This window comes from Euprymna scolopes, chromosome 20, assembly GCF_053919585.1.
Source record: "Euprymna scolopes isolate OS-2025 chromosome 20, ASM5391958v1, whole genome shotgun sequence".
Taxonomy (NCBI): domain Eukaryota; kingdom Metazoa; phylum Mollusca; class Cephalopoda; order Sepiida; family Sepiolidae; genus Euprymna; species Euprymna scolopes.
In genome coordinates this window covers 9249982-9394160 of record NC_136501.1, presented here as the reverse complement: position 1 = coordinate 9394160, position 144179 = coordinate 9249982, and the positions used below count along the sequence as shown (strand labels likewise).

At 33.2% G+C, this 144179-nt stretch overlaps 1 protein-coding gene across 1 annotated transcript; it reads right to left on the bottom strand.

The window, feature by feature from the left end:
- Positions 1-22979: 22979 nt before the first annotated feature.
- On the bottom strand, positions 22980-138638 carry LOC145241304 (E3 ubiquitin-protein ligase listerin-like). The gene is made up of 32 exons (XM_080104091.1): positions 138426-138638; positions 126845-127048; positions 124541-124639; positions 120052-120282; positions 117080-117132; positions 115179-115359; positions 113211-113384; positions 109338-109528; positions 100879-101020; positions 97637-98407; positions 91619-91853; positions 87341-87492; positions 84261-84342; positions 82807-82960; positions 81633-81774; positions 80619-80897; positions 78873-78991; positions 74589-74672; positions 73777-73934; positions 62745-62889; positions 61280-61421; positions 58028-58229; positions 51436-51664; positions 46404-46487; positions 44795-44875; positions 39419-39590; positions 36781-36949; positions 33263-33392; positions 30391-30478; positions 27550-27744; positions 26193-26360; positions 22980-23185 (listed from the first exon to the last, which is right to left on the bottom strand). The coding sequence occupies exons 1-32, from the start codon at positions 138477-138479 to the stop codon at positions 23126-23128; spliced, it is 5370 nt and encodes a 1789-aa protein (XP_079960217.1). The 5' UTR covers positions 138480-138638; the 3' UTR covers positions 22980-23125.
- Between the last annotated feature and the right edge of the window lie 5541 nt (positions 138639-144179).

The window sequence follows — 144179 nt, the reverse complement described above, 5'->3', positions numbered from 1 at the left end:
CTTCTGATCTTGGCTTTGAGACCTAACCACCACTTACTCCCGGTAACCGCCCCCACTAGTGCCTTTTTAATCAATTCTCTTAACTGATCTTGGAAGTCTTGTATCTCCAGAAGGGAGGTGTTTAACTTCCAGTACCCCGCTAACTTAGGCCTATTTCCTAGCTTCAGCCGGGCCATAACTAATTTATGGTCCGTCTGGCCTAGCCAAGTGAACGTGGGACAGGATAGGAAGTCTACTTCGCCTCTCCTAACTAACATCCTGTCCAAATAGGTATTTGGATAGGAGGAAACGCTATTGGTCCACGTCCACATTTCCCGCCCTGGATGCTCGACCTGAAACCTGTCGACCAGTCCGCATCTAGCCATCAGATCAGCCAGGCTGGACTCGCACCTCTCCGACCCTCTAGCTCCGCCTCCTACCTTATCTATGTCGGGGTCTAAGATGGCATTCCAATCCCCCATTAGCACTACCCGCTTCCGACAATCTACAAACGCGTCAAGCTGACTGAAGAATGAGACCCTCTCACGAGCGGTGCCGGGCGCATGAACCGCAATCACCCGAAACACAGAATCTTTTACGGCAACATCTGCCACGACCAGCCTGCCCTCCGCATCTCTATGGATAACGTCGACCGTCGCGGAAACAGTACGTTTAACTAGCAAGGATACTCCCTTCCCCCGCGGGCTGCCATATGCTGAGAAAACCTCAAAGTCTCGGGCCAGCACCTGACAGTCCACAGAGGAAACGAAATGCGTCTCCTGAATCGCAGCAACATCCACTCCCAGGGACAAGAGATCGTGCCGGAGGCGAGCTGCCCGGCCCGATGATCTCAAGCCCCTCGCATTCAGACTAGCCAAATTCAAAGCCATGGTACCTACCTTAAGGTGTGTTACACTCAGCTCCGAAGTCAGCCGGGGAAAGGACACCGACGTTGTGTAAATGCTCAAGGTGGTCAGGTTTTTCATGTCTTGACCTTCTCTCACAATGTTGCCGACATCCAAAGGGTAAGTCAATTTAAGGGCCCTATAGAGTGACGGATGGACCAACACTGGGACCCTTCCCTTGCATTGTTTTGCGAGTTCCTCAAGGGAAGGGTCATTTTTCCTAATCAGTTCAATTCCCGGACCAGCCCCTTCAGCGGCCTCCAGCATTGTCCACACGTTGGTTTTGCAGGCCTCAGGAAGCCTGACGAAAGTTGTTAGCCGTGGGGCATCCGGGAAATTAGAGGGGACATTAACGTCTTTTCCCCCTATCTGTTGGCAGTCCAGCAGAGGTTTTAAATTTTTTCTCTGCCGGTGTGGTAAGCCCATTGCCACAGACAGTTCCTCTCTCGTTTCGAGGGCGAGAGTCCCTGTTGGAGTGAGTCCGTAAGTTGGAGAATCTGAAGGGTCTCTCCCCCTCCCGGGTTCATTCTTTTCTTTCTGGGATGGCGGCTCAATTTGCATTGGTGTGGGGACGAGTGTCTGTGTGGTGTCTGGTGTTGGTGTTGGTGCGGTGTCTGGTGTTGGTGCGGTGTCTGGTGTTGGTGTTGGTGCGGTGTCTGGTGTTGGTGCGGTGTCTGATGTTGGTGTTGGTGTTGGTGCGGTGTCTAGTGTTGGTGCAGTATGTGGTATGGGGATGGAAGTGGGTTGTGTTGTTGTTAGAGGTGGTGTATGCTCACAGGGAGTGGGGGCTGCCTTTTCTTCCCCTTTCCTTTTCTTTTTTATTCTTTTGAATGAACCGGAGAGTGGTGAGGTTGAGTTCCTCTCCCTCTCACTAGCAGATTCATCCTCAGAGGAGCAGTGTTTTCTTCGCTTGATCCCCGTCTCAATTGGTGTAGGGACCGTTGGTTGTTGCTGCTCCTCTAATTGCTGTTTCTCCAGTTGATGCTGTTGCTGTTCTGGTTACATTTACAGAAATTGGGTTTGTAATGTCCGCCAGTACATACATATATATATATACTAGCAAAAGTACCCGTCGTTGACTGGGTTCAAAAACAGCCTACAGAAAATGGACTCTGATTTATGAAAGTATAATAGGTTATGAAAAGGAAGGGTTGTAAAGAGATAGCTTCGAATTTGGGGGTATCAAAACCAAAGCAAAATATGATGAAAGTAAAAATAAAATAGATAAACCCCATAATTTATTATACCATACCTGTTCACACTGAAACACTTATCACAATATTCTGTGGATCTATATTAAAAAACCTTGTTAAACTTTGTGACATATTTCCATTCTATGGAGGTCAGGTGCGAACGAAACCCCCCATAATTTTATTATACCATATTTCTTCAAACTGAAACATAATTATCAAAGTATACTTACGCAGATAGATATGAAAAGTCTTTATTAAAGTTTGTGCCTATTTCCATCCTATAGAGGCCAGGCACGAACACAGACCCCCACAATTTTATTATACCATCCCTATTAAGTTAAAACATACTTATCAAAGAATTCTTATGTACATCTATATCAAAAACACTTGTAAACGATTTTTAAACATTTTTTATTTCCATATTTTGTGGACCAGGCATGAACGCAGACCCCACAATTTTAATGAACCACCATTCTGCCAGATCAAACATACCCATTCCTGTGTCTCGATACATCTTCTATCATTATATGTAATCAGTTTTTTAAAATAGTCAACCATATAGGAGCCTATTCGTGACCACACACACACACACACACACACACACAAACATTCAGCTTTATATTATAATATATATATGTATATATATATATGTGTGTGTATATATATGTATATATATATGTGTGTATAAATATATATATATATATATATATATTCTTCAGAATAGTTTTTATTTAACAATCAGTTGCTATGGAAACGTGAGATTGTAGGTTTACAAAATATTACTGGCAGTAATATTCTATAAGTTATCCCATCTAAACAAGAATTGCTCGATATGCAAGATAGAGCAAATAAATTAAATTGTAATTCAATGAAATTATTGAAATTCATTGAATTACAATTTAATATATATATACAATAATATATATATATATATATATATATATATATATATATATATATATATATATATATATAGTAGCGTCCAAAAGTTAAGGAACGGTCGGTCATTTTTATTAAGTGGTTTCTAACTTTATCTATGAAAAGGGAGAAAAAAATTTTTTGGTGAATTTTCCAATGTTTAATAATGGTAGTTATATTAAAAATTATTTTTTTATTTTTGATTTTGAATACATATTAGTTTTTTACATATAAATAATTTAAATTAAAGTACAGGCGCCCAAAAGTTAAGGAACGGGGAAAATTAATACAAACTTTAGCAATATTAATAAAAACTTAACAAAATGTTGACTCTGAATATTCGAAAAAATCTATCTATACAAGAAAAACAGCTTATTTGTGACCATTATGATGAAAAAAAGACTATAGGGGTGATTGCTAAAATATTGAACAGGTCTAAAAGCGTTGTATTTCCGGTTACTGAAAATAGAAAAAAAAGGTTTACCATTGACTGAAAAGAAAAAATCGGGCCGACCCCGAATAACAACTAAGAGGGAGGATAGAAAAATCACTCGATCATCTCGTTCTGATCGCTTTAAACAGCGGCTTCGATATCCCGGGGTTTTACATCCGAAACTGGACAAAAATTTCCAGACAAACGATTTCACGAAAATTAAACGAAGTTTGATTATTTTCAAGAAGTTCATGCTCAAATCCTTTAATTTCTATTAAAAATAAAAAGGCCAGATTGTTATTCACCAAAAAACATTTGTTTTGGGAAGAAAAAATGGGAAAAGATTCATTTTCGTGTTGAATCTAAATTCAATCTTTTCGGATCAGACAAAAGGCCACATGTCTGAAGAAAAAAATGGAGAAAGACTGTCCCCTAAGTGCGTTAAAAGTACAGTAAAATTTGAAGGGTGTAGTATAATGGTATGGGGCATGATATCTTTAAAAGGAACTGGCACTTTTGTGAGGATTCATGGAAAAGTTAATGCCCGAATGTACAGAGAATTGATTAGAGAACATGTGGTTCCTAATCTTTCTGATTCTGATATCTTTATGCAAGACAACGCATCATACCATGAAGCAAAAATAGTTTTAGAAGAGCTAAATAGATTCAATATTTGCATTATGGCTTGGCCAGCTGAGAGACCCGACCTTAAGCCAATTGAAAATGTTTGGAAAATTATTGGTGATAAGATCACAAAAAAAAAATCTTGATGATTTATAGGAATGTATAAGAAAATCCTGGAATAATATCTCCCCTATAACATGTGAACGATTAGTTCTGTCTTGCAGCAAAAGATGCCATAGTGTGATTGAAAACAAGGGGCTCTTCACTAAATACTGAAAGGATTCTTTGTTTTTACATTAATAATTTCCCCCGTTCCTTAACTTTTGGACACCAGAAATTTAATTAAATTTGTTTATATGTAAAAAAAACTAATATGTATTCAAAATCCAAAATAAATTTTTTTTTTATTATTTAACTACCATTATTAAACATTGGAAAATTCACCAAAAATTTTTTTCCATTTTTCATAGATAAAGTTAGAAGCCATTTAAAAGAAAATGATGGACCGTTCCTTAACTTTTGGACGCTACTGTATATTCTTCAGAATAAAACTATTGTTTTTCATTTTCAGTTCAGTTTTCTCTCGTTTTGCATTGCCTGGCTACTGAAAGCGGTTTTAATTTTATTTTTAATTCTAATTTATTAACAATTTGAAGTTATTTTGGAGTGGAATTTGAAACTCATATTCTATAATTATAAAAAATATTAAATATATCAACTCATATGTTTATTAATAAACAGATCCATCGGATCTATATATATATATATATATATATATAAATTTTTTATATAAACAAAGGAAATTGCTCCAAGGAAATGCCTACATCGGACCATTACATTGTGATGTGGATTACTCAAAATACAGTTTGGATCATTTTTCAACACTGCTAACAAAGACATTCACTTTGGATTTTACCATGTAATTCGGATGTTAATTTTTATATCCTTTTCATTAACTTCCCTTACTCTATGACATTTAAATACTTAAACAACTTTTAATTATGATTTTCCATGTCTCACTAACTTTAGCAAATAAGGTGTTAACCAGTATAACTATTTGATAATATTTTCTTCTCTGAAGAGATGGTAGACATCGAAATCCTATAGGATAAGGAGTTATATTTCAAATGTATTCTTTGTCTTACATAGAATAATAAAAATCTTTTGATTTAAAATTCAAGCATTTCACGTCATAAATTTTGAAATTCATTGAATGACTAAAATTTGATGATGATCTTGTGTAAACAAATCGAGCTTAGGTATTTCGGACGATGTCAAAACATCGTTAAAACTCATGACTCACACGCCAATAGCGTAGTGGTTAGGAGCCTTGACATTCGTACAGACGGTTGGGTTTCAACCCTAGCTTGAGGTAGTTGCCTGTCTAGCTGCACTGATGAGCTGTGAAACAGCGAAACAGTACTGTATGTGGATGACTATAATGCTCATCTTGAGTTGAGCATATTAAGAAATGATACACGCATTATCATTAGTGTATAAAGCGATGCTTTTTGTGTAAACAAATCGAGCTTAGGTATTTCGGACGATGTCAAAACATCGTTAAAATCCTGACTCACACAGCAGCTGCCGATAGTGTAGTGGTTAGGAGCCTTGACTGTCATACAGATGGTCGGATTTCAATCCTGGCTTGAGATAGTTGCCTGTCTAGCTTGTGGATGACTATATATATGTGGATGACTATATATATATATATAAGAATAAAAAATTCAAGACTGTAAAAATATATTTTACATTAATTTATTGTTCGACAAGATACTCAAATAAGATATATTTAAATTTCCTTAATCGGCAGAGTTTCAAAGAAATGCGTTCCTCTCATCAGAAGAAAGATATTAGCAAATGAATATTATAGCAAAGCTATGAATTTGTTGGTATTACTGGCATTAATTGAAATAGCATTACATGAAAGCTAGTCATGAATGAAAAAAAAAAACTTTTTTGTGCAAAGAGTTTATAAAATGGAGGAAAAATTTAAGAAATAAAAGGATAAATTAAAAGGATTAAAAAACCAGGTGAAAAAATATGGAGAGCTCAAGTATTATAAATAAGAAAAGATAATAGGAGACAATGTTCCCATAAGAAAAATCTGGAATTATGCTGTTGACACGCCGACTCAAATTCTCTATGTACCTTTTCTTTCTATTTATTAATGTACAAGCAGGCTGGTCTATATTGCCAGGTCATACAATACGTTTAAATATGATATTTTAATTTATGCAGATTTTCATATTTTAATGCTAATTTTCTAATGATTATTATATTGTACCCAATATATAGTAGTGATTTTAAAAGTTAAAAAAAAAATAAATAAAAATATGATTTGGGTGCCATCAGATAGAATTGAAACCAATGCATATAGCTTCCCAACATTATTTTTGTTACCAAGTCCATACGCATATAAAAACTTAAAAAATAATGTTCTTAAACCCATAAATGTATATTTGGGCATGCATAACAGATTTAGTGAACTTATGCCTGCTAAGTTCCAGGTTTTTATCAATTTTGACCACTTAGAAGTTATTTTTACCAGCTAAAAACCAAATTGAATTTGTTCCACAAGTCTGAATCTCCTACATATCAAGTTTTATATCTGTAGACCAAAAAGTGGTTTGGTAGAGACTGTTACACACACACACAAGATCACATTTATGTATATACAACCAGGCCGCCTGGCATTGCCCAGTTATAAAATATACTTAAATATAATATTTAAATTCATGCAGATTTTGTATTAATTATTATAAGGCCAATATGCTATTGATTATTATATTGTACACAGTATATAATAGTACTTTCCAAACTAAAAAAAAAATATGAATCGAAACTAAAACATATACCTCTCCAACCTAATTCGATACCCTCTGAGTACAAAAAATTTTCAAAATAATGTTGTTAAACCTATAAATGTATATTTGTGCATGCATAGAAAAGCATTTTAAGTTGATTTACGCCTGTCAAGTTCCAATTTTTTTCAATTTTGAACCTTTAGCAGCTATATTTACCAGCTAAACACCAAATCAGATTTGTTCCACGTCCAAATCACCTATACATCAAATTTCAAGTCTGTACACCAAGAATTGACAGAAAAGTTTAGTAGAGACCGTTCCTCACGCAGTTAGAAAAGGTCACTTTTATATATTATGATGTAAGGTCATGACTGGAAATGCTTGAAAGCCAGACGACCCCCCTCCCCCGATTCCTCCTTTAATAAGTTCCACCTCCACGAGTTTAACCCCGCCCCAGACATGACCCAGACAGATAATCCTACCCATTCCCTTGACACAGTATATTTCTCTCTCTCTCTTCCGTCCCTCTTTTTTACACCATCTCTCTTTCCGAAGGTAAAGAGAAAAGAAAAGAAATAATTCAAAGAAACAATTTGGTGGGAATCAGGGCCACGTGCTACAGAAAACGTTAAGAAAAATCATTCCTGTTTCTGTCCAGCATTCAAAGCAGATGCGAAAGGGGTGCATCTCTGAATCCGCAGCATATACAATATAAATGTTGTGTTCCTGAGTCAACGCGCATGAAGAAAACCACAACGGAAAAGGGTGAAGCCATCTAAACATTTTTCTGTGTAGCAAAAATGGGCAAACATCTGGAACCTATGCTTGGTTTCAAACAGAGATACATATAAATGTATATGTATATATATATATATATATATATATATATATATATGGCAATGTCGCCAGGGTAAAATGGAGTGCATTTGCCGGCATCATAAAAACTAATTAACAATCAACTTGAAGCTTGCAACCAGCGACCAATGGAGTTGTGGAAACTGGAACTATAACAAAGTGGTGATTTGCTGAATGAAAAGTTGATGGAATATTTATGAAAGAGGAACCGAGAGAAAAGACTGTGTTAAAATTGGATTGAACTACTCTCCTCTTGGTTTATCAGAAACTTTGAGATTGGCGATATTATTTCCTTCTGATATTTTGATTTGGGGTTTTGACTTACACCAAACAGTACTTTATATTCTTGTCACCCAACCACTATCCAGCTCTTCCCATCCCCGGCCAGATATTCAAGCTAATTTTTGCAATAACGTTCATGTCTAAATGCTCTTTTCATTTCTGAATTTAACCAATAACTTCTCATAATATTGTAATCATATTCCTTCTTTTTGTGTGTGTCTGTTTGCTTCCTCTTCTCAGCCTGTTGTGTATTACATATAAAATGTGGGAGATTGAACCCTATTCTGCAATAAAAGTATTATACATATAGAAACCCTTGTTGCGGACCAGAATATAATAATACCCTAACTCGCTACAAGAAAATAATGAAACGGACTGAATTGAAGGAAACAAAAACTCAATTGATGGATAAGATAAATGTGTCGTTTATTTACTGTTGAAAGAATGAATGTTTTAGATACAACACGTGTTCATGTCCGCGCGGGTGTAACCATCGTTTGTTGCGGGATTGGTATTATAGAAGGAAAAAGGAAATGTGTTTTCATCTCACGTTCGGGTCACTATCGTTTGTTCGTGCGTGGGAAAAGAAGTGAGTAATATAGTAGAAATGAGAATGATAGTCCAGCGTGTAGACAAAGAAAAGGATAGAGGGTTGACATCAGTTAGCAGTCAGCTACGCGAAGGTGTTCTCAGGGACCAGTAGAGAGAAAGAGGGTATGGTGTACATACTGTTTGTTAGCCTTTTGTCCCACATAGTAGTAAATGGCGTGAGGTATGCGGTCAGTCCGTAGACCGACCAGCTTGAAAGCTGGGCCTAAAATGGTTAGAAACAGCTTGTCTCTTCCTTTTATAGGTGTTTCCGGTGGTCTTTTGCGCATGTGTGGATTTCCTTTGAAAGGAAGTGACGTCGTCCTTGTGTGTGTATGTGTGCACGTATGTGAGTCCATGTGTGTACGTTAGCGTGTGTGTATGCACGCGTGAATGTGAGTGTATGTATGCGAACGTGAATATATGTACGTGTGTGGACGTGGGTGCGTATGTTTGTGTGTGCGTATGTATATGACAAGTAATATAGCTTGAAATGTGAACGCGTGTTTTTGTGTAAGGCTTGAAAAAGGCTCGCACACCCTTGGTTGCTAGCGTGATCTGTCATTTTTGACATCCATGTGTTGCACTTGATTATTTTATGAGGATTGATTTGAACCAGATAGCGTGTCATAAGGGGACATAACCCTTACAGCCAACACTCACTGTATATACTTTTTTTTATTAATACATTGCAAGGATGTAGGGACATACTGTTATTTCATAGTCATAGATTCTGCACATGGGACTTAGCCCAACATAAGTTTCTCCTGCCTCACATTATAATAATATACATATATAGTTATATTAACCATGCCTGTCCATTTTCCTTCATCATCATCACCATCATCAACAGCAACAACGTCAATAACATTTGCAGCAGTGTCATAAGAGCATATTCCTTATAAAAACTGTTATGCCATTTTATTTTTCTTTATAAAATGAATAAAATATGGAAATATTTACTTTATAATAATAACAGAATAAAATATTAATTAATAATATATGTATTGTGATAATTAATAACATAATTAGTAATTAATAAAGAATTAATTATTAATTTTATAATAATGAAATAAGTGATAATATAATAATTAATTATATGATATGTGTGATAATAATGAATAATGTAATTAATAATTAATAAATAATTAATAAATAATTAATAATAAATAATAAAATAAAATTAAAAAAATATAAATATTCTTTTTAATTTAATTTTAAGAACAATCTAGAAAGACTTTCGAGCAAACACAAAAGTGTTCTTTTTTCTGCCTAACAAGAACAATCTAGAATAATCAGGAAATTTTGTATAAAAGGTCGTGCCACTCACAATCGAGTCAGTTTTGTAAACACTTGTAAAAATCGAGTCAGTTTTGTAAACACTTGTAAAAATCGAGTCAGTTTTGTAAACACTTGTAAAAATTGAGTCAGTTTTGTAAACACTTGTAAAACTATGAACTAACGAGTCATTTGAACTCTTGTAATATTTCTAGGATGTCATTCCAACCAAAAGAAACTTCAACTAGACCATTCCCAGCATTAGATAAAGAACTGAATTTTGGGTAAATACAAAAATTTCTCTATAATTTTTCATTGACCAAAGTCTTATACCTTCAAACTCATCTGATTCATTTATAAGCATTTGATTTCAAAGTTAAGAGTTATTTCCCTTAAGATGTTATAAACTTAATATAGGAGTCAAATTTTGTGATATCAGTTTGAATAAAAATGCGTTTATCTGTAAAAAACATGGATTTATAAGACCAAAAATGTCCAACCTTGATCGCCCTTCGGAGCTTGTAGCACAGTGAATACAGGCATTGAATCTCTACGGTTCCAGGTGAACATTTTCTGAAGATAGCAGTTCAATCCTACTCAAAGCCCGTCAGAGGATTAGTTCAATGTTTGATTAGTTTTAGTATTGAGCACAATTCATTCCATTTTGCATATCATGATTTTACGATAACAAGGTTTTCTTATTGTTTTCTTGGCTTGACATTTTTTTTTTTTGACAATAACCAAAATATTTCATCTGTACAGAAATAAACCTACATAAACGTCAGGTTTATTTGATCATTGTGTGTAATACATCATTTTTATTGAAATCGCTCCAAACAAGGCATGAAATTGTTTGATGTAAGGAGATAAGACAAAAATACTACTTCAAGGTTAAAAATTTGCCAATGATAAGTGTTAGATGAAATAGAGTCTTCATATTATTTGGATTCTTCAGACTACTGGTCTCATCTTGAGTATATTTTCACAACGTTTCGGTTGATGAAACCACCAACCTTCTTCAGGTGAAACTTTTTGGATTCGGGAATGTTTCTGTCAAACTCAGCTAGAACTTGTGGCGCAGTGGTTAGAGTACTTAGAAAAGTCAATTGTAAAAGTGATATTCTCCTGAAGATTAAAGGTTCAATTTTCAGTGTGGACGACCGGAAAATATGATTGTGAATTACTTAAGACCTTTATCCGGTCATGGATGACGGAACAAGAGCATGCTATTTCTATGAAGTAAATAAAGGGTTCTGTTTAAAATTCCATCCAAATTCTTGAGTTTGACAGAAACATTCCTGAATTTGACAAGATACACCTGAAGTACTCTAACCACTGCGCCACAAGTTCTAGCTGAGTTTGACAGAAACATTCCCGAATCCAAAAAGTTTCACCTGAAGAAGGTTGGTGGTTTCATCAACCGAAATGTTGTGAAAATATACTCAAGATGAGACCAGTAGTCTGAAGAATCCAAATAATATGAAGACTCTATTTCATCTAACAATTAACCTGAAGAAGGTCGGGGGGTTATATCGACCGAAATATTGCGGAAATGACACTTAAGATGAGATCAGTAGTCCAAATAATCCAAATAATACAAATAACCAATCCTCATCAGATAAAATTCAGAAATGCAATAGATTCTGACCTAAAAAACAGCAATTTTCCCCTCTTTGTCTTTCTATTCTTCTTACAAAACGAAACAAAAAATTCAACATCATATGTAAGTGATACACTTATTTATCATCCGCAATAAATATTGGTTGCACATTGGCTATGACGGCACAAAGTAATTTTCTAAACTTTTGAGATGAGCAATGGCTATAAGTGCCAAATATTTCCCTGCTCTCTTTGTATTTTGAATTTTTACAAGCTGGGAACATTACACTCTTGGCGATTTCAAAGATTCCTTATAGCATTAGGGTCGATATGTCCCATGTGGCTTCCATGAATAGACCCGCATTATTAGCAGTCTCTGTCGCATGGTTCCTGTAGATAAACTAATTTGAAACCTTAATCTCTTTCTCAGCTCAACGAAACGTGACGTCATTAGTCATCGTGACTCATATTGTTTTATTTATTCCATATGGCCTCAGACTCTTGTTACAATGTTACATAGCAGGTGTGTAAGGATGTGTATATATGTAAGGGTATATAATGAATGCGATTATATAATGTATTTGGAGTATATAAGTATTTTTGCATCGTCTAGTGTTTCATAGTGTTCTTTGTAGATGTGTGTATGAGTTTACATATATACATTACACATAACGATACAGTTTCAACACGAAATATAACATTTTATAAACAAACAGTTCCTTACAACATTTTATTTTATTTTTCAAAAAATAAATAAATAAATAAAAAACGTATTTGATTACTTAGTGCAAAACATTTCTTGATTCTATTTCTCAATCTAAATTATATGGAGGACTAATTTTTGGCAATCATCACCTACAGGGTGGTCAAAAAGTCAGGTAACATGTTAAAGGTAGAAAAAACAATATGATCCATTATAATCTCTATTCGTTTAATATTATTTGTTTAAATATTTGAGTGTAATATATAAACTTTAATTTTAAATCTATGTGTTGTGTCATTTATATTCTTCTTTCTTTCAGGTATAATGGCCACCCAAAAGTTAACACCGCAAAAGGTTGCTATTGTAAGATTGTACACTCAGTACAATAAAAATGCTGCTGAAACTGCTCGCCAGTTCTCTACATTGTTTCCTGGCTTTACTGTAACACGAAAGCATGTAATTAAATTAAATTGAAATTTGATGACACCGGTTCTGTTGTTGACTTACCTCGGTCAGGAAGACCAAGAACCGGTCGGTCTGATGAGAATATTGCTACTGTCCAGGCAATTGTGGATGAAACCCCCAAAACATCATCACGAAATATGGCACACCAATCAGGAATAAAAAGGGGAACAATTCTAAACATTTTGAAGAAAGATTTAAGTTTGAAATCTTACAATGGACGACAATTAACAAAATAAACATATTTCATGTTTGTTTCATTTTATATTTCAATGTATGGTACTTAAATATACGTGTATTGCTAATATCGTTTTTCTTTAAAATGTTACCTGACTTTTTGACCACCCTGTAGTTCAGTAAAACTGCCTTTTTGGATCGCCTATTCTTCTTGTTCTCCTAAAGCTGATTTGTTAGTTGGTAGTTTATTAACATATTAACTGTCAAAAATGATTTAAAAAAAAATATGCTTTGCTGGTAGTCACATTAAGATTCAGACTTCTTGTTTTCTTTTCTCCTAATAAAATAATTGTTTATAAAGTTTTATCTGATTGGTTTTTAAAATGAAATGTAGTTTGCTTGCAGGTCCGTGCACAATCTACCAGCCGAGAAATCATTGCTGCATACACAATGAATGACATAAGCAAAGAGATGTTTTTAATTTATATTTTTATATTTGATTGTATTTTATTAAATGTATAAAACTACTGTTTAAATTTATTGTTGAAATTTGCGGTTTGTGATTTGTTTGCTATTTTCCTCAAAATAAACGCATTTCCCAATTTTGAACAAATGCCTGTCCACGTGTTCTTTTGCAAAAAAACACCCCCAAAAAACTGTCAACGCTATTTTTTAGTAGCCTTTTCAAATAGTCATACAAATAAAGTGCTGCCTAGCGTCGAATATGTTAGCAAAAGGGGTAGACAATTTCCATTTAAATCAAGTTGGGAAGGACTTGAGGAAAACAGCCGAGTTGCCGCAAGAATTACATACATAAACTTTGCTGAGTTCTTTCTTTATTTCAGTTAGTGAGAAAGGAACCTATTGCTATATTTTACCCTGAACATGTCAATTGAACTTATATTAAGTAAAATACTTATTATTTTTTTTTTAATGGAGAGTAGACAATGCATTGTGGATGCATTATCAACAGCTCCTGTAACTCTTGCTTCTCCTAATTTGTCTCTCAGTCCTCATTTAGAATGAGTGATTTTTCTGACAAAGGGAGAAGAAAAAGCTGTATTCTAGGCCGGTAGTACTTTTGCATTAGCAGTTGCCTGAAATGTTGGAAATTTTCTGTTTCTATGTCTATCCTTGTAGCCATGTCACTAATAATGGTGCTGAAGGTAAATGTTTTAACTGGGTTGGCATTATCCGCCTGATAGTCTGGGACCCGAACTTTGGATTAACCACTTAGAAAGCCGTCCTATCAAAAGGTGAAAAATACTGCTGTATTGCCATTTAGTGAATGGATTTACCTTATCATGGTCTATAAAAAAAAATATTTCTCTCTTACTTTTCCTCTCTGCCTGCTCTAACCAAATTTGTCGACCTGTTCCACAAATCCTTAAACTCCACCATGAAAAGTCTCCAGAAAAAATACACGATTAAACCCTGAACTCCAACTTTCAACATAGACCCCCCCCACTACCACGTGTCCTTCTCCAACATCAGAGGTCTATGTTCTAACCTTCCAGAGGTTCAATTTCTATTGCAGGAGACTAAACCAGACCTAATATTCCTAAGTGAAATTGCCTATTTCCCTGGATGAGTTTGTAATTAAAGGATACTCTAACTTAACATCAAAATCTTACCCCCAAGATCGCCGTGGGCATAGAATATGTGCCTACATTAGAGATGGCTTTCCATGTGGTAGGGACATCTCCAAAGAAGACCCTAAATTACCCATTATGTGCTTCCGGGTTGTACTTGCTCACACCACTGCATTTATACTTGCTCTCTATCACTCCCAAACAGCGGAGTTAATATCTTTAAGAGCATATTTGAGAAAATTAACAACATCCTGTCTGCTCATCCTTCGCACATAACATTCACATCTGGACGCCCGGTATTGTCCGGTCGTATAATATATAGTTTCGTTATTTTGTTTGTGTACTTTGAGACTTGAAATTTCAATTTATATATATATATATATATATATTAGCTAGAGGCTCGGTGTTTAGCTAGATGCTCGGAATTTAAAAAGTATATTTTAATTTATCTAGATTGCGTACTATTATAGAATCAATCCTTTATTGAATATTCTTTGCCCGGTGAACTAATTGGCAAAAAAAGAATAAATAATAAAATAAAATAAAATAATAATAATGATAATGATAATGTCGTCCATTGAGATCTATCTGTGTTTGTTTACAATATCACATCAGCTTATATTTGGACTTGACGATGAATGCCCTGGAAAAGTCACTTCTGATTAATATTTTGTTTTAAAATATGCAAACGAAGAAATAGTCTGCGACGATTTTAAATGTTACCTCTTCTTTTATTGTAAATTGAACTCATCAATAAAAAAATACAAATAAAATGGTAAATTACACCCAGGCTTGAACAGGGAGCATTTGATAGTGTGGTGTAACGTATAAAATTCCCTGGTAAAAAATTATTCTTTTTTATCATAAAGAAAAAAATACTTTTTTTAAATTATTTTTTTTTACATTTTCACCCCAAACAAGGCTGCCACTTTGGTGTAGGGGCTACTATCAGGGGCAGCAACAACTGTGGCACTATGTTGGGATTTGGGCAGCAAGATGTCGGTTCACATTAAACTTGAAGTACTGCGTGTCAGTACAGTTAGGGAAGCAGGGTTTGTCGAGGGTGTCTACGCCATGGGGGCACAAGTGTCTGCAGTTCGTCAGAGCATTCACCATTAAAATACTTGTAGAACAGGCAGAGGGATGCAACGTTTCGTCGATGGGACAGAGACTGAAGCTTAGATGACAGTTCAGGGCCTATCAGATTGGCGACTCTCTTTTGAACCTTGTCTAGGAGCGAGAGACTAGTAGCAGATGCACGAGCCCAAATGTGACAACAATACTCCATACATAGGCAAATGGTGGCCTTATAGATGTATAAGATACTTTCGGGTGTCTATTTGGGATGAGATTTTTTTGATTTTAGAGACTAATCAGATGAATTTCTGCACAAAATATATCTAAGAACACTATCAGTCATATAAATTAGTTTTGTGTGAAATTTGTAAAAAATAAGCTCAAGCGTTTAGGAACCTTAAGGAAGAACATCTCTTTCACACACGCAAAGTGACTGCCATATTATAATAGAGATATAGATAAGGTGTACTGTTTAGTAAATCTCTTGAACACAAGCCTTTTTAATTAAAAATTCCTATCGGGAATATATGTATTCTGACCACTCGTTTATTATTATAATTAAATGCGGTTAATATTAAGGAGAGCTGGAAAACCATCAAAAGATTATCGGCTATTATGGTTATTATGGTTTTCCGTAACTGAAAAAAAAACAGTATTTTTCAAAGAAAAAGGTACGTGGGTCAGCTAAATATAAACATCTTTAGATAAGCATTTCTAAAACTTTTTTACACACAGCATGGGGTCCAAGATCCCCAGGATTAATATTTCATTTCCTTTCTTAGATGATTCGCAAGCAATTTCTTTATGGAACGCTACAGATCTTTATTAATGGCGCCGATAACTAGGGTGCCGTTTCCTGTCAGTCGCCAAGATGATATTGATGTTTTTTAGGTTTTTAATTTTACATTCAGACCAGATAGCAGTTATATCTGCTCACACATCGACTGAATATTACACTAATTTCAAAGCAATGAAATACCAGAAATATGTACTCGATGTGCCCAGTTTTTTATCATCACTAATTACACGCATGTTGCATGTAACTTTTACTTGCGATTCTCACTCAATAATTAGTTTAACTTTTATTAAATAAACGGAAAGGAGTATTTCGAAACAAAATATCAAGCTTCATCGAAGTGTTCCAACTATTGATAAAAGTAAGATTTACAAGACTGATTAAAATAAATACATTAGATATAACTTGGAAACAATGGAAAAGTTCACAGAGGAAAGATTATCCATACATCACAAATCTTACATATATATAACGTATATGAAGATTCTTTACTTGTTCTGCAAAAAAGAAGAATAACATTCCTTGTAACATTTTATGCTGATATGTTAAATAATAATATACGGTCAGTATGTAAGTCTCTTAGACCTTTTTCTCACAAGTTGTCCTGAGCTATGTTCATTCTCCATTCTGTCTTGACTGAACTCTTCCAACCATTTGGTTGTATCAGTTAAGATAAAAACGAAATGTAATAAATCTTCAGACGTACCTTTCCATTGAACAGTATATTGATACTCTATGGCTGACTGGAATAGCTTTTGAACATTTATATCAGATCTACCTATGTGTTCCATGTTTTAAAATTTGTGCTCTAAAGTATCAGACTTGATGAAATGGTTAATTGTAGGTATAAACCGCTTCATACTCTCCAAAAAATTCCAGCAAAAACTGAACAGCCAGCCGTGGTTCTCTCCAGAATGTGCTATTACTATTGCGCACAGAAATCAGTATTTTCATTGCTTCCAACGTAATAAATGTACTGAGACTAAAGCCACTTTCAGGACTGCCAGCAACCACTGTAAAAGAATAAAAAATGTGAGAGTTATATGCTCAGTCTGTAAGATCCAAAGTAGCTGAGCAGCGGCTTAGTTCCCACCAATTTTGGCAAATAACAAACAGGATCCTGAACAAAAAAGTGTGCTTTATTCCAACTATCATCAATGGACCTGAGATAATCTTGTCAGCATCGGACAAAGCTAAACTCTTTGCCAAGAACTTTGCAGCTAATTCTACCCTATGTGATCAAAGCCCCTCCCCCTATTTCCTCCTGTATCTGAAAACATGCTATGCGACATACAATTATTTGTGTGATGTTGCCAAGCTAATGAAAAACTCCCAGTAAAGCAACTGGCCCTGACGGCATTCCAATCAGTCCTGAAAAAGCTTCAACCAGAACTAGCTCCCATATTTACAAATCTGTTTAAGCAGTCTTAAGGAGAATTGCTTCCCAACACTCTGGAAAACGTCATCAGTATGCTCTGTATTTAAGAATTCAGGTGATCGATCATCTCCCTTTCAGTACAGACCAATCAGTCTCCTGTGCGTCATGAGTAAGCTGCTGGAATCTATGCTAAATAGAGAAGTAGTCAACCATCTCAGCAAAAACAACCTTCTTAGTGATATGCAATAGTCTCTGTTCTGCTAGATCTACAGCAGACATGCTTACAGTTATATCTCATAGGATTAGCGAATCTCCTGACAGAGGCTTCCTCTCTAGGCCAATTGCTCTTGACATATCAAAGGCCTTTGATATGGTATGGCATAAAGGTCTACTACATAAGATCTCCAGCTACAGTATTGTTGTAAATGTCTTCTCCATTATTAAATCGTTTCTCTTAGATAGGTTCATAAGAGAAGTGGTTGATGGGGAGAAATCGGAAGCTGGCTCAACTCTCTTCCTGATCTATATCAATGATCTCCCAACTCACATCCTAAGATCATTCGTACACATAATGATGACGACACTACCATCTCTGCTAATCTCAAACAGATGGTGGTTAGAATCAGGATCCCATAAGAACTTGTAAAAATTTGTTTGACAAATAAAACTTGCCTGCTGACCATTAAAGAGTACACACCCCAGCTTTGGGCTCTTTCCCAGGGCTAGATAACCTCCTCTCTTCAAAAAGAGAAGTTAAAAAGCTTTTCCTCCTCTGACTGAGAAGTTATTTGAACAAATCTAAGTGAAAACATCCTGCATCTTCTGGGCTTGAGCATTACTCCTGATCTTAAATGGAACACGTACATCAAATCTGTTGCCAAGGCCGCTGGAAAAATAGTGGGATCTTTCTAGCGATCCAGTAGATATCTCACTGCTGATGCAATTCTCTATCTATATAAGAGCCAGGTACGTCCAAAGATGGAATACTGTTGCCACATCTGGGCAGGAGCTGCTAGAAAGGACTTGTCCTGCTTTGATAGAGTTCAAAATAGACTTCGTAGCCTCGTAGGAGATGTCCTTTTCTCTTCCTTGCAACCTCTATCTCACAGAAGAGATGTTGTGAGTTTGTCTCTGATGTATCGTTATTTTCATGGAAAGTGTTTGACTGAGCTTCAGTCTATGGTCCTCCCTCGTCAAACTTTCACAAGAAACACTCGTCTAGCTGAAAACACTATCAATAATTCCCCCTACTCTTTATCTGTGCCTAAACCTAAAGGTAGATTCCATGATCAAAGCTTCTTTCTTAGAACTGCACGCCTGTGGAATTGTCTTTCGTTTTCCTGCTTTCTAGCTGTCTATAATATGGTTGTCTTCAAGTCCAATGTGAACAAGTTTCCGGTGAGCCGTTACACTTGAGTTTACAAATTTACCGAACTTCCATTACTATCGATTACTATATTTAGCAATACACATGAAAAAATTAAAATAGCTTGAAATATTTCGATATTGGTATGCATAGAAAGAGCTTGATGAGCTAAGAAAGAATCTTTTTAAATTTTTAAAATCTGATTAAAATTAAGGAAGTTATGGCTATTTTTGTATCTCACACGTTTGGATATTTTTCCCTCTTTAAGACCATATGCGTTTCGTCACATTTTTTACACTACTTTTTCAGTAAAAATGTCATATCTTTGTTAAAACACAAGACTAAGAAATGAAATTTACCATATAAGTGTATTTTTGTACAAGGAATCAGAATATGCAACTGAAAATCTCCCAAAGTTTATGGTTTCCAAATAATCTGCAGTAAATATGCATAAATATGCAGCAATTCCTTAAAAATGCCATGTATCCATAAACAGAAAAGAAGTTGGAGAACTCAAAGTTGAATTGTAATGTGCTTTATGTACAAAAAACTTAAATCTAAACATAAGACCATTTAAAAATGAATATATTGCAATATTTCTTTGGTATTATTGTAGATTAACACCTTCTGTTTAACCCCACTCAACTCCTTCTGACCACCCCTCCAAAATGTGATTCTACCTTTTTAGGAAATTATGTATAAAATGCCATGAAAAACTTTAATGAAAGATAAACAAATTATTTTAGAATTGAATGTAAAATAATTTCCTATTACAGGTCATTCTAGCATTTTAGGGCAGTTAACTGTTTTTTTTTTCTATGGGAAAATATGCATGCTTTTTTTTTTTTTTTTAAGATGATTATGTGTAGTTTTAAGAGGGTTTCTATGCAATGAGAATATGGGGAGGGTTGCCATTCGGACTTTGAATTAATTGAAGGGCTAAGGAAAATTATGTGTGAACATACTGAAAACTTGACAGAGACAAAGCTAACAAAAACAATATTAGAGGGGGGAGCGGTTAGTTTCACAAAAATTTAATGTAAAATAATTCACCATTTCCTGGCCATTCTAGCATTTTAGGACAGTTAACGAATTTATTTTTATGTGTATTTTTCTTTAAGGAAAGATCTATTTTTTGTTTGTTTGTTTTAGATACTTGTATGTGGCTTACAGAGGTATTTTGTGGGGGGGGGGCTTGCCACTCGAACTTAGTGTTATTGTTAGGGTTAAAGAGTGTTTTAGGAGGAGACTTGCCACACATAATTTGGATTAGAGGTGAAGTTAAGAGAGCTTTTTTTCAAAGAGAGCGTTCAAAAATTTGTTGATTTCTATTTTCGAGGTTGAAGGTGTTAATTCCATAGGCCGTTTATACTACGCTGGAGCAGGTTGTAAAAATATCTTTCGCTTAATAAGTAGAAAAAAAAATAACAAAATAAAAAGCTTCCTAATTGTAGTTTGATGTGTTTTCTAACTGCTTTTAAAATTTCAAGAATATTGATATAGATTTTGAGGGTTTGTATTACTATACACATAGATTCGAAAAAGTTGTCAAAAAAACAAATATATAACAAATAAATGTTATCAAAAGCAAGTTACTTTTCTACCTAACTGGATAATTTTTTAGTGTTTTTATTTAATGTCACATGTTTATTCAGCTTGAAAACAGTGTTTACCGATGTTTTGGAAAATTTAAAATGGCGCCTGACTCTTGAAATGGTAAGTTTGGGGAAAAGAGTTAAAAATAAAAAAGTAGACAAAATACTGCTAGAAACTCGCTCAATATATGTTACCGTGACATAGGCTGACATATATTCGGTGAGTTTTTAACAGTATTTTGTATAGTTTTTTTTTATTTTTAACTCCTTTTCTCAAACTTACCGTGTCAAAGAGAGTCGGGCCGGGCGCCATTTTTAATTTTCCAATACATCGGTAAACACTGTACGTTTTTCGAGCTGAATAAACATGTTACATTAAATAAAAACACTAGAAAATTATCCAGTTAGGTAGAAAAGTAACTTATCTTGCTTTTGATAACATTTATTTGTTATATATTTGTTTTTTGACAACTTTTTCGAATCTATGTATAAACGAGATTTTGATACTTATTTTGATTTTGAAAAAAAACATTTGTGGCTGTTCGCAGTAAAACATTGTTTTAATTCGTTGTTCAAAACTAATTTAAAGAATAAAAGTGCATGCAAGCTATATATCTACAAAAGTTTATTTTGTTTTTTTTTAACCATGTTTTTAAATTTGACGAGCAATGTGAGAAATTGCAACAGATTCATAATGCCGAATTGGTTGGGATTGTTGTTATTATACATTCTGAAAACCGAATAGTTCTAAACTAATGTTATTCTGATATCAAAATAGCTCTCATTAAACATATAAGAACATTTATATTCATATTTTCATGTTTTTCTTAATTCGTTCTTGAATAAAAATTAAAGAACGCGTGTTGTTTATACACTGTGCTAGCGCTGATTCTACAGGCTGGAGCTGCTGCTGCTTCTAGTAATACTAACTTCATTTGACCAAATTCGAGAAATAGAAACAATTTTTTTTTCGGGTAGGTCCTTTTAAATTATCAATTACCGCGGTCATACTCAACATAAAATAATACTTTTAATTGATAAAGATAGTAAAAAGATTGATTTACTTACTACTGGGTGTCCGAAGAATTTTTTTTTCAAAATGTTCGATACTCGTCATATTAAAGTCTTATTTTTAACACGACAAAAAAAGAAATGGTCAAAAATATTTCGGACACTTGACAGTATTAAGATTAACACCTCTACTGATTGGTTCCCAAATTTCATGACGAAATTCTTCATACAATCACGGTACGGACCTTTAGAAAACAGGGGGGGTCATTACAAAACCTTACCGAAAACGCCATTTTATGACGTTCACATTTTTATCACTTTATTTGCTTAAAACTCTTAAAATATATAATGTACATTCATATTTATTAATTCATTTGAAAGTATATTCATTTCCGAACAAAACAGTAGTAATTTGAAGACTTGAAGTGCTTTGGTTTAAAAAATATGGCTATTTTAGTAGAACTACCTTGAAATCTGTGATTATCCAAAGCGTTTTTTCGTCCGTGTGTATTACTACTATATTGTCCTTTTGACTACTGTACATTCTTTAACCCTTATCCTTGAGTGGCCTCTTGGCTTTGATAAGTGGTAACGCCTATGTAATATATATATATATATATATATATATATATATATAATACATGAAATTACACATTAATGTCTTAGAATTTACATAGCCGTTGCTGCGACTTTACAGCTAACACATGGAGCATGCTGAGTCCCTCTCCATCCATGAAAAATTTACTTTCACCATTACTAATGTTTGTAAAAAATTAAAAAAAAAATGCAAGGTGTGGTTATTAAAAAAAGTGCAAACAAATGAATGGCTGAACGATTTGGGGGCAATTTTACCTCTATAATGCTCCCTAGGGGGGTTAACCAGAGTTATCCTGGAAAATCTGTTCTGGAAAATATTTATTTTCACCATGACTAATATTTGTGCAAAATTTCAAAAAAATCCAAGATGTGGTTATTGAGGAAAGTGTGAACAAATGAACGGGGGTGAATTACTAGGTCCAATCCCTCATTTGTTGGGAGACCAATAAAGATATACATTAATCAATCATTAATGCCATATGCAGTTTTCGCTGATTCTTTGACATTAGTGCCGCTGCTTCTTTTTATAGCTTATACATATACACGCATAAAATAATCACATTAACATTATACACAGTAATGTTGCTGCTATCTTCAATACATGTACATAAAACCAATGCACGTACATTGAATGTAAAATTTGGCACTTCATTGTTTCAATTAGGTGGCATTAACATTTTATTTTGTAAATTTAATTTTGAAAATAAATAAAACTTGCATTTTTTTTAAATTTCAAGAACATTTTAACACAAAATGAAACAGAATTTATTTAATTTTAGTTTTTATTTAATATTTTCTTATGTACAATTTTTAGAATTGTTCAACAGTATATTTTCTTCTGAAGAAGTTAACAAAAAACAAAAAAATGTTTTGTGTCGAGAAAGAATGGAAGAGTAATTTTCCAAATCGATCAAAAAAGGTTCCGGCAAAGGGGACAACTTGAATTCTGGCTTTCATTGAACCATTTGTACTGGAAAAAAAAAGAAAATAAAAGCATTTCTTTAAAATAAACAAAATCATATAAAAAACACTGAACTAATTAAAGTCAATATTTAAATGAATCAAATATTTTCATCTATCCTAACCATATTAACATCGAAACATGTTGTGCTTATTTCATTCTATGATGCATAGAAGAATTCAAAATACTAATATTTCTCCCACTCTCTATCCATATCTAAACCTAAATGCAGATTCCATGAACAAAGCTTCTTTCCCAGAACTGTTCGCCTTTGGAATACTATTCCACTGGCCTGCTTCCCAGTTAAATACAGCGTGATAGCCTTTAAATTCAATGTAAACAAGTTCTTGTTGAGCTGCCCCCACTGTCTTAGCACTGCCGGCCTGTAGAACACTGTTCCACCGGTTTGCTTCCTGGCTGATTACAATATGGTAGCCTTCAAATCCAATGTAAACAAGTTCTTGTTGAGCCGTCCTCATAAATAATCAAATTTTACCCAATTTACACCATTAATGATTACTGCACTACCACCTTACATTCATTAACCCTTATCCTCGAGTGGCCTTTAGGCATTGATAAGTGGTGATTCTCAAGTAAAAAAAAAAACAACATATGTGCATACATGTTTCAGCTTTGACTTATTGGGATCCAGCATCATCGAGCCACTAGTCTCAACTGGTTTAAAATGCGAATGTAGCCAATAATGTTTGTATAAAAGTAAAGAAAATTTTACAGCTCTACATGTTGTTGAGCACTATTTTTTCAACACTGCACTGGAGTTTCATTGGATTAGCATCTAGGAACCCACAGAATTACTATAATTACACACACACATACATATATATAACAAATAAATGACAAAAGCCTGTATTCCAAAATGTTGATCATCTCACAATTTATTCTTGTAAGTATGTTGAAATACAAAATTCTTGGAGGGGAGGGTGTTTTTTTTCAGTTCACGATGTGGAATATGATGTTTTTCTGGCCCCTGGTTACAGTATTTGCCCTGCCTTATGGTATTATTTATAATGTTATTTGATTATATACATGTGTATTATATACTGTACTGGATTTTGTTATCAATTTTTAATGCCGTATCCTGAGGATCTACTGTATATTGTAATATACAGTTGTCATTTTGTATTGCCAAATTTTCTTATATACATGCAATATTTTCATTGCTAGTAAATCATCTGATGTTGCGGGATTGCTGAGAACAGACACTACACTTTGAAATATTTATTTGCAGACAATATAAAAAATTTACATTTACAATAAGAAGCCATCAAAATGTGGGGAAAACAGTGTTGTTGGTCATCCTTGGTGAAAAATAATTTTTAAAATTTCTATTGTAAACTAGAATCACCACAATACCACATTTACACTAAGGGCTTATCTACTTATCCCAAACTGATTGGGAATTTTGATTGTTCATAAAAATATATATATATATATATATATATATATATATATATATATATATATATAGAGAGAGAGAGAGAGAGAGAGAGAGAAATTTCATGAGAATGAAACAGAGGAGTAGATAAAAGAAAAAAAAAAAAAGAAAAAAAAAAAAAAAAAAGAAAAATTTAATTAGTAAAACCCTCCCAACCCTTTCTAAATAATAGACAATCCACTGTTTTTCCAATGTGTTCAAAACAAAAACATGCAGGTAAATCCTGAATTAATTTTTACTCGGTAACATGTTAGATGGACATCTTTAGTTCTGTCTCAAATTCTTGGGGTTGAGACAAACACCTACTTATTTTGTCCATTTGCTTAAACTAGATGTACCACACAACACTGCTAATTATATTTTATCTAAATAACTATTGCTCTGACTATTATTACTAAATTTAATTATCATTTAGGTAGGATTCTAGCAAGGCAATACACTAACTGCAATCAATCATGAACTACAATTGCCATTCACATCGTCTAACTTTGCCCTTCCTCTGTATATTCAATGAAAACTAATGCTCAGTCCTTAATCTTCATGAAATGTGATCAGAGAGAGCATATATTTGTTAGTATACAATAAAATGTTAAAATTTACCCCCCGCCCAAAAGGTTCTGTTAAAATAAGTATAACAAGGAACAAAAAACACTGCATAACTTTGCCTAAAAATGCAAAGATGGCCACAATAAGAAAGAAAGAAGAAAGGTTTTTGCGGTAAAGTTCTATATACCCACCACCTAATCTCTTACTTGCCTATTCCTGCTTCAGAAAAGACATGAAGAAGCAGAAAAACTCTTGTTGTGAGGTATTGGATTGCTTTACTCCTCTCTCTCTCTCTCCTGCCACATTGACCATGATCCAACTCCCTTTAAAATTATACATTTAGTCGGATATAATGCTTTGCAAAAAAAAAAAAAAAAACTTTGTTTGCTTAACTCACTTTTTTACTTTTCACGCCAAAAGGTTTTTTGCTATTTTTTTTTTTTCAAATCTGACTGACTGTATACTTCTCACAGAATTCCAAAATGGAAGACTCAGCATTAAATGCATTTGAAGGTTATATACAAGACATGAACAAGGTCTAACAGTCACAGAGAACTATTTTCTCTGGTGAATCAATGCCCCCCCCCACCCCACCTCAGGCTCACCAATCAGCTAACAGGGCACATTGATTCATCTGCTCCCTAAAAGTCTGGAGGGAATGCCACCAGTCAGATCCGGACCACCAGCGTAGCAACATCTATCCTCTTTCGTCCCCTGTCCACCGGACATCTCGCTATAGCATTGATGGTCTCGATTTGAGACAACTGCTATCCAGCTGGGGACGACATGGTACTGATTGACCAATGACGACCTTAAAAGAACTTCTTTTACTTCTTCCTTTTTAGCAGCCTAACCTGCCAATCCGTGCTACAAATAAAATACTCTTCATTGTTGTTGTTTAAAAGGAAGTTTGTGTTTCTTTTGTGCCTTGTTCTTTGCTATAATTTATTAGGAAGGTAAAACAATTATACCCTCCTCCTAAAAAGGTTTTAGAAATGGTCAAAGTAAACTTACCAAACAAATAGAATGGAACTTCTTCCGGCAGATTTTACACTGGATTTTTGGCAACTGGAAATTCGTACCATGTACAACACAATAACAAATAGTGCATTCCTCGACACCTTCAAACTTTTTATCAATATTTCGTTTCCACAATCGTAAACCATCCATTATACTACCATTCTAAAAAAGAAAAAATTTTTTTTTGTTTTTCAAATTTTTTTTTTTTTTTTTCATATACAAATAAGGGGTTTTCAACCGGGGTCCATGGAATATTTCTGAGGGTCCACAGGCAAAATACAACAAATTGGGGGTTCACAATGATATTTTGGTGGTCCATGAATAAAATCAATTCATAATGGTTTTTATTATAAAAAAATTTAATTTCTACTGTAATTTTGATTTGACATAAAAAAAAGCTGAAGTAGACATTCAAACGAATTTGAATGTATTTTCTAGATTTTTTTAAAAAATTTCTATAGAATTGTTTTGAAAGCAATAAAAAAGAAAAGAAAAGTGATATGGGTTGGTTTCAAATATGCACTTCAAGCAGTCAATTCTTTTCCTATTATATTCTCATTCTCTGATTGACCTTCACCCTCCCATATATGACCAATAGTTATAAGGAGGTTCACCAAAAAAAAATGAAAAAAGGGTCCATAGGTAAAAAAAGGTTGACACCACTGATATATATAAAAGTTGTCTATAAAATTTTTGCATTAATCATTCATGAGTTCCAATGCATTTACATCAACAATATCAATAATTCCTGTAACTGGCAATTTCTTTAGTTCTCATTTTCATAGCAATGTATTTACATTGAGATATATTCACACTATAGCATTGAGAATGTTTTCAGTAATTCCCAACTTCTGTTAAAAAGATTGGTTCTTGTCCAGAATTCCCTGTATATTAAAAAACAAAAATAAAGAAAATTATGAATCATGTATGCAGCCGTAATGAAACGATAAAATCATATTCCAAAAATCACTTAAATTGATTAAGTAGTTTTATTTTTAAATAAAAAAATAAAATTTTATGAGTAACTAAAGAGCGGCCAACTTGTCTGCTAGTTTTGAAAACAATCTAAAAAAGAAAAAAAAAAGGGTGGGGGGGATAACTCAATAATTCAAACATGTGAACATTTATGTTGTAATGCCTACGAATTCCCATTAATTGCTTAAATATGATTTTCTTTATAAATATAAAACTATTTATCAATTTATGTGATTTTTGGAATATGATATGTTCATTTCATGGGTATATAGATGATACAGATTTTTCTTTACTTTTGCTTTTTGTAATATAAGGGGAATTCAAAAGATGAATAAAATATGCAAGAGAAATTAAACTTATCTGTTTGTTAATTTACCTGATGTTGAAGGAAAAGGTTTAATTGAAGCAGCCATTTTTTTGATATGGAGCTGGAAATGCCTTTTCTTTGTTCACTTCGGACATTAATGCTGCCCAATGGGTAATTGTCTGGAAGGGCGATGATCATTTCTATGCTTATGTCATCCATTGTGTATACAGCAACAATTTCTCGGCTGGTAGATCGTGCACGGATCTGCAAGAATTATAAAGCAACAAGATAAAACTTTATGAAGATTTTTTTTATTAGGAGAAAAGAAAACAAAAAAATATGAATACTGGCAAAGCATTTCTTTTAATCATTTTTGATGGAGGATGTACATGAAAAAATAAATAAAAATTTAAAAAAAAATCATTTTAAGAAACGTTTTATACAAAGTCGTTATTTACAAAGAAGATGCATTCCCTCTATCATGCTAGACAATTACGCACACCAGAGTGTCCTATTATCTCTACAAAACCACAATTTGCCCATGCATGGGGTATTGCTGGCTCATCCACAACTTGTCTATCCATCTTAGACAGCCCCCCCCCACCAGTCTCTAAACTAATAGATCCCGCACTATCAACCAAGCTCCAACCTCTGTTGCATCGCCGCAATGTTACATCCCTGTGTCTGCTTTACAAATACTTTAATGAAATTAGCTCTGATGAACTCATAGCACTCTAACAGTTTCTTCTGTTGAACTTCTAGACTTTAGAATTCCCTCCCTGTTCCCTTACTGTACTAACATGCAGAAATTTAAATGTAATGTGGATAGACATCTTGCTGCTCAACTCCCTATATAGTAGCCCCTTACATGCCAGTAGCGACATACCTTGTTTGTGGTGGAGAAGAGTAAAAAACGTTATTCTTGTTTTATTGCTTCAAGGGGAATAACTTCTATTAATGAAAACAATGTGTATCGAGTTATCTCCCTTACACGGAAAATGAGATTTCTAAGTTGAAAACCATTGAAATTCGATCGCCTACATGCATACATCGCGGGTAGTGAGCCGGTAGCGGTGTCAGAAATTTTGTGAAAATAGCGAATAATTCCACCCCATCTTTCCAAGCTTATAACTCCTCGAAAAATGCAATTCAAGCCCTAATTTTTTTTTTCAATTAAAGGAGCAAGGACCAAGATTTCATTAAAAAAAAAAAAAAAAAAAAAAAAAACGTGTTTTTTTTTTTTAAAAGGTTTTAAACTTCGGACTTTACAGGTAAAATTCTACGAGAACAATATGTTCTTTTTGTTTTAAATTTGAATATATTATGTATTGACCTTTTCTCTTCAATTTGTGAGTAAATAATTATGTACTTAAGCGAGTCTAAATTAATTATTATTAGACATTTACAAAATGGGAGGCGTGAATTATTCGACCCCCTGTCTTTCCAAGCTTATAACTCCTCGAAAAATGTAATTCAAGCCCTAATTTTTTTTTTCAATTAAAGGAGCAAGGACCAAGGTTCCATTAAAAAGAAAAAAGAAAAAACAAATAACGTGGTTTAAAAAAAAGGTTTTAAACTTCAAACTTTACAGGTAAAATTCTAAAAGAACACGATGTCTTTTTTTTTTTTAAATTTGAATATATTATGTATTGACCTTTTCTCTTCAATTTGTGAGTAAATTAATTATTTACTTTCCAGGTACTAAATTAAGTATTTACTTTTTAATAGACACTTAAAAATTGGGATGGGGGTGGGGGTGGGGGACGTGAATTAAAAAAAAAAAAAAAACGTGTGTCTAAAATATTATATTCGATTTATTGGAAAGAACATAAAATTTCACACTGACCCTGAAAATATCGTAAAAATAGAATCAATAGAAAAATTTTGATAGATTTTTAAAGTTTAAAGATTGAAAAATATTGAGTTCGGAAAATTCATTAGTTTAAAAAAAAAAATAAATAAATATTTCTATTACTTTTAAAACAACTGTAATAGTTTATTTTGGAAGTATAATCCATAAAGAAAATAAATAACCCACTTTTAACAGAGAAATTCCGAGATTTTTATATTGTATTCGCAGTTTCGTGTTAGGGGTGTCAAAAATTCCTACAAAAATTCTGATACCGCTAGTGAGCCGGTAGGTGTACCAGAATTTTTGTAGGAATTTTTGACACCCCTAACACGAAACTGCGAATAAAATATAAAAAACTCGTAATTTCTCTTTTAAAAGTGGGTTGTTTATTTTCTTTATGGACTATACTTCCAAAATAAACTATTAAAGTTGTATAAAAAGTAATAGAAATATGTTTTTATTTAAAAAAAAAACAGTAACGAAATTAACTGAATTTTACGAGTTCAGTATTTTTCAATTTTTAAACTTTAAAACTATCCAAATTTTTCTATTGATTCTATTTTTACAATATTTTCAGGGTCAATGTGAAATGTTATGCTCTTTAACCAAATATAATATTTTAAACAAACGTTGTTTTTTTTCAATTCACCCCCCCCCCCCATTTTGAAATGTCTATTAAAAAGTAAATAATTAATTTACTCACCAAAGTTTTATATATCACAAATTGAAGATAAAAAAATCAATAAATAATATATTCAAATTTAAAACAAAAAAAAAAAAGTGTTTTTTTTTTTAGAAATTTACCTGTAAAGTCCGAAGTTTAAAACCTTTTTTTTTGTTTTTTGTTTTTTTAAATAAAACCTTGGCCCTTGCTCCTTTAATTTAATTTAATTTAATTAGGGTTGAATTACATTTTTCGAGTAGTTATAAGCTTGGAAAGACGGGGGGTCGAATTATTCAATATTTTTCACACAGTTTCTGACACACTTAGTGAACCGGTCGACACATAGGCCATCGTAAGTGAAACGACTAAATATATTATCAGAAAGATGACTTACCACAATATTTTCTAAATTCATATCCAGGTTTAGAATATTCTGAATCTCTTTACTGCAGAGAATTGGGCTGATGAATAATTTGGTGAAACTGGAAAACACAAAAGATCAAACATTACATAATATTTCAATTCTAAGTTAAAAAAATTACATACAGGATTAAACAACGTTAAGATTGGTTACTTGTCTTCGATTAAATATAGAAAAATATAAACGCAAACAGCAAAACATAGAAAGATGTATGTCAGTGCAAGATAGTTAAAGCATTTACATAAATAAAGCAGTTATTTAAAGGAAAAAACATATATAGACATGGCACAGACATTTTCGGTTCTTGTCCAGAATTTTCCCTACATTGAAAACAAAAGGAAAGAAAAATCTGTCCGATGTACATACACATGACAAAACAAAAATATGATATTCCAGAAATCATATAAATCGGTTAAGTAGTTTTATTTTAAAAGGTGACCAATTAGTGATTATAGTCGTAGGGAAGATGGGGGGGAGGATTAAAAAATATGTGGACTTTCACTGAAGAAATGAAAAAAATAAACTGTGGACCCGATCTTATCCCAGCTGTGCTATTAAAAAAGTGCTCAGCCGAAGTAGCTTCAGTTCTCTCCAAACTCTACAACAAATGCCTTAATGAAGCTTGCTTTCCGATCTGTTGGAAAACTGCTTCTGTTGTACCACTATTCAAGAATTCTGGCGAAAGGACAGACCCATCAAATTATCGCCCCATTAGCCTCCTCCCACTTTTTGCCAAAATATTTGAGACCATAATTAACCATGCTCTAGTCCATCATCTTACAGATGCTAAACTACTGACTGACAAACAATATGGATTTAGACAAGCCCGTTCCACAGCAGACATCCTAACTGTGATCTCTGAACGTATATACCATTCACTGGACAACGCGGGGGAGGGCAGAGCGGTAGCTCTAGATATATCTAAGGCTTTTGACAGGGTATGGCATGAGGGTCTCCTCAGTAAAATCAGATCATACGGTATCACTGGTAGAATACTTAACATAATTAAATCCTTCTTAGATAAGAGAAAAATCCAGGTTGTCCTCGACGGTCGTACATCTAAACAATATGATATAAATGCGGGGGTGCCCCAGGGTTCTATCCTTGGACCTCTATTGTTCCTGATATTCATAAATGACCTCCCCAACAACATTGCCTCTGAGATGGGTATATATGCTGATGACACTACACTCTATGGCAGGCACGACAGGAAGACGAATGAACACATTTCTAAAGAAATGGCAGAAACACTAGAGGAAGACCTCCAATCTGTAGTGGAATGGGGACAAAAGTGGTTGGTCACGTTCAATGCTGCCAAGACTAAACTAGTATCATTCAATAATTACAAGAAACCCTCTCTACCACCCATAGCAATGGCCAACGACTCTTTATCTGAGAGTCCATCTTTCAAACTCCTTGGCCTAACGTTCACAGGAAACATGAGTTGGAACAATTACATTGAAGGCATTGCCAGGGCCGCTGCAAGAAAGGTGGGCTCTCTCTACCGTGCTAGAAAACTACTAACACCCGAAAGTATCCTGTACCTCTATAAGGCCACCATTCGCCCATGTATGGAGTATTGCTGCCACATCTGGGCTGGTGCATCTGCTACTAGTCTCTCGCTCCTAGACAAGGTTCAAAAGAGAGTCGCAAACCTGATAGGCCCTGAACTGGCATCTAAGCTTCAGCCTCTGTCCCATCGACGAAATGTTGCATCCCTCTGCCTTTTCTACAAGTATTTTAGTGGTGAATGCTCTGACGAACTGCAATCACTTGTGCCCCCACGACGTGTGCACCCTTGACAAACCCGACAGGCTGCTAAATCCCACCCCCACACTGTAGAGATCCCTAGATGTAAAAGATCTTTTTACTCCAATAGTTTCTTCCCCAGAACCGCTAGACTCTGGAATTCCATTCCAGGTCCCTGCTTCCCCAACAGTACTGACGTGCAGAAGTTCAAGTGTAACGTGAACCGACACCTTGCTGCCCAAATCCCTACATAGTACCCCAGTAGTTGTTGCCCCTGATAGTAGCCCCCTACACCAAAGTGGCAATTTGCCTTGTTTGGGATGAAAATGTAATAAAAAAAAAAAAAAAAATAACCAATTAATTTATTTTATCTATACCCTGAAAATTTTTAACTTATAGTATAGATCATTTACTTTTAAATCAGTTTGAAATTGAAATAATGCCACATGATGTGTTAATCTGCTTGCTAGCAAACGGCGACCCCATGCTGTGTTATTGTCTCGTATTGGTGGCTGCACAAATGGGTTCATGAGTATAAAAAAATAAAATAAAATGCAAAAAAAAAAAAACAGAAACTCTCTCACACTCTGCAAATATTAGTTGCACTCTGAGTGTGTGTGTGTGTAAGCTAAGGTCTGCATCTACATTCTGTCGAGGCTACGTTAGTTGATGTCAGCTCATCTCGATTCCCTAAAGCTCTCTTGATCTGATCCAAGCCACGACTTGCATTCAGCCATGTCTAACTGGAAACTCTCCTCAACTCTGTCGTCAACTACCGTCACAAATCCAAGACTGTCCCCAACTCTTGCAAAACTCACCGACACTCGTAAACTAACTCTTAGTATGTCTAGTCTTTTGTCTGTCACACCTTGATTAACAATCCTATTCAGCTTTCTTGGTGAACAACTTCCTCTCCATAGTTCTGCTGATAAATTTGTTTGCTCTTTTTTTTTTTTGTTATAATTTTTTTTCTTTTTAAAACTTCCTAACACTTGAGGGGGGGGGCAACTGTTGATAGTATTACAATAATAGGAGTACTAGTAGTAGTTGGTTAAAAGTGATCCAACTATTAAAAAGAAAATCCGAACAAACTTACTTGTCAATAAAAGAAGCAAATGCTCTATCTTGTTTTCTCCACCATTGCCTCACGACAGCGGGAATTGTTTCAAGAGCTTCTTCGAACATAAGACAAGCCACATTCTGGAGAAGCTTATCTGCAGAGGGAGCTACAAAAAATAAACAAAAAAAAAACAAACAGAATTGAGTTAATGGGGGAAGATACAATCTTTTATATTCATATTATTTGTATCATTTGGATTTTTCCGACTACTGTTCTCATCTCAAGTGTTAATTTCACAACATTTCAGTCAATCTAATTTCTGACCTTCTTCAGATTCAGGAATCTTTCTATCTAACTTTGGAATCTGCATGGAATTTTGAAGGTTTCGTTTGGTTGTTTTTGTTTTACGGCATATCAACCCTTTTCAGGTTATTTAATGTCGAATCCAGTGATTTTGAAGAAAATTTTTTTAATAGAATATATTTGGGTTTTTTTTTTCAAGTTGGTTTCTATTTAACCCATAGTTGGGACCCTAACATGTACTACCACGCCGGGTCAGAGTGGACCTGTGAGCAATGGCAATTATTAAAGAGTAGCTCCACACTCCCCAAAGCCCACAAGCTGGGCCTTACCATCAGATATAGTTTAAGGTCATATCCAGGACCTGGAATTTTGAACAAAGCCTTTTATTTAATCCACAGTGGTGGCGTGAGAGGATGCCATTGATCATGGCTAAATGATTCACAATTGCATTTTCAGTGTTGCCTGCACTGAGGATTGAACCTTTAACCTCCAAAAAAGTGTCACACTTAACATTGAATTTTACCAAGTATTTTATCCACTACACCACGGGTCCTTGCAAACAATTCTAGCATGAATTTTAGAAAATAACAATCAGGATGCAAACAGTAGATCAAAGAATTTGAATAATATAAATAATCAATGCTGATCTAAAAATTAAGAAATATAACATTGAGTTGAATGTCTCTTTTACAAGCTTGCAGGTGTTGGATGGGTTTTAGAAATTTACATCCAAACTAACTTATTTCTAGCCAAGTCTTTATTTATTCCAATTTTAAGTCTATTTTTTATCACTTCCTCCCATGTTTTCTTTAGCATTTCCGTGTGAACTGACCAAACAGCTATAACTGTTCTACATGCACTAATCGAAACACTTCTGCATTAAATGTTGCATCTCTGTGCCTGTTTTACAAATATTTTAACATAATGTGCTAAGTATTTGTATCCTCATTGACATGAATACATCTGATTAACCCGACAAGCAGCAAAATCTCTCCCTCCCAGAAATTCTTAGATGTCAGAGAACTTTCTATTCAAATAGTTTCTTCCTCAAACCGCTAGACTTTGGAATTCCCTCCTGGGTCCCTGCTTCCCTGACATGCAGAAATCCAAGTGTAATGTGAACAGACATTTTTCTACTCAACTCCCTACATAGTATCCCTTTAAATTTGGTCCAAATTAGTAGCCCCTCACGTCAAAGTGGTACTGTGCCATGTTTCACGTGAAAAAAACAGTTTGTTGTTCGCATTAAATCTACCTGATGTCATCAGAACTTTATGTTGTCTTCAAAACTCAAATCGTCAAATTATTTCTTTTTGTGTCTTCAGCCCTCATTGGTTAGATTTCACTTACATCATAAATCGCATACTTATGTCTGACTAGGTGCCTGAGCAAAACAAAAAAGTGGTAGTAGGCAGGCTCGAATCCGTAACGTGAAGGAGGAAAAGAATGTGAAAAAACCCCCCCAAAAAACGTGATGTCTTTGCCGTTGTGCCCATCGTCAAACCAAAAGTGTTGAAGGTTTAAATTAAGGCTAGTCAATCGAAAACAGAGGATGACTTTCAAAAATAGCGACCCCCTCCCTGTAGAAAATTGCCCAGTTGAGAGTGAAGGAATTAATGTTTTTAGCCAATTTTTCGGTATTTGTTGTCGGTTGGGCTTTAAAACAATACCAATCTCGTGAAAATCCGTCACTTCTGTCGAGAGTGAGAGTTTTAGGCAAACATACATACACATACATATATTTAAAAAGACAGGTGAGATTTATATTATAGATGTCTGCTCACATTGCATTTAAACTCTTGCATGTTAATACAGTCAGGAAAGCAAGAAACATGGAGGGAATTCTGTAGTCTAGCAGTCCAAGGAAATAAACTATTAGAGTAGAAGACTCTTTGGCATTTAGAGATCTCAACAGTGAAGGGATGGGACTTTGCTGCTTGTCAAGTTAATCGGGGTTATGTACATCAAGGGAATATAAATGCTATGAGTTCATCAGAGCACATTCCATTAAAAGTAATTGTAAAACAGACACAGGGATGTCTTGGACAGCTTTTAGAAATTAACTCGCAAGCTAATCTCTCTTAGATTCTTCTTTTGCTCTCAAATATTTTTTTACTTTCTCCCATCTTTTCCTTGATATTACCCTGTGAACTGACCCTGCTATCTCAACTGTTCTGCATCTACTAACCCAAGTCATCAGATCTAATTCTATTTAAAGACTCACATTTATCATATGATTCCCTTGTCATTTCTCTCCATGCAACACATCATCATCATCATCATCATCATCAACAAAAAAAAAAAAAAACACATCAACCCTCACTGATAAGGTTTTACTTGCGTACAGTATCACACTGCATAAACATATGCCTGATAGACTCTTCCCTTGGTCAACAGTGGTGATTCTCTGCTGGTTAGTAATGACATTAACTTCCTTGAACTTATCCCATCCATTTCTAATTCTTGCAATCATGCTAGCACCTGCTCCAATGATATCATCAAGGTAAAAGAAAATTTCCTGAACTCCATCCACTCCTAACTAAAATTTATTATTCCCTTCTTTTTCTTTGATTTTAGAGTTATTTTTTAAAGTGCATATTATTAGACATGTTAATAGCTAAAGGACCTAATAAACATGATGGAACTCTTGTTTTAAAACATACAAATACAATATAATTGAAATATTAAAACTGATAAAGTTCCCTTGGTCAACAATAATAATGCTCTGCTGATAAGTCATGACATAATTTTCTTTAACTTACTCAAAAAAAAAAATTTTTTTTTTACTCCATTCATTCCTAATCTTTGTTACCACAATAGCTACAATGCTATCACTAAGATAACAAAACTTTCAATTCTTGTCCAGAATTCACCCTCATATTCACAAAAATTAGGAAAAACCTGTACAATGCAGTACCTGTGACAAAACGAAATATTCCAAAAATTACGGAAACTGATCAAATTTTATTTTTATAAAGAAAATCATTTTTAAGTGATTAATGGGAATTTGTATACATTACAAAAAAAAAACAAACAAAAAATCTCATGAGTTTGAATTATTGTCGAGTTATTTTCCTCCATTTCTTGAGATTGTTTTCAAAATGGCAGACGAGACAGTCACTCCTTGGATACTCATGTAAAATCTGATTTTCTTATTTACACACACAAGCCACATTTATAACATTTTAATCTAAAATTATTTGAAACATTAGAAAGAAAACTCATGATATTTAAGATTATTATTATTTTACCTGATGTGCAGGAAAGTTTCTTCTTAAAAGCAATGTTGACTGTTGAAAGTTCGTCTTTTCGGCACTGATAAGCTGTTACCAACGTTTCTGGGATCAAAGAGAAGAGATCGTCAAGGAGGACAGTGATCAAATTGAGGGTGTCCAAATATCGGAGATAATGAGCTCGAAGCTAGAAAAAAACAAATAAAACAAAAAAAAACAAAAATAAAAAAATTATAAATAATAATAATAATAATATATATATATATATATATATATATATACTAGCAGGAGATCAATACACACACACAAAAAAATATTTTTTATAGATACAATATAGTAATCTGTAATAATAAATAGTAAAAAGTTGAATTTTAATTCTAAAAACAAAAAAACAAAAAAAAAAGTGTAGCGCATTCTAGAATTGTTCGCAAGGATCTGTGGCGTAGTGGATAAAATACTTGGTAAAATTAAACTGTAAGTTAAGCTTTTGAAGGTTCAATCTTCAGTGCGGGTGACACTGAAAATACAATTGCAAATGGCTGATGAAATGAGAGCATGCTACCCCCATGGATTAAATAAAGGGTTTCATTTAAAGTTCTGTACATGTTCCTAAGTTCAACAAGTTACACCTAAAATCAGAGATTACGTCGACCAAAACGTTGCGTGAACAACACTGGAGATAAGAACAGTAGTTCAAATAATATGGAAAAACAGAAAATTAAAAATTTTAACTGACACACAAAAAAGATAAAGTAAGAAAGTGATACCTGATGCCCAAAACAAAAAGAATGTAAAAATCTTTGCCATTGTCTTTCTTTGGTTCTTCATAAAAAAAATTCTTAGTAGCATTCTTAGTAGATTACAGCCGTAATCAGTTGGAGTCAAATTTCTCAAAATTCCTGTAGCCAGAGTAGAACATTAGAACTAACGATTTACAAAGGTTTACATAAATAGTTCACAAATTCACCAGCTCAAATATCACAACAGTACTCCATACACGGTCTGATAGTAGATTTGTAGAAATAGAGAACAGCCTTAGGTGTGAGAAGATGTTTAGAGCGATAGAGAAAACCGATTTTATGAGAAGCAGAAAAAGCAATGGATTTAATATATGAACTACAAGAAAGATTTGATAAGAAAGAAAGACCAAGAAGTTTTAGAGTCATTTTTCCATCGAGAACAAAGACATCTACAAGAATCTCAGGAAGAAAAGGAACATGCCTGTGATTGAAAGACAATGGTTGAGTCTTAACAGGATTAAACAAAACAAGTCATTTCTTATGCTAATCCATAATAGAACCCAAATCAACAGATCAAGTACATATTTCAACTGAGAAAGCAATACCAGAATAGAAGATGGTGTCTTCTATGATAAATGTAAACTTTCAGAATGATATTCTCTGGAAAGTCATTTATATAAAGAAACTGTTGGGACTAGAATAGAGCTCTGAGGAACATCAGATAGGAAATTGATAGGAAAAGAAAATGAAGATAGTCCCTCAAGAGTTACTCGCGAGCTTTGATCAGAAAGAAAAGACCTAACAATCTCAAGAACTTTACCACAAATGCCACAATCTAGACATTTATGTAGAATACAAGGATGCCACACTTTGTCGAACGCCTTTGAAATGTGAAACGCAATGACCCTACTCTCGCCTAAATTATCGGTAAACTGATAGATCTGTTCAGTTACAACAGTTAATAGATCAGCTGAAACCACAAAAAGCTGTACTGAACTAAAGATGGTCAGACGTTCCAGAAAATAAACAAGTTTGCTGTTGACAAACCTCTCAAAATTTTTGCTAATAACAGAAAGAAAACAAACAGAATGATATTTAGTTGGATCAGATCAATCACCAGCATTTTTAAAGATAGGGACAACAGAAGACATGAAAAAGAAATAGGTTTATCAACAGAACAGAGGCAGAGGAAGTTGTTCACCAGGGTAGACAAAGGAAATTGAATGGGATTGTTAATGAAAGTGTGGCAAACAATAGGACCTGAGATATATTTAGAGTTAGTCTTGAATTGAGAGCCATGTTTAATTTCAGAAGAGTTTCTAATGGGTAGCTATTCTGTACAAGTCATGGAGATGAAACGTTTTCAGTGAGTAGCTGCTCTGTATAAGTTTCGAACTTTATAATTTTGCAGCCAAAGAGCAAAAGATCTTTCTCGTGTTGACTTGAAAAATCATGTACTGGAATTCTAAAAGATTCAATATTTTTATGGAGCAATTCTGGTTTCCGATTAGTTGCGAGCAGAATGTGATTCCGTTTGATTCATCAATTGCCAGTGTCTATAACTAAAACCTTCTAACTTTTGGTGATCATACCCTCTAAATATATGAAAAATGTTGCAACAGTTAGTTTGAGGACTAACTGGGTTTTACGACACTCCTGTACACGATGACAGTTCAGTTGAAAGTTGGCAGTTGGACATAGATGAAGATAGTCGCAAGTTTGACACTGTTGGAGGCAGAAAAGATGAACTGATCAACTGATTGACGAATAGTCTCGACAGTAGATGTAGATGTGGACCTTAAAATTAGGAGAGAGTGGAGGGGGGGCATGGTTTTGTTAGATTTGAAAAAAGTCTGATGTATAGACAACAAAAAACAAGAGTTCTACATTTAGTTTTAAGAATTGTGAAAACCGACCTCGCTACTGGCTGTTCTGAGAAAGTGAAGTTGAAGTTTCCAGGTAAGTAAATATCCGAGGGTGCAATGGCAGGGTGTAAATTGTTTGTCGATGCTTTCATTGGGATCAAGATGAGTTTCAATTCCTTTCCAAGACTTCATCAGGGTTTCCATGAGGATCTTGTTTGGTTGCCTAAAAAAGAGTTAATTAAAAAAATCAACCATAAATAATATCCCATCTACATACATGTTCAAGTTGAGGTTATCTAACTTATTGAATCGTGTTTCAATGTATTCTTTGCTCTGTAATAAAGATATATGTGTATTTATTTGCATATAATAAATGATAAAGATACAAAAGGCTCTACCCAAATAAGTGGAGCTTATAAATAAAAATAATTTTTTTTTTTTTTTTTTTTCAAAATGGCAGGTGAGACAGTCACTCCTAAGGTACTTATAAATTTGATTTTCTTATTTAACAAGTGAAGCATGCATGCTCCGCCATGAGTGCACAGTGAAAAAGGCATAAAAAAAAAATGACCAAGTTCAGCATTTGCCCCCCCCCCTCCACATTTAACCCCAAAAGTCCCCAGGGGACGTCAAATCCTGGTGAAAATGAACAAACGGTGCAGTTTTATGCCTTAACATATTTAAATTTGAGTTCTGCACCATGCAAAACTGCTAAATAGACATATACAGAAAATTTTGGACAAATATAGTAAAATAGTCCCAAAAATGTAGTGTTTTATTAGCCCTAAAAGAGGCCCTGGGGCACACCCAAGAGTTATTGCGAAGTATAAACAAACAAAATTATATAGAAATCAGTTAGTTACAACTTTTCAGAAAGTTTTATAAAAATCCAAGTCATCAATTTTTTTTAATAAGTAAAAAAAGTGTCAATTTTAGCCATTTTAACCTGAAAGGCACTCCTAGGGAGGCAATCAGTTTTCACGGAAAATCCTTTCTGTTACTTTTATATTTATATCATGTTTACTGGTTGTGCAAAATTTCAAAGAATTCCAAGGCATAGCTATTGAGAAAAGTGCGGACGGACAAGGGTGAATTTACAAGTCCACCCTCCTTTTGTCGGGCGACTAAAAATAAAACTACTTGATCAATTTAGGCGATTTTTGGAATATGATATTTTTGTGTCATACTGATTTTGTTTCATTTTTGTTTTTTTTAATATGGGGAAATTCTGAACAAGATGACTGGGGAAACTCCTTTAGAAATGCATTGTGGGTTAAATCTCGACCAACAGCTGTGTTATGAGATATTTTTACAGAGATTTTTCGGATTGTGTCTCAGATTGTTTTGTCTTCAGAAAAGGGATTCAGTTGGCTTACATAATTTTGCCAGGAGTTTTTTTATCCCCCCTTATTTCTTTGCATGCTTTTGATCTATATAGTATTAGAAGATTAAATCGACAGTTGTGAATTCATTGTTGAAGTTACACAAGGCTTTTGTGTTGTAGGCAAACAGTGTATCTACATTCTTTGTGGAACCAGAGTCTGTACTATTTGTGTAACGTTCATTGTTTTGCATGTATATCTTTGCTATTTCAATTAATGCTTTTGAGAAAGATTATGCAGAATTGTTAGTTTGTGTGAAGTATTGTATGTATACAGCATAATTGTGCTACCACTCCGCTTCTTGTTAGATCACCTAAGTTAAGCAATGTCGAGCCTGGCCAGTATCAGATGGGTGACCATTTGAGAATACCAGATGCTGTATGCGAGAGGATGCCTACATTTTCCGTATGAAATTATGTTGGATGCTTTGTATTCATCATCATATTGTATGAATCCGAAGATTTTATTGTTGGCATTGGTTTCCCTGATATTTTTATAGTTAGAATTCTTTAAAGACCTTGGGAGAGATAACAAGAAGGTTGCCAACATCCTAAGTGAAAGTGATTTTTGGTGGAACGAACTGGATTTGACCTTGGAATAACCAGGTCATCAGTCTGTGTCATTAATCACTAGACCAGGATTTTCCAAAGTAGGTTCCAAGGAGCCCTGAGGCACTATAAGTGAGACTGAGGGGCACCGGAAGCCCTTTCTTAAAGAGGACCACATGCTTTATATGGAAAAATTAAATGGCTGCAAACATTTAATTATTGATCTTTTTTTACTGGAAATAGATATGATACATAACTACAGGTGCAAAGAGTTTCAGGATGGTTCATGGAAAAGTAAATAAAAATAAATTAGCAAAAATGCAACAATTGTTTGATTATTCAAAAACAACAAAAAAAATGAAAAATATAGTAAAATCTGGAATAGAAGCAAAAAATGAACAAGTCAAATTTTGAAATTAATGCTTTTCATATTTATTTTAGAAATTATCTTGTTAGTGCTCCATGAAAAATCTTTACCCTGTTCAGGGCCTCCATGGTGTCCTGAAGTTTGGGAAACCCTGCACTAGACCATCGTCACCTTCCAGAGTTTTGTGTTGAAAAGGCATAAGTTGTTGTTTATGTTTTCAAGTATCTTGCCTTTTTTTATTTGCGTATGTTAAGTTAAAGTGGACAGTTTTGAAGATTTTCATTGATATAAGGAGTAGATTGTTTAAATGCAGTTGGTGTTAAGTTTAATTTGGCTATGAGGTATACAGAGAAACTATGTAGGGAGTTTAGCAACAAGATATCTGTTCACATTACACTTAAACTTCTTCAGGGAAGCAGGGACCCAGGAGAGAATTCTAAAGTCTAGTAGTTCGAGGGAAGAAACTATTTGAGTAGTAGGTTCTCTGGTATCTAGGGATTTCTACAGTGCAAGGGTGGGATTTTCTGCTTGTCAGGTTAGTCGGAGAGGTATTTGTGTTGACAGGGGTACAAGTGCTTTAAGTTCATCGGAGCACATTTCATTAAAATACTTGTAAAACAGGCACAGGGGTGCAACATTTCGGAGATGGGACAGAGGTTGGGGTCTGGTTGAGAGTGCAGAACTTATTAGATTGGCAACTTTTTTAACCCTGTTTAGGCATAAGAGACTAGATGCACCAGTCCAGATGTGGCAACAATACTCCATGCATGGGCAAATGGTGGCCTTGTAAAGGCACAGGATACTCTCAGTTGCGAGTAAATTTCTTTTCTCACTTTTTCATGCAGCCTTGCCAATATTGCTGCGCCTTTATTTTCATATTGTTTTCACCTTTTTGAGAATTTGGAATCTGTTTGGCATAGTTATCGGTTGAGTTTTTGTGTTTTTTTTGGATTGTTTAATTTTTTTTATTAACTTTTTCTTAGCATCTGGTACTTGAGCTATTTGTATTTTTTTTTATTTTGTTTCAGACATGTTTTTTTGTTTCCTTTTGTGCTTGGTTTCTTCTGTTTAATTATTCATATTTGAATAAAGATCACTTTTAGATTTTCGTGAAATTTTGACCATTCATTATAATTTAGTTTGATTCTTTCTGCATTTGTAATTTGTTTGATTTTGTTGGTTTATTTTGTTTGCTTTTGAATAAATTTTGCCATATGTATTTTTTTTTAAGTATGATTCAACAATTTTTCTTGTTTCTGATAAAATTTCTTCATGTTTTATGTTTATGATTTATTTTTGATACATTTTTCATTACATGTTGGATATTTTATGTATTTTTGCATTTTTCTGTGTGGTTGGGTTCTTTTTCTTTACATTTCAGACATTTTGCCATTTTTTTTTTTTTTTACATATTTCCTTATAACGCCCTTATGACATTTGTGATATCTAAAGCATGCTGGTACGTACTGTTCTACTTTTTCAATCATATAACCTATTTCTATTTCTTCAGAAATTGTAGACGTGTCAAAAGTTAGCATGTGTGTGTTGGTATGATGTGACCACTTCTTTTTTAAATGTAATGTCAATCATTCCTGGTTTTCTTTTGTGAGATCCACGTACTACCCCGCTCGCCTGATGTCGTCGACTCCAATATTGTTTACCATGAATTTCTTTTCTTTCTCATTCTGGCTGTGGCATTGTCCTTTACGTGGTGACACACAAGTATAAAAATAAAAAAATAAAAAACGTGTAGAAGTTGATTTAATTTTATATATTTGTGCGATTATCGAGTGTTAAAGGACGTGTATGTATATATTTTTTTACTTATGGATGTATGTTAACATGCTGAATTGTTCAAAATACGTTGCCAGTATTTACAAAACATTAAGGTTACTAATATTTATTTTTCTGTTTTTGAGCGATTATTATGTTCGTATTTGTTTTTTTAGCACTATTGCGTCCTGTAGAGACGTGTTATTTTTTTTACAGCATCTGTTATTAGTTTGTTAGGTGAAAGTACACAATAGTTGCAAAACACTATACCCTTCTTATATTTGTAATGAGTTTCTATGTTCTGTCAAGGCCAAGTTTATCAGCTGATGTCAGCTCATCCTGATCTACCAAGGCTCTCTCGGCCTTGTCTAAATCACTAACTGCTTTCAACTTTAAAATTCGCCATTGTTGTCAACCAGACACTATCCTCAACTAAACTGTCATAAAATGTTACAAACATTAGACTCTGCAAACCACTCTTAACCATCATAAAGCTCCAATTCTAAAATTATTTCTAAATATATCTCAGGTTTTTTTTTTTTTCCTGTCATTTGACAACTTCACCTCAGTTCACTTTTGCGTGCAGTGGTGAACAACTTCCTATGCCTTTGTTCTGCCAATAAACTTATTTCCTCTTATCTTTTGTCATATTTCTTTTCCTCTTTTTTTATTAATTTCTAATACTTGGAGGGAGGATGCGGCGTTGATAATATCACACTTTAATCTTCTTGTTATTTCTTCTATTGGTGCCAAGGATATTTCATGATTCCTTACAAATGTTTAGTTTCTTATGCAAAATAACTTTGGTCTGCAGTTATAGAATCTTTCCATTTTTGACATGTTTTGGGCACCTTCGTTATTTTCTGCAACAAGAAGGTTCCCACTTCTTAATTTTTTGATTAATCATGAGTTCTTACTTGTTAATATTTTTTTTAATTAGAAATGGTGATAGTTCACTCAATATAAAACATAATATAAATAATATATTAAGTATACTTTGAATTTTTTATGCAATAAAATTACTAAAATGATAAGGTGTGTTGGCGAAAATGGTTAAAAGCCACTTTGGTTTAGTTCATATCTTTACACCCTTTTGTTCATAAAATGGTACAAACAATGTAATGCTACAGAAAAATTAACACAGTAAAAATATGTAATTACACGAAAAATTTAACATTGTGAAAAATTTGATGACATGAAAAAGAAAAAAATGTGTTATGAAAAATGTAATGGTACAAAACTGTTATAAAAAATTTTCATAAAAAAATGTTAAGAAAAATTTAATAAAAAAAAAATTATCAGAAGAAAAACAAAATTGAAAAAAACAAAAAAAAAAACAAAAAAAACAAACACTTACCTTCCATCTTCATCGTCATCTTCAAAATGATATTTGGCAGGTGTTTCTTCAGCAGCAGGGTTTTTCTCTTTATCTACAGTGCTAAAAGAAGAAATAAAAAACGTTTTTTTAGAGCTTGCTTTTTGACACATCAACTTGTTTTGTGAGTTATTAATGCCAGAATGCAATACTTATTGAAAAGAAAACATTCTACTGCAGAATGGAATGGTTTATCAAATAAAAATTACTATTTTTACTATCGTTGGAGAGACAGTCTATTTATTTTAATAATACACAAAGCAAAGCAATAGATCTGAAGATACTAAATTTTTTATTTTTTTTATTTTTCCTCACTCCATGATTCTCACCAATGAAATGATTGTATATAAAATTTCAATAAAATTTCTGAACTATTTGGGAAATTTTAAGTATGGTAGTCCCTGGAGTAAATGTCGTATTATGATGGTTGCTGATTCTAAAGTAGGAGATACATTTTCTAGTCATGGTGACAAAAGATGACCAATGACATCCATTTTCTCCATATTTTTGAATGGTCTACGATGTGCCTTCAATAAGTTTCTAGACTTTTTTGTACAGGCATCTAAAATTGATGTAGACGCTTGAAAATTCAGTATGTTATTGTTATACATACTATGAGATGACTGACCAATTTTTATGATTTCAGGTTCAAATGACCAGCTACAGCAGGAATTAGAATATACCCTACTAAAGCCTAATCGTCACAGCTGGTAAATTTCGAAGATGCAATCTCGAGTAAAAGTATGATATGCAATAAAATTCTGTTTTAAACTTGAAAAAATTCCACGGAAACGTACGGAATGCTTCAGACTGCTTTTGGACCATCTTGCATGAATTGAGCATCAGTTTTGAGTGGTATAATAGATTCAAAGAAGGCAAGGAGTCTGTGAGGGATTATGAGAGGTGTGGGAGGAGTAAGGAAGTCAGAAGAATTTCATGGATAAGAACTGTTGTGTGTCTATAGCGACAACAAGTGCATAGTTTGATGTCAGTGTGGGAACTGTATGCCCAATAATTCATGAAGAACTAAAGATGTGAAAATTTTCACAAAGTTTATCCAAAGGGTGCTCAGAGAAGATCACAAACTATTTGACCAAGATGGGCATCAAGAAAGTTCCTCACCCTCCCTATTGTCCAGCCCTTGATCCCTGTGACTTTTAGTTATTCTCTAAGCTACAAGAAAACCTTAGAGGCTGTTGTTATGAGACAATTGCGGAGATAAAAGAGGCGGTGACGAGAGTCGTTGGCATGTTCACACAGGAGGACTTCCATGGGGCCTTCCAGAAAATATTGGAACAGTACAACAAGTGCACTGCAGCGAAAGGAGATTAATTTGAAGGGGAGTTTCATGAGTGTACTATCTTTAAAATCATTTAATTTTAATATCTTTAAAATGCCTCAGTGAAGGAGAAATTTTTCTCTACTGGGGCAACTTCAATTTTTTTTATTATCCAGAATAAGCCTTTCTGAGCAGTTGGATATCTCCCACATAAAAAAAGCAACCTTGACTAACTTTTCCCTCATAGAGAGACATATAAATGGGGACTTTTTGTTAAATGGAAATCAATATACAAGTTTTGCATGAACTTACTTTAGATTTTGCAATTCCATTAGACAGGAGTCTTCTGTCAGCGAGACTGTGGAACTTTCCAAACTGTGTAAGTCATTGACGATTCTGAAATTGCAAGTAAAAAATAAAATTGTATATAATTTCTTTTTATTTTTTTATTGGAATTCTTTGAGATGAGTAATTTGCATTTTTATTTATTTATTTGCAGGCTGTCATCCTCATCTTCTTAGTTCTTGTTTCACTACGTTTCGGCCAACTATTCCTCTATCCTTCTTCTGGTGGTTGTTAACCGCAGCGAGATAGGAATGCTGAGACTCTTGACTGTATCCCCAGTAATTACTGCCTTCCATAGTTGTTGTTGTCTCACCACGTTTTGGCCAACTAATCTTCTGGCCTGCTTTAAGTAGGATTGAAACCATTATCTTCAGACAATGCTCACATGGAATCGTAGAGATTCAATGCCTCTATCCACTATGCCATGGACACTTAAGGGTGATAAAGGCTGAAGATGAGGATAACAAACAAATAAATAAAATATAATTGACTAAGAAAAATATTAAGATGCAAAGCAGTTAAATTTCTTCAAACGAAAATGAGACAATGCACACGTACAAGATAATTTTATTATTATTTTTGAAAGGAGATTAGAAGGTATATATGTTATATATGTCAGTAAGTAACGATTAAATTAACTAGTATGAATTTTGGCGAGGATCACATTAGTACATGTCAGGATAACCTGACAGCAAACAGAAATATACCCAGCTGCAGGTGGCATGATTGAAGTGGGAGGGCCAAAAGCTAGCTCCCTAGACAAAACATGCCAGAAATGCAGGTGTCTAACAATATGACATAGGAAGATCATAACATGTTCGAAAAAGCCTGACTAGAAACTATCTGTTCTGAGTCAGGTGACAATGTAGAGAGAATCTAAGTGAATGTCACTGTAATTTCTGCCCATCTGTGTTTCTCAATTTTCAAGTAGAAGAACAAATAAGGAATTAATTTTAGCTAATTCTAGCCCATGAACAAACATACAAAACCTTTGAAACCTCAGCAAGTCTCCATTATGTTTCCACAGGATTTGTACAGATTTTCAATGGCCATTTTCAAGGACTTTTTAAAGTTTTTCAAGGTCTTCTCCAGACTAAATTCAAGTTTAAAAAAAAAAAAATTGGGAGTTTGTTTTACAATCCACAGCAATTTGAAAAAGTGGTAAAAAATCAAATATATAACAAATAAATATTACCATAGGCAATAAAAGTTACTTTGTAACCTACCTGCATTATTTTGGCTGCTTTTTTGGGTTTTTTTTTTTAAGTAGTTTTAAATGCTTTTTATTTCATCTCAAATATTAACTTTCTTTACGGTTTTTAATTTCTAACCAAGATGGCTGTTATCTTGTCCATTTTTTTTTGGGGGGGGCAACTGGTCTAATTTTAAATTATCACAATTTTTTTGGTGGGGGGAATTTGACACTGTGCAAGTAAAGTATTTTTTAGAGGAGAAAAAAGATGCCACTATTCCTTTCTCCTTGTACCCACCCCCCTAAAAAAAAATTAAATTATAAATAAGAAAAAAAAAAAATAAACAGAGATTTGAATAAACAGAGATCTTTATCATGAAACTATCCAAGGTAGTTTTGTGATAAAAGGTTGTAACTCTCGTATCCACAATACTATTATGCAATTCCAGAACAATGTATTCTGATTTTATTTACAATATTTAAAAAATATTTTAATGTATTTTTATTAATACTTAAAAAATAATAGTATTTATTTCGATTTTATTTTTAATATTTTGACACAAATTTTTACTGGACATAAAGAATACAATCTTTTTAAGGTATTTTCAAGACATTTTCTATATTTTCAAGGATTTTTAAAGATATCAATAGAAATAAAAAAAAGTCAAAAATTCAATAGAAATAAAAAAAGTCAAAATTCAAGGACTTTTCAAGTCTGTACGAACCCTGTTCCATGCATGAGTAGTTTTGTTTGTCACGTTAAACAGAAAGTAAAAAAACGAGAGAATCATGGCCCACACATGGAAAAGCGACGATCAAAAGAATGAATAGTAACCGTGCACATATACAAGAGACTTGATTTGATTTATCGCTGGCGGCAGTGCAAAGGTAGGTGTGTCAGAAATTTCGTGAAAAATAGTGAATAATTCCACCCCGTCTTTCTAAGCTTATAACTCCTCGAAAAATGTAAGTCGAGCCCTACTTTTTTTTTTTTTTTTTTTCAATTAAAAGGAGCAAGGACCAAGGTTTCATTAAAAAAAAAAACAAACAACATGTTTTTTTTTTTTTAAAAAGGTTTTAAACTTCGGACTTTACAGGTCAATTTCTAAAAACACTACTTTTTTTTGTTTTAAATTTGAATATATTATTTATTGACCTTTTCTCTTCAATTTGTGATATATAACACTTTGGTGAGTAAATTAATTATTTACTTTTTAATAGACACTTGAAAATGGGGGGGGGGGCGTGAATTAAAAAAAAAAACGTTTGTCTAAAATATTATATTCAGTTTATTGGAAAGAGCATAAAATTTCACATTGACCCTGAAAATATCGTAAAAATAGAATCAACAGAAATATTTTGATAGATTTTTAAAGTTTAAAAATTGAAAAATATTGAGTTCGTAAAATTCATTACTGTTTTTAAAAAATAAAAAAAAATATTTCTATTACTTTTAAAACAACTTTAATAGTTTATTTTGGAAGTATAATCTATAAAGAAAATAAACAACCCACTTTTAAAAGAGAAATTACGAGTTTTTATATTTTATTCGCAGTTTCGTGTTAGGGTTGTCAAAAATTCCTACAAAAATTCTGATACACCTAGTGCAGAGGTGCAAAAGTGTATTTTATAAAAAAAAAAAAAAAAACGACCATGCGCAAACATTTTGTTCAACACAAAATATTACACATATTCAAATTTACTAATAAATAAAATACAACAATGGGTAGATCACTAAGTGATCGAAAAAGCAAGATAGTTATTAGGAATTATAATCTAGGTCAGAAAAGATGTGTAGGTAGACATCACACTTGGAATATGACTGTGGGTGTTTTGATAAATTCAAGATTAAGAAAAAAAAAAAAAATGGGAAAATAAAAATTTATAGTTCTTGTCCAGAATTCCCTCTAAATTAAAAAAACAAAAATAAAGAAAAATCTGTGATGAAATGGAAATATCATTGATCAAGTAGTTTTATTTTTATAAAGGAAATAATTTTTAAGCGAATTTTAGTTTTTCCAATGTCCCTTAGTCCTCATGTTAAGAATGGCTTTCTAAAATCTTGTAAATTTGAATTATCTGGAGTTCTCTCCCTTATTCCTTCAGCCTATTTTCAAAATGCCATCACGAGACAGTCACTCCTTGGTTAGCCTTCAAAATTTGATTTTCTTATTTAAAAATAAAACTACATTATCAATTTACATGACTTTTGGAATACAATATCTTCTTTCTGTCACTAGTACATACATCATAAAGATATTTTGTTGTTTTTTTGTTTTTTTTAATACAGAAGAATTCTGAGCAAGCAGTTTGGTAGTAATATGGATCCAAATTATCATCTGACTGCTTCTCTGTACACCAAAACAAATTCATCTTCAAATCAAACGTCAACAAATACTTGTCATAAATCAAACCCATGAGTAATCAAACTATTCATTCCACTCATCATCAATCCTCTCCTAATATTCTTCATCATTCAACCGACAAACTATATATCTTGTTAACTCTTATCCTCTAGTTGCTTTTGTGTTGTATATGTACCCTATGCCAGTAAGTACAGATTATATGTTAACTAGTATGAATTTAGGCAAAGGTTACGTAAGTACATGTCAAGACGACCTAATGGGAAATGGAAACAGACCCAACGCAGATGTTAATTGATTAGATAAAAAATGATATGTTCAGGGGATCGAACAAAGTTTTTAGACAGTTTGAGTTGGAAGCAGACAGATGAAATATGCCAGACAATGTAAAAATCTAAGCGAATATTTCCTCAAGACTGTCCGTTCATCGACCATTTTAAGACTAAGTAAAATAATTAATATATTAAGTAATTCATGTGGTCTCTCCTCTGAAAAAAAAAAAACAAAAACAAAAAACCCTCTGAATAAAACCTTGGAAACCTAAACAAGTCTCCACTGTGTTTCCATTCATCTTGAGTTATACAGAAGGTCACTACCACAAGAGGATCATGGTCCACACTTGAAAAAGTGATGATAAAAAAATAATGAACATCAGCGACCGTGCACGTATATAAAAAAGAATTTTATTGTTGGATTTTTTTTTTTTTGATCACGCACTGGCAAAATCCCACAAATGCATGTTCGTTGGAAAAGATTATGTGCAAACGGTTCTAAAGTTTAATGTTTGTTTATGAAAATGTTACATTTAGTTTTAATAAGCAATGATTAATAAATGTAAACATATATATATATAAACTAGCAGGCCACATGGCGTTGCCTGGTCCTAAAATATGTATAAATATTATATTTGAATTTTAATTCATACAGAAACTGAGACATGTGCATGTGAGTATTATGTTTTTTCTAAACAGTTCACTTGTTGCAAATATAAAAAAAGAAAAAAACTCAAGCTGAGATCAAAATCAAAACCTAAAGACAGTGAGTCAAGTACGATAACCATCAGGCCAGCTGGACGCAATCTTTTTTTAAGCCTAATTATTCTTAACATAAGGAATCTGTCACGTGAACGATTCATGCATACACATTCGTGAAACAGTTGACAAACAAATACAAATCCAATGACCCCCCTCCCCATGTAGCAATTTTTCAATTTTGACCCCTTAGCAGTACTTTTTCAGGATGAAAACCAATTAAAAAGTTTTCCATATGTCTGTATACCCTATATACCAAATTTCAAGTCTGTAGATCAAAAATTCATTGAGTATATAGGTTGAGAAGTGTCCTCACACACACACACATTCTCATCTTTCTAGATATCCTACATTACAGCCATGGAATAAATGATTAACAAATGAAAACAGATCAAACTATCACCAATCCATACTTGTTAAGGATGTGGTAGGCTGTGACTTGGATGCAGTAGACTTTAGATAGCAACATTGGACAGAAATGTGATAGAATAGTTTCTAGCAAACAAGTGGGATTGCTTTCAGCTCCTGTGGGTTCCAATTGTAGGGACATCAGCTGATCTTTTGGACAGCAGGTTACAGCTTCTCCCAGCCAGGCAAGAAGGTGCTCTTCAGACTTAGTAATATCAACCGACATCAGACTCCCTATAAAAAAAATTAGAAAAGAAATAATTTTATGAATTAATTAATTAAATATAGCAGCTTACCATAACTGAATCATTAATTCTAAAAGAAACGATTCATTCATATATTTTTCTGTGTTATTTGATTAATATATAGTGAAGATTTGTTAAGATCCAATTTAGTGATAAATATCTCATTATATGACATACACTGTTTTGGTTCTTTAAATGAAACTTTTCCTTTCATATGTATACTAGCGGATAGGTGACAGGCGTTGTCCCTGAGCTGGACCCCCCCCCTCCCCATATAATCAAAACAACTTTTCATTCCATCAAAATAGCATGAAGTGCCCATGTGGCTGAAGAAAAAAAAAAGCCGCGGTGGTTTCACTTTTCACTTCCATATATTATCACATGAAGAACATGTCTGATAGATTTTACAGACTTCGTAATATCAACATCTGACTCCTGATAAAAAAATTAAAACAAAAAATATTAATTTTATGAATTAATTAGCTAGATATGCCAGCTTACTATAACCTTATTACCTGAAACATTAATTTTAAAGTAAACATTTCATTGTTGCCCTACTTCCCCTGTTCCCGGTGATAGATGATTTGGCTTTGGCGTCCCCAACGAAACATGTCTTATAATATATATATATATATATATATATATATATATATATATATATAAAATAAACTTCAATTTTACCGTCACTGGATTATTTATCTTCCACCAGACTATCCATTCAAGTGTAATCACCTTTTTCTTCATATTCCCTCTGCTTCACTTTCTTGCTATCAAGTAAGATCTTTGACTTACTTGTTGTTACATCAAATACTTTTGCATGCAAAATCCGATCCCGCATTTTGCTAATTCCTATCCTCTAATGAGAAGTAAAGTATTTCTTCGAAACTCCGCGGATTAAGGACTATTAACTTATCTAGTGTTTCCTTTTCAGATTAAATATATTTTTTAACTCATTTCAAAGTGTTTTTTAACATGTTTTATTAACTGTTTGCTCATATATATATATATATATATATATATATATATATATTATTATATTTTCTTATTATTAACATTTCATATGAAAATAATTGGAACAATGTGAACAATTCTTATTTTTATTTAATAAATGCATAATATTTATTTCTTGTAATGTTTAAATTTCTTTTTTATGTGAAACATTCTTAAAAGTAAAGAAATTTTTTTTTCTTACAGAAAAATATCATTCTTACGCTAAACTACTTATAATAGCATTACAAGTGTATGCTGTATTTTCGTGGACATCGGCAATATTACCTAATGTCATATCTTTTTTATTTGTGAGTCAATTTTTAAAAGAATTACATTGATAGAAAGAGAATAGAATAAACATTTCAATGGTGTTAATTTATTTTTCTTTTATGCGTTCAATGTTTTTATGCTCCAAGTTAATAATGAAAAAAAAAACGGTAAAAAATGATGACAACAAAAAGGGAAACTGTTTTTTCAATGTTTACATTTCATACATTGCATTTGGATACATATGCACGGGGTAAAATTTGACTGAATATGGCTGAAATTTTACAGGCTATATAAACATAGAAGTTCATCTCTACTGGACTTTGATTTATATTTTTACGACCACAGGAAGCAAAGTTACGACCGAGCAAAGTTGACAAAGAATATTTCAAAATTGATAAGATAAATCGGCATATATCATCCATTTTCATATAGATAATAGTTTCAGAATTATTTTCATGTATAATCTGTAAATATTTGATAATTATTAATTGTGCGGAAATTTTTTTAAAATGTTATCTTTTATAGAAATTCAAATCCGCTTAACAGGGAAAACGGTTCGCTATTCGCTGACCAGCATTTAGCTAACTAAAGTCAGCGCATTAACGCATTCCGTTTGTATTCTCTTAAAAAATAAAAAACTGTTTTTTCTGCTTTTAAAACGAAAGCAGAAAAATCAGTTTCATTTTTTATTCTGAGTTTGTCAATTTAAAAAAATTATTTTCAAGTTTTTCAAATTTGATTTCCAAGCAATACTATTTTGTTGTTTTAGTACAATGTACTAAAAGCATTAAAAAACAACAAAATGTACTCAGTACATGCGTTTCTGTTATGACGTTACTTATAACTTCTTACTTGTACTTAAGGTAGAATTGTTTTTTAGTGGTAAAAAAACCCAAAAAAAACAAATACATAAATAAAAAGGTACTTGTGCACTTATGCTACCATGCTGAAATAATAATGTTATTATTTAGAAACCCATTTCTAACATGGGGAATGGAAGGGTGTTTTGCTAACTATTGTGTACTTTCACCTAACAATTAAATAAAATATATCGTGAAACTTGAATTTATTTTTAACTCATTGTCAAGACCATTTTTTCGAACCTGTAAAACAAACCAGTTTTTTTTTTAACCGAGTATATCTAAATAATAATAATTAAGTGGTCCGATCAAGAATTTCATTGTGATGCATTTCGTAAATTTTTACCTTGTTTTCACCTTAACATTTTTCTTTAAGATGGCTACCTTTTAAGGTTTTTGGGTATGCTGAAAACGAATATCGTATTTAAATTTTCTGCAAATAAGTAGCTTTCCGGATATTAAGCAATGGCATTTCTTATGTTATTGCTGGTGGCCATCTTGGTATGTGCGTTTGCGCATAGTTTCTCGGGGTTACGTTTGCGTGCTCGCGTGTACTAAGATGGTCACCAGCGATAACATAAGATTTGATACTTATTTGCAGAAAATTTAAATGCGATATTCGTTTTCAGCATACCCTAAAACCTACACAAGTAATCATTTTAAATGTTAAGGTGGAAACAAGGTAAAAAAAATTACTGTTTTATTTCTTTGTTTACATAGTTAAATTTTCAGTAAAACAACAGAATAGAAATTACAAAATTTACCATCAACTGGTGAATATATAGTTGTTGCTTATCAGGATTCCTGGTATCCTAGTACTGTGAAAGCTCAATCAAGGATTCATATACAGTACAATTTATGGTTGCATCTCAGAAAATAGAGGTATATTTTGGGCCAGATAGACAAGATTTACAAAATTGAAAATTGGACTGGTCTCAAAATGCATAAGTTCTGGTTGACTATAGGAATTTCCATCTTTTACAGAAATCCAAAATCTATATGAAAAATTTTCTTTGATTTCGTTCTGTGATTAATTCATATCTACTCAATTTTTTTTTCTTTGAGGGGAGTAGTAAATACCGGCCATGAATGCTCTTTAGGCGTTCAATGGCTACACCCCAGATTAAGCTCTCCTTTGGTGAGGAAGCAGGAAAAATGCCTGCTCTCAATAAAGCTATATTTAAATACCACTATAATACTTAGTTTTGTTCATGAATAGACACCCACTATATGATACCATGCGCTAGTTTAAAAAAAAAATTGAAATTTGTACATCTTGATTTATAATTCATGGCTTATGGTAAAGAAATACATCAGATTTGATTGCATAATCAGAAAGATCACACATTTTTACATAAGAGTACAAAGTTTCATGAGAATAACTTGAAAAATAATGGTGGTGAAATTACCGAATTTCTTGAAATATTGAGGTCCATAATTTAGCCCAGAAAAATGTCAGCGGAAAGCATAAATTTTGGCACTGAAAATTCTCATAACTTATGAACTACTGATGGTATTTGCATAATTCAAACGGTTTTAAGCATCTTTTACATAGCCCTTTTCATGCAAGTTGATAAAATAACAATTATCTAAAAAGAAAAAAATCAACTTGTAATGCTATTTAATGTTGGTTGGTTGTTTTTGTTTTATGGCATATCAACCCTTTTCAAGTTATTTAACACCGAATCCAGTTATTTGGAAGAAAAATTTTTTTTAATAGTATACATATTTTTTTTTCAAGTCGGTTTCTATTCAACCCATAGTTGGGACCCTAACAGGTACTACCACTCCGGGTCAGAGTGGATCTGGGAGCAACAGCAATTAAGGGGTGGCTCCAAACACCCCAAAGCCCGCAGGCTGGGGCCTTACCATCGGATATAGTTTAAGGTCATATCCGGGATCAGCTATTTATAATACAAATACTACTATTATTAATAATAATAATTATAAGCACAATAATAATACTAATAATTCATCTAAGAATGTGATCATTTTTTCAGTTAAAATATCTGTTGGAAGATGCTTCGCCGGGGATGCCAAATCATCTGTCACCATCTAGAAAACAGAGGAAGTAATGCGACAATGAAATGTCTCGGGGAATATGCTGGCATGCCGTTTTGTTTAACATGACCTCAATGCTTGAAACAATACACTTCATTTAACAGCTCTGGTAGACTGCCCCATGAAGCATATGTGGCACTATATTTCAGTGCCATGGTTGCTAACACACTCTACAGCATGGCTGGGTGGTGATTTGGCCATAAGTGTAGAGATACAAAGAAATGCAATCCCATAATTCCCTTTATAGATCGATCCTTTTTTTCGTCTGGACGGCATGGGGTAGCATGCGTGTTTCTGTCTCTCCATCAACACTAGTTAGGACTATCTATGTAGCTCAGTCTAATAATTTTTAAAGTTTAAGTATTAATTGCTTTAGATTCTTATTGTAAAATATTTATGTATAGAAATAAAATAGTTAAGATTTCTCATAAATATTATGATTGTGTCGTGTTGTGTGTTTTATTGAGTCTGCCATGAACGCCTCCATCAAACAACAAAGTGGTCCGGAGGATGAAGAAAGAAAATTTCAACCAGAATGCCACCAGGGTGAAGAAGTCATCTGGGAGAATGAAGGAGCCACACACCCACATCCAACATCTCAGGTATGATTTTCTTCTTGATACATAGACCCTAATGATTGGACATCTTCAAATCTCCATGAAACCACTTCTAAAACAATTAGTGTAACATGTGAAGCCAGTCACACGCCAGTGATCGGCTGATCGTGTTATACATAAACACAAAGAATGGTATCCCTCCTCCAATGAAAAACCCCTCGAAAGGTACATCTAAATTCTGGTTCATTTTTACACCAGAAACACGTCTGCATGTATCCTCTTCTACTAAAGTGAGGGCAATCTCTTAAAGATTAGTGGCCATGATGCATCAAGTGCTGCCTTGAACTGTTAGGCCAAACATCAATTATGGTAGCCTGTTCCATGGTGCATCGACCCAAACCGAAACAGACGCCTTTTGACAATTTAGCACAAATCATCTCAGGTACACCTTCTCTGTTTTCACGAAGCCCTATTTATTGCATGTGATATTAAAAGTGAAGATGTTCTCCATGTAGGTTTCTACATTCTAGCGAATACTGGTTGAGGTCATTCAATCATCGTTTGAAGGACTTTATGTGGCATCTACCGATCACCTGCACTGCAAGTCTCTGAACCCGTTCTATATGCTGGATATCTCGAATAAAATAGGGAGAGGGGGAGGTGAAGCTGGGGTGCCATGTTCCAGAATGCGTCGCAACAGAGATATAGTTGTAGGAAGATGTCAGCAGTTATGGTGGCAAATAAGTGAACATTATGGATCTTTTTTGCCACTTGACCGTATTCGGCAGTAAAGAAGGAATTGATAACAACACCCAAGTTTTTGTACTGTGTGATTCCATCCAGTATCAATTGGCAAGGTTCAAAATCAAGCGGCATGTTGGGTGAAAAAGACGATTGCATTTGTTGACACTGACACACAAATCTCATAGGTTTGACCACTCCCACACATGATGAAGGCATCTACACAGATGCCGAAAGTCACTTTTAAGAGACGTTTTCTTAACACCATCAGCAAAAAGAAGAATCTTCTTCATTTCAGGAGATGAGATATCATGGTCGATTTGAGAAGAATCTCAAAGACTTTGCAAACGACAGAAGTGAGTGAAACTTGCCTTAATTGATAGAATTCTTTCTATCACCTTTCTTGAAGATGGAGACAAATAGTCACTATTTGCTACTAGTCTTCAGAGATATCAACAGATTAAAAGGATAATTTATGAGTTGGGTAAGGGAACCAGCGATAAATTGGTTGAATAGTTTTGGATGCAAACCATTTTGGCCAGGGTTCTTCCATTAAATAATTGCAAAACTTATTAAATGACGTCTTTTGAGATACCAAAGTTATACATTGGTTGAGTTCTCAAAGAACAAGGTCACATCTCAGCCATTGTTTTACATTTCTCGTATACTCAAAATTTACAAGTACCACAAAAGATTGAATTGCATTGGGCTCCTTTCTCACAGACTGAATTGAGAAGCGTTCCTCTTTTTTAATTTCCACCACAAGAACTGATCATCTCTTTAGTCTTACTAACATTCACTTTACTTTTCATATTATTCCTCCAAGTCTTTAACCGTTTAAAAAAGAAAAAATTTTTTTAAAGTGTATCTTACCTGCTAATTGGACGTAGATATGAAGAAGAAGGTTATATATAGTCTGACTAAAGAACTCGTTCCATTCAGTAATGGCTTCTCCTGGTAAGTCAGCATTTGTCTCGTAGCTTTGTGCCACTTGGAAGAGCAACTTGGAAATATTAACAGTGAACACTTGGACAGCCGTGGAAGTACTAATGCCATCCTTGCTATCATAAACACTCTAAAGAAAAACAAAACCATAATTTGGTAATTATTATAAGTATTCACTCATTTCCATATAAGTTTATTATCCATTTTACTAATCACGTATTCATGATTTTATATAAGAGGCAGAGATAGTCATGCAAAATATAAAAAGAAATATAATCATAACATTTAAAATGTTTAGATAAGGTAAACTAAGGAAATATCCATAGACTTGCATCCTTTTAAACATATCTGACTTTATGATATAAAATATATACATATGTATCAAGTAATAGAAAGTCCACTAGAGTAAACACTGTAGATATGGAATACAAAATTTAAAAATTGAATGGTTAAAAGCCAAACATATACATTAAAATTAAATTTGATATTTCAATTCATGACAGAATCTTCATCAGGAAAATACAGGTATATATATATATATATGTATTTTCAAGCATGTCTGATTGAACACGACACAATTGTTCTTTTTTCTGATTTTTCTGGATATCTTTTCCATTTGCCGAGCTGGCTTTTTTATTTCAGCTGGCATGCTGTATAGAATGGCGCTCAAACGTTGTGTAAAAGTGGGGGCAGGAAGGTTAGAAGCGATTAATTTTTATTTTTAACTTCGATTTTCTTTCTTTATTTATTGCGGACTATTATTCTCATAGTTATTAGTTGTTTTTTCACGACGTTTCAGCCAACTATTCCTCTGGCCTTCATCAGGTGGTAACTACGACGAATAGGAACTTCGAATCTCCTAACTGCATTCTCAGCAATCACTGCCATCCGTAGTTGTTGTCGTCTCACCACGTTTTTGGCGATTGTATATATATTCCAGAGGAATAGTTGGCCGAAACGTCGTGAAACAACTAATAAAGATGAGAATAATAGTCCGCAATAAATAAATTAATATAAATAATACTCATCTCGATAATGAATTCCAATTAAAATAATTCGATTTTCTTATTTTATAGTTTATTTATTTAGTTTCTTGTTAGTTATTAAATACTGTCCTGGTGTTAAATTAGATCTGGTTTAAAAGATATCCAGAAAAATTGGGAAAAAGAATAACTTAGAAGAAAAAAAAAATAATAAAAATTTGTGAGTGTAAATTGCATCCATTTTTTGGCATGATGATTAATGATATAAATTCTTTGAAAATGAAAATTCGCTTTCATTGAGCTTGATACTTTTTACAATTCCAAATATTATTTCCTAACAAGGATATATGGTATTGCCCAGGTCCATAAATAATAAATAGAAGAAATGAAGTTCTGCTTGAACACACCTGCTACACTACGGATATTGAGCACTTCGTGGACAACATCGCTACCCCCACCTCTATCCAAGTCTATGGAGGGGAAGATTTGGTAACTGTACTTAAATGTAACAATTTAAAAAAAAAACAAAAGATACGGTAATCCTACTTAAAAAATGAATAATAAAAAAAAAAACATGGAAATACCTAATCACCTCCCTACCAGAAATTTCAGTAGACTGGATGCAAAGAGAAGCTATTCTCAGGATATTGAGCACTTTTTGATGACTATATACCAGTTTAACTGAATTTCTTTAATGCTGCCTCAGTTTAGAAAGATTTCTCTTATGTTGCAATGGCCATGTTACTTTATAGTCCATAAATTTTACAATTGTAGTGACAATGAGCTTTCTTTAATTAAAGGATTGGTATTAATAAAAGATGAAATATAACTGAATGAGGATACTTTTCCCATAAGCATATATATATATATATATATATATATATATATATATATATATATATATATAGAGAGAGAGAGAGAGAGAGAGAGAGAGAGAGAGTGCAAAAATATTGTTAGTTAACAAATTTATTCTCATATTTTCTTCAAAAGCCACTAAGAAGGTGAAGCCAGTTTTGTAAAGATAAAAAACGGTTTTCAATAATTATATATAATTATCCAAGTTTGAGTTATTTATTTGAAAGAAGCCAAAATCCCTCCTCAAAGAAAATATGATTAAATAAAGTTTGATAAAAATTGAAGTGTTATATTTCCAAGGAAAAGCAATTTCAGTAAAGCAAAGATAAAATTTTATACTTGTTAGGTATCCACTAGTCAGAAATTAAAAAAAACAAGTGAAGCATGCATGGTCCCCCGTGAGTGCACAGTGAACGAGGCATAAAAAAAATGACTAACTTCAGCATTTACCCCTACCCCCACCTCCACCCAGCCTCAAAAGTCCCCAGGGGACGTCAAATCCTGGTGAAAATGAACAAACGGTGCAGTTTTAGGCCTTAACATATGTAAATTTGAGTTCTGCATCATGTAAAAAAAGAAATGACTACATCCATCATTTGCCTCCCCCCATTTAACCCCAAATGTCCCCAAGACCTTAACATATTTAAATTTGAGTTCAGCATCATGCAAAACTGCTAAATAGACATACACAGAAAATTCTCAACAAATATGGTAAAATAGTTCCAAAAGTGGAGTGTTTTTATTAGCCCTAAAAGAGCCCCTGGGCACTCCCAAGAGTTATCACGAAGTATAGACAAACAAAATTATATAGAAATCGGTTAGTTACAACTTTTCAGAAAGTTTTATAAAAATCCAAGGCATCAATGTTTTTTTAAATAAGCACAAAAGTGTCAATTTTAACCATTTTAGCCCGAAAGGCACCACTAAGGGGGGGGGGGGGGTGCAACTGGATTTTCCCGGAAAATCCGTTCTGTTACTTTTTTACTCATATCATGTTTAATGTTTGTGCAAAATTTCCAAAAATTCCAAGAAAAGTGCAGACAGACGAATGGACAAGGGTGAATTTACAGGTCCACCCTCTTTTTGTCGGAGGTGGATGGGGGGTGGGGCTGAAGCCCAAAAATCTAAAAAAAAAAATAAATAAATAAAAATAAAATAAATTAAAAAAAAAGTTAAAAAATTCCCCTAAACCTTCATGTTATTACATATGTGCAATGCAAGATTTTTTTATTCGCTTAAAAGTAAATGTTAGCTGTTACAAAGTTGCTTTCAAATCTTAGTTCAATATTATTAGTTATAGTGATTACAATTGGTATCGTCTGAAAAGGCAAAAAGGTTTTACCTGAATCCAAGATGCTACACTGCACATAATAAAGTCTCTTTGATTTTCATTTAAGTCTGTTTGAAGTGACCACATCAATTGCAAATAATGCATTGCCTCTGAATTGAGGAGGACAAGATGTGCTGGAGATGACATAATGTTGCTGTCATAAAATAAAGCAAAACATTTTCTTCTTTTTTAAATAAAACGTAACGAAATAAAATGAAATAATTTTAAAATTACAAAATTAAAAAAAGAAAATGAAGGAAATTTTATGACAAAGATTAAATAAAAATATTTGATGTTTAAATTTTTCAAAAATTTAGAAAGCCAACAAAAAATTAAGTTAATGAAATAAAATAAAAAAATATATAATTCAATGCACAAAGTAAAAAAAAAACATACTGAGAAGTTTTTTTCATAAAATGAAATAAAATAAAAAAATAATTCTAGTAGAAAGAAATTTCTTTTTACATAAAATTTAATTAGAAAAAAAACAAAAGAATGTGAAAAAAAAAAAGAGATAATTTCATTTTAATATACAACTATAAAACTTAATTTAACTAGATAAAAAAAAAGTAAAATTATATAATTTCTTTTGGTACTTGTCCACAATTCACCTGATATAAAAACATAAAAATTTTAAAAATCTGTATGGTCTATGTACTCACAATGAAACAAAAATATCATATTCTAAAAATCACATAAATTGATCAAGTAATTATATTTTTATAAAGATAATCATTTTTAAGTGATGAAAATTCATAGGCATTGCAACATAAATCTAATATAAATTATTAAGTTATCTCCCTTTGTTTCCTGGCAGTTTTTTTTTCAAAACGGCAGGCAAGACATTCACTCTTCGAACTCTCATAAAATTTTACTTATTTAAAAATAAAACTACTTGATCAATTTATGTGATTTTTAGAATATGATATCTTCATTTCTTATTTAAACTCTGGGCAAAAACCTTTGTTTAATAAAGAGATAGAAAGTGAAAATTAAATAGAAAAAGTATTGAACTAAGAAAATTATATTATCGTTTGCTTGACATTACTAAACAGTAAAATTTAATTACAAAACTACGAAAGAAAAAAATGGTTATTGCTCAGAATTCCCTTCATATCAAAATAGAAAAATACAGTAAAATCTGTATGATGTCCAATGATGGAATGGAAAGAACATATTCCAAAATCACGTAAATTGATCAAGTAGTTATACTTTTATAAAGAAAATAATTTTTAAATGATTTTAATTCTTCAAGATGGCGATATGAAAAAGCCCCTCCTCATTTACTCATAAAATTTGATTTTTTTTTTTTTTTAATAAAAATGATCAATATGATTTTCGGAATATGACAATTTTGTTTTGTCAAGGGTGTGTACATCATACAGGTTATTCTTATTTTTTTTTTTTTTTTTAATGTAAGGGAAATTCTGAACAAGAACCAAAGAAAGTTGTTAAGATAATATGGGAATTTACAAACCAGTTGAAAAGAAAAACATTTTCGGCATCACGCCACACGCTGATTGAATTCAACAGTTCTAAAAATGTTGCTTGCTTCTGAGAATCCTTATGGAATTCATACTCATCTAACGCCATATTTATCAAAGGAAGAAGCCTTAAAGCTCCTGAAAGGCAACAAGAGAGAAATTATATTAGTTACAAATTTCAAATGTTAGAAAAATTTTGGGTTTGTATTACTGTACACATAGATTCGAAAAAGTTGTCAAAAAACAAATATATAACAAATAAATGTTATCAAAGGCAAGATAAGTTACTTTTCTACCAAACTGGATATATTTTTTGTGTTTTTATTCAATGTAACATATTTATTCAGCTCGAAAAACATAGTGTTTACCGATGTATTCGAAAATTCAAGATGGCATCTCACACCGTCTTTAACACCGTAAGTATGGAAAAAGGTGTTATAAATAAAAAACTATATAAAATACTATTAAAAACCCGTCGAATATATGTCAACCTATGTCACGGTAACATATATTGAGCGAGTTTTTAACAGTATTTTATCCGGTTTTTTATTTATAACATCTTTTCCCACACTTACCGTGTTAAAGAGAGAATAAGACGCCATCTTGAATGTTCCAATACATCGGTAAACACTGTATGGTTTTCGAGCTGAATAAACATGTTACATTGAATAAAAACACGAAAAATATATCCAGTTTGGTAGAAAAGTAACTTATCTTGCCTTTGATAACATTTATTTGTTATATATTTGTTTTTTGACAACTTTTTCGAATCTATGTGTACAGTAATACAAACCCAAATTTTTTTATCGTGATGCCATCACTAGACGGGGTGCTTATAACGGCTTAAGAGAGTCCTATCTACCCCCAAGAGAAGGATAGACCGCGCCAATTTCTCAACCAGGTATTTTACCTTGCACTACATACAGTACCTCATCTTCCCAAATGGTCACCCATCTGGTACTGGCCAGGCTCAATGTTGCTTAACTCTGGTGATCTGGTGAGAACCAGTGTGTCAATGTGATTATGCCATACTTTTTGTACGGTCTATAGCGATCGACTTTTTTTTTTTTTTTTTTTTTTTTTTTTTTTTTTTTTTTTTTACTAAAATCACAACAGCAATTGTTCTCCTCAATGAATTTTTGGATATATTACTATTTTCGACATGACATATCTTAACAAGCACCGAAAAATTATGCTTCACCAGTGTTCACACTAATATTCATATCAAATAATGTGTTACATATTAAGACCCTATGTGAGTAAGTAGCAATTAAGTTAACTAGTATGAATTTTGGCGAGGATCACATTAATTCATATCAGGATAACCTGGTGGCAAACGGAAATGTACTTTGTGACATGATTGAAGCAGAGGCCAAAGGTAAACTTCCTAGACAAAACACACTAAAAATGATGCAGGTGTTGAACGACATAATGACGAATAGAAATGCTGAGTTTTGTAATTTATTCCCAGTAATTACTGCCTTCCGTAGTTGTTCTCTCAATATATATTGATATAACGATCGAAATGACGTGTTTGAGTGAGAGAACAGAAAGTTTCTTATCAATCTCTTCCAGAAAGCAGTGCAAGACTGTCCAAGAATGTAATGATCTGAGCTGATGTTACCAACGACTCTGCCTGTCTGTGTCTCTCAATTCCCAAGTTAGAAAAATAAGAAGCGATTAATTCTAGCTAGGTTATCTCTCCTTCAATAAGCAAACTCTCTAAATAAAATTTCTGAAACCTCAGCAAGTCTCCATTGTGTTTTAATGTATGAGTAGCTTGTGCATTCATTCATTTTGCGGACTATTATCCTCATCTTCATAGTTGTTGTCGAGCAGATCAGAGGATTAGTTAGTCAAAATGTGGAGAGAGAACAACTAAGGCAGTAATTACTGGTGATGAATTACGAACTCAGCATTTCTAACCCATTGCAGTTAATCACCTAAACATGGTGAAACAACAACAACTATGACAACAACAGTTCGCAGTAGATCACCGACCACAGGATGAGATGACACGGCCACTCAGGAAACGTGACAATGAAAGAAGCAACAATGAAAAGAATATGTATAAAAAAAACCCCGTTAATTTGGGCTTTGATCGCTCATCAGCAAGAACATGTGCAAAATGAGTGTTTATGAAAACTACATGTGCAATGTTTTGTTAAATGTAATTTTTGTTTACTTTATATATAAAAAAAGGTCTCATTATAGAAATAAAGTGAAGAATTGTTTTTCCAAATTTGTTACAGATGGCAGAGATTGTCTGACTTGCTACAGGGTGGAACAATAAATTTGTCACCCTAAAGAAAACAACGTTACAGCTTTATTTTAAAACTTTCATTGAAAAAAATCAATTCAAGTAACGTGATTATGTAGTATAGCTGACATCTATTCAATGTAGCCACCTTCAGCCTCAATACAGCTTTATTTTAAAACTTTCATTGAAAAAAATCAATTCAGGTAATGTGATTATGTAGCATAGCTGACATCTATGTAATGTAGCCACCTTCAGCCTCAATACAGCTTTATTTTAAAACTTTCATTGAAAAAAATCAATTCAGGTTACTTGATTATGTAGTAGAGCCGACATCTATTCAATGTAGCCGCCTTCAGCCTCAATACAGCTTTATTTTCAGGTAATGTGATTATGTAGTATAGCTGACATCTATGCAATGTAGCCACCTTCAGCCTCAATACAGCTTTATTTTAAAACTTTCATTGAAAAAAATCAATTCAGGTAACGTGATTATGTAGTACAGCTGACATCTATTCAATGTAGCCGCTTTCAGCCTCAATACAGGTCTGAAACTGGGAGCATGCCTTTTACACAAGCACCGGTAGGAACTTGGCAAATACTCGGCGGATGATGGCGACAATCAGGCTGGCTTTGGTGTTGCTGGAGATCATGTTGGTTAGGTTAGGTTAGGTTAGGTTGGGTTTTACGGCATATCAACCGTTTTGTTTTTTTTTGGTTATTTAATGCCGAGGTCCTTCATAATTTTTTTTTTTTTTTGTTAGATATTTTAACTTATTCAGTCAGCCATTTTGGGTTATTAGGTGGTGGTTTTTTTGTTTTTTTTTGGGGGGGGGGTGAAGTTGGATTAGGTAAAACTATATTCTTTTGTATAAATTGGCTTTTTTAGGAATGTTAGTATTTTGTTAGGATTGACTTTTTTAAATAGTTCTTTCAATTTGTTAACAATGTAATAGTTCTGCCGGATATGCTTGAGGTCGCCACAATCCAAAAGAAAGTGTTTTACAGAAAAGGGTTCTTGGCATGCCACACATTCTGGAGGGTCTTCTTTTTTAGCAGAAAGGAGTGGGTTATGTGTGCATGTCCTATGCGAATGAAAGTAGAAACTACTTCCTCTCTACGCAATTTTCTGAAATTTGGTAAACATTTCTCTATTGTGGGTTTGATTTTGAAAAGTTTGTTGTTTTGACAATTATTCCATTTTTTTTGCCATTTCTTCATAATGAATCTATGTATTAGTCGTTTGTAGTCCGAGTGTGGAATTTTTAAATCGCTTACATCAAGATTTAGTGCATTTTTTGCAGCTCTGTCGACTTTTTCATTGCCTTGGATTCCAAAATGACTGGGTATCCAGCAGAATTTGATATTTTGATTTTGTGAAAGAGTGTGTATTTTTTGTAATAGATTAATGAGTAGCGGGTTATTTAAATTTTGGTTCTTTAGAGATTCGAATACTGATAGGGAGTCTGAAAAAATTATAAATTTGTTGTAGGTGAGGCCACTAATGAGGTCTAGTGCCAGGTCTATAGCTCTGGCTTCAGCACTAAAAATTGAAGCCTAGTCTGGTAGTCGCTTCTGCAAGGTAGTGCTATTGGATATTATTCAGCATCCAATTCTGTTGCCATCCTTAGAACCATCTGTATAGATATGCTGATGATTTGGGTATTTTGCCTGAATGTTAAATAGTTTTTCTTGATAGTTCAGTAGAGGAGTTTGATTTTTTGGGAGCTTGTTTAGTTCAAAGATAATTTCAGGTTGTTTTAGTGTGGGAGGTTTAGTTGGTTGACCTGATGGATGTTCCTGATTGTGATACCTGCATCTTCCACTAATGGTTTCATACGACAACCAAAAGGTTTTATAGTTTTTACCTTTTGGTCAAATAGGTTTTGGTAGAGATTGTAATCTAGTGCGTTCGCAATACAATCATAGGCAGGTTTGTCTGGGCAAGAGAGAATTTTATTAAGTACTGTAAAGCTAATTTGTTGCGCCGAATTGATAATGGTGGTTCGTTGGCTTCTGTATAGAGACTATCGGTGGGAGAAGTTCGGAAAGCTCCCAGTACAAGCTTGAGGCCATGATGTTGAACAGTGTCTAGTATCTTTATATATGATTTTCTGGTGGCGCCATAAATGAAGCTGCCATAATCTAGTTTTGAGCGTACTAGTGATCTATATAGTTTCAGTAGGGTTTGTCTGTCCGCTCCCCAGTCTGTGTGGGCAATGACTCGCATTAGCTGGAGAGTTTTGTTGCATTTATTCTTTAAGTGTTTAATATGAGGGATGAATGTGAGTCTTTTGTCTAATATTAACCCTAATAATTTATGTTCGTCGACAACAGGAATCTGGGTATCATCTTGTTTTAAGAGAGGATCTGGGTGCAGTTTTCGAAGCTGACAAAAGTGCACACATTTAGTCTTATTAGTGGAAAACCTAAATCCGTTTTTGGTTGTCCATTTTTTTAATTTGTCGATGCATAGTTGAGTTAACGCTCAATTATATGGACATGCCTTGAGCTATATACAATTAAAAAATCATCTACATATAGTGAGCAATCCACACCTTGGTTTATGCATTTAACGATATTGTTAATCTTTAGATTAAACAATGTTACAGATAAAATACTTCCCTGTAGTTCTCCAGTTTCCGGTTCCTTAATATCAGAGAGGCATGTTCCTACACGGACATTAAATAATCTATTGTTGATAAAGTTGTTGATGCAGATGGATAGTCTTCCTTTCAGTCCGGCTTCTTTGAGATCTTTCATGATACCATACAGCCATGTGGTATTGTAAGCCTTTTCCAGATCAAAGAATATAGCAATCATATGCTTTTTTTGTATAAATACATTTCTGATAAAGGTTTCCAGTCGTATTAAGTGGTCTGTAGTGCTCCGTTGTTTTCGGAAACCACATTGAAGGTTGGTTAATATTTTATTTATTTCAAGAAACCACATTAGTCTGGTGTTTATCATTCTCTCCATCGTCTTGCACACACAGATTGTTAGAGCTATGGGGCGATAATGTCATTAAGAATGGAAAGTAAGTACTTTAATGGTTAATCTCGTAGTTGGTTCAGGAATTCATGTTATCTCATCTGGTCCTTCAACCGTGTTATTGGCTTTTTTTAATGAATCCTTTAGTTATTGAATGGTAAAAAGTTTATTATAAACTTCTTCATCATTACTTTTAAAGTGTACGTTGTTTTTTTTTCTGGAATTTTTTATTGTAGTTTTTGGATGATGAATTATTTGCAATAGTGTCTGCAAGCATGTTGACTATGTCCTTTTTTTCGGTTATTTTTTTATTGTTTATACAGAGGTGGTTAAGAGGGGAACTGGTGTTTTTTCCTGATATTTTTCGTATCATTTTCCATATGGTTTTGTCTTTGGTGTTATTGTTGATTTGGGACACAAAGTTTTTTCATGATTCACATTTGGCTTCTTTTATTGTTCGCATATTTTGAAGTTGTTTAAATTCTAAGTAGTTGGTCGGTTGTTGAATTTTCTTAATGCAGCACATCGTAGCCTGATAGTCTTTTTGCAATCATCATTAAACCAGGGCCGATTATACTTGGTTGATATCTTTGTTTTCGGTATGCATTCCTCAGCTATTGAGATGATGGTATCTGGAAAGTGAGTGATTGGGTTTTTCACATGTTTTCCAGGTAAGAATTTGTGTTCGCATAATGATTTTAATTTATTCCAGTTACCTTTTTTAGGTTCCAATGAGGAATTTTTGAGTTTGTTTCAGGACCAAAGTGTTCTAATATTATTGGGAAGTGGTCGCTCCCACAAGTGTCCTCATGCACTGTCCAGTTGTAATCCATAAAGATACTAGGATCACTTATAGAGAGGTCAATTGCTGAGTAGGAGTTTGTAGCAGAGTGAATAAAGGTTGTTTTTTTTGTTATTATATATGCATAGGTTGTTGTTGATATTTTCTATAATGATTCCTTTTCTGTCTGTGTCTGAACATCCCCAACTAACATTATGTTAAAGTCACCTAATAATATAAAGGGGCAGGAAAGTTGGTTGGTAAGTTTTTCTATCTCTGTTTCATCTATAGGGTCAGTTGGGGGTAGATAGATGGAGTAGATTGTGACTGTCCTATGTAGGGTGGTTGTGGTGGCAATTGCCTGTAAATTAGTTTGTAGATTTATTTGGCTTTGTGCTGTGTTTTTGTTGATGAGAATGGATGTTCCTCCAAAAGCTCTATTTGGATTATTTGTTGTCTGGTTATATTCAGTGAAGTTACGGAGATTGATAGTTTCAGATGGTTTTATAGTAGGGCAGAGATTGAATATTAGTAGAAGTAATTTATTCTTGTTGGCTTTTATACCTCTGCAATTCCATTGGATTATTTTGTTAGCCATAGTTTAGTTTTATGTTTTTGATTTCCTTTTATTTTATTAAGAATAACAGTGGTTGTTTTCTACTATTTGATTATGGGGGTTCGGAGGCTCTGTCATCTGTTTCCATTATTTCCAAGGATTTACATTTGTTCTGATCTGTAATTCTGGTTTTTGACGTGGAGCGAGATCCGTCTTTTTGGGTTTTTTTATTTATTTTCTGTTTGGTTGGTGTGATATTTGATTTTTTTTCTTTGCGGAGGGTACTAGATGATTGTTTTTTTGGTTTTGGGAGGTTTTCAGTTTGTGTGCGTTTTTTGTTAGAGGTTTGTGTTTGATTTTTGGGATCTGGTGGGATTTTATTTTCAACTGTTTGGTAGTTATTTTCAAGTACATTTTGAGTTGACGGCAGTTGCTGTAAGGTGGCCCTCAATGCCTCAACTAGTTCTTGAAGTGATTTTATGAGGGTAGAGATTTCCTTTAGTTCAATGTTTTCTATTGTTTTTAATGGATTTTTGGTTACATATGATCTAGTTGGTTCTGTTGTGGTGGCTGTTTCAATAATTTTTCTAGCTTCGGTAAAACTTATGTTTTTGGTATATTTTAGTTTGTTTATTTTTTTTTTTTTTATCCAGTTTTGGCAGAGCTATGAGTATGCTGATGTTCATTACTGCTACATTTTGGGCATACTGTTTTCCTGGTGCAGTATTCTTTGAAGTGGCCAAATCTTTGGCAGTTTAGGCAGCGAAGTAGTCTGGGGATATATGTTTCTACTTTAATATTAATATATCCAATCTTGAGTTCAGTTGGTGGGGTGGGAGTATTGAAAGTTAATATGTATGTGTTGGTGAATGGACAGAACCATTTTAAGTGCTCAGGTGAAGGAAGAGAAAAATATAGGGTAGAACGATAAAACTTTTGCCCTAGAAAAGATGACATGCTTCCATTTCTGTTTGATAAAATCCGGTTTTCTTTTTTTGTTGCAGATCATCATGGCCAGTTGTGTACAAATCTTAAGAGCGATAGAAGCCTTTTATCATGTCTGAAAGTGACACAATGTTCAACGAGCGAGATCGGAGATGCAGCACTGTACAACTCATGCTTTTTAACAATCTAAGTTATGACAACAGGACCATTGCCAGCACCCTCAAAATGCATCGCTGAAGTGCCAGGAATAACAGAATGATGAAAACAAAGTTTCTGGTCATGGTTATGGTCTTTGGCGTGGTTTCAAGTGAGGGCCACATCATGCCACCTCACATCTTCAAAGTCGCCACCAAAGTGTACCTGGATATGCTGAAGAGTGTGGTGATCCCCCTGGTGCAATCAGGTGGCTGCTGGCGGATCTTGGGTGTAGCAGCAGGATTTAGCACCAGCCCACAAGTCCAAAGAGACACAGGTTTGGCTTCAGAAGGAGTGCTACTCACTGCCCCGCCTCCTCCTCCGACCTGAACCAGCTGGTCTACTTTAAACAAGAACATCACCAACATGACCTCCTCTGGTTGCTACCAGATCAGGCTGTCCTTTGGCTTCCTGAGATGAAATGCACCTACATTGACGTTTTTTGTTTTCTGATCTTTTTTGTAAAACTTAATTTTGTTCTGCAAAACCAAAAACAAAAACAACAGCCCCTCTCCCTCCCCTTTTTATTTTATTCCCCCCTCCCCCACTACCAGACCCTGTTGGTGGAGTATCAGAATACACTGACTGCCCCCTTGCAGAAAAAGTCCCTCAATGGGGCCACCTGTTGGCCGTAGGTGGCAACCCGTAATGCCTTAGAACGGGATCCTGGTGGTTGAGCACCTCATGACCTCGGAACCAAGTGGCCGGGAGTTAGCAACATGCCACTTTGGCTCTTACTTCGGCTAGACGGACGGTCGGGCAGGCTCGACCCGATCAACCGGCTAGTCATGACAGTCCCTAATAATAGTAAACCCCCACAAAAACAGAAATACAAACATATTACACTTATAAAAAAACAAAACACACATACTATCATTAGAAGGCAATGGCAAGGGCCAATCAGATGATGAAAACTGATGCTATTGACAGCTACCCCTTGCTGGGTCTGAAGAAATGAAAAAAATCGTCATAAGCAGCTATACTCACTGTTTGAGTATATCGTCATTGTATCCCTGAGATACTTGGGCGAAGGGTTTCTCCCAACCATCTCCCAATTTAGGGCTCCGAGGAGGGTGGGGAGCAAGGATGATGAAAAAAAAAAAAAAAAATATTCTATGGCTTCCAAAAAAATTAAAAGACCCCATCCAGAAAGTGATGAAGATGAAAACAAAAACTTTCCGAAGTATATAATCTTGGAATCGCAAGATAACACACAAATAACTAAAATATCCCCATTCATAATCAAAAAAATTATCAACAAAAAATCTGAACTCCAAACAAATTAAAAAATTAAAAAATGAAACTTTACTCATACAAGTATCTACTAAAAGTAGTAGTTAAAAAAATTGGCCTTTTTTTTTTTTTTTTGCTCAGCATACACCTCCAAACACCTGGGCACCCATGCTAGTATATATATACAGGGTAAAAAGAAAGTCCTTGGACCATTTTTAGTTTTAAAATTAAATATTGTTAAAATCACTTTTTCTCTTTTCGAATAAAGTAAGTATTTAGTCTAACTATTGATCTAATTATTTTCAACAAAAATATTAAAATAATTTTGTTTAAACTTTCAGAAAAATGAGCAAACGAGAGGCCATAATTCAGCTTCATTGCGCGAGAAGACAAACTGAGATTATTAAGCTTTTGAAAGTGGCTAAATCCACCGTGTACCATGTTGTGAATAGATTTAAGGAACTTGGTACATCTGAAGACCGTCCTAAGAGTGGAAGACCTCACACTGCTCGAACAAAGAAGGTGATTAAAGCTGTCCGAGAGAGGGTAAGGAGGAACCCGAAGATGTTGCATCCCTCTGCCTTTTCTACAAGTATTTTAGTGGTGAATGCTCTGACGAACTTCAATCACTTGTGCCCCCACGACGTGAGAACCCTCGACAAACCCGACAGGCTGTTAAATCCCACCCTCACACTGTAGAGATCCCTAGATGTAAAAGATCTTTTTACTCCAATAGTTTCTTCCCCAGAACCGCTAGACTCTGGAATTCCATTCCAGGTCCCTGCTTCCCCAACAGTACTGACGTGCAGAAGTTCAAGTGCAACGTGAACTGACATCTTGCTGCCCAAATCCCTACATAGTACCCCAGTAGTTGTTGCCCCTGATAGTAGCCCCCTACACCAAAGTGGCAATTTGCCTTGTTTGAGGTGAAAATGTAATAAAAAAAAAAAAAAAAAAAAAAAAAAGATCTGCAAGACAAATGGCTAAAGACATGAATGTGAGCGTGACCTCGATGAGAACCATCGTAAAAAACGATCTCCAGTTGTCCCCCTACAAGATGAGAAAGAGACAGTACCTCACACCTGCCCAAAAGCACAAGAGACTTGAAAGAGCAAAGCTTCTTCTTGGAGAACTGAAGGCTGGCACGGCAGAGCGAAAGATCGTTTTTTCTGATGAAAAACTCTTCACAATTGAAGCGACTGTTAACAATCAGAACGACAGAGTTTACGCAAAATCTTCAGCAGACATTGATGACTCTGTGAGAATAGTTTTCCGCCGACAAAAGCCGTCTTCCCTCATGGTGTGGGCTGCAGTCTCCAAATCTTGGAAGTCGCCTCTAATTTTCGTGGAGCAGGGGGTTAAGATCAACAAAGATCGCTACATTAACGATATTTTGGTTCCAGCATTTGAAGAGATGAAGAAACACTTCAAAGATCAGCCTTTCACCTTCCAACAAGATGGAGCACCATCCCACACCTCCAGAAAAACTCAGGACTGGTGCCAACGTCATTCTCCAAGATTCTGGAGTAAGGAGATGTGGCCTCCTGTATCGCCTGATTTGAATCCCATGGATTTTTCGGTGTGGTCTTTGTTGGAGGCAAAGGTCTGTTCTGTTGCTCATCCAAGTGTTGATGCTTTGAAGACATCTCTTCTGAGTGAATGGGCTAAAATACCTCAGGAAACGCTGCGTGTCTCGGTTGGTAACTTCAGACAGAGAATTGAACGTCTAATCGAAAGGAAGGGACATCACATTGAAAATAAATAATTTGAATTTATTCTTGGTTTCCTAACTTATAATTTTCATTCATGTTTAATTTATATTTTTGTAATTTTCTATTAATAAACCACTTTTTAATTGGTCTAAGGACTTTCTGTTCACCCTGTATATATATATATATATATATATATACACACACACACACACACAAATAAAATTAACATTTGTAGTTTAAGAAATAATAGTACAAACACATGCTGTAAATAAAAGATTACAAATGGTCAAGTTGATAAAAGCAATTGCATGAAATAAAAAAATTATTGTAATTATAAAATCAGAAACATGCTTACGATTTGTCTGTAGTAATTGTTCTTTCGTAATTGGCAAAAGCTGATTGACTAGCATTTTGGTCATCTCCCAACAGACGGTATCTGGACAATGTTTAAGAATTACCCTGAATGTCTGCATTTGGCTTTCAGTAGATTCTTCCTCAAAGTAACATTTAATCCTAGAAAAAAAAAAAAAAAGGAGTCATATTTATAAAAAAGGATATTATGTTTCAGAGTTTTTGACATGAGGATTGACTATTTGTATTATTTGAATTCTTCAGACTACCTTTCTTACCTGCAGTGTGATTTTCACAATGTTTTGGTTAATGTAATCTCTGACTTTATTCAGATCCATCTTGTCGAACTTGGGAATTTTGTTGTTGAACTTGGAATTTCAAATGGAACCCTTTATTTAATTAAATAAAATGCTCTTGTTCTATCAGCCATGACTTGGGTAGAAGTCCTAAATAATTCGCAATTGTATTTTTGGAGTATCACCCGCACTGAGGATTGAATGTTCAACCTCCAGAAGTGTAATTTCAACTGAATTTTACCAAGTACTCTATCCACTATGCCACAGGTTCTTTGCAGACAATTCTAGTATGAATTTTTGGAGCTTTAAACCTATTTTTGTTTTTAGATGTACATTCTTACTATACTATTTATTATTTATTTTTTCATAAATATTAATAAAAATTAACACATTTCTCATCAATAAAGACTTGTCTATTTATAGTAATAGGTTTACTATAAATGAGAAAAAAAAAGGAAACCAACAGGAATAAGTTTATTATAGATCAGAAAAAAAAAAAAAAAAAAAAAGAATAAATAACCTGCTTTCCGAGAGTTCATTTGTAGAGCAGTGACTCAACAGCAAATTCAGACCCAAGGCTCTCCAATGACTTGCATCAACTGACCTGAAAAACAAAAAAAAATCTCATTTATTTTTCCTATTCAATTTAAAAAAGAAATTTTACAATATTTTTAACCATACTTCTTTTTTTTTTTTTTACATGGGGGTCACCACTTATCAAGGCCCGAAGGCCACTCAGGGATAAGGGTTATTGCGTGTACAGTAATCAATGAGATAATATTGCAGTGATCATTAGTATTGGGGGTTTTGATAGAGTGTCTTACTTAAGGGGGCGGTTGTCAGGAGTTTGCTTATGTTGGACTTGAAGACATCCAAGTCGTAGTCAGGTAGGAAACAGGCAAGCGGCAGAGAGTTCCACTGGCGTGCAGTTCTAAGAAAGAAGCTTTGCTCATGGAATCTACGTTTGGATTTAGGCACAGATAAAGAGTGGGGAAAATTATTGATAGTATTTTCAGCCAGACGGGTGTTTCTCGTGAAAGATTGGCGAGGGGGACGAGGGATTGGAGCTCAGACGAGCACCTGCCATGAAAATAGCGATAAAACAAAGACAGGCTTGCAATGTCTCTTCTGTGAGAGAGAGGTTGCAGGGAAGAGAAAAGGGCGTCCCCCACTAAACCACGAAGTCTATTTTGTACTCTGTCATGGCAGCATAGGCTGTTTTTAGCAGCTCCTGCCCAGATGTGGCAGCAGTACTCCATCCTTGGATGTACTTGGCTTTTATATAGATATCTGTGGTTATGCATTCTATTTCTGGGATTTTACTTTGGGATCTCAACTGTGAAAAGGTGGGATTTAGCTGCTTGTCGAGTTTATCGGGAGTATTTATGTTGAGGGGTACAAGTGCTTGCAGTTTGTCAGAGCAAGCACCGTTAAAGTACTTGTAGAACAGGCAGAGGGATGCAACGTTTCGTCGATGGGACAGAGGCTGAAGCTTAGATGCCAGTTCAGGGCCTATCAGATTGGCAACTCTCTTTTGAACCTTGTCTAGGAGCGAGAGACTAGTAGCAGATGCACCAGCCCAAATATGACAACAATACTCCATACATGGGCGAATGGTGGCTTTATAGAGGTACTGGATACTTTCAGGGGTCAGTAGCTTTCTAGCACGGTAGAGAGAACCTACCTTCTTCGCAGCAGTCCTGGCAATACTCTCAATGTAATTGTTCCAACTTGTGTTTCCTGTGAACGTTAGGCCAAGGAGTTTAAAGGATGTACTTTCAGATGAAGAGTCATTGGCCATTGCTATTGGTGGTAGAGAAGGCTTCTTGTAATTATTGAAGGAAACGAGTTTAGTCTTGGCGGCATTGAATGCGATCATCCATTTTTGTACCCATTTCACTACAGTCATCCTCTACTGTTTCTGCCATTTCTTTAGATATGAGTTCATTTGTTTTCCTGTAGTGTCTGTTATAGAGCATGGTGTCATCAGCATATATACCCATCTCACAGATAATTTTGTCAGGGAGGTAATTTATGAATATTAGGAATAATAGAGGTCCAAGGATAGACCCTGGAGGTACTCCTGCATTTATATCATATTGTTTAGATGTACGACCGTCGAGGACAACCTAGATTTTTCTCTTATCTAAGAAGGATTTAATTATGTTAAGTATTCTTCCAGTGATACTGTATGATCTGATTTTCCTGAGAAGACCTTCATGCCATACCCTGTCAAGAGCCTTAGATATATCTAGAGCTACCACTCTATCCTCCCCGCTTTGTCCAGTGAATGGTGTATATGTTCAGAGATTACAGTTAGGACGTCTGCTGTGGAATGCGCTTGCCTAAATCCATATTGTTGGTCAGTCAGAAGTTTAGCATTTGTAAGGTGATGAACTAAAGCTTGATTAATTATGGTGTCAAATATTTTGGCGAAAAGTGGGGGGAGGCTAATGAGCCGATAATTCACTGGTTCAGTTCTTTTGCCAGAATTCTTGAAAACTGGTACCACAGAAGCAATTGTCTAGCAGGTAGGAAAGCAAGATTCATTAAGGCATTTGTTGTAAATTTGGAGAGAACTGAAGCTACTTCAGTGGAGCACTTTTTTAATAGCACAGCCAGGATGTGATCAGGTCCACATGCTTTTGCGGTGTCAAGATTTCTTATGATAGCATGCACCTGAGCAGGGGTGATTTTCAGATCATCTAGTGTGGTATCTGTCTACAAAGGAAAGTCAGGCAAGGGGTGTTTAGCAGGGTCCATTGTGGAGTTGGAGACAAACTGACTGGCAAGCATATTAGCCTTCTCGGTTGCTGAGCAAACAACCTCATGATTGTTGGATAGTGGGGAAATTGTTGATCGCCCATTATTTACTACACTGTTGTAAATTTTCCAGAAGTCACAGGTTCCTAATTTCTGTGCTTCGATGCGTTTTTTGGTGGTTTCAGTTAATTCTCTCTTAGCTGGCGCTATTTCTTTCTTACAGTTACTTCTGGCTTCTATATACTTTTGTCTGTTTGAACTGGACATGTTGGTTAAATCTGCGGTACGCATGCTGCCCTTGCACGATGACAGCTGCACAAGTAGAAGTAAACCATTGGGGAGAGTGGGGTTTGCTAAAATTTCCACGTGGGAACATGTGCCTCAATTGGCGTTTTGAACCATTCAGTGGTTTCATTTGCGTACTGTTCAGCAGGAAGTGAAAGATATTTCTCTATGAGGCATCTCTGATGAGATCTCTGATGGCTTCCCAGTCAGCCTTTTTATAATATCTCATTGTTTTGAGCAATGGCTCATCAGTTTTGGGAGATTTCAACCATTATCACTGCATGATTGGCGTTCCCAAGTGGGCTGTGGGCATTCGTTACACAATCATCGGGAACTGCGGTCAGAAACAGATCTAGAAGTGATGCGTGTTGTTCTTGCTGGTCTGAGAAACGGGTTGGAAACGTAACTATCTGTGATAGAGAATGAGATATAGAGAAGTTATGCGTTGTAGTACCAGCTGCGTCGCAGTGTGAGTAGAAAATCCAAGCCATGCTTTGGTGGATATTGAAGTCACGAAATACATGCACTTGTGCGCTAGTGTCGAGGGAAAGTGCTGTATCTATGCTGTCAGAGACTTTGTTTATTAATGTACAGTCCTGGGTCGAGGGAGAGCGGTAGAGAAAATAAAAGTAACTAATGCTATGTTGCATGTTAAGTCTAAAGCACATAAAGGCTTGATCGTCCGATTCTATTTTTGTTTCTCTAGTCAAGGGGAGGGTGTTTCGAATATAGACTCCAAGCCCATGCATATGTCTATCAGAGTCCTTACGGCAGAGTGGGAGATATCCGGGCAAGTTAAAGTAGTTAGAGGGAATGGAAGAGTGTAGGTTGGTCTCACTTAGTGCTAAGATATCCGGGTTGTTTGTTAGGAGAAATGCTTGAAAATCATTTAAATTAGTTTCAAGAGTGCGGATGTTTGTAAATGCAAGCCTCAAGGGAGGAGGCAGGTTGGTTTTGTTTGAGTTTTGACCTGGTTTAAGCTTAATTTTTTATTGTACTGTCATTTTTTTTTAAGAGTTTCAGTTTAGCTAAGGGGTGCTGAACTAGTGGTTATACAGAATACCAGATATGCAACACAAGTAGACCATCAGTTGACCTCCCATCTACTAGGATTGTGGCCTCAGGAAGTTTTATTTACAAATGAGAAAATCAAATTTTGTGAGTACCCAAAAGAAATGAGTATCTCCACCGCCATTTTGAAAAACTTTCAAGAAACAAAGGAGGAAAACTCGGCAATAATTCATACTTACTAGATTTATGTTCTAATGCCGATGGATTCCAATTAATTACTTAAAAATGATTTTCTTTATGAAAATAAAACTACTTGATAGATTTATGTGATTTTTCGAATATGAAAATTTTTTTTCCTCATGGATGCATAGCCCATACAATTTTTTTTATTTATACATTGTAATATAGAAGGAATTCTGGATAAGAACCAAATTAAATTATTCATAAACTGACCATTTTATATATTATTTTTACTAATTATTTCTTTAACTTTATTCACAATGTCTTATTTTGGTGTTGATGGAGAGGGGGGGGGCTGGCAGACATCTATACTCATGGGTTTAATTCCATCACAATCTTTAAATACATCATAAACTCCAAATTATTAGGTGGCTTTGTTATTTTAAAATCATTAGTACTTTTCTAAAATATTTTGTACAAAACTTATGATTATATAGAGAATGCCAGAGAGAACATGCCAGAACTTAAAATAAAACCATCTTAATCTCATTATACATTGACTTACTTTTGTATGAAAAGATCCAATAATTTTTCTGCTTGTTCTTTGTCTAAATATTCGATTTGCTTTGTAATAATTCTGTTTAATTCGGATATTTCCTTCTGGATGCAAGTATTCTTCACAACCTGCACACAAAAGTTCAAAGCATTTAAAAAACATAAAAAATTGAAACATAAAAAAGAGATAGCTAAATCAAAATTCATAAAAAGAGAGATAGCTAAATCAAAATTCATAAAAAAAAAAAGTATATAAATAAAAATTTATCAAAAAAAAATATTCACCAAAATGAGCGGGAAAACCCAAAAAAGAGAGATAGCTAAATCAAAATACATCAAAAAAAAAAAAAAAGAAAAAAAAAGAAAAAAAAGATAGCTAAATCAAAATTCATAAAAAAAAAAGAAAAAAAAGATAGCTAAATCAAAATTCATAAAAAAAAAAAAGAAAAAAAAAGAAAAAAAAGATAGCTAAATCAAAATTCATAAAAAAAAAAAAAAAAAATATTCACCAAAATGAGCGAGAAAACCCCAAAAACCTCTATTTTTTTCCCCCAACAATGAACTGGAAGCATAGAAAATCTGCAGTGCTTATTTTCTGTCCTCAACACGATTGACTCTAGTATCTATTTAGGAGGAAAATAATAGAAAGGAGAAGTATGGTTTTGATTTTTAAAAGAATCAGATTAATTAATTCAGTTGAGGACGAACTTATAGAAACTAGAGCATAATGTAACCAGCTGAGTGATCAAATTGAATCTCAATGACCTCCTGTCTAGCCAAAGTAAGAGCAGAAGTAGTGTTACAAGTCACATGATGATTTATGCAATGAATTAAAGACTGTGCAACCACTACGATCTTGTCCTACGATATCAGGTCGCCATCCCTGGCCTACAGATGATCCCATTTCTGTGGGTTACTTATCTACATGGGGTTGCAGTGGGCAAATTTGTAGCTCTACTGACAGTGCAACTAGACATGAAAAGGATAGTTGTTCAGAATTCAACCGTGAAAAAGAAAATCATTTAGCTGGGACTGACCTTCACTCCTGATCTGAAATGGAACACATCTATCAAATCGGTTGCCAAGATCACTGGAAAGATGGTTGGATCACCCTACCGCTACAGTAAGTATCTCATTACCGATGCGATCCTTTATCTGTATAAGAGCCAGGTGCACCCTACAATGGAGTACTGTTGCTACATCTGGGCAGGAGCTGCTTGGCACGCCCTATCCTGTTTGGACAGAGCTCAAAACCGGCTTTGAAACCTAGTAGGGAGTGCCCTTTTTTCTTCCCTGCAACCTCTTTCGCACAGAAGACGTCGCGAGCCTGTCTCTTCTCTATTGCTATTTTCATGGTAAGTGCTCATCTGAACTCTAATCTATGGTTCTCCTTTGCCAAACTTTCCAAACTTTCCCAAAAACACTTGACTGGCTAAAACCACTATATATGGTTTTCCCCACTATCTGTGCCTAAATGTAAATACAGATTCATGAACAAAGTTTCTTTCCCAGAACTGCCTTCCTTTGGAACACTGTTCTGCTGGCATGCTTCCCAGCTAAATACAACATGGTGGCATTCAAATCTAATGTAAACAAATTCCTGTTAAGTCGTCCTCATAAGTAATCAAATTCCACCCGATTTACATCATTAACGATTACTTCATGACCAGCTTACACACATTAACCCTTATCCTTTTTGTAATTCTATGATGCAGATTGTTGGTCAGTACAGGAAAGATGATATGTTTTAACTTACCTGTTGGTCAGTATCTAACCAATGTTGGCAAATGGCCGTACTGCAGATGAGGCCATAAAATAATTCTAAAATTTGAGGATCTTTTTTAATCCAATTCAGAGACTTGCAATCTGACTCTTTATCTGAAGACCAGCCCTGAAGAATCTCCAGCATGTATGCAAGAAATAATGATGTATACAACAAAGACCCAGGAAATCGACACCCACTTCCATTTGGTTGACCTTCCAGATCCCAAAATACAGCTGTTAGTTGTCCAGTAAGCATTAAATATTCTTGAAACTGAAAAAAAAAAGGAATTTATCAGATAGCTTTTTTAAACAAGTATTCAAAGTTAATAAATTGTATTATACTAATATTTGTCTATATTGTATTATACTAATTGTATTATACTAATATTTGTCTATTAAATCCCTGTTTAAATATTATATTCAAATTTGTTCTAACTATCAAAATAAAAATTAAGTATAATTAAAAAAAAAAATTAAGTATAATTAAGTATAATAAAAAAAATTAAGTATAATTTAAAAAAAAAAATAAAGTATAATTAAGTATAATAAAAAAAATTAAGTATAATTAAGTATAATAAAAAAAATTAAGTATAATTTTTAAAAAATTACATTGAATACGGGAAAGAATGCGTAAGAGAAAACAAAGATGAGGAAAACATTTTGGTAGAAGAGAGTTGATCAGGATTAGACTGAATGCCCCGAAGAAAGGCTGTCCAAGCAAGCTAAAGGCTCCAAAGAAAGGCCAGCTGAGCAGGCCAGATGCTCAGAGGAAAGGCCGGCTGAGTGAGCCAGAGGCTTTAAGGAAAGGCCGGCCAAGCGGCCCAGAGGCTGTGAGGAAAGCTGGCCGAGTGAGCCAGAGGCTGTGAGGAAAGGCCAATCAGATGGGCCAGAGGCTCTGATGGGAGGATGGCTCTACAAATGTCACAAAAAGAGAAGTATTTGGATGACTAGGGTTAAGAGAAGAATTTATAAAGTTTGAGAATACAAAGGTAGAATTGATTCTCACCTGTCGAGGTGGCATTAGATGATCTGCAAAAATATCAATCTTGGTTAAACATGTTGACATGTGAGAGATAATGAGATCGTTATCTGTCTGTCGGCAAGCAGTTTGTAAAAATCTTTTCACTTCTTCACACACTCTGTTTAACCTGAAAATAACAAAAGTACATTAACGAAACCATCTAAGAAGGAGAATAGACTAGTTATACATAGAGATAGGTAGAGATACAGAAGCTTTAATAGAAATAGGTTACACTTTTACTCTGGGTATATCTGCTAGTTCCTTATAAAAGGATGGCTAAAATTAATTTTTTTATACTAAATCTTATTACTTAGCTTAAAAAATGGTCGATGAACGGACAAGTCTTGGGGAAATTTCTCCAGATTTCTACATTAATCGGCACATTTGGTTCAACTGCGTCTTTGACACTGCTTCGAAACTGTTCCAATCCTTGAACACATAATCATTTCTTTTGTAATCTGCTTCTAATATGCTTTGTCCAGGGAGGTGATCTCTTTACCTCCACATCAATCACACCAGGTGCACTGGGTCCATCTCTGTTCAAGGCCAGGCTGTTCTAACGTAACCTTTGCCGATATTCATATTAGTTAACGTAACTTATTTGGCGTAGAGTCCCAATATAATAACAGTATGTCTTTCATTGATTGAGATTGTCGGACTGACTTCCTCATCTTAGTTGTTATCGTCACAACAGAGCCTAGCTGGAGTCCGAACACGGTACCCCCGTAATAATAATAAAGAGTTGGGTTCGAGACCCCTAACAAACGGTTCCCGAGTTCGATACAAAACAGCTGATGAAGGCCGGAGGGCAAAACGGCCGAAACGTTGTGACGATAACAACCAAGATGAGGAAGTCAGTCCGACAATCTTAATCAATGAAAACACCTCATCTCAAAAATACAGACAATTACTATGTCTTTCAGTGTTTCACAGGTACAACATAAGCACACAATCTGTATAAAATTCTTTCAGAAATGTTTTTAAAACACAAAAGAAAAACAACAGATACAAAACCGTGATGTACTCTTACTTGACCATGAAAGCAGTGGATTCTAACAAAAAAAGATCAACAAAAAAAGATCAACAAAAAAAAAAAAAAAAGAAAGAAAAAAAAAAGACATTTTAATGGAATAAAAAATTAAAAAAAAATTAAACTTACTGTTGCATAGAATTTACTTTATTCACAACCACATTCATAATCTCTTGGAAGATTCTAGTAAAAAAGATGGACTCGATCAGCTGTAAAGATCGCTGCTTCAAGAGAGTCTCTAATCCAGTGACCCAAGCTGAACGCACTTCTGAACGGGTTAATTCTGCAAGAATATACAAATGTACGGCTTAAGATAATCAAATGTAATTATGCCCCTATTTTTTCGTATTGCTTAGATGCTTTGCACTACTACTGTTCTCATCTTGAGTGTTATTTTCACGTTTTGGTTGAGGTAATTAATCGATAATCAATGATAATGACTCCACTATTTTTTTCGCATTACTTGGATTCTTCAGACTACTGTTTTCATCTTGAGTGTTATTTTCACAACGTTTCAGTTGATGTAACTTCTAACCTTCTTTAGGTGTATCTTGTCAAACTTGGGAATCTTTCTGCTGAATTTGTGCATCTGCACAGAATTTCAAATGGATTAAATAAAAGGTTCTGTATGAAATTTTGTGCAGATTTCCAGAGTCCGACTTAGGGAATGCCAGAGTGCAACACAAGGAATACCAGTCCGACACAGGGAATGCCAGAGTCCGACACAGGGAATGCCAGAGTACAACACAGGGAATACCAGAGTACAACACAGGGAATACCAGAGTTTGACAAGATACATTGAAGGTCAGAATTTACATTGACCAAAACATTGTGAAAATAACATTCAAGATGAGAAGAATAGTCTGAAGAATGCAAATAATACAAGAACAGATATTCATTCAATTTGCACATTTAATGATGAAAATACAATTTCAAACGTGAACAGATTAATGGACAGACTGAGCCTCTTATACCAGAGATAAGGTTTACACCATTGATTACCTCCCACAATAAAATTATACCATCTTTAGACAGAACATACCACACTTGGGTCCTAGCCAGAAGACCAAGAAGGTATATTTTAGTTTCACATATGGCCAAAAAGCGACATCACTTTTTATTTAATTAATTTTTTTTGTACATTGCATTTTAGGTGATCAGTAGATTCTATTTATTAAAAAGAAGGATAGAAGGTGATAACGTACTACGAATATTAAATTTGCATATCTATATAGTAATTTAACCTTCATAGTATGTTATCACCTATCTCCCTTTTTAATAAATAGGATCTCCTGATAGAATAATTTATAATCTGGAAGCCATGACACACGTACTATGGTATATGTGTGTATATATATATATATTAACAAACAATAAGACTCTTAAAACTTCATTGGTATTGAAATATCAATTCTGTCATTACAGCCCTATATGTATGAGTTGCACTAGTTTTATACATTGTAAATAATTTTATACATTATGAATAGTTTTATACATTGTGAATAATTTTATACATTGTGAATAATTTTATACATTGTGAATAATTTTGCAGATGTAAAAACACAAAGTGAGCAAAAACTTACCAGAAATGTTTAAATCATTATCCAAGGAAAAGAGAAACATAATGAGAAGTAAGTCTTCCGCAGACGACAACCAAGAACAATCCTGAAACAGAAATTGAAAACAAAATAAATACGACACAATTACAGAGAAACATAGGGAGGGGGGTAAATGATTACTTGTATTTGAATGATTGAATTTGTAAACAAACAATTCAAGATTCGTGTTATTTGAACTCTTTGGACTACCATTCTCATATTGAGTTTTATTTTCACAACGTTTCAGTCGATGTAACCTCTGACCTTCTTCAAATCCTAATGTATTCTGGAATCTGCATGGAATTTTGATACACCTGAAGAAGGTCTGAGGTCACATCACGAAACGGTAAAAAAACACTCAAGATGAGAACAGTAGTCCAAAGAATCCAAATAATCCTCATCTCAAAAATTTAGAAATTTAGATTAATTCAAGATTATTATCCAAATCAAAATTTATGAAAACTTTTTTTTTTACCAATGAGTCAACATTTGATCATAATGGAAACAACTGAGTGATCAAAAAATCCCAGGGAAGAAAGAACACTAGATGCGGATTGATGATGGCAAGTTTTCAAGAAAAGATCAAAAAAGCTTGTAGAATGTCCATCAGCATTCGATACGCGAGTTTATCAACAATTTGGGTAAGCTCATAGGCAAAACAAAACATTTCTTCACCATTCTTGTTTGGGTAGATTAGTTATTTAACATTAAAATCAACACAGATGTTGCTGGAAGGATAATCTGACAGGATCTTGTAAATATTTTTCAGTCAACAATCTGAGTCAACTTATTAACAAGATAAAAGTTATGACAATACCTTCCTTCGTATCAGTCTTATGTCATTATAGACATAAATTCATCACAAAAAAGAACTCTGAAATGTCAACAGATTTGCAAAGCGTGGGAATTTCAAATAAAGCTTCTACAATGATGATCCTCATTGTTATATTTGGTTTAACGTCCGTTTTACATGCTGGCATGTATTGGACAACTTTTAGAAATTGATTTCTAAAATAACCTACCTCTTGTCAAGTTTTTATTAATCCTACTTTCTCTCAAGTCTATTCTTAGTATTTCCTCCCATCTTTTCCTCGGCCTTCCCCTGATAACTGATCTTTCCTTGTTAACATCAACTAACCCAAGCACTCTCATACATTATTTCAATATAGACAAACAAATTGAGTCTCCTATTCTGCTCCCCGTACTTCAATCATCTTCCTTTAAGAAAGTCCTTTCATCTGGGATTGAACTCACTAACTGAAGGGCAGTAAAATAACAGACTCAGTTTGAAATTCTCGGAAAGTAACAGAAAACAACAGAATAGACATGACAAAGAACTGAAACCAAGATGAGAGAAACAGTGAAAAACATGTAAATAACAATATCTTATCTAAGAGATATTATCAAATAAAGAATTTATACAAATAATTAGCTCATAATTTTTCTTTAATTTATAGTTTTTCTGGTAATGAGTAGACACAGCTGCCTAGAAAGAAAATGGCCGCTGAGTTTGAATTTTATGTAAAAACTGAAAGAAATTCTTACCCCACATATCTATATAATACTAAAAGTCTTTGGATCTTGTATGTTTGCAATCAGATTTCCGGTTTTCAACATCCGGTTGCGCATGCGTAAATAGCAACGTCTTCAATCCGTTATTCCAATTCCGGAATTTTTATATCGCTTTTAATACAAACAATTTCATTTAATTTGATCAAATAGTTATTTATATATACAAATAATACATAGATTCATAGATAATTATAATATATATTATAAAATCTATTTATCTATGAATCTATTAATAATATGAAATATTACCCTATACAATTTATGGAAAGAAAACACCTCTCACTTTCCCTCTAATAGATTTCAACACTCCTACTCCCTCTGTTTTCGTTACGTACGCGAGAAATAGTTACGTGTATGTGTGAGAGAGAGAGAAAAAGAGAGTGATGTAAAACTGGATAGAGTTATCCCCCTTAACTAATGCAGACCTTTTTACTAGAGGGCGTTATTACAAAAAAATTTCTTTTTCTTCTTCCCATGTTTTTTAAAGTCGTCTGCTTACATTTCCAAACGGAAAGCTGAATCGGTAAATGCACACATTTCTATTACATTAAATAGTGTTTTCCTTTACACAATGGGTACTGAATGTTTGCTTAAATTAAATGAAAAAAGTTACATTTTATTTTCATTTTCTATTTAAAAAGTCATTATTAACATGTGGAGAGTGTTTTTTTTATTATTCTGTACTTTCAACTAACAATTTCATTTAAAAGATGATATATCAAAATTTGAATTTAACTATAATAAGGATTATGATACCTGTTCAGTGCATATTTACCTATAAGTATGACCAACCACTTATAATTCAGTAACTGTAATTTAAAAAAAAATAACAATTATAATAAACAGAACGACTCATAGAAATCTATCTATATTCTTTTTTCATTTTAATATACTTTCATAGAAATGCTTCTGTTATGTAAAAAAAAAACTATTTTCTTTATGCCACAAGTGTCCCGCTCATACATGAATTCCATAGCTAATATAACGTACTGACCCAACGGGTCACGGGTGGTCTAGTAAATTATAAAGATAATTGTTTGTAAGGAAAGTTGGCTTTGCTCAAAAAAAAAAAAAAAAAAAAAAAAAAAAGAATTGTATTGAACAATGAAATCCATATTTTGAACATTTTCATCTCCAACCATCAATTGATTGCGAATAATGGTTCAATGAGCATGGTAAATTAGAAATTCCACACCTCCAAGTATTGGCTATTAACCAATGTTTGGCAATCTATTGTATCATTTGAAAATTATCAGCTAGATTCATGACAAGTTAGAATATTATTTCTTCTAATCCGCATGAAATCTTCGTCATAAACATCATTTTCAAGACTTGTTGGACGCATTTTAAGAACTCGGCAGACATTTTCTTTTTAGGCGGTTTTGTCTTCACATTAATGCCTTTCCATAGTTTTTCAGAATGCCCTTTTAAAGGAAATTGTTCAGAATAAAAAGCAATAATCTCAAGACAAGAACTGGATTTTGTATTCTCACCTGTAAGCCTTGGAAGAAGCTACTCATAACCCTGGCCACAAACAGCACAGAATGATCAACTTTATCACAGTCTTTTGAATCCCCAAGTTCTCTCAAAGTTTGGTGAATTCTGTGAAGAATGTCTTTTACATATTCTGTTTTCAGTAAAGGCTCTTGAAATAATAAAATAAAAAAGTATATAGTATTAAAATATAATTTTGATGATAAAGTTGAATCTCAAACGTGTATATATAAAGGACTATTTAGGTTATATGTTGAGACCTTTCACCAGGAAGTAGTGATTTTAAACATAAAAGGCTACATTTATTTCAGGAACTTAATTTGAATAGTTGAAATTCTTATTAATGTTATCCTATTGATACACAAATTTCTAATTGATAATAACCTATTACTAATTGCCTTTATGCTTAAATGCTGTATTGAAAGGTCTCAAAGGTATGAAACAATATCTATATTTTTTACACTTGTCCAGAATGCCTCCAACCCTGTTATGAAAAACCAAAAATAAAGAAAAATCTGTATTATATATATATTACACACACACACACACACACACTCGTGAGCAAAATAAATGGACCAAACAAATTTTATACTAGTAAAAGATGGTCACACACTACATTTTATTACACTAAAAGCTATATTGAACAAAGAATAATTGAACAAGGAAACTTAAAGGAGACTAATACAACAGAACAAGACATTTACTTTAATAAATGCTTAGGATGGAATTGCATTCCTTTTGATTTCTTTATAAGATTAATCCTTTTAGACATGCTCTCAACCAAAGCGGAACACTGAAGAGGAGATGCTATTCCATTCGCTTTGTACAGCTTCCTACAGTTTGTCATTGTTCTCAAAAGTTCTTCCAGTCAATGCATGAGATATTATGAACCAAATATTCTCGATTGTGTTTAAATTGGGGCTTTGATCTGGCCAAAATATCACATCAATTGAATTATCAGAAAACCATTTTTTTGTGAGTTTAGCAGTGTGTGCAGGGGCATGATCATGTTGAAAAATAATGTTCTGGGATATTCCAAGCTTCTGGATTCTTAGTAACAGTCCTGTTTCTAACATTGAAATGTATTCCTTTGCATTGATTGACTTCTAACATCTAAGAAGTTCCCCAACTCCTGCTGCCGTAAAAGTTCCTCATACCATTTTCCCTCCACTCCCGTGTTTAACTGTCGTTTTTATGCAACTTGGCGAGAATCATGTTCCAGTTCTTTGATTGCACCATTCAGGAGCATTGGGAGCATCACTAACAAGACAAAATCTTGATTCTATCTAACTGGAAAACATTCCTGAACCAGTCTGTATCTTTCTATCATTGATGTTCTTCTTAGATAAAAATGGCTTCGTAGCACATCTTTTAGGGGAAAATCCTATTTCTTTCATTCGTCTAGATATTGTATATCAAAAACGAGTATTTCCAGTCCATGTTTTTAATTCTTTGCTATGGTCAACACAAGTTTTCTTTCAATCCTTCAAAACAGTTCATTTAAGCCTGTGGTCGACCTTCAAAGTGGATGCTCTAGGCTGACCAGATTTTCCTTTTACCAAGTGTTTGACTTCAAACCTTTGACCAATTCGCTTCACTACAGAAAGAGATGTTTTCAAATTTTCTTTTCTTAAAATATTAAAAATCTGCTTGTAAGTCATTTTGGACTGCCTTAATCCTGCAATTCGGTTTTTTTATATCCTCACCAAGATGCAGTCTTACCATTTTTAGGATTCATTTTTTCATGTATTATATATGTTATAATAATAATGATCTACAAAATAGAAATTTTCAGTTAAAATTAACAAAAATTCATGGAAAAATATTGAAAAATCGATTTCTTCCTTCTTTCAATCTTGGCCCATTCTTTTGCTCATGATTATATATATATATATATATATATATATATATATATATATATATACCCGTGGTGGAAAGAAAGTATCATGCACCAAAAATCACATAAATTGATCCAGTAGTTTTATTTTTATAAAGAAACTTATTTTTAAGGGAATTTGATTTTTTCCAATGCCCTCCCACAATGACATCTTAAAATTTCACAAGTTTTACTTATTTAGAGTAATCCCCTGAGTTCCTTCAAACTATTTTCAAAATCACGTAGTGAGATTGTCGCTCATAGTTCATCCATAAAATTTTATTTTCTTTAAAAATAAACTTGATCAATTTACGTGACTTTTGGTGTATTATATTAAAAAAAGAGAAAAATTTATTTAATATACATACCTGTGATGAAACAAAAATACTATATTCCAAAATGTAAATTGATCAAGTAGTTTTATTTTTATAAAGAAAATCATTTGTAAGTGATTAATGGGAATTTGTAGGCATTACAACATAAATCTTGCAAGTTTGAATTATTGAGTTTTCTCTCTTTCTTTTTTTTTGTTTTAACGGTTTTCAAAATGCAGACAAGACGACCACTCTTCTGTTAGTCATAAAATTTGATCTTATTTAAAAATAAAACTACTAAACCAATTTATGTGATTTTTGGAATATGATACTTACATTTTGTCATAAACATGTACATCATACAGATTTTTCTATATTTTTGTTTTTTAATACAGGAGGAATTCAGAACAGGAATCCCAAAAATTAACTGGCTTTGTAAACTCAATTTTCTTTTCAATTAAAACAATCAAACCAAAGTTCAATGAATAACCCAACATTTTCTTTGTCTAATAGATACTATTTTTGTTATGTCTATCTGGGGACACAATTGAAAACAAAGCTCTGCACCAAGATCAAACAACAGGTAAATTTTACGAGGAATTCAATAGTGGTATTAATTTTGTATTGTGAGGTTAGTATTTATGCCGGACATCCATAAGCATTTATTTATAGTTAGGAATTTACAGACAATTTTTTTAAATGATAATATAAGGTTCAGGGCTGGGAGCAAGCATAATGAAATGCCTGCAAGTAAAATATATTATCACATGATTATCTTTTTACCTTTTTTTATAAAAATTTTAATCTAATAGCAAGTTAGTCTCAAAGCATCATCAATGAAAGACACAACGGGAAACACATAAAAATTATCCAAAATAGGTGGTAGGAGTATATGCAGCTAAGGTTTAAAAAGAAAACTCCCTACATGAAATTTTGAAAGCAGTTTAAAACCCATCCAGCTGATAGAAGAAAGGTTTCAACCTTATTTATTTTACACCTAATCAACCATTTTCATAGGTTACTTAATGTGTACCCTTTTATATTCAAAGAGAATTAGTTCAAAATACCTAGGAGTGTATGAAATTTAGATAACTACTTTTTATTCAATTTTTAGTTACAACAGTGTTGGTAGAAACAAATACTATACATGCTTTCTACTTTAGTGTGAAAATTATCTTTTATTTTAACCACATTTGATTGGATAATTTTCTTTTTTTGTACTAATAGCAGATTGAACATGTAGTAATTCCGAAAAAGCTTTTTATAACCTAGTTTTACGGACTTATTTATTTATTTATTTTTTTAAAAATATTTTTACACCACATTAAGTATCTACTTAGGATAAGTTTTTATGTATTATCTAGAAAAGTTTGTAGACAGGCTTCAAATACTTTTTGTCCAGAAACAACAAATCAATTTGATGCATAGATCTCTTCATGTTATGCAATGCTAAAACATATGTAACAGCATGGACGCATATATGACAGCTGTATGCAAATGGCCAAGATGTGTGCGAGGTGACGTCATGGCAAGGAAGAAGGAAAAAGATTATAAAAATAAGAATGTTTCTGCAGACCAGAGTTCACGTTAGAGACATGTGGGTGAGGTCACAGCAAAGATGAGAAGTCACATTTCTTTGCTCTTCCTTTCTTATGTTTTGCAGTGGAGTCTACAACATGTTGGGTCCTTAAATATTAATGACTATGGTACACATAAACTATTACTTGAACAAAAGTTAATATTTTACAGATAATTATTTTTACTAATAGTATTACATGAAGTGAATAAAGTAGGTTCAACTGAATTTGAACAAATTCCTGATGAACCACCCCCTTAAGTGAACACTTCATTAAATCTCCACACTAACGTACTGTACTTGCAATAACCCTTATCCCTGAGTGGCTTCCGGGCCTTGATAAGTGGTGACCACCGTGTAAAAAAAAAAAAAAAAAATTTGAACTGCACTCTGTCTAATCCATATTTCCAGTCAATTTCCAAGATTCATGCCTCTCTCATTCTACAGAAACAATATCCAAAATTGATTGACCATCTTAAGAAACACTGATATGGAGGAGGAATGGAATTACCTGATTGTGAGCTAGATGATAATGCCAAAGTAAGGATGGTCCAGTTGTCTTCAGCTTCCGTTATTTCTGTGGCTGAGTAGGACATCAAAGCCTGCGAACAGACGTTTGATGTGAGAGAGAGGAGTTTCTTTCCAAGTGTGGGCCGGGATAACCATTCTTGGAGAGCTGGGATTTTTCTTTGAGAGACCAAAATCTCATTGAGCAATATCTTAAACAGACACGATTTGGTGAATTCCTGTAAGGAAGAAAAAGAAAAGACTCACAGAATCTGAATAAGTCATTTCTGTATTACTTTATTCATCTCGAAAGAAACTTGCACATGTTAGGTAAGATATTATGACGTAGATGATGATCAGTTATAAGGTTTGGGTTTGTTTGTTTTACAGCATATCCTAATGTTGGGACGCAGAATCGGAAAAATCAAAACTTTGGAGGGTATCGGAATCGATATCAGAATCGGAAAAATTTGTGCATATTTTCAGATAAAACAATTCTTGTAATTGTATTTTTATTTGATTTTGTTTAAAGCAAAATCTTTCACTGCTGATAATAATGATAAGATTGTACTGATTTTAAACTAGTGTTTTTTTTTTGTGAATATTTATTGATTTTAAACTTCCAGTAAAACTAAAATCTATAGATCATCCCCAACAAGTACTTTTTTTTTTTTTTGTTATGTTTAATAAAATATTTGTACATTTAGCAAGTGTTTTTAAGATATATGAGAAAAATAAGTCCTATAAGTAAATATTTAGAGATTTAAAAAGAATCGAATCTAGAATTTAGTACAGAATTGGTAATTGTATCAGAATTGGGAAAAATATTGGAATTGTCCCATCACTAATATCAACTCTTTTCAAGCTATTTAATCCAGTAAAATTTCAATTTTTTTCATTTCAGTAAAAGTTATGTTTAAATTTTTAACAACTTTGAATATTTTATTCATGGTATAATAAACATATATTTTACTTGTAGTTGTGATGGCATTCACACAGGAGTGAAGTCAAGGCAGTCCATCCAGGTCTGTCCGCTGTTGACTTCTCAGCATACTTGCGATACCATCATCGCACACCAAAAACATGAGTATTGCTCATAGCTTGCAAGTCAGCTTTGATCGCTATGAACCATGTCTTCAGTTGACCATCACATTTCTTGCGTCATCCCGGTAGGAGTGTTGGTGCTATTGATTTGTGAAGTCAGTTGGTGGTCAACACAGTACATGCCTAAATCATCAGATACTCTCTAATATGAAGTACTTCCTTAAGTCTAGGGTTGATTGATTGTTTTTGTTTTATGGCATATCAACCCTTTTTAGGTTATTTAATGCCGAATCCAGTGATTTTGAAGAAAATTTTTTTTATAGAATATTTGTTTTTTTCAAGTCGGTTTCTATTTAACCCATAGTTGGGACCTACATCTAAGTACTACAACTCCGGGTCAGAGTGGAGCTGGGAGCAATGGCAATTAACGGGTGGCTCCACACTCCAAGGCCTGCAAGCTGAGGCCTCACCATCAGATATAGTTTAAGGTCATATCCAGGATCTCAAGTCTTGGAAGCTTACATTATATGTGGATTGTAGTGTTTGGGGCATGATTAGAGATACGAATCCCAAGAATGCACTAAAGACATCACCAATCGAATGGACACCATTGGTGCATATGTTTTGTATATAAATAGCTTTGTAGACTTTTTTTTGTAAATAAGATTCTATTTAATCCATAAATATGATTTTGATAGGCACTACCAATCCAGATATGAATGGATCCGGGAATAATGGTAACATACGGATGACTGTCACATAAAGGGCCCAGTCTAAGCTGGGTTGACATGCCAGTATATATATGTGTATAGGTGTATATACATATAAGTATTTATATGGATAAAAATATGGCATGCATCTGCGAATGGAATGTGAGGAACATGACAGCTAAACCAGAATTGTTTCAATATTTCTCACGAATGTAAACAAAATTTGTTATTGTTTGAGAAAGAATGTAGCAGTTAAAGGAATCTGGTTATGTTGATGTTTTTAAAAGTTGACAGGAAAAAGTGACAGGAAAAAGATTGACAGATGGATTTTTGATTGTCAACCGAGCGGACGCAATGATATACTTCTCTCTGTCGCTCTCCCACTCCTCTCTCTATCCACCATAACAGAGAAACAGACGAGGAATAAAAACGGACTGTTGCTTACACCAAATGTGTTGTTGTGTATTTGAATTCTATAAAAAAGGTTCATAATATAACATGACTACACTCTCCTCAAAGAATGTAGTTCTGTGTCAAACCCAAAATGATTGCAGGTAGATAAACACTCAATAGTTGATATGGTAAGCATAAAAAAAGGGTAGAAAGTGCTTGGAAAGATGAATTTCATTGTGGGGTCAGATGTAAGCAGAACAAACATTTTTCCAAAGGTGTTGGAGGTAGTTTAGTATCGTGCCCATTTTTTTTATAGCATATTAACTGTTTTTTGGATGGGTGTATTAAAACACAAATCTATTGTATACGATTAATTGAACACAAGTTACCATTTCCATTCATAGCTGAAACAAAACTAGACTTGTACATTTCCCAACAGTATTAGCATGTAAATAAAAAGAATAGGGCAACATATATTAATATTCAAACAAATCTAAGAGTAAAGTATCATAAAGTTATCAATTCACCTATATATATTATATATATATATATATTATATATATATATAAAGTTATCAATTCACCTATATATATATATATATATATATATATATATATATATATATATATATATATTATCTTTAAAATGTAATTATCCACTGACATGTGTTTCGTCGTCTACAACTCATCAGAGTGGCTGTATCTAGTGAGATTCGAAATCGGGACCCAACGGTAATGAGCCTAAACCCTTACCCCTGGACCATCTCGTCAGCTGTCTGGATATGTCGCGATTTACTTAGATGTTGTTTTGTTTTGGTTTTAGTGATATATATATATATATATATATCTATAATGATATAAATGCAACTTTGTGTGTGTGTGAGAGAGAGTTCGTCCCTTATAGATTCTGAAATGGCTGAACAGATTTTCTTTAAAATTTACAGAACTTTAGTACATAAGTCTGGGAGTGATCTTAGTGACGTATTTTCTCAGAATACCTCCATTAATTACTGATAATTGAAACCATTATTTTAATCTATCATCGGTAAAGCCACTTTTTCCATGTTGTCGCTTAGCAACAATGATAGAACAATGGGCCGTGAAAATTCCACTGTGGGTAAGTTAATAGTGTGTTTTTTTTTTGTTTTTTTTGCATGACGTGGTCTGTTGGTTCAAACCCCGCACATATATTTCTTAATGTTTTTTTTTGTTAACTGGATAGAAGTTTATATAAAATAATTTTATAAAAGAAACAGTAGGTTCTCTGTAGAGTGCAATGTAGAATAACATATTTTAGACTAAGTTACTGTATGGAGGTATGTGAAGTTTCCTCCTGGGTGATTTCATGGATTTCGATGACAATAAAAATATAGGAGCGTGAAATATTCGTTGATCACCATTCAATCTTGGGCAACGTCAGGTCTTCCTGCTAGTACTTTATATAAACATTAGAAGAATATTATGTTATTTTTATTTTTGGAATCCTTTGAAATGAGGCTTCGCATTTTTATTTTTTAATTCTTTTGAAACGAGGCTTCATATTTTTATTTTTGAATTCTTTTGAAACGAGGCTTCATATTTTTATTTTTGAATTCTTTTGAAACGAGGCTTCATATTTTTATTTTTGAATTCTTTTGAAACGAGGCTTCATATTTTTATTTTTGAATTCTTTTGAAACGAGGCTTCATATTTTTATTTTTGAATTCTTTTGAAACGAGGCTTCATATTTCGTGTATTTTTTTTTTTTTTTGCTGACTGTTCTCTTCACCATCTGTTGTGTTTGTTATCTGTTTTGAATCTTTTTGTGGATGAATTGGTAAAGATGAGTATATAAAGTTATCAATTCACCAACATATATTATACTTTAAATAAATACTAGAATACTTGTCCTGAGATGAGCAAGATTAATTCTCTGGACAGAATAGTTTTGCACCACTTTCATTTCCCCGATTAAACCTTATATCTAGAATTTTTATTTTAATTCAGATCAAAATCAATGATATGATTTTGATTCTAGAAAATGTCTCAAAGTTAAGAAGACTTAAACATAAAGGGTCTTAAGAAATTCAAATTCAAAGTGTTTTGCTTAATTGGTATCTAATGACTAGATTAAATTTAATGCGCATTTGATGTATCTGACTTTTCAAATGAAAGGCTTGTGCTCCTATCGTTATGCCTCGAGAAACAAAAATCAGAAGTTCTTTGAATTTTCACCAAGGATTTCTACACCATCTTTGCTTAAACCTAATTAAACTGAATACAGCTTACATTAGCTGCTCAAATTTTCTAGAATGGATTACACCTAGCAAGTTGGGAGAATATTTATTAATTAATGTCTAAGATTTCACATTAAAAAAAAAAAAAAAAAAAATCGGAGGTATCTGAATTTTCATGCTCCTTTGCACAAAACAATGTTATCTCCCTTAATGGGGATGTACATGCAACTGTAGACAGCTTGTGAATTTCATACTCCCATGGAACTTCAGAGAAAGATAGTTAAACCCGACTAGTATAAGTGCTACAGTTTCATCTTTTTGCACAAAAGTAAATTAAACTAAATATACTTCACATTATCTACCATTACACCTAGCAGCCGTGTTCCAAAATTTATAATAATTTGTTAATTAGTTTAGGAGTGACTCCTATACATAGAATTACATAAACACACCTAAGTTTATATATATATATATATTTGATTTTAATGTCTGGCCTAGTTTTTAATCTTAAGTCTTGTCTGGGTTACAGTAACTTGCATGATTTCCAGCTGACTTTCTCGAATCTCTCTAGTGTTCAATATGGGAAAATTAAATCCTTTCTTGTTTTTCATTTTGTCTTTAACCCATCCATGAAAAGGATGCTTTTTTTTTTTTAATTGGAACTGAGACTTCTGCTTTTTTATTTTTTTTATTTCAGAATAACTTTTATTTTGAAAGGAATATATCTTTATAAAAATATATATCCTTTCTGTTTATGAACTTTTCTTCAAACTTTTTTTTTTGATCTTCTTTAACTTGGATTTCAATTTATCTTATCGGATTTACCCGTCTTGAATTTGCATCTGGATATCACCAAATATGAATTTTAACTTACGGATTTCCATTGACTTCCCCTACCTATTTGATATGCCAGAACTCTTTGTTGCTATAGCTACTCCCATTTGCTATGCAATTTCAAAACCTTTTTCTTTTATGCAAATATGTTAGTATTCATATTTTGCAGTTTTATTTTATGCTTAAAATAGCATTTAATCATTATATTGTGCTATTATTTTTCCTCTGATGAGAAGTAGCCATACTGTGAAACTCTGTAAAGAATTTTAAAATTTTTAATTCAGTATTCCTTGTAAGATAATAAATTGTGTTTTTTCCTTATATCCAGATTTTTTTAAATTTCATTTTATTTAGGGTGTTCCAGAAGTCTTGGACAATATATATGCTAAATGAAAGGAACATGATTTTAAAGCTAAATTTATCAAGTTTAACTTTAAGATTAATGATGTTTTTTAAGTTTGGTGACTACAACTCATAAAACTTTTAGTTTCATCCTCTGCAGTAAACAGTAAATTTATAGAAATGCTAAATTTTAGCGTGGCTATCTGATTATTTTGCTAACAGTTTTCCCTCTGATGAGAAGAATTAGCATTCTTTGAAACTCAGCGGATAAAGGATTACCTAGCTACCAGGTTTGGAGTATTTTGCCGAATAATAAAACCTTTTTGTAAACTTTTACTTTACAGCTCTGTTCTTATTATTTATATATATCTCGGCATGCTTTTTATATCCTTAATAGTTTTTGAGATATTTAATGTCCAAATGTGTTCACGACCTGTAGAACACCCTGTACACATATTTCCAGAAAGAAACTGTATTTACTTACTTGACAAATGTCGTCCATGAAATTAAAAATTTGATTGTCGTCCAAGGATGAAAGTAAAACAAACAAAAGACTAACTAAATCGGCACCACATTTTTCCAGATGTGACTGGCTCGATTCTAATTGCATCTGTTTTAACCATTTGAGAAGAACACTCGAGATGAAAGTCTCTGTTGCTGTTTCATGACGCAGCTGGAGTTGTGGTTCAGCAGTAATAAGGAGGAGGCGACCCACCATCTCCTCAGTTGGATATAGTTTCATAAAGTTCACAAATAAATGGATGTGCGTTATGTCCAACTCTTTGCTAATCAGGCCGTAAGACTTCAGAATAAATTCTGAAGCAAACTCCTTCTGGAACGTGTTCAATGCCGTGTGGTCTCGTTTGGGGCTCGTGGTGGACTGGGCTTTCCACTGGTGACTAACAACGTCGGAAAAGTTTACACTTACAGTTTTCTCTTGCCTAGGTTGAAATTTTGTTGGATAGATCAACGACTGAACCAGATTGATCAGCCGTGTTGACACGGTTTTATGAGAAGTCTTGATTACAAGTTCTGATTGTGTGTCTGAAGTGATAGCGTTCAAACAGTCATGCGTGACGTCAGTTACTTGCTTCCAACATTGATGGGCTAAAGATGGACTATCGGACGTATCAGGATGTAAGGGCGGAGCTGATTCGGCTAACACTTGTAAAAAAGAGCCGAGTTTAGAGTAGAGAGGACTTCGTGACAGAGTAGCTTTCTCTTCAATCAGAGAAGCCTGGACGATGGGCACGAGCTACAATGGAAAGAGCAACAATTTCATTTAAAAGTCGCAAATGTCAAAATACGCAAGAAAAACGGATAAGTAAGTATGATTTTGTTTCTTAGTTAATATAAATAAAAACAAAATAAAACAGAAAAAGATAATAATTTAAAATTAATTTTTTTCAAGATCAAAAGCCACTCAAGGATAAAAGTTAAGAATACCCACAAGCAGTGGATAATAGTAAATATTGTTTTTTCTTCTAAAGCATAAATTTTTTATAAAATAAAGTAAATATGATTTTAAAAAAATTTTTTTTTTTTTACATAGGCATCACCACTTCTCAAGGCCTTGAGGCCACTCGAGGATAAGGGTTAAAGAGTGTACAGTAGAAATTAGTCAATATAGTAATCGTTAGTAATGGAAATTTGTTAACTTATATGGATTCTGTTTCTCTTAGTTAATTTGATTTAAAACAAACAAAAAAAATGAAAAAGAAAATTACAAAAACATACAATTTAAAATAAACTTTTTTCCTCTAATGAGTCACCACTAATAAAAGCCAAGAGCCACTCGAGGATAAGGATTAATGAGATGGAATGGCTATCAGTTGAGGAATACTTAACAGTATGAACAACGTTTGATTGATGAAAGCCTAAGAATTGCATTAAGAATTCAATTATTATTGATAGATGAAGAATATTATTAGAGGATTGAAAACAATGAAGGGAATGAAATAATTTGTTGACTTAGGAAGATGGTTTATGACAAGATCCTATTTAAAGACATGTTGCAATCTACAAGGAAGCAGTCGTGTAATAATGTGATCTACAGATGGGAATCGATTGCAAAAGAGCTCTATCTAACGATTTCATGAAACACTGAAGAAACAATATTTTTTTTAATAAAATAAAATACGCATCAAGTGCGCTTGAAACCAAATCACAACGTAATATTAGGAAAATAAACAAATATTTTACTTGTTTGAAATTTATCACAAATATATTTTGGAGGTATACTCCATCTTCAGTGTGTTGTTTTGTTTCTTTTTTTTTTTCTTCTTCCTTGCCATGTTGTAAATTTGGAGCAAGAAGTCTGTTTGTATAGAGCTGCGCGTTGTATCTGGCGGTTATATTTTGAAATATTTGAACTGTGCGTAGGTAACGCGAGTATAACGTCAAGAATGTGAATTCAATGGAAACGTTTTAATTTGAATAAAATAAAATATGCATCAAGTGCACTTGAAAGCCAAATCACAACGTAATATTAAGAAAATATTTTACTTGTTTGAAATTTATCATAAATATATATTTTTGTTTTACTAATGAGTTACTGCTTATCAAGACAAAATGCCACTCGAGGATACGGTTTAATAAGATGGAATGATTATCAGTTTAGGGTATCATGAGAGAATTTAGGATGATTAATGTAGTGACTTAAGCTTGGTCTCTTGTAGGGACGGTTTATGATAGGAATCTGTTAACACTGGATTTGAAGAAGACCATATTGCAACAAGTAGGGAAGCAATTCCTCAGTAATGTGTTTTACATGTGAGAAGACTGTCCGTGAGATCAAAGTTTCTATTGTTGCATTTCCTTACAAAAAGCATCATTAAACTTGTTTCTGACAGACAAACAGAGCTGTTTTTATTTTGAGTCACTAACTATCAAGGCTAAAAGTCACCTAAGGATATAGGTTAATGAGATGTAATGATTATCAGTTGAGCAATAAAGAACCGTAGGATAGGATTGAGAACGATTAATGGAAAACAAAAGAAAAAAGTTTGATCACTTATAGGGATGGCTTATGACAAAAATCGGTTCATATTGGATTTGAAGGAGGCCATGTTGTTATCTGCATGGAAGCAGTCATGTGGAAATGTGTTCTGTGGAAATTATGCCTGATGCTAGACATACATAGGAAGAATGGGAAGTTCTTTCATTCTTGCTGTGAATGTCTTACAAGGATTTAATAAATATATTGGGTTCTTGTCCAGAATCTCCCCTATATTAAAAGAACAAAAATAAAGAAAAACTGTATGATGGACGCGCCAGTAATGGAACAAAATGTCATATATCAAATATCACCTTAATTAATCAAGTAGTTTTTATGAGGAAGCAAAGACTAAGTGTCTCATTCTGCCATGTTAGTGAAATCAAAAGAGATAATTTAAGTCGAACTTCCAAAATTCTTTTGAGTTTTTGTTTCTAGCCTTGTAATGGCTATGATTTACTATTAAATTGCTTAAAATCATAAACAAATGATTTTCTATATAAAAAATTACTAAGTCCAATCCCTCCTTTCTCGGGGGGACAAAAAATAAAACTACTGGATGGTTACATAGTTTTTGGAATGTGATTTTTTTGTTCCATCACAGGCATTTACATCATAAAATTTTTTCTGTAATTTTGTTTTTTAATACAGGAGAAATTTTGGACAACAACCAAATATTGAGATAGTTTCTTTAGTAACTGTAGGTAAACAATAGAAAAAATACACTCTACCTGGTCCATGAATATGAGATGAGTATCTGTGAGATGAAGTGTGTCTGGATGAACCTTAATCATAAAATGAATACATTCCATCAGAGCAGTCACCATGGCTGAACACTCACTTGGACTCAACTGGACAGTTTCTTTGCCAATACTGAAAATAAATTTGAAGTAAAAATTATTTTTAGTTCTTGTTTAATATGTTCCCCTATATTAATTCTTGTATAATATGTTCTCCTATATTAATTCTTGTAAAATATGTTCCCCTATATTAATTCTTGTAAAATATGTTCCCCTTTATTAATTCTTGTAAAATATGTTCCCCTATATCAATTCTTGTCTAATATGTTCCCCTATATTAATTCTTGTATAATATGTTCCCCAATATCAATTCTTGTATAATATGTTCTCCTATATTAATACTTGTAATATATGTTCCCCTATATTAATTCTTGTAAAATATGTTCCCCTTTATTAATTCTTGTAAAATATGTTCCCCTTTATTAATTCTTGTAAAATATGTTCCCCTTTATTAATTCTTGTAAAATATGTTCCCCTTTATTAATTCTTGTATAATATGTTCCCCTATATTAATTCTTGTATAATATGTTCCCCTATATTAATTCTTGTATAATATGTTCCCTTATATCAATTCTTGTATAATATGTTCCCCTATATTAATTCTTGTATAATATGTTCCCCTATATCAATTCTTGTATATGTTCCCCTATATCAATTCTTGTATAATATGTCCCCCTATATCAATTCTTGTATAATATGTTCCCCTATATTAATTCTTGTATAATATGTTCCCCTATATTAATTCTTGTAAAATATGTTCCCCTTTATTAATTCTTGTAAAATATGTTCCCCTATATCAATTCTTGTATAATATGTTCCCCTATATCAATTCTTGTATAATATGTACCCCTATATTAATTCTTGTATAATATGTTCCCCTATATCAATTCTTGTATAATATGTTCCCCTATATTAATTTTTGTATAATATGTTCCCCTATATTAATTCTTGTATAATATGTTCCCCTATATTAATTCTTGTAAAATATGTTCCCCTTTATTAATTCTTGTAAAATATGTTCCCCTTTATTAATTCTTGTAAAATATGTTCCCCTTTATTAATTCTTGTATAATATGTTCCCCTATATTAATTCTTGTATAATATGTTCCCCTATATTAATTCTTGTATAATATGTTCCCTTATATCAATTCTTGTATATGTTCCCCTATATCAATTCTTGTATAATATGTCCCCCTATATCAATTCTTGTATAATATGTTCCCCTATATTAATTCTTGTATAATATGTTCCCCTATATTAATTCTTGTAAAATATGTTCCCCTTTATTAATTCTTGTAAAATATGTTCCCCTATATCAATTCTTGTATAATATGTTCCCCTATATCAATTCTTGTATAATATGTACCCCTATATTAATTTTTGTATAATTTCCCCTATATCGATTCTTGTATATGTTCCCCTATATTAATTTTTGTATATGTTCCCCATAATCAATCAATTCTTGTATAATATGTTTCCCTATATCAATTCTTGTATAATATGTTCCCCTATATCAATTCTTGTATAATATATTCCCCTATAATAATTTTTGTATAATATGTTCCCCTATATCAATTCTTGTATAATATATTCCCCTATATTAATTTTTGTATAATATGTTCCCCTATATAAATTCTTGTATAATATGTTCCCCTATATTAATTCTTGTATAATATGTTCCCCTGTATTAATTCTTGTATAATATGTTCCCCTATATTAATTCTTGTATAATATGTTCCCCTATATTAATTCTTGTATAATATGTTCCCCTATATTAATTCTTGTATAATATGTTCCCCTATATTAATTTTTGTATAATATGTTCCCCTATATTAATTCTTGTATAATATGTTCCCCTATATTAATTCTTGTATAATATGTTCCCCTATATTAATTCTTGTATAATATGTTCCCCTATATTAATTTTTGTATAATATGTTCCCCTATATTAATTCTTGTATAATATGTTCCCCTATATTAATTCTTGTATAATATGTTCCCCTATATTAATTCTTGTATAATATGTTCCCCTATATTAATTCTTGTATAATATGTTCCCCTATATTAATTTTTGTATAATATGTTCCTCTGTATTAATTCTTGTATAATATGTTCCCCTATATCAATTCTTGTAAAACATGTTCCCCTATATTAATTCTTGTATAATATGTTCCCCTATATTAATTTTTGTATAATATGTTCCTCTGTATTAATTCTTGTATAATACGTTCCCCATATCAATTCTTGTAAAACATGTTCCCCTATATTAATTCTTGTATAATACGTTCCCCATATCAATTCTTGTAAAACATGTTCCCCTATATTACTTCTTGTATAATATGTTCCCCTATATTAATTCTTGTATAATATGTTCCCCTTTTTAATTTTTGTATATGTTCCCCTATATCAATTCTTGTATATGTTCCCCTATATTAATTCTTGTTTAATATGTTCCCCTATATTAATTCTTGTATAATATGTTCCTCTATATTAATTCTTGTAAAACATGTTCCCCTATATCAATTCTTGTAAAACATGTTCCCCTATATAAATTCTTGTAAAACATGTTCCCCTATATCAATTCTTGTATAATATGTTCCCCTATATTAATTCTTGTATAATATGTTCACCTATATCAATTCTTGTAAAACATGTTCCCCTATATTAATTCTTGTATAACATGTTCCCCTATATTAATTCTTGTATAATATGTTCACCTATATTAATTTTTGTATAATATGTTCACCTATATCAATTCTTGTATAATATGTTCCCCTATATTAATTTTTGTATAATATGTTCCCCTATATCAATTCTTGTAAAATATGTTCCCCTATATCAATTCTTGTATAATATATTCCCCTATATCAATTCTTGTATAATATATTCCCCTATATCAATTCTTGTATAATATGTTCCCCTATATTAATTTTTGTATATGTTCCCCTATATTAATTTTTGTATAATATGTTCCCCTATATTAATTCTTGTATAATATGTTCCCCTATATTAATTTTTGTATAATATGTTCCCCTATATTAATTTTTGTATAATATGTTCCCCTATATTAATTTTTGTATAATATGTTCCCCTATATTAATTTTTGTATAATATGTTCCCCTATATTAAATTTTGTATAATATGTTCCCCTATATTAATTTTTGTATAATATGTTCCCCTATATTAATTCTTGTATAATATGTTCCCATATATTAATTCTTGTATATGTTCCCCTATATTAATTTTTGTATAATATGTTCCCCTATATTAATTCTTGTAAAATATGTTCCCCTATATTAATTCTTGTAAAATATGTTCCCCTATATTAATTCTTGTAAAATATGTTCCCCTATATTAATTCTTGTAAAATATGTTCCGCTATATTAATTCTTGTAAAATATGTTCCCCTGTATTAATTCTTGTATAATATGTTCCCCTATATCAATTCTTGTAAAATATGTTCCCCTAGATCAATTCTTGTATGTTCCCCTATATTAATTCTTGTATAATATGTTCCCCTAGATCAAATCTTGTATAATTTGTTCCCCTAGATCAATTCTTGTATATGTTCCCCTATATTAATTTTTGTATATGTTCCCCTTTATTAATTCTTGTATAATATGTTGCCCTAGATCAATTCTTGTATAATATGTTGCCCTAGATCAATTCTTGTATATGTTCCCCTATATTAATTCTTGTATATGTTCCCCTGTATTAATTCTTGTATAATATGTTCCCCTGTATTAATTCTTGTATAATATGTTCCCCTGTATTAATTCTTGTATAATATGTTCCCCTATATTAATTCTTGCATAATATGTTGCCCTAGATCAATTCTTGTATATGTTCCCCTATATTAATTCTTGTATAATATGTTCTCCTATATTAATTCTTGTATAATATGTTGCCCTAGATCAATTCTTGTATAATATGTTGCCCTAGATCAATTCTTGTATAATATGTTCCCCTGTATTAATTCTTGTATAATATGTTCCCCTGTATTAATTCTTGTATAATATGTTCCCCTATATTAATTCTTGTATATGTTCCCCTAGATCAATTCTTGTATATGTTCCCCTATATTAATTTTTGTATAATATGTTGCCCTATATTAATTCTTGTATAATATGTTGCCCTAGATCAATTCTTGTATAATATGTTGCCCTAGATCAATTCTTGTATATGTTCCCCTATATTAATTCTTGTATAATATGTTCCCCTGTATTAATTCTTGTATAATATGTTCCCCTGTATTAATTCTTGTATAATATGTTCCCCTATATTAATTTTTGTATAATATGTTCCCCTATATTAATTCTTGTATAATATGTTGCCCTAGATCAATTCTTGTATAATATGTTGCCCTAGATCAATTCTTGTATATGTTCCCCTATATTAATTCTTGTATATGTTCCCCTGTATTAATTCTTGTATAATATGTTCCCCTGTATTAATTCTTGTATAATATGTTCCCCTGTATTAATTCTTGTATAATATGTTCCCCTATATTAATTCTTGCATAATATGTTGCCCTAGATCAATTCTTGTATATGTTCCCCTATATTAATTCTTGTATAATATGTTCTCCTATATTAATTCTTGTATAATATGTTGCCCTAGATCAATTCTTGTATAATATGTTGCCCTAGATCAATTCTTGTATAATATGTTCCCCTGTATTAATTCTTGTATAATATGTTCCCCTGTATTAATTCTTGTATAATATGTTCCCCTATATTAATTCTTGTATATGTTCCCCTAGATCAATTCTTGTATATGTTCCCCTATATTAATTTTTGTATAATATGTTGCCCTATATTAATTCTTGTATAATATGTTGCCCTAGATCAATTCTTGTATAATATGTTGCCCTAGATCAATTCTTGTATATGTTCCCCTATATTAATTCTTGTATAATATGTTCCCCTGTATTAATTCTTGTATAATATGTTCCCCTGTATTAATTCTTGTATAATATGTTCCCCTATATTAATTTTTGTATAATATGTTCCCCTATATTAATTCTTGTATAATATGTTGCCCTAGATCAATTCTTGTATAATATGTTGCCCTAGATCAATTCTTGTATATGTTCCCCTATATCAATTTTTCTTTAATATGTTCCTCTATATTAATTCTTGTATAATATGTTCCCCTATATTAATTCTTGTATAATATGTTCCCCTATATTAATTTTTGTTCCTCTATATCAATTCTTCTTTAATATGTTCCTCTATATTAATTCTCCTACATTAAAAAACAAAAATAAAGTAAAATACGTTTTTTTTTTGTTAGAGGAGATAAACCATTTTTTTTATTCAATTATTATTAATCAATACATGTAAACAAATGTTCATGAGACCATATTTTATTTTTATTTATTACTAGCATGGGTGCCTGAGATTGCCCGGGTGTTTGGAGCTATGTGTTGAGAAAAAAAAAAGTGGTAGTAGGAAGGCAGGCTCGAACCCATACTGCGGAGGAGGAAAAGAATGTGAAAAAAACATGACGCCTTTGCTGTTACGACCACTGCCAAGCCAGAATTGATGTAGGTTTAAAATCAAGGCTAGACAATCAAAAAGGGATTACTTTTGAAAATAACGGTGAAAAAAAAAGCGACCCTTTCCTGTAGAAAAGTGCCCAGTTGAGGGTGAAGAAATTATGTTTTTAGCTAATTTTTCAGTATTTGTCGTCTGAAGGGTCTAGCTCCAAAACGATGCTGATCTTGTTAAAATCCGTCACCTCTGTCGAAAGTTTTAGGCAGACATGCAAATATACATACATAGATTTATATATTCGTAGCTCAAATTTTTTACCCAAACCAATTAAAAAGCTTGCCGTATCTCTGAATACCCTTTACGTAAAATTTCAAATGTTTAGACCAGAAATTGTCTGAGTAATTTGATAGAGACCGCAAAGGTCAAATATTTTTAAACTTTGACCCCTTAAGATTTATTGTTTTGGGCTCAAATCAAGTTATTAAATTGGAGCCATGTCCCAGGAACCTATATCTAAAATTTCAAGTGTTTAGACCCAAAATTGGCGGAGGAGTTTGGTAGAGTTCTCAAAGGTCAAATCGTTGAACTTTGACCCCCATAACAGCCAAATTTCTGGCTGAACACTGATTACAAAGATTTTCCCAAATCTCACTACCTAGTATATCAAATTTCGAATCTGTAGACTGAAAATTGACAGAGTTATTGTGTAGGGAAATGTACACAGACAGACACTTTCACTTTTATAGATATATAGATTAACCAATGCATTTATTATTAACCAATGCAGTGGGCAAACATTCCCAATTGGACACTTTTTCTTAAATTCTATTATCTACATAAATAAACAATAGATGTGTGTGTGTGTAAATATTTAACCGATAAACTCTTAAACTACTAGCCAGATAACACTAAAATTAACAAGAAGTAGTAATCATACAGCAAATATGGTTTATAACAAGTAAAATCTTTGTTTGGATGAATAATACGCGCAGAAATATGTTGGCAAGTTGAAATGCAAAATGTTCATTTCAACTTGACATATTTCAATTACTTTTGTGTATGTGGAAATTCATTCATAGCTTGAAGCGGTTTAATTTTAAATCTTTCTTATCTAACTGTTGATAGCTCAAATGATAGAGAATGTGGCTGGAATGCTAAATGTTTTGGTTTTGATTCTAGCTCATGGCATTCAAGTCATTTTTTTTTAACTTGTGAAATCAGTTCACAGGGTGTTCAAAAAGTCACTGAAAGGTTTTGAACAGAAATAGATTCTTCATTTTTGATGATATCTTTCTGTAATTTTAACACAATCTGACTAATACATTGGGAAATTATAAAAAAAGAAAGTAAAATTCAAACAATCTTAATTTATGAAAAATAATGTTTTAAATTTTCAGGTTTGCACGTTTGTGCTCTTTCCAAAACATTATTCATGACAGATTGCAGAATCTCTGGATTGCGATTTAATTCCCTTATTTTGTTCCTGATGTTTTCCTTCAATTCTTGCAGGGTTTGGGGTTTATTAACATAAACTCTTTCTTTAAGATATCCACCACAAGACAAAGTCAGGGCTAATCAAATCTGGGGAATGTGGTGGCCATTTGACATTGCCATATCGAGAAATAATATGTGAAGCTGAAAATGGGTAACATTTAAAAGACATTATTTTCATATATAAAGATTGTTTGAATTCTGCATTTTTTTTTAATTTCCAAATATCTGAATCACATTGTGTTAAAATTACAGAAAGATATATTCAAAAATATAGAATCTATTTAAGTTCAAAACCCTTCAGTGACTTTTCGGACACCCTGTATATATATATATACATACATATATATATATATATATATATATATATAATATTCAATAGAGAATTGGCTCTGTAATAATAAGTACGAAATCTGCATGAATTAAAAAATATATTTAAGCATATTTTACAACCTGGCAAGCCTCCTTCCTTCTCGCTAATTGATCAATACATGTTGATTAAACGTGTGTCCAGATGAATATTTTTTATCAATACATGAGAATAAGACTTTTTGATGGTTAGTTATATTGAGATACATGCAAAATATTAGTTATATTGAGATATATGCAAAATATTAGTTATATTGAGATACATGCAAAATATTGCAGTTCAAAATCAAATAAGTATTAGTGAAAAATAGTGTAAACTAAAAATTATGGAAAATTATCAAATAAAATTTTAATTAAAAAAAAAAAAAATAAAACAAATTTACTATAGTCCACAAACTCCAAATGAAGTGTGCATCATAAGTTGGTTGGTTGTTTTTGTTTTACGGCATATCAACCCTTTTCGAGTTATTTAATGCTGAATCCAAAGATTTTGAAGAAAATTTTTTTAATAGAATATATTTGTTGTTTTCAAGTCGGTTTCTATTTAACTCATAGTTGGAACCCTAACAAGTACTACCACTCCGGGTCAGAGTGGACCTGGGAGCAATGGTAATTAAAGGGTGGCTCCACACTCCCCAAAGCCCACAAGCTGGGGCCTCACCACTGGATATAGTTTAAGTTCATATCCAGGACCCCCATTGAGGGACTTTTACCCTCTGCATGGGGGCAGTCTGCGTATTCTAATGCCTCACCAACAGGGCCAGTGCATCATAGGAGATTACCTCTCTTCTTCCTAATATGAAAACACTTGTCGTTCAGAGTTTTTTTTATTTCTGAATTTTCTTTTTTTAATTCTACTCACTTTTTGTAATTTTTGGTGTACACTAATATTTTCACTGATAAGTATGAGTTTTCCATTATTTTTAACAGCTGTATTTTGCATCTCAATATAAATAAAAAAAAAAACAATCTTTTCCTTTTTTTCATTTTTAAGAAAGCTGCTGTGAAATAGATTGTAAAAAAATATCTTACCCTGTCTTCATGTTTGAAAAGAACTGCTCATAAAATTGTTGGGGTTGTCCAATAAATTCTTTCGGAAATTTACTAAGCAATGGCAAAATGCTGGGTCCAATGACGGCTGCATTTCCCTGGCAACCTTCAGCTAATACCGTTCTTAATTTTGGCCAAACCCCTTTTGGCACACTAACATGTTTCCAACATTCCTAGAAAAAAGATCAAACATCTTACCTTTATATTGTTGATGTGTTTAGTTTTGAGTAACACATACATTTTTGTAGGAAGGAAAGGTTCTCATGAATTCAACCTAATTAAAAAAAAACTACATAAAATATTTATAATGTACATACCCACTACAGAAAAAAAAGAAAATGTCATATTCCAAAAACCACATAAATTCATCAAATAGTTTTTTTTTTAATGAAGAAAATCATTTTTAAGCTATTTAAATTGATTAATGTAAAATCATTAGCATAACAAGGCTGATCTCACAAGTTTGAATTATTGTTGACTTATCTGTCCTTTTATTTTTTTTTAAAGATGGTGACATGAAAAACTGTTTCTGATTACTCATAAAATCCTATAACGGGTATGTATATCATAAAGATGTTGTATTTTCTGTATTTTTGTTCTTTTAATTAGGTTGAATTCTAACTAAAATTCAAAGGAAATATAAACAGTCTTAATTTGTCAAAGGAAAATGTTATTCCGAGATAAAATCATTTTGAAAACGTGTGTTCTGTAAAGTTTGGAAAGGTGCTTGTATTTGAGTGATGTCAGACATTGTTTTTTGCTAAACCTGCTCATTTCAGCTCCTAGAATAATTGGAGTATGAAATGTACATTTTGTCCAGCAATTGTAATATCTTCCATTGGTGACATTGTAACAGTTAATGACACGGAACCTAGAAAACAAGCGAGTAAAATTATTGTTAAAGATTTGGTGTAATAATATTCAGACGCAGGTGTGTAAAAATAAGGTTAGGCTTGATCATTTTATTTTATGGCATATCAACCCTTTTGGGGCTATTTAATGCAGAATCCAATCTTTAAAATAAAAAAAAAAAATTTCTCTTGTGTAGGAAGAAAAAGAAAAAACAAGAGCTGATAATTCCACAATTCAAACTTAGAAGATCAGCCTTGTAATACTAACAGTTTCACATTAAATGATTTTCTTAATATAAAAGAAAAAACTACTTTAACAATTTATGTGATTTTTTTGGAATATGACATTTTCGTTCAGTAACACTATGTATATCAAAGATTTTTCCGTATTTCTTTTTTAATATTTAGGTTGAACTGTGACTTGCACCATAAATATTCATAACAATAGAATTAAATGCTGCAATCTATTATATAAAGGGCAAATGGATGTTAGTGCAAATATATATATATATTAGAGCTCTGTTGGACTTTAAGTTCTAGTCAATGAGCTAAATTACACCTGCAGTATTCACTGGTATTATAGAGATTTGGAATACGTTCATTTTTTTATATTTTTATAAAACTGAGATGAGGTATTTTAAAGTTTTTAAGATACAACAAAAGGTGAAAATATTTGAACTTGACTTTAACATATCTTCTATATATAAGAGGCAGTTGTCTGCTTTTTTTCTAAATTTTCTTATTTTGTTTATGCTGGGGATGGAGCATCCTTACTGATGCCAGACATACATCTGCAACCTCATACATTCAACCAAGAGATCTTTAAGATTTAAACCGTTCCTTTAAATGCAATTGTTTGAATCTCGCTTGCATTTTGTTCATAATTCTTTTTCATAAATCCAGTTGTTTCTTTAATTACTGAAATGATGGCGATCTTTCTAAGATTCCAGTTTCTTTTTATATCATACATAAGACTTTAAGATTTTGCTATTTTTTTCCTGTCTCAGTTCTGTTTAACTCAGCATCTTTGGGGGACACTAACTTCTACTAAGCTAGCTTCTCGTCCCATATCACTATATTAAGTTTAATAGCTCTATTTTCTAGGAATTGCATAATCATAGTGGATGGTATATGAATTATTTCAGACTGTTCTTTCCAGTATACGTTCCTAGGACTTGCTGCTGCATTCATTTATATGTGTGCTAGTATGTCCAGCTAAAAGTCAAAGACTACAAAACAAATAGTCACAAACTGCACTGGATGAATAATATCTAAAATTTAGAAAAAAATATATTTTCTTTGATTCATCAGGTAAGGTTGATCTTTCAATGTTATGTACTAATTTGGAAATGAAATATTGACTCATTCCTTGAGGAATCTATTATATAAAGGAGAGCTGACTATGGGTGTGCCCAGCTAGAGAGGAATGGGCTGTGCAGAGGAGAAGGGGGTTGGGGAGAGAAAGATAGAGGGATGGATAGAGAGACAGAAATTTTGATAGAAATTCATTACACTTTGGCCCTAGGCAACACTTGGTTATATATATATATATATATATATATATATATATATATGTATATATATATATATACTGCGGATGCAGGTGTCATGAATTTGATTTTAACCCATGCTGACGACGGCTGAGAGATAGAAACACGTATGTCCATGCGTATACCTTTTATTATGTATGTAATAATATTTAATAAGAAAAAATAAATAAAAATACATCCTATAAAAAAATAAGGGACGACTCATTCATATATATATATATATATATATATATGAATAACAAAAAGAGCTTATAGCTCTTTAAAAAAACACTAAGGTAGCAGAAAAAAATAGATAAATAACAGCGTTTTGAAGTTGATAATGTTGCTAAAAAAAAAACAACAAATCATATATATATATATATATATATACACTAGCCTGGGTGCCCGGCTTTGCTCGGGTGTTTGGAGATGTGTGTTGAACAATAAAAAAAAAGTGTTAGTATGTAGGCAGGTTCGAACCCATACCACGAAGGAGGAAAAGAATGTAAGAAAAAAAAAAGTGGTTTCTTTGCTGTTGCGTCCATCGCCAAACCGTAAGTTACGGACGTTTAAATTAAGGCTAGTCAATCGAATAGAAGGAATGACATTCTAAACTATCGGGGAAAAAAATCGACCCCTCCCTGTAGAAAAGTGCCCAGTTGAGGGTCTAGGAATTATTGTTTTTAGTCAATTCTCCAATATTTGTCGTCCGAAGGATCGAGCTTCAAAACAATCCCGACCTCGTGCAAATCCGTCAACTGTCGAAAGTTTTAGGCAGACATACATACCTACATACATTTAAACAGACAGGTGAGATTTATATTATAGAAGATGACATATACACACACATATATATATATATATATTTTCTTGAAAAATACCAGGTTTATAGGAGTAGACACCCAATTATTTACTAATTTTCAGAAACTTTCTACCTATTTCTATTGATGTGGTATCTTTAAAGGAAAGTATACATACTCACACACACCATAAATATATTTATTTGCTTCCCCATGAAAGCAAATTGTGACACAACGTTGTCAAACAAAAAAAAAAAAGAAAGAAAAAAAATGCTATAATGGTCGTGTGTGTGTGCACTGTGAAGTGTGAATAGTAGTACGAACAATTCCATAACAGCATCAGTCTGCATTGTCAGCGTTGGTCTGGCTTGTCGCTAAGCAACGACCTGGAAAAATGGCAGTCATTTTCATTTGCATACGTACAATAATACATAGTTTATATCAGTTGCTGATACTTGTTGCTGCCAGACACACCAAATACCTTTGTGTGAAATTTCATAAAAATCGGTTCTGCCGTTTTTTAGTCTATAACGAACGAACTCACACACAGAGACAAAGTTGCATTTATATAATAGTGTAGATTATATATATATATATATATATATATATATATATATATAATGTATTTGTTAATAATGCAATGTAGTTTTCTTAAATAAAATTTGTTGTACATACCTCAGACATGTTGACTAAAGAGAGGACTGCTTCCCATATGGAACCACAGGCAATGACATCAGAATCATCCACACTTAAAAGAATGCACGGACTGAGTTTCTTTAAGTAATTATTGGCAATCTCTGGAATCACTTGACAAACGGCAGCCAGAAAAAGAAAGGATGAACTGCGAATCTAGCGGAAACAAAAAAAAAAATAAATGCACACAATTATTTATATGTGGATTAATTGGCTTACATTGCAAAATCAAAAATTTTTGTCTGTATGACTTCCTCAGGGGCAATTAATCATTAGATTGACCCTGAAGAAATCACAGACTGGCTGATACAAACTGAAAAACCCATAAATTATTTGATAGTTGATTTTTTCTTTTTAGATAATTGTTATTTTATCAGCTTGCATGAAAAGAGCTATGTAAAAGATGATTAAAACTGTTTGAATTATGCAAATACCGTCAGTAGTTCAAAAGTTATGAGAATTTTAAGTGCCAAAAGTTAGGCTTTTCCGTGGACATTTTTCTTTAGAAAAAGTGGGCTAAATTACAGACCTCAACATTTCAAGAAATTCGTTAATTTCGCCACCATTTATTTATTTTTTAAGCTATTCTCATAAAACTTGGCACTCTTATGTAAAATTGTGTGCTCTTTCTGATTATGCAATCAAATTTGATGTATCTCTTTACCATAAGCCATGAATTATAAATTCAGATGTACAAATTTAAATTTTTTTAAAAACTGGCGCATGGTATCATACAGTGGGTGTCTATTCATGAACAAAACTAAGTATTATAGTGGTATTTAAATATAGCTTTATTGAGAGCAGGCATTTTCCTGCCTCCTCACCAAAGGAGAGCTTAATCTGGAGTGTAGCAATTGAATGCCTAAAGAGCATTCATGGTCGGTATTTACTACTCCCTTCACAGAAAAAAAAAAAATTGAGTAGATATGAATTAATTTGAGAAATAAATCGAAGAAAATTTTTCATATAGGTTTTGGATTTCTGTAAAAGATGGAAATTCCCATAGTTGACCAGAACGTTTTGGTCAATGTAACCATCGACTGCGCCGCAAGAAATTGTGGCACAGTGGATAAAGTACTTGATAAAATTCAGTTATAAAAGTTACATTTCTGGAGATTGAAGGTTCAATCCTCAGTGCGGGTGATACCATATAATTGTGTGAATTACTTAGGACTTCTATCAAATTTGGTACAATTCTATCGCTTTTAAAGCTTATAAATAACCAAGAACTCTTCTTACAAAAGTTAATTCAATTCTCTCAAATAATTTTCGAGGCTCAACTTTTTATGAATAGTAGTAATATTACAGATAATAATAGTAACATAATGAGCTCCTATGATATATTCGGCATCTCAAGAGTTCCTCATGTCAAATTCAGTACAATTCTGTCTAATCGTTTTGGAGGCTAGTAGTGTTTCTAATTTTTAGTATTAGTAGCAGCAATAGCAATATTAACCATTTTACTTCACATATGACATAGCCGACATCTCAAGGGTGCTTAATGCAATTCTGGCAAGTAATTTTGGAGCTTATAAGTGAGTAAAACAGAAAAAAGTAAACATGCCAAGGGTTCTTCATACTAAATTTAGTGCAAGCCTCCTGTCAAGTATGTTTGAAGATTCATTTAAAAAAAAAAAAACAATTATTCTTAGCTAAATTACAAATAATTTTGATCCCCTATGAGATATCTGGCATCTCAAGGTTTCCTCATATTAAAGTCTGTGTAATTCTGTCTAATAGTTTTGGAGGCTATAAGTGTTTATTATTTTTAATATGAGCAATAGCAATAGAAGTTTTGATATTTTTGACCTATCAAATACCTGGAGTCTCAAAGATGTTTCATTTTGGTGTAATTTTGTTGAACAGTTTTAGAGCATATAACTGAGAGATAGAATAGAAAATGCTCAATTTAACATAAATTATAAAAACACGCCATCAATTAGAACTTACCGAACTGACAGGAGATTTACAAAGGTTCCAGAGCTTGGAAGATTCTAGCAGCATGATGATTTTTTCTTCACAAACAGATTGTGGTTTCGATGAAAGTGCATGAAGAAGTTTACACAGTGCCAGAAGTGATGAAGAAAGGATACGATTGTATTTATTTATCATATCTTCAGAGGATGTGAGTCTAAAGAAACAAAAAAAATTCCAAATTAAAAAAACATTGATGATACAAGATTCTTTTCAAAGCAGAGGTTTTACTGACAGAACCTATCTGATGTGAATATGTTTAATCCATTCTTTCAATGTGACTAAACCAATAAAATATCCTGCACATATCTCCCTATACTATCCATTGACAAATGCAAGAGAAATACCTTGGTAAAAAGAAGAACCTGTATTATCCTGTTGTAGATCTGGAAAAGGCTTTTAATAAAGTGTCAATCAAAAGGTCCCAAAACAGTGTACATTATCTAGAAGCTGAAATGAAATGAAATGCCTCACAAGTGAAAACAGTTGATAAAAATGATTATATACAAGTCTACAAGGTAAACTGTTTCTTCCAAAAAACAATATCTGTTTTGATTGCTCATTTTATTGCAAGTTTCTGCTACTCTTACGGTAGCAAATTTCAATCTCAATCTCAGATTCTTTCTTTGGTCAACAGCAGCAATGTTCTGCTGGTTAGTCATAAAAATGTAAATTGCTTTCGCAGCATAAAACTTGTGGACCCCCCCCTCTTTTGTACCTATTTACAATGCCTCCCCATGGGACAGAGTTGGACACCAGGGTTGTTTTTTAACGTGAAGAAAAGGTCCCGCTTGACAACATCACTGAACCCAACATTGTTTCCGTGGTTTTCTTTTTCTTCGTCTTCTCCTCTGGTTGTGTCATCGTCTCTCACATTGACGGCTGCTGTGTCGTATGCAGTGGCTCACATGAATAAAAAAAATACAAAAAAACACCAACTCCAATACATTTTGCAAGTATCAGTCACACTCTGGATGTGTGCATGACATCATCGACCTTTTGAATGCTCAGGTCCCCGTCTACATCTTCTGCAGAGACAGTGTTCGTCAGCTCATCTCAATCTGCTAAAGCTCTGTAGATCTGGTCTAAGTCACAACTTATGTTCCACTGTGTCCAATTTATAACTCTCCTCAACTGTAATGATCGTGAACTGTCGCAAACCCAAAACTGTCCCCAACAGTTGTGAACTGTTACAAAGCCCACTGCCGCACCTAAAACTGCCCGTAAAATAATTCATCCTGACCAACAATCCAATTTTTACTTTCTTTTTTATACCTTGGTGAATAACTTCCTCTCCAATATTCTGCTGATAAACTTATTTCTTTTTTTGGCTATATTTTTCTTCTTTTTTGCTTCTTAACACTTGGGAGTGGGGATGTTAATAGTATCACAACACTTTTCACTGCCCCACCCCTTATTTCCCCCTCCGTTTTTCTCATTAACACATCATTCTAATCTATTTCATTTATCTCCTTCCTCTATTTACTGAGACTTCCATCTACCAAATGTTAAAAGGTGATTTTCTCTCTTTTTACTCTTTTTGTTTGGATGAGAAGACAAGAAAGTGCACACTCCACAAGTCAAGGTCAGCAAGTACCTCAACGACAGTTAATGACCATGAATGCTTGACCTGTGGACGATACTTTGAAACCTGCATTAGCCTGACAAGTCATCTGCAGACCCGCAAAACCTAGTTAACTACAAGCCAGCGATGTTTGTGATCGTTATCGACAACGATGGACTATCATCATTATTCTCTCTGACTATGGTGCAGGAATATACACTGTACTACTTTCATTTCCCACAATATAATCAATTTAATTTATTTTAAAACAGTCATAAGACAATCATAAGGAGAAAGTAAACATATTACTTACTTTGGATCGCTAAGTGTTTCAGCTCTTTGATTCAGTAGATTGTCAGTTGTATACTGGAATGTGAAATGATAACTCAAATAGTGAAGGAAAAAAAAATCATGTGGTTGTAAACATTTTAAAAACAACCAAAATAAATGGTCATTCAATATACTACCAGAATAAATTATTTTTTAAATGGGATTAATTTTTGGATCAGTTAATAAATAATAACATACAAGTCATATAAAGATGATAAATACACAGGTACACAAGTTGTCTAAAAATTTAATTATCTTAGAGATTACAGCATCAGAATTAACCAACAAAAAACAACTTTTTCTTTGTCAGTTTTCTCTCTCCATGACTTTTTCTTTCTCTCTTTTTCCTCTTCTTTCTTCTACCACTCTATCGTCTCCCCCCCTTTTTTTTTCATACTGTTCCCTTTCTCTCAATTTCCCACTTTCAATCTTTGTGTTTCTCTCTATTGTTATTTTCTCCTGGCAAATTCAATCTCTCTCTCTCTCTCTCCATGACTTTTTCTTTCTCTCTTTTTCCTCTTCTTTCTTCTACTACTCTATCGTCTCCCCCTTTTTTTCATACTGTTCCCTTTCTCTCAATTTCCCACTTTCAATCTTTGTGTTTCTCTCTATTGTTATTTTCTCCTGGCAAATTCAATCTCTCTCTCTCTCTCTCTCTCGTTTCAAATACCAGCATGAAAACATGAGCCACATCTAGCCACAATATGTTGTATCAGCTGTTTGTGGATAACATTGTGACTGGGTTCGAATTTCCCGACTAGTAGTAATTTCCACATCTTACACTGATAATTATGTAAGCATGAAACACTAGTGTCTGTAGGTATAAAAATAATTGTTATTATTTATTTTTTTAAATATTTCCATCATAAAAAGTATCGTTAGGAAATTAAATTTGATCCCTAAGTGCAAACACAATATTCCAACTTTCATATTGCTGAATGATCGTTTACCATTCATGCCTGCTGAGTTGGCATTAATAGATCTGTAATTAACAACAAACACTCGTCTAGCTACAACTACTGTAAACAAATTCCCCTACTCTCTATCTGTGCTAAAAACTAAGTGCAAATTCCATGAACAAAGTTTCTTTCCTAAAACTCTCCACCTGTGCAACTATACTGCAGGGCTGCTTTCTAGCTGACTACAACATGGTCATATTCAAGTTGTTGAGCTGCCCTCTTAAATAATCAAATTTTACCCAATTTTAACCACTACCCATCCTTACAGTGTTGTCTCTTGACACTCATTAACGCTTATTCAGCCTTGATAAGTGATGACTCTGTACACTGTAAAAATTCAAGTTAACTTGAAATTCCTATCTAAAACATAGCACACACTGTAAACTGCATAAGCAGCGATATTTTTTTATATCTTTTAGTCTCAAAATGAATCGTCCCCAATATATATTGAAATTGCAGAATATTTATCCTAGGATGGGTTAAATTATTTCCCAAGCAGAACAGCTTGGGACTATTTTTATGTTTCCTTGTGTAGATTAAAATAAAGATATGATATTAAACCTTATGTCTAGAATTCTTATTACAATTTTTATCAAAATCCATTACAGGATTTTGATTCTACAAAATAGCTTAAAAGGTCTTAAGAAATAGAAACTCAGGGAATATTGCTTAATTGGTGTCTAATTACTATGGACCAAATTTAATGTCAATCTGAAAAAGTTGAATTTTCAAATAGAAGATTCTGTTCATATTATACTCTCCTAATAATCTTTTGAGACACTACAAAGAAAGTGAATTTTTGGAGAATATTTATTAATTTATGTCTAATATTTATTGTTTAAATTTCACAAAAAATCAGAGATTCTGAATTTTCACAAAGGGTTGCTGCTCCTTTTTAAGAAAAATTTACAAAATTTAACGTACATTATCCATCTGTATACCTAGCAGCTGTGTTCCAGAATTCATAATGATTGGTTAATTAGTTTAGGCATGAATCCTATACAGTGCCTAGTATTCCCAAATGGTCATCCATCTAGTCCTGATCAGGATCAAAGTTGTTAACTTCAGCAATCTAATGAGAATTGGTGTGACAACGTGATTATGCTGTATGTGAAGATGGCAACAGCTCCTTGCAAAAAAATTAATGTTGTCATCTCCCCGGACCAGGACACCACTTGTGAATGTCATCATCATCATGCAGTCAGTCCGTCAATCTTAACGATGACTAGTTGGGGCCTCAGTGCTTTATCCCTCGGTGTTGGCGTAGTCTCACTCCATCACCACAGGACTTTCCACCTTGGCTCCAAACTTGCTTGCGCAGTTTAGGTGCAGTATCTGTTGCGCATCAGATAGACACCTTTTGAACCTGCAATGCTCATGTCCAGTGGAGCGAACCCGCAACGACTAGCAGCAGAGGAGCTTCTGGCAGAAAGTAATCACAAGTAATTACTTGTGAATGTAATATTCTCTAGAAATTCTCTCCTTCAGAGGAAGTTGGTTTAAGCCTTCCCAGGGTGAATGCTGTACAAGAACAGGATCATATAAACATATCTAACTATATATAAATAGGGATGAACCATGTGCCAAACTAGCCATGGCTGAACCCGCGATGTTTCAAAGGAAATAAAACTGATCACTGAAGAACCTTAACAAGAAATCTGTTGAATATCAACACTGAAAGACATCTAAACTTCATCTTTGTATAGTATAGGTAAAAATCTAGTATGGACTTTGCTTCTTTTTTTTTTTTTTTAATTGGGGGTGGAGAGGTCACTACTTATCAAGGCCTGGGGGCTACTCGAGGATAAGGATTAATAAGTGTTAGATGGATGGTGACACAACATTGCAAATTATATAAAAGAACCTTTCAACAAGAATTTATTTACTTGAAAAAGATCATGTTATACTCAACTGGAAAGCAGTCCCACAGTATTGTGTTCCACAGAGTTCTAGGAAAGAATAAGGGATAAACAACATCAATACTTTGAATACTTACCTCAAGAATAGATTCTTGGCAAAAGCTTAGAGCTTGTGCCTGTTTAGCAGTAGAGAAAGCTGAATTGAATGCTTGCTGAGCTGCCGTGGCCACTGTTGGATAAGGATCACATATACTTAATAACCAGTAGGCCATCAATTTTTTTAGGTGGGGGGCCAACTGGCGATGTAAACGCATTGCTAAGATATTCATAGATTGTTGTACTGTCTCTCGGACACGATAGTCAACATCCTGGGGAAAAAAAACAAATTTTTTAAAATAAATTTTAAAAAAACACAAAGCGTAATAATTATCAACTAATCCTACAGCTTTTCACAACAGCATATTTTTTTTTGTGACTCTTGCATAAGTTTAGGCAGCGTTTAATACATTCTTAAATTACATGATTTTATGTAAAAGAGAAAGTTCTCCATAAATAAATAATATTTATCTTACATCCCGGCCTCCTGCTTCCCTAACATGTAGAGGTTCAAGTGTAATATGAACAGGCATCTTGATGTTCAACTCCCTCCATAGTGTACCTGTAAATTTAGTCCCAAATAATAGCCCCTTATGTCAAAGTGTCACTGTGCCTTGTTTTGGATGAATAAGAGTTTAATAAAAAAAAATATTTTAATAAAAAAATAATTACATACTTATTACTGTCACTTTATCAGTGACAGGATGCCATTCCAAATTATTAAAATTTTCATCCAACCAATAAATAACATCGCAGATGTAAGTTTTTATTTTGAGATCAAAAGATGGTTATCCACGAAATAAAAAAGGAGATTTGGAATTGATCACATAATATGCTCAGCTATAAAAAAAAACAAAAAAAAAAACAGCAGATTGTCTTATACTGGGACAGATGGATGCCCAAGGCATTAACAAATAAAACATCTTGCCAACTTAGACAATGACCATTACTGTTGCTACTACTACTATTATAACTAAAGGAGATCAAAGGAAATCATATGAGAACATTTTGTCACCACAACAATCAACAACTCAACTTTTATTGGATTCAAGGTCTTGCATAAACCAATAAACCATCATCACAAATGTAACACACGTACAAATAGTCCAAACCATTTCTCCTTGAAATAAATGTAATTAATTTTAAAATTTATTCAGTGTTTGTCTCTTATTTTCCTTGCTACAATATGCTTCACATAGCAATAGTGAGATGAACTGCTGAATCAGCGCACAGTCCATTGTACCACTTTTCCTGGGAATGTTTTGCAACTTACTATGGCCCTCCTGCGAGTATCAGATTCTAAATAAAAATAATTGAGACGACTAATGCCAACAACGTTATTTTAACAAAATTAGTTATAGTTTTCTAACAACTTGATCAAACAATTTAATAACTGAACAAAGCCATAAAAATCAAGTCCTACTTAAAAAAAAAAAAGAAAAAGACAAATTGAAGGTAAGAGATTCCTGAGTAAGTACATTTAATCTTCGACAATTATATAAAGGACAGTTATCTGTGCGAGTGTTTATCTTCAAATCAGAAAATACACAAGACACACTCAAAAAGCTTACCTATTTCTTTTCAGCATTGTTTCAGACAGAACATGGACATATTTCCTTTTATCAGTTTTATTGGGGAGGGGGGGGGAGAAGTCTACAGGAACAAAATTAGGGCAAATTTTTTTTAATCAACTTTTGATGTAAAATAGTACTGGTGATAGAAAGAGAGAAAGAGGAATATATATATAGTCAGCGATGCTGATGAACTGTAGACATAGCAAAATGTGTTCATGGATAACTATCTTTTCTATAATAAATAAGTAAACAATGAATATATATATATATATATTGGCAGCAAATCATTATTCAAGCATGTCTGATTGAACACGACAGAGTTATTCTTTTTTTTCTGATTTTTCTGGATATCTTTTCCATTCGCCGAGCAGTCTTTATTATTTCAGCTGGCAAATTGTATAAAATGGCACCCAAAAGTTGTTCAGCCATATTCTTCTCAAGCGCTTCCAATCGGTGCATTAGATTATCATCAGGAGCGATTTTGTTGTTATTATTTTCGTTTCCTTTTGAGGCTTGGTGTATTTATAGTTTTATTTTTTTATTGGTTATAAAGGTTAGGGGTGTATTATTTTTAATTTTGATTTTCTTATTTTATAGTTTATTTATTTAGTTTCATGTTAGTTATTAAATACTGTTAGTTTATTTGTCCTGGTTTTAAATGAGATACGATTAAGAAAGGGCTGTAGTTTTTTTATAAGTATAGGTTCTAGTAATTTTAGTCGTTGTGTGCAATTGTTAAAGTATCGAATTTTAGCATTTTTAGTTAAGATATTTCTAATGTCAGATAACTAAGGGATGTTAGGTGTTGTTTTATGGCACTATTGTCAGCTAAATGATAGGTTAGTTGTCAGGAGAGTGTTGTTGTGGTGTGGCCAATGTATGCGTTCCTGCACCCACCTTTATAACTAATAAAAAAAAAAACAACTATAAATACACCAAGCCTCAAAGGAAAAGAAAATGATAACAAACTCGCTCCTGATGATGCACCGATAGAAAGCGCTTGGGAAGAATATGGCTGAACAATAACTTTTGGGTGCCATTTTATACAATATGTCAGCTGAAATAAAAAAGACTGCTCGGCGAATGGAAAAGATATCCAGAAAAATCGGAAAAAAAGAATAACTGTCGTGTTTAATCTAACATGCTTGAATATATATATATATATATATATATATATATATATATGTTTGTGTGTGTGTACAAAATCAAATTCTAGTATATATATTAGATAGTTTTTGACACCAATATGCAGTTAAAGCAAAATAAATTGTTTTAGACAATTCAAAGAATTTCCAACGCTATTAATAATATTTACCTTTATTTGATTTTTATTATTGCTTATGTATAAATTAATGTTTTGAAACATGATGACGATGATAAATATATGACGTCACATCAAAGATTAATTATTTTTTTATGGTAATGTTTTAAGATCTTTCTAAGAAAATCGAAATAGCTCAGTTCGTAGATCATCAGACTGAAGATCTCTAGGTTTGGGTTTCAATTTTTACTCATGGCATATGCTTTTATGAGTAACAATAAATAAGATGGTTTCTTGGCCTTTGAAACAAGATCGCAGTGTAGTATCTGTTCTGATGCTGCATTTCACCATTTCTGTCCTCGGTCAGTAGAGAAGAAATCCTTAATAACTGAGGCAATTTATATTTTTGTTCCTATCCAGTGTGCTCCATTTTGAGGAGCTGGATTTCCCCACATTTAAAACCATTGTGTCTAACTCTGCCTTCGTGGGGAAGCAAGTAACTAGGAAGAATAAAGAAGATGATAAATGCGGTTTCATTCGATTATCGACAAACAATACGCATTCAAAAAGTAGAATGTGTTGATAAAACTTGACCTCATGAAAGACGGTACAGTTTTTTTTTTTCATCCCAAACAAAGTATATTGTCACTTGGAACTGAAGGAGCTACTATTTGTAATTGTGTCTAACAGAGGAATATGGGGAGTTGAGCAGTGAGATGTCTTTTTATATGACATTTAAACTTCTGCAGGTTAGTACAGTCAGGGAAGTAGGAAACAGGAAAGGAATTCCAAAATCTAGCAGTCTGAGGGAAGAAACTATTAGAGTAAAAGGCTTTCTGGCAACTAGGGACTTTAACAGTAGGATTTTGTAGCTTGTTGGGTTAGTCAGGAGGAGGGTATGTATGTCAAGGCGGGACAAGTGCTACTAGTTCATCAGAGCACATTCTATTAAAATACTTGTAAAACAGGCACAGGGATATGACACTGCGATGATGGGACAACGGTTGGAGCTTGACCAAAAGGTTTTAAGGTTTAAACTATTTCTAACTGTTTACGGTTTAAACTATTTTTAACTGTTTAAGAGGGAGAATCTAGTAGTAGTTCCAGCCCAGATGTGGTAACAATCTTCCATGCATTGGCAAATTGTATGTTAAAAATGGTTCCACATATAATGTGATACTATAAACTGCTCTCACCTTGTCAACCAGGAGAGATTAGCTAGGAAATGAACGACAATATGAACATAACAGATCCATTGTGCTACACAGACATAGTGACGCCATGAACAGTTGGTTAGGATAGAGGTGGATCAAAATAGAGAATTTGAAAGAGTCAGTTCTAATCGAGATTCGTAATTTGAAAGATGAGAGGCTTAGCAAAGATGTAAACGCTAACAGCGGGACCTCAATAACCGACACCTACCCACTCATGTTCAACAATTTCATATCTAAATGTCAGTGTTGCCTTTCTCATTATGCATGCAAATTGTGAACTATGTTTTGCACTCAATGACCTACATTTGAATACTAACACAGACAGATGAAGATGAAAAAAATGGAGCATCATAATACATGCATTATGGGGTAAGGTGGTTGTTCAGGGCATAATTTAACTGTAATTTAACTGTTTTTAAACTTCATAGTTTTTCAACAAAAAAAATGGCATATCACAACAAGCATTTATCAAAGAACTTACCAAAACCATTTTGGAATAAATCCTGGGCCAATATGGAAGAACTGCTTTCACATCTTTCTCTTCTTTGTCTTTTATTAACAAATTAAATTCTTGCAGAGCCTGTTAGAAATTTCAAGAGAAAAAAAAAAACAAATCTATTGCACCAATTCATGAAAGATCATACATAAGACACAAGTAACATATATATATATATATATATATATATATATATCGATATGAAGTTTCAAGTTTTACTTCACATGTTTGAAAGACAACTACATGGGATTGATTTTACTCATGAAAACATGAATTTAAATTCTGTTAAACTTTCATTCTTGAAAATTGTTAAATTTGTAAAATTTGTTGTGGAGGAAAGTTATCTCCCTTGAATATAGCTGCCGGAGGGAAGTATTGTGTCTGAATTTGTACTCTTGTCCTTTATATGATAATAAATTAAAAAGAGGACTCGCCCTCTAACTTAGCATGACATCCAAAGTGCATGGACGTCTGTCCGTCTCTTTGGATCTCAGCACTTTCAGAACCCTAACAGACAAAGGCCTTTTGATTTGCCCGATTTGACTAATTTCCAAAGAATGGCCAAGGAACCAAACAATTTTTGTGGTAATTGAGCATAACATTGTATCTTAACTTTCAAACATGTCACTAGAGGATGTCTGCATTTCTCAGCTGAGGTATGGAAGTACAAAATGGAAACAATACCTCTGTTTTCTCAAAACTGCTTACTTATTTTTTATTGCTCATTTTTTTTATCGCATTATTTTTAAATAACTATGTTTATTTAAGTTAATGTTATATATTTTGGTAAACTGTTTAGATATTTAAAAAAAAATAATGACAAAAATATTTAAAAAAAAACAAAAAAAAAACAACGAAAGCATCGCATTGTATTCTAGCTTAAAAAAGCTTTTATAAAAAGTGTTTATTTCATTTATGTAAATATTTTGAAAATATATTTATTTATAGAAACATGAAATATTGTTTTGAATTCTTATAAGATTATTCGTAAACTTTTAATTTTTTTTCAAACATATTTGCTTTTTTTTTTCAAATATAGTTATGCTTATTTGTTTGTTGTTTTTTGCAAGTTTCTGCAAATAAATATTTTTAAAATATCTAATTAGTTTGCCAAAAATAAATAAATAAAAATTGATGAAAAAGTTTAAGAATTCAAAACAATATTTAGTGACATATTCATTGTTTTTTGTATGTTTTTGTTAATAAATATATTTTAAAACATAAAATATATTAACACAAAACATTAATATTTTACCTAAATATACAAGTAAACAGTTTTGAAGAAAAGTGAATATATTGTTTCCATTTTGTGCTTTAATACTTCAATTGAGAAATGTGGGTGTCTTCTAGCGACAAGTTTGAAAGTTAAAGTACCGTGTTATGCTCAATCACCATTTTTGTTTGTATTTTTCTCAGAGCGGCACAGTTGTGGTTAAGGTTCGGAAGAAAGTTGAGACTTTTGTAACTTTACGTTTCTATTCATTCACACATTGTTATTTCATTTCCCTAACAACTCGTGCACTGTCTGTTTTGTCATGAAATATTTGAATCCATTTTCCCCAGTTATTTAATTTATGTATTATATGTCATGAAATATTTGAATCCATTTTCCCCAGTTATTTAATTTATGTATTATATGTCTTCAACCGTAGTCCGTTTTATGTCAAGCTCCTGACAACTGTAAATAAACGTAAATGTTATATGTCAACCAACTGTTTCGTATTAGCTTTCATTTCAGACATGGTAAATTATTGGCTGATACAACAACAATACAGTAAAGGTTGCCACGTGTGCCAAAGATATTTCTAAAACGATATAACGAATTTCTAAATATTTCAATTGTACATTTATAAACATGATAAAATATAAATATAGGACAAAATTTGAATCTAAGTTTTGATAATTAAAGAAAAAAAATACATTGGAAATTATTATGGTGTGTCCACCTTACGGATAATAAACTCTTCCACTCACTATAAAGACAGCACACAAGTTGGCAGCTGAACTGATGTATACTCACACTTTTTATTTGCTGTATTTAATTGTTTTTTATTTTCTGTTCAATATATTCCATTTCCATTAAATACGAAGTTGTGTCTTTCTTCCAAACCTTAACCACAACAATAATCTTCTAGTGTGAAGGGTGGAGGACTTTATAGATTGAGAAGGGGAAGCTAAAACTCTAGCATCAGTCTAGCAATATAATACATGTAATACTCAATGTTGGTTTAATATGACATTAATTTGTTTTAATTAAATATCATTAAAAAAAAATATTGGTTTCCGTACCTTAATTTTAGTGATGCTGTCTTTTTTGGACAATTTCCTCAGCAGGACCCTCAGTTCAGCATCGAGACTCATGTCTCCAAGATTGTCAAGATCTGCAGCTGGTACATAGGCAGGCTCACCAGAAAAAGTACCAAATCCAATAAAGCCTTGTTGTGTGGTTCCTGATTCACTGAGAAGCTGGGCTGCCTGTCTACTGCTGGACGGCTACGGTAAAAAAAAAAAAGAAGACAAATCAACATTAGATTAATAAAAGTAAGATAAGAGGCTCTGTGGCAGAAAAGCAACAATTCCAATCGTGTTAAAAATATATATAGTTAGAAGCAGGTGTCAAATTATTAAACAGAAATTACATCACGTATTTAGGACAGGACAGATTTTCAAGGCAGTTGGAGGTGAGAAAATGGACAGATGACATGCATACAATGTAGAAATTCAAGCGAATATTTCCTAGAGATCTGTCTGTTCATTGGACATTTTTAATGCTAAGTAAGCAGGAATTAATTTTAACCCGTCTTTTAGAAGGAACTGATTTTTGACTCTTTTTGTGTCCCCTTCTGTGAACAAACTTTTCTCCTCAATAAAACCTTTGAAACTGCAACAAATCTCCATTGTTTGATACATGAGTTTTATTTGCCCAAGTTAAAACAGCTGATCAACAGCCACTAGAGAATGCAACAATGCAGGTAACACACACACAAAAAGTGGCAATTAAATAATGAAAACCAGACTGCGTGTACAGAAAAGACCTTATTGATTTGTTTCAATTGCTCATTAGTGATAATGCACAATTGTGTAACAATAATGCACAATTGTAGGTTTGCTGAAAAGACTATGTGCAAGCGGTTTGTTTAACATTTATTCATCAGAATGTTTCTGCTCCATCACTTCCAAAGGGTCATCCGATGTTTTAAGCTATGTCCTCAAGTGTTGAACCATTTGGATTTGCAATTTGAGGGTGCTGGCAATGGTCCTGTTGTCCACTATTCAATGAAATATGTGTAAGACATACTACATAAACATGAATAAAATACTATGAGTGTGAAATAAATTCATCTGGCATTGAAATATTGAATAACAAGATTTTCTATCTTATTTTACGTTTGTACAGCGTGTATATATATATATATATATATATATATATATATATATATATACTGTACAAACGTAAAACAAAATAGAAAAATCCACTCTTTCAAAAATTTACTTTCACCATGACTAATGTTTGTTCAAAATTTTTTTTAAATTCCAAGGCGTGATTATTGAGAAAAGTGTGAACAAATGAAGATTAATAGGTCCCATCTCTCCTTTGTGTGTGTGTTTGTGTGTGTGGTGGGGGTGGGGGGTCAATAAAAAAAAAAATGTGTTCACTTCTGAATTTGTGACACCACTTTCATTTTTTTGTTTACATTGCTTTTGTAGCCTTCAGACCTGTAAGGGGAAATAACCAAAATGATATTGAAATTTAATCTTAAATCATTAAATGTAATAAACATTAATTGTGCATTAGGATACTAATGCTACTTCACCCTAAAACGAAAATCAAGATTGAAATTCCTACCTCCATTCCCCGATTATGTGTAAATACCTTGAAAAACTTGAGAGTAAAAAGGAAAGAAAAAATATTTCAGACTTTAAGGAAATCAGTTCCATATATAAATTTAATGTAAAATAATCACTGACTTTCTAACCAGATATGTAACGTAGTGCATAAGAGGGCATATGAAAATATCAGCAGCAGCGAAGGAAGGATGGCTGGCTTGCAAACAGATTAGTAGCAACACCAGCAGTAGCCGAAAAATGCGCAATCTGCAAATTCGGAAGTGTGCGCGAGAAGAAAAGGGGGGGGGAGAAGAAAAAATGCATCACATGGTCGATAGGAAGAAGAGTGGATTTGAAAAAAACGGACGTGTAAAGGACGACAATGGGTCAGCTGTGATCAGCATGCGGTCAGAGGAAGAAGAAAAATGTACACCAAGTAAGATGGACGATGGCGAGAGACTTAAGTCGTGTCAAGACAGGAAAGTAATGGTAATGAAAACTTTAGTTAAAAAAACACACAAAAAAAATTTGCGGAACCGGATTTTTATTTATTTCTTTCCAGTTTTATATTTTGAATTACTAAAGTAAAATATTATTTTTTATGAATTACTAAAGTAAAATATTATTTTTTATGAATTACTAAAGTAATGTTTTATTTTTTTGAATTACTAAAGTAAGGTTTTGTTTTTATGAATTACTAAAGTAAGGTTTTGTTTTTATGAATTACTAAAGTAAAATATTATTTTTTATGAATTACTAAAGTAATGTTTTGTTTTTATGAATTACTAAAGTAATGTTTTGTTTTTATGAATTACTAAAGTAAGGTTTTGTTTTTATGAATTACTAAAGTAAGGTTTTGTTTTTATGAATTACTAAAGTAAGGTTTTGTTTTTATGAATTACTAAAGTAAGGTTTTGTTTTTATGAATTACTAAAGTAAGGTTTTGTTTTTATGAATTACTAAAGTAAGGTTTTGTTTTTATGAATTACTAAAGTAAGGTTTTATTTTTTTGAATTACTAAAGTAAGGTTTTATTTTTTTGAATTACTAAAGTAAGGTTTTGTTTTTATGAATTACTAAAGTAATGTTTTGTTTTTTATGAATTACTAAAGTAATGTTTTGTTTTTTATGAATTACTAAAGTAATGTTTTGTTTTTATGAATTACTAAAGTAATGTTTTGTTTTTATGAATTACTAAAGTAAAGTGTAACGGCACCATTAAAGATAGATAGCAGTTGAGTTACATGTTACAAATAACATGTAACAATTTTCTGGTGTTTAATGTTCAATTATTTTTTTTTTCTGCTGACACCCAGATAGACTTAAGGAATTTTTTATGAACTAGCTTTTGAGGTTATTGTTTTCTTGTTAAAAATCTTAGACGTTTGCATTTATTAGAAATCAGTCATCTGTATGCATTAAGAATTTTGATTTCATTTTCCATGCGTTGAATATTCCTATAAATCTCCTTGGTTATATGCCCGTAAATATTAATTAGTTAGAAAGTTCTGGTCCCAAATTGGTGGTTTCTTTGCGTTAAAATTTATCTGCAAAATTCACCAACTACTTTAAATTTTAAAATAATTGTCCTCTTTTTCATCAAGTTTTTCAGGGTACTTACATGTGTGACGTCAGAGCAAAGCGAACATTCAATCTCTCTACTTACTCTTTATATATATCTCGCTATCTCTCTCTTTTTCTAAGACCTAATCAACCAGATAACCCCCTCTCTCTGTGAATGATGTGGCATGGCAGACACTTGGCTGAGGGAAATGGGACAGAGGTTGGGTGTGAATATCGCCGTAACGAGCGGAAATACGTTGTCATGGCAACCAGACAGCGAACATTTGTGGCGGGAAAAGTGGACCACGAGGATTTGAAAATAAAAAATAAACAGTTGGCGAAAAGAAGCGAGATAGCCCGGTGTACAAACATTATCTCCGAGAATCGAACCTCATCGAAGATTGGGATTTGAATCAATTGAATTGCGGATTATTAGTCAAATACAATCGTATTGTCGATTGAACTCAACATTTAATCTGATTGAGATTTGAATTAATTAAACTGCGGATTATCATTCAAATACAATCGTATTGTCGATTGAACTCATATATTCTTCTTTGGAACTAAGATTCGAGGAAGAGATAGACTTTCGCCATCTCAACTTTTTTTCTTGGATATTGTGTTTGCGAACTGATGATCTGTGTTTACCCTAACGGACAAAACAGATAAGTTTGGCCTATCTCATGCCAATATCTTTTCTTATCCACAAACTTTTATACATATTGTACTGTATTTGCATGTTGCATACATCTGGCAAACATCCTCAAAAATACGTCTATCTCACTCATTCTTTTTATCGGAGCTTTTCTTCTTCCTTTGTATATAAAACTCTTTCTTGAATTTTAAACTCTGAGTGTTTGTTTCGTCATTCATTGCTCTGTTGTTCCACTCCCCTTAATGATATATTTCGCTGGTTGATCCGACATCCGACGATTAACCGAAAATAATTATGAGATATTGGATATAAAATAAAATAAATTTTTGTGTCTCGATCTGATTGCCAATCAATTCGGTCATCCATTAACCGGGTCGTGACACATGTAATCATCTTAAAATGTAGCATCTCATTTGGGGAAGAGAGATGGATGAAAAAAATCCGCATAGTCTTCATTTACAAATTAGCTCGTTGAATGTTGAAATTACAAAAATGAAATTATCAGTTAAAATAGTTTCATCTTGGATTCTATATTTACTGCAAACAACAATAAAATGCAAAGTGTCATGACCCATCTCTTTATTAAACAACTTGTGACGATATCTCATGTGTCATATAAAATATCATATTCAGAATAACAATGTATGACCAGCATTATAATAATGTAAAAGTATTTGTAGAAGTTATTTTCTAATTAATTGAAAACAAAAGAAAGTAAAGATCATTATTTTAGCAATCAACAGAAATTTATTAGTCTTAGCTGTTTCTGTTCTGTTTACCTGCTTTTCAGCTGATTACAATAATGGTTGTCTTCAAGTCCAACATAAACAAGTTCTTGATGAGCCATACCCTTAAGCAATCGAATATACCCACTATTAACCATGATCAACCAGATATTGTGCCATTGACTACTGTACACTCATTAACCGTTATCCTCAAGTGGGCTCTGGGCCTTGATAAGTGACGACTCCTTTGTTAAAAAAAAAAAAAAAAAAAAAAAACTTCAGCATTTCAAAAGGAAATGCTATGTTAATTACATGTGTAGAAAAGAAAATGCTTTTTGGAAAACTATTGAGCCCCCCCCCCCATGCTGTCAATGGAAAAGTAGAAATGAAATTCTGTTTTGCGTAACGAACGCTAAAAAGCTAATGGTTGTAATTGCTTGCCCTCTTTTTCTCTGCTTCATTGGAATTCACTTCCAAAAGCAGGAAGGTGTGAACTGAAAAAATGGGTTTAAAAAATTTATGCATGCCCATATACATGCGTGGGTGTGTGTGTGTAAGAGGACAACTCTACAACCTATATACCCAACAAATTTTTTATCTACAGACTCGAAATTTGGTATATAGGGTATACAGACATGTGAAAAACTTGTTAATTAGTTTTCATTCAGAAATAAAGGGCTGCTAAGGGGTCAAAATTGAAAAATTGGTACTTGGGGAAAAGTCATCAGATTTTTATCTGTTTGTCAACTGTTTCACGACTGAGCATGTGCAAACGTGCAAATTATTCACATGACAGCTTCCTTATGTTAAGAATAAGTAGGTTTGAAAACACTTTTTAAAAATCGTAACCTAATGGTTATCATACTTGACTCACTGTCTTTAGGGTTTAGTTTCCTTCTCAGCTCAATTATTTTTTTTTTTTACTTACAAGAAGTGAACTGGTTAGAAAAAATATATTCGGATGTATAATACTTTCAGTTTGTTTCCGTATATTTTACTTCATTTTATTTTAAAAATGCTCTGCCGAGGTTGCTCCAGTTCTGTCCAAACTTTACAATAAATGCCTTAACGAATCTTGTTTTCCCGACTGCTGGAAAACCGCCTCTGTGGTACCAGTCTTGAAGAATTCTGGTGAAAGAACTGACCCACTAAATTATCGCCCCATTAGCCTCCTCCCGCTTTTCGCCAAAATATTTGAATCCTTAGTTAATCAAGCCCTAGTCCAGCACCTAACAGCTGCTAAACTCCTGACTGACAAACAATATGGATTCAGGCAAGCCCGTTCAACAGCAGATATCTTAACTGTAGTTTCTGAACGTATATACCGTTCATTGGATAAAACAGGGGAGGGTAGAGCAGTGGCCCTTGATATATCTAAGGCTTTTGACAGGGTATGGCACGATGGTCTTCTAAGGAAAATTAGATCATATGGAATCACTGGAAGAATTCATAATGTAATTAAATCCTTCTTAAGTAATAGAAAAATCAAAGTTGTCCTCGACGGACATACATCCAAACAATGACATAAATGCGGGAGTACCTCAGGGGTCTATCCTTGGACCTCTATTATTCCTGACATTCATGAACGACCTCCCTGATAAAATTGTTTCGGAGATGGGTATATTTGCCGATGACACTACTCTCTATAACAGATATGAGGGGAAAACAAATGAACACATATCCAAGAAAATGGCAGAAACACTAGAGGATGACCTCCAATCCGTAGTGGAATGGGGACAAAAATGGTTGGTCACATTCAATGCTACTAAGACTAAGCTTGTTTCCTTCAATAACTACAAGAAACCTTCTCTACCACCAATAGCAATGGCCAAGAACACATTGCCTGAAAGTACTTCTTTTAAACTCCTCGGCCTAACGTTTACAGGGAATATGAACTGGAATAGATACATTGAGAGCATTGCCAAGGCTGCTGCAAGGAAGGTTGGCTCCCTCTACCGTGCTAGAAAACTACTTACGCCTGACAGTATCCTATACCTCTATAAGGCAACCATTCGCCCATATATGGAGTACTGTTGTCACATCTGGGCTGGTGCATCTGCTGCTTGTCTCTCGCTCCTGGACAGGGTTCAAAAAAGAGTTGCCAACCTGATAGGTCCTGAACTGTCATCTAGGCTTCAACCTCTGTCCCATCGACGAGATGTTGCATCCCTCTGCCTGTTCTACAAATACTTTAATGGTGAATGCTCTGACGAACTGCAAACACTTGTACCTCCCCGACGTAACTACCCCCGACAAACCCAACAAGCTACTAAGTCTCATCCCTTTACAGTAGAGATCCCTAGGTGCAAGAAAGCCCTTTACTCCAATAGTTTCTTCCCCAGAACTGCGGGTCTTTGGAACTCCCTTCCGGGATTCTGCTTTCCCAACTACAATGATATGCAGAAGTTCAAGTGTAATGTTAACAAACATCTTTCTACTCTTCTCCCTTCATAATGACCCCGCTAATTAATTCCCTAATAGTAGCCCCCTGCTTCAAAGTGGCACTGTGCCTTGTTTGGGATGAAAATTGAATAAAAAAAATTAAAAAATATCATATTTAAGCGTATTTTACCATCAGGCAATGCCGGGCAGCCTGCTAGTATATTAATAAAAAACATTCCAGGTATTACCAGGATGTTGATGTAACTGGAGTTAAAAAAAAAAGAAAAAAAGAGGATGCCGAATAGTAAGATTGCAATCAAACGCATTTCAGGTGAAAACATTACGTACTTGCATGTCATGTAAAAGTAGTATAATAGGCACTGCCAACCGAATGTGAAAAAAGAAAGCATGATTCCGTGACATCAGACTTGTTTTAACTCTAGGAACTATGGAAAAGCAGAAACGACTTAATGATTTTTTTAAATTTTTGTTTACCTTCTTCAAACTGCAATTAATAATTAATCCGTTATAATTTTGTTAGGTTTTAAGATTTACACAGTTTAATGATTAATAATATTATAAACATTTGTATATTAAATATGAAATACGGTTTTACTGAATGTTCATTTGGTTAACTACCGGCTTCCATATTTTGTTCAGTAAAAAGAGACAAACAAAATATGGTGGGGGGCTACAAAATGCTTAATATTTGTGCAATAATATTTTCAAATCGGTTTTAATCTGGCGATAAAATAGTTGACAAGAGCCATGTTTATATTAAAACTTAATATTAAAAAAAAATTAAACACAATTAATTAAAAATCTATGTTGTAACCGAACATTTTGAAATAATGGAATTTTAATCGTTTTAATCTTTTAAAAATTAATTAATTTTTAGGAAGTTTCTTTTTATTGGCAATTCAACTGATTATAGTATATATTAATTAGAAAAAATGCTATTTAAAAAAAAAAAAACATAATATCAAATTTCTATCAATTTTTTACTTGCAACTTCAAGGTAAGTTTTTGTCCAATACGTGTATTTAAATTTAAAAAATATACATATAAATGTTTTACTTATTTGAACCTTTATGTTTCATAATAAATAGAAATTTCGATAGATTTAAATATATTTTGATCAAATTTCGAAAAAATAAATAGGGGTGGGGGCACGCACTAAATAAAAAATATTTCCCCGCGTATATTTTCCGGAAACTGCGTTTTATATGTAATTTCATGAAAATCTGACCATTAGTTGATTTTTGCTAGATTTATTAAACACGGGTATGTTTTCATGTTCGAAATGCTTACTTACTACATGGGAACGGTATTTTAAAGCGCCAATTATGTAAACACGGTTTTCGTCTTGCAATTTCATTATTTTCGTACGATGAAAAAAATTTAAAAAATTATTAGGCTACTGGTTTATTTTGCCCTTCTTTTAAATGGTACAAAAGTTATAGCGATAATATTAATTTATAATAATTACATCATTTTACATATCGGGGGGGGGGTAATTCTGTGGTGACTTTTTGAGGTCTCTATAGTAAAAATTTCGAAAAATAATCTAGTACATCTCGTTTTTATATAAAATCATTACTACCCGTCGATATTTTGTACTTTTAAATGGCGGATTTAAACTGAAAGCAAGGGAGATAAGTCAGTTTATCATACAGAATTGGTTGCAAAGAAGTTCTTTGAAAGAACATACGATAAAACCCTATAATTCGATACATATTACTTTTACTTGTAATTATTTTTCTATTTGATTCATTTTTCGTTAGTCTTGGAAGTTATACTAATTTCGACATGATTCGAGCTGAAATGCATTTGTTTCATATCCCACTAGCGTAAAAGCACCTAAAAGAGTGATATAAAAAATTTAAGTTACAAATATCGGTTCTTTGCAAATTAATAATTTTCTGTAGCCATAGTTAAACGTAAAAACGAATGGTTACTTTGCTCAGCAGTCAGCACCGATATCTACAACAATTCAAAATTTATATTCGGCATAAAATTTCTTCAGCGCAAATATGTCACAAAATGATAGACAAAGCAAAATAAATTGTTTTTGATTAATTTCACAACTGTAATTTCTTTAGCAATAATTCATGTCGCCAACAACACGACGTGCGATTCGAATAATGATTATAATAAAGCGCAATATGGAAATATGTTTGTATTACGCAATCTCGCGCAATTTGTGAGAATTGGGGGAAAAAATCTGGCCAGTTTCGGGTCAGGTGGGAATACCAGGTTAAACTACTGCATTTATTATTATTATTAATAATAATAATAATAATAATAATAATAATAATAATAATAATAATAAACATTTCTAAATTAATTTACCAAAGTTCAAATAAATATATTAAATTCTAAATTAGTAAATGAATATAAATGTTTTTTTGTCTTTGCGAACTTATTATTTCAATCCTAGAGGAGCGCGCAACTGCTACAACTGTGATTTATAATTTATTTAATTTTGTATTAATGTTTTGTTATTATTTTTATTATTTTATGCGGACATTTTCTGTGTCCATGTTAAATGAATAAGAATAACAAAACTATAATTTCCACAGTGTTAAAACTAAATGTGCAAAAGTGTTGCGAAATATTCCACAAGTCGCAGCAAAAATGATCACGGTTTTTCACACATCAGCTGGAGCGAATGTCGATTTGTATACGTTTTTGCCGTCACAAAATTCTCTTAAAAAATGTCGTTTCTTTTTATATAATTGTAGTTTTTAAACTAGATTACAATTTAAGATGTAGTAGTAATCTAGTTATAAATAACAAAAACAACAAAAACTATTTATCTACTCGTTTGTGATGTATTCAATTAAAAATATTTTAAGATCCGTAAATTATTGGTTATGAGTAAAAATAATAACGAAACGAATTTAACTCCCTCCATGGCGGAAGATATGGCACTAGAGTCGGAAAGTGGGATTGTAGAACCAACCAACGGACCAAACCAACGCCCCTGAAAAAGAGCACGATACTAGTACACTTATTCGTGTTGAAATATTAAAGTTATTATTTAGAAAGCCATTCTTACCATGGGGGGTGTTTTGCACCTAATTTAATAAAAACAGATATCATAAAACTTTAATTAAACTTGAAAATACTATTTAAAAAATAGCGCGGAAGTGCACTAGCACCAAGAGCACCTGCAAAAAATATTTGGGCAGTTCTGTCGGCATTCCCAGTGAAAGCGCATTAGGCGATTAAACTAACCTGTGTTCAAAGAGAGAAGGCAGAACCTAGGGGTGCGGGTGGACCGCCTAGGATTGCACAGGATCAGAAACATATCGCGATCAACAGGGAAAGGACCATTTTTTTAGAAATGGCATCGACTCTTGATTTTGGTGCGAGTGGGGGGGGGTGCCATGGATTCAATAAACAAGATGTTTGCTCCACTCACAACTAATAATTACGAAACTTGAAAATAGTTATAACTCTATTAAATAATGTTCAAGATAAAAAGGTTTAAACGCAAATACGTCACAAATGTGATAGTCAACCAAAATAAATTTCTCAATTGTATTTCCTTTAAAATGTTTTATGCTGTTAATGTAAATTAATGTAAATTAATATCGATTATTATTTAGTTTACAAAAAAAAACAAAAAAACTTAATACTGAGTAACAGGTGATTGATGTGATGTAAAGAGAAAATTTAAAACTTGATGTGTGTGTATGTGTGAAAAAAGAAAAAAAACTCGATTAAATTATATCTTTACACTTGTTTACATGGTCATTTTAAAACTAAAAGAATCGCATAGAATTGAAAATTTGCGACGTTGAAAACGTAACGTACACAACCTGGATCTTGGTACTCATGCAGAGAGTGATCCGTGCTGAAATAATAACGTTATTATTTAAAAAGCCATTCTTAACATGGGGAGGGAGAGGGTGTTTTGTAACCTATTCTGTACTTTAACCTTACAACTGAATAAAAAAATATATATAAAACTTTAATTAAACGTGAAAACTCTCTGCATTAGCACCAAATATGTATTGGAAATAAAAATAAGATCAAACTAAAACGAAACACAACTAGGAGCAAAGTGTAGTATACGTTATTACACTTGATCGATTTTGTTCTCGGTTAGTGAAGAAATCCTTCTAGACTGAGACAATTTTTAATTTTCGTCCAAATCCAGAGTGTCTCTTTTTAGGAGACAGAATTTCCCCCCAACATCAAAACTCGACCTTGTGTTTAACTCTGCCCTCGTGGGGAGGCAAGTAAATACGGACACAAGCCTAAATTATTTTGATTTTCTCCATCCAGACAACGCCAAGTAAAAACAGCATTTTTTAAAAATATATTTTAATAAATCTGCATAAATAATAAAATTAACCGACATAAGAGTAAGAAAAAAAATCAAATTTATTTACTAAAAACTTGAGTTAAATGGAAATATTGAAGATTAAGTTTTTATTCATTCTTATTTTTTTTACAAACTTTAAGTTTCCAAAACAATCTCCATCAATCAGATCGATCGAAAATCAATACTGTTGCTAATGTGGATCTCCAACAACAACAAGCAAGACGGTCTTTCCTCGTCGACTAAATTAACATAAAATAAACATGAACACAGCGTGGTCATCTATTAATATTCCATCCAGAAAAAGAAGGGGGGACAAACTGTGTTGCAAAAAATATAAAAAAACAAAATGTCAAAAATCGAACTATAAAAAAATGACACTTACACGAACATTGCCTTTAGTCCTTTGCGACTGTTTTTTAGAGGTATGTGTGGACATGTTTTGTCTTTATTGTTTTCCGGATGAAGCTGCTAACGGGACGGCAGCAGCTGGTAAATAACAAGAAGGAAAATGCGATGAAGTGAAAAAAAAAAGACAGTAAGAAGAGAGTACTAATTCACGTGGATGATGGCGGCGATCACCGCATCAGGAAGTGACGTCTTATGAAATTACATTTGGGAAGTGACGTCACGATTAGTGACTTGAAAAAAGAAATTACATTTTTTTTTTGTACGTCTGTCTGCACTTTTGTTATCGTGCTATTTAAAAAAAAAAAATAGTATCTCCAAGTTAAATTTAAGTTTTACAATATCTTCATTTATTAAATTGTTAGGAAAAAGTACAGAATAATTACAAAACAGCCTCCTCACCCCATGTTAAGAATGGCTTTCTAAATGATAACGTTATTATTTCAGCACGGTAACAAAAGTGCATACGTACTTATATATATATATATATATATATATATATATATATATATATATATATATATATATATATATACTTCTTTCGATTCATCCAGTGCAAGTACAGAATTCAGTCTATTAAAAAAAAAAAAATACATAAACATCTATATGAGGTAGGTATTCGTTAGAGAACAAAACTTCCATATTTCAAAAAATAATTAAATTCATCAACTATTTATTTTTTTAACTAAGAAAATCAAATTTTATGGGGAAACAAGAATTGTGTCTTGCTCCGCCATCTTTAAAATTCATCTCTAGTTACCTCCACCTTAATGATATCTCCGGAAGTATTGATCAAAATAAGCATTGTAATGGCTACAATTTGCTATTAATCGCTAAAAATTGTTACAAAAAATAATTTTATATATATATTAAACTACTTGATCAATTAATGTGATTTTTGAAAATGCGGCATTTTCGTTCCGTGACGAGTACATACATTATATAGTTTTTCTTGTACTTTTTAATTAGGTTGAATTCTGAACTTGCACTATTAATTTTACTTACGTGACTTGAAATAAGAATAATTCTTTTTAAGTAATCCTTCCTCCTGCTCCTTTTTCGAGGGGGGGGGGCAGATACATTTTTGTAATTATTTAATTTAAATAAATTTTCAGAGTACTCTATTAAACAAAGGCCTTATGTCACATTTAGACTTTTTTTTTTTTTGATAAATACTATCTTTACCTTGCACGTGCAAACCGTGTTACATTCTTATGCTTAGGTCTTGTTTTAACTTTCTTGTCACATTGTTTTTGCTGGAGATGGGGCATTCTACCGGATGCCAAACATTCTCCCATTAGTTTAGTTACTCCAACTTAGAGATCTTTTTAAGATTCTAACCGTCCCTTTAAGTGCCATTGTTTGTATTTCTTTTGCACTTGGTCCACCGGGTATATTCACTAGATAGTTTTTGAAATTCTTTTTCATTAACGTGGTTGCTCCTATAATGACTGGTATGATTGATACTTTCTTAAGATTCCCGATTCTTTTCGTGTTGTACATAAGTCGTTGGTATTTTGTTATTTTCTCCCTCTCTGCTCTGTTAAGGCCAGCATCATTAGGGACACTTACTTCAACTAGGGGTGCTACTTTCTCCCTCTTGTCCCATATCAGTATATAGTATGAATCAGAGTAAAACCGCAGTTTAGTGACCTGAACATAAAGAGATGCAAAATTGTGTACAGGCAATAAATATTGTTTTTATTAAATATTAGTAAATGAAAAAGCATTTTAAGTTAAAATCTTTTCAGTATTACGCATGTAATCTTAAAAACATGCTTGAAATGTGTACATATACAAAAATAAACGCTAGAAAAAAATCAATGAAGTTGTCATACAAATGGAAGTTAGAGAAGTAATGGCAATTATTTTAGCATATGTACAAGGCAGAACGATAAAATTGTCGCCCCAGAGAAGACAACATGATTCCATTTCCGTTTGATGAAAACCGGTTTTCTTTTTGTGTTACAGACCATCTACTAGTTTGCCAGTTGTGTACAAATCCCAAGAGCAATAGGAGCCTTCTATCATGTCCAAAAGTGATACAATGTTCAATGAGCGAGATCAGAGATGTGCTGCTGTACAACTCATGCTCTCTACCAATCTAAGTTTACAACAGGACCATTGCCAGCACCCTCAAAATGCATTGCTGGATTGCCACGAAAAATAGGAACGTGCCCAGAGTGATAAAAACAAAGTTTCCAACCACGGTTATGATCTTTGATATAGTTTTAAGTGAGGGCTACATCATGCCACCTCACATCTTCAATGTCGACTTGAAAGTCAACATCAAAGTGTACCTGGATGTGCTGAAGAGTGCGGTGATCCCCTGGTGAAATCAGGTGGCCACTGGCAAACCCTGGGTGTGGCAGCAGGACTTGGCGCTGGCCCACAAGTCCAAAGAGACCCAGGTTTGGCTTTAGAAGGAGTGCTATGACTTTATACCCTTCTCTCACTGCCCCCCCTCTTCCTCTGACCTGAACCCACTAGACTACTTTATTTCGTCATATGTCGAGAACATCACCAACATAACCTCCCACAACACCAAAACCAGCCTGATCTCCGCCATCCGCCAACTATTCGCCAAGCTCCCGCAGGCGCTTGTGTAAATGGCATACTTTCAGTTCCGGACCCATATCAAGGCGGTGATTGAGGCTGAAGGTGGCTACATTGAATAGATGTCAGCGTTACTACATAATCGTTACCTGAATTGATTTTTTCAATAAAAGTTTTGAAATAAAGCTGCAGTGTTGTTTTCTTTAAGGCACCATTTTTATCGTTCCACCTGTCGACTTTAGCATATTCTTTTTAAAACTACAAAAGTAATACAAAAAATTTTTAACTTAAAATGGTTTCTTATCTTATCTTCTATTATATTACATCATATCTGTATAATGGTCTGCTTGTTTTTTCCTTAGTCTGTACTTCAACAATTTTTGAAGGCCAAACTACTTCAAAAGAGGTTAAATTCATGAAATTGGACTGTAAAAAGGCCAATGTGCCCATCTTCAACAATATAATGAAAGTGACCTCCCTGTGATGTATCCACATTTTCTATTATCATCTCCATATATAATATTTTGATTGTAAAAGTTCCCCTCTGGACCAAAGTACTGTAGATTTTCAACAACAAATTCAACTTCAAAAAATAACCAAAGAAAGAAACAGGGAAAAGATCCACCTGGACCATGTTGGAGGTGTGGAAATAAACATTGGTACAATGAGTGTCCCTACAAATTCAAACAATGTGGCAACTGCCACCAGAAAGGGCATAAAGTATCGCATTGTAGAAAAAAATCTGGTAGAAAGTCATCATTAAACTTACGAAAATTGAACCTGAGGAACAAAATATCCGGAAATATGTACAGGTCAAAATGTTTAAAAAGAAAGTAAGGCTATAGTTTGATAGTGGGTCTGACATTTTCATTATTAATGTACAGACATGGAAGAGGCGTGGGAGACCCACTATGATTAAATCATATAAAACGGCAAGAAGCGTCAGTGGCGAAAAAATTATCTTCAAAGGAGAATTATTGACGAATATTTTTTTCCAGAACAGGGCTGAAAAAGCAAGAATTTTTGTCATGCGAAAATCAAACAACCTCTTTGGAACTGATCTGTCCAAAAAGTTTAGACTATGGGATCTGCCTTTAAGCTCATTTTGCCAAAAGGTTGAGGATTCGAATGTGGAGGCAGAAAAACTTAAGAGGGAGTTAAAAGAAAATTTCCCAGATGTATTTTCAGGCGGTTTGGGAAGGTGTACAAAAGCGGAAGCAAAATTTGATGTAAAAGTAAATGAACAGCCAGTGTTCAGAAAGAAATGTTCCATACGCCGCTATAGAACAGATAGATAGTGAATTAGAAAGACTCGAAAACATGGGTGTCATCGGAAAAATTAATCACATTGAGTGGGCCGCACCAACGGTTTACATCAAAAAGAAGAATAAGGAGATTCAGGTTAGTGCCGACTTCGCAACAGGCTTAAACAGGGCATTACAAGATCACCATTATCCTCTTCCGAGCCCTGAAGAGATATTTGCGAAACTGAGTGGAGGGAAATATTTTTCTAAAATCGACCTCAGTGATGCGTACTTACAAGTTCCAGTCAATGAGGAATGTATTAATACCCATAAGAGATTGTACAAGTTTAACAGACTTCCTTTTGGGGTCAAAGTCGCCCCTGCAATGATTTTTCAGCAAATTATGGACATTATGTTAAATGGGTTGGATTTCGCAGTAGGGTACTTGGACAATGTGTTAATGAAAAGCGCTAGCAAAGAACAACACAAAGCTCATATAAACCAAGTATTGAAAAGGATCCAGGATTATGGATTTAAAATAAAACAGGAAAAATGTACATTTTTCATGGAGAAAATAAAATACTTGGGGCAAATTATTGATAAACATGGAAGAAGACCTGATCCAGATAAATCGAGTGCAATAAAGAATATGCCTGCTCCAGAAAATATTGCGTCTTTACAAAGTTTCTTAGGTTTGGCAAATGTATTTGTGCCAAATATGCATAAACTAAGGTCGCTTTTAAATGAACTTTTAAGGAAAGACCAAAAATGGGTCTGGATGCAAGAGTGTGAAGAAGCATTTCGGGAAATTAAAGAGACTTTAATGTCTGACTTGTTTCTGACACATTATAATCCCAAGTGTGAAATTATAGTTGCAAGCGATGCCAGCTCCTGTGGCATAGGAGCATGCATTTTACACAAAATGGATGATGGAAAAGTTAAACCCATAGCACATTCATCCTGATCACTTTTGCCAGCCGAAAAGAACTACTCACAAATTGAAAAAGAGGTGCTAAGCATTATATTTGCGGTAAAGAAATTTCGTTGTTTCCTGCATGGTAGGCAATTTCTGTTACAAACAAACCACAAACCATTATTAACAATTTTTGGATCGAAAAAGGGACTACCACAACATACGGCGAATAGACTCTAAAGATGGGGTACCATACTTCTGAATTACAATTTTCAAATGGAGTATGTACCATCTAAAAAATTTGGTCATGCAGACAGGTTATCGAGGTTAATACTTAAGCAGACAAAACCATTGGATGATATGGTAATAGCAGCCATTCAAGCAGAAATTGAAATAAAAAATATCTTACGTGACACAATAAGAGAACTTTCAGTAACGCTTGATGAGATTAAGAGTAAAGCAGAGATGGACGAATTTATTATATGCACGAAAGAAAGGATCAACAATAACGAACTGAATGAAGAAATTTATTCAATTTGCGATAACGTCCTGTTATATAGCGACAGGGTCATAATTCCTGCGACATTACAGAAAAGAATGCCCAAGGAATTCCATGGAAGACATCCAGGTATAACAAGAATGAAAAGCCTTATGCGCTCTTTCGTTTATTGGCCAAACATGGATAAGGATATAGAAGGAAAAATCAGGGAGTGTAGAGGATGTGATTAGTTATGAAAGCTTCTCCAACTCAATTTGGATCATGGGCAAAACCGGACTGACCTTGGTCTAGGATTCATTTAGATTTTGCAGGACCAATAGATGAGTTCTACTATCTCATTGTTGTAAACAGCCTATCTAAATGGCCGGAAGTATTAAAATGTAAAGAATCCCACATCCGAGATGTAATGCAATTTACATCTACCGAATTTAAACATTTTTACGAAGATTTAATCAAGCACATAACCATTCCGCCATACCACCCAAGAGTAATGGACAAGCAGAGAAATTTGTTGACACA

Excerpts from the sequence above, each read along its gene's own strand:
- LOC145241304 (XM_080104091.1), bottom strand. The coding sequence starts at position 138,479 with ATGTCCACACATACCTCTAAAAAACAGTCGCAAAGGACTAAAGGCAAT. Across the intron at positions 73,935-74,588 it reads AATGAACTCTCGGAAAGCAG|GATTAAATGTTACTTTGAGG; the intron begins GTTATTTATTCT and ends TTTTTTTTCTAG. Across the intron at positions 39,591-44,794 it reads GATGACGATGAAGATGGAAG|GCAACCAAACAAGATCCTCA; the intron begins GTAAGTGTTTGT and ends ACTCTTTTTTAG.